The sequence below is a fragment of the Schistocerca cancellata genome, chromosome 3, assembly GCF_023864275.1.
Source record: "Schistocerca cancellata isolate TAMUIC-IGC-003103 chromosome 3, iqSchCanc2.1, whole genome shotgun sequence".
Taxonomy (NCBI): domain Eukaryota; kingdom Metazoa; phylum Arthropoda; class Insecta; order Orthoptera; family Acrididae; genus Schistocerca; species Schistocerca cancellata.
The window spans coordinates 10,590,645-10,734,823 of record NC_064628.1 but is presented as its reverse complement, the minus strand read 5'-3'; the positions used below and the strand labels follow the sequence as shown (position 1 = coordinate 10,734,823).

The following is a 144,179-nucleotide window of genomic DNA, read 5'->3' as shown; positions in this document are numbered from 1 at the left end:
TTTCATTGTTGCAATCAATGACCTGCCTTACAACATACCACATCCTGTCATATGTTATGCAGATGATACTACACTGTTTACCTCTCATCAGAACATCTCTGAACTCAATCACATAACAAAATAATCTCTTAAGATAGCTTTGGGCTTGTTTACTGTTAAAAACTCTTATGTAATCCCAATAAAACACAATAGCTCGTACTAGGCATGACAAATGATATAGAAACTAGATCAGTAAAACTTCTAGGTATTCACATTGACTCCAAACTTAATTGGCAAGAACATATCAATCATGTCTGCAAAAAGATATCTCAGGTATCATGCCTCTTTATGAAACTAAGCGACATGGTAAGCATGGATTACCTTTGGATGACATACTTTGGACTTTTCTAATTGTATATATAATATGGCCTTATTGTATGGGGTCAATCTCCCCAGGTTGATAACATTTTAAAAATATAAAAGGAAGTTTTGTGTTTAATTTGTAAGACAGGTCATTTGGAACATTGTTGTCCACTCTTCACCAGGCTCAAAATACCTACTGTTGTAAACCTATACACACACACACACACACACACACACACACACACACACACACACACATATATATATATATATATATATATATATATATATATATATATATATATATATATATATATATGTTGCAGGACTTCACATTAAAAATAATATGACAGAACTTGTTGTCAGGGGGGGGGAGTTCATGACCACAGTAAGTCGAAGTTAAAATATACCTAGGCACAGGTTAGCAATGACTGGAAATTCTCACAAAATAAACCCACTCAGAATTTTCAATAAGTTACCAGTCTTTGCTCAGACCATGGATATAATTAGTTTTAAACATAAGTGGTACAGCTGGTTACCAGATCACCTTTTTTATAATATTAAAGAATACTTTGATTTACCAGAGTATTATATTAACTTTTAAAAACTGTTAATTGTATTATTATGTGCTGCATAAACTTTGTAGAACTAATATTTAATGCTACACATTGTACTACTGTGCATTGTATATACTTTATCTTGTATCAGATTGACAAAACCTGTATCATTGTGAAATGATTTATGGTGAATAAAGATTCGTAATTCTTAATTCCTTATTCTTGGTTCTTGATATTCATAATTCTGTTTCTGTATTGGCTTGTGGAGGACTAAACTGCGTTGCTTACTCATGCCTATTGTTATTCGTTCTGCCTTCATCGATGGCGACATAGGCTGGTTCTTGTATTGGCTTATGTTTCCTGGCGCTATGGCACCGCTATCTCCACCGCTCTATCACTGGAGCGATGGTAACACGGCCTTGCTTTCCTGTTCTCTGTCTAATCACCTCCGACGGGAGAAAGTTGTGCAGATTGTTTTGGTTTCAGGAGTAGTTGGGCGTTTAGCTTTACGTTTTTTGGTAACTCCTCATAAGTTATTTTGATGTCACGTAGTAGGGCATTACAAGTTTTATAAAGAAAGAAGAGATCATTCTTGAAATTTGTCAAAAGATTACGTATTTACTGGAGAAAAATATATAACAAACACAGTATAATCTTTGAGCTGCCAGAGAATTGTTGATGTAAAAGAAAAAGTGAAATTAACTAAAGAACATGGCAAAAAACAGTGTTTGTGAAGTTAGTTTACAATGTTTCACCAATAACCCACAATTGATTCAATTAAAATCAAAAAGTGAAATTTTATGATTTTATTTTTTTACTCTCTTCTTGGGGGTAGTCCCTTACTTTCTCCTGAGAATTATGAGTTGTACAGTCCTCTTGATTTGTAGGAGAAAACGAAGCAACATCTTATGTAATTCACACACAAAAATACAGCATAAAACATACAAGTGTCTGCGGATTTATTTACCACCTAATACTACATCAACTCAGTTCTAAGCCAAGAAGACTTAATAGTATTTATGACCGCTTCGCTTCCATCACAGCAGAATAACTGTTGAAAGGTGTGATGAAATACCGTAATAAACCACAGAAGGAAACATGAGAAGCAAAAAATTAAAGGTCGGACTTCATAATATATACGAACAATGGACTCTGTGAATGCGTCAATGAACCGATGTACAGAGCTTCTCAAGATAGGCGACTCACCATCGCCTCGTAATTTACGTAAAAAAATGAACATTTCTATTATTAGCAATAACATAATTTCCTTATACATTTATGAATGTCTTTTCCTTGTGTGGTCGTCGTTATTATTTTATTAATATAGCACACTGTCAACTTCATAGGGACTGTGCATGTAACAATAGTCACATACTTATACATGTTCGTAAACGACTGATCATTCATGAAATAATGGATGTAAATTTTCTTTCCAGTTTAGTGCTAAACAGAGAAGTGGAATAAAATAAATAAGGAGAATTGAGTACAAGAAAGAAGAAAACAGATGGGAAGCAAGGCTTTTACAGAATTATAATACAAAGAATACGTAGTATCTGAAACGGAAAATAAATAAGGAGCCATTATTTAAGAGAAGACGAAGGAATGATATTTTCCGGCCAAAGTGGCCGAGCGGTTCTAGGCGCTTCAGTCTAGAACCGCGAGACCGCTACGGTCGCAGGTTCGAATCCTGCCTCGGGCATGGATGTGTGTGATGTCCATTGGTTGGTTAGGTTTAAGTAGTTCTAAGTCTAGGGGACTGATGACCTCGGATGTTAAGTCCCATAGTGCTCAGAGCCATTTTTTTAATGATATTTACTCGCCTGCAATCAGTCAAACGAAGGCTTTTCTAGTAACAACTTTTAATGGAACGTAGTATCCGATGCTTGAAACCTTGTGCTACACAGAACATTCTCATAGAAACGAGTAGTCATCCTGCTGTATGCAAATGCCACGCTAAAAATTTTCCTGCGTATGAAGAATAATTACGACTCGCTGTAATATTATGACGTGTGAACATCTGCTTTAGCCATTAAAAATAGAACTAACGAAAGATGGACAAAATAAAATAAATATTTTAAATAACCAGACTCAGGAAGTATTAAATGTGGATGTCGGCACACAACCGATGTGGTGCGTCATTAGAATGACGACACCATTAATGGCAGTCAAGATCTGGATTTAGCGGGAAGTGTGAACAAGAGAATTTTTCTAGGTAATACTTCAGTGCAAACAATGGACAAAGTACCACCACAATCAACAGCTGAAAGTATTCTTTCACAGAGCTGTTACAAAAGAGGTATCGCGGAACGACGGGAAATTGCAGATAGTCCGAAGTCGCGCGAACAGGGAATCTTTACGAGTAGTGAGCAGAGCAGCATCACAAGCATTAGGCAACTTTGCCTCAGCTGATACGAACAGCGCGAATGGGATGATGCAATTTCTGATTGATAAATTCCATCAAAAATTTACAAATCTTTATCAGAAATTTACAAGTCTTGATCAAAAATTTGATCAAAATTATCTCAAATATTAAAAGAACAAAAGAAAACAGCAGGTAGATTAAATGTGCTAACTGCGAAACGAGAATATGCAAACTGCGGAATTAGCATAAACCTTGACGGAAGTTGAGACAGAAGCTTCCAAACTGCAGACAGTTTGCGAAAATCTTCACAACAAGATACAAAAACTGTCGGAGGAGCTCAGATTTATAAAGCTTGAACAAATGCGTGTTAGTACCGATGGAAAGGAATTGAACGACTGTGTAGGAATTCGCATGTTTGACGGTGATTCCACACTTGCACAAAAATTTGTAATACAACACAGAAGTTTCCTCGAGAAGACAGAAAATTCGATGTCGGAGAAAGAAAAGAAAATTATTGATAAGGTAGACATCGATGCCAAAACTGCAGTGGAACAGATATGTTCTGAACGGATCAGTTCGAACAGATCAAACAAAATTAATACAGGAATCATACCAGACAGTTTGATAGGCAGACGAAAGTATAACTCTCCATCAATGCAGAGTCGCTACATTAACGAGAGGAATTCCGGCGCATATAAGCAGTTGACGACGCTAATGACGAATCAGACAAGTTACCAAACACAATCACACTTGCCAACGTCACATATACCAGTAATAGATTCTTATCTTTTGTCGTTATTAGCTGATGTAAGCCTCTTGATACACTGACAACTTCAGGTGTTTGCTACTGAATCGAAAAAAGTACAACCAATTATATTCATAAGAGTATTTCGCAATGTGGAAGCCACGTGCAGAGATTTAGTCAAGACGACGCATTGACCTGAGCTGCAGGTATAACAAGCGTCAAACACACGACCAAGTCGAGCAAGTCTTCTTGGAAATTACGATTACGGAGTGAAATATTTGACATACAGGCATTCAATGGCAAACAGCGAGGACTAAAAAAATATTTTGAAAACTATATTAACAACACATGGTACCTCAGCAAACCCATATCCCATGTGAATGTACTGAAAATTTCGAAAGGTCTATTGCTCCATATTCTAGAAAATCTAGTCACTACACCGGAGACAGACCCGGAATACTTTTTTTCCATATTGGACTCTACTGATTTGATTTACGAGGAGTCGACGCCAAAGGAACAAGTCGGATATATCTCCGGATTTCCAAAATGCTCTACTTTTTTTTCCATTTTGGACTCCACTGATTTCACTTGCGAGCAGTCGAGGCCAAAGGAATAACTCGGATATTCCGCCGAATTTCCAAAATGTTCTATCCCAAGATAACTACAGTAACAGTGGTCCAAATGCGCCGCGACAAGACGACAAGTGCAGAGATACTAATCGCCAAAGAAATAAGCATTACCAGAGAAAAGGAGGTCGTAGATATGACCCTGGGTACCAACATTCACCCAGGCACAAGAACAGAAACCGGTACAACCAATGACAAGCGATGTAGATAGAAACGAAGAAGCAATGAAACGCGTAATGATTACGCGTAATGAATGCTGGACAAATGCGAAGTAGAGAGGGTAGGCAAGCGGACCAAGTTTCCGCAGCAGCACAGACAAAACTGTCACAATACAGAATACACGGTACACACAGTCGAGGTAAGTGACGATAGTAACTCTGTCCACCGAAGCAGACGGAAAACGCCGATTGGTCGCGGTTTAAGCCCACCGACAGCGACCGACAGAAGCAGTGGGGGCAGATAGAGTGGACATACAGTTTTCTTGCGACACGGTCAGGATGAGGACGTGAGACACGAATTGTATTCTGATTAGGCTTGCAATGGCGGAGAGACAGACGAAGTGATGCAGGCACTAATAAACGCGAAAGTAGGTGACGTACTTTTACATATTATGCTTCACACGGGCACTTTGGTGAATGTATCAGTTAGTTTGCTCAAGGACATCAAGAGAAGTATGTATATACCTACCTTACCAGTGAAAAATTACGGAATTATGATAACAGTGAGTAACAAACCACAAATAGTGAAAACTATTAAAATAAATGATACTATAATAAGGCATGACTTTTATCGTCGAAAAAGTGATAGTTGCAATTTACGCACGAATTCTTTTCGGCGGTGTGAAATGAAAATAGACCTAGGTAAAGGCAAGTGTTTTTTGAAGTGGAAAATCACACAGTATCTCTTGATTTAGTCAAGACGAGGACAGTCAAAATACCAATCAACATGACTTAAGAGTCATTTTCCAAGAGATATTTTTCGTAAATGAAACTTATGCTAATCAATCGTCAGATACACCTACCGCTATGGCAGTCATACAGGATAAGGTGCAAGAGTCTTCATGCCTATCCATAACAGAGAGAAATGAATTTGAACTACTCATACAATGTGTACAAGTGTTTGAAAATCGTTCTGGTGGCACTAAGAGTTAGACATATTACATGGATGTGTACTCTCATCAACCCTTTTGTGACTCTTCGTATGCAATGCCAAGGGCTAAAAGCAAAGTACACAAACAAATAGAAATAGTGATAAATTGGGAAATACACTACTGGCCATTAAAATTGCTACACATCGAAGATGACGTGCTACAGACTCGAAATTTAACCGACAGGAAGAAGATGCTGTGATATGCAAATGATTAGCTTTTCAGAGCATTCACACAAGGTTGGCGCCGGTGGCGACACCTACAACGTGCTGACATGAGGAAAGTTTCCAGCCGATTTCTCATACACATCAGCAGTTGACCGGCGTTGCCTGGTGAAACGTTGTTGTGATGCTTCCTCTAAGGAGGAGAAATGCGTACCATCACGTTTCCGACTTTGATAAAGGTCGGATTGTAGCCTATCGCGATTGCGTTTTATCGTATCGCGACATTGCTGTTCGCGTTGGTCGAGACCCAATGACTGTTAGCAGAATGTGGAATCGGCGGGTTCAGGAGGGTAAAACGGAACGGCGTACTGGATCCCAACGACCTCGTATCACTAGCAGTCGAGGTGACAGGCATCTTATCCGCATGGCTGTAACGGATCGTGCAGCCACGTCTCGATCCCTGAGTCAACAGATGGGGACGTTTGCAAGACAACAACCATCTGAACGAACAGTTCGACGACGTTTGCAGCAGCATGGACTATCAGATCGGAGACCACGGCAGCGTTTACCCTTGACGCGACGGATGGCAAAACGTCATTTTTCGGATGAATCTAGGTTCTGTTTACAGCATCATGATAGTCGCATCCGTGTTTGGCGACGTCGCAGTGAACGCACATTGGAAGTGTGTATTCGTCATCGCCATACTAACGTATCACCCGGCGTGATGGTATGGGGTGCCACTGGTTACACGTCTCGGTCACCTCTTGTTCACATTGATGGCACTTTGAACAGTGTACGTTACATTTTAGATGTGTTACGACCCGTGGCTCTACCCTTCATTCGATCCCTGCGAAACCCTACATTTCAGCAGGATAATGCACGACCGCATGTTGCAGGTCCTGTACGGGCCTTTCTGGATACAGAAAATGTTCGACTGCTACCCTGGCCAGCACATTCTCCAGATCTCTCACCAAATGAAAACGTCTGGTCAATGGTGGCCGAGCAACTGGCTCGCCACAATATGCCAGTCACTACTCTTGATGAACTGTGGTATCGTGTTGAAGCTGCATGGGCAGCTGTACATGTACACTCCATCCAAGCTCTGTTTGACTCAATGCCCAGGCGTATCAAGGCCGTTATTACGGCCAGAGGTGGTTGTTCTGTGTACCGATTTCTCAGGATCTATGCAACCAAATTGCGTGAAAATGTAATCACATGTCAGTTCTAGTATAATATATTTGTCCAATGAATACCCGTTCATCATCTGCATTTCTTCTTGGTGTAGCAATTTTAAAGGCCCATGGTGTAATTGAATCTTCATAGTCACCATATTTTAGCCAGTCACGAAACGGAATGGCAATGTTTCCCTAGCTTTAAATGCCACACACAAAAAAAGGTCATCAGTCCATAAGCTTACACACTACTTAACCTAAATTATGCTAAGACAAACGCACACACACCCATGCCCGAGGGAGGACTCGAACCTCCGTCCGGACCAGCCGCACAGTCCCTGAGTGCAGCGCCTTAGACCGCTCGGCTAATCCCGCGCGGTTTTTCGGTCACATTATTTCTTCAGAAGGACCAGTACCAGACAAAGGAAAGACTGATGAAGCAGCACATTTTCCACCCTCAAAACCGAAGACAACCCAAAGCGTTCTTTGGATTGACGTACTTTTTTCAGAACGTTCCTGCCAGATCAATTGCGAAACAGTGATGCTCTGATAAAACTATTGAGAAAAAACAGTAAGTGGTTGTGGACAGCGAAATGCCAGAAGGTTTTGGCGCAGTTAAGGAGGCCCCAGTCAGTGCTAACCTGTTACATAACCTTCATATGAACCAAGACTTTCGTCTCAGCACCGATGCAACGTTACATGGAGTTTGCGCATGCCTGTTTCAAATCAGAAAAATTGACGGAAAATCTACTGTATGTGTGATTAGTTTCGCAAGTAGATTCCTGACACAAAGTGAATCATCTCATCCAGTAACAGAACTTGACGCCTTAGCGGTTGTCTGGGAGTTTAGGAAATTTCAGTACTATTTATAGGGTAAGAACACAGAAGTGTTTTACGATCATCAAACTTTGTCCTTTCTACTAACCTGCCAATTGTTACACAGGCATATTGCCTGCTATGTGTTCTCTTACAAGAGTTCAGTTTTGAGATAGTATACATAAAAGGAGAGCGGAATATTAGATATTATAGCGTATGCACTTCCACACCTGCCACACGGTTATACGAATTCAGCAAGTTGACGGAACAAACTCCCGATTTCTGCATTTTTCTTATGTGCGTCTACATCTACCGACCAAACTGCTTAAGGATGTGACGAAATATAAGTTACAGGAAAAAGATACACGCTGGCGAAATGTAAAGCGGAGACTTCAAGGTCAAGAACTGGGTAAGTGCTACACTCTGCACCAGGAACTGCTGTTTCATCACAGCACACCAGAGTCGTCCCAGGGGTTCGTATGTCTACCTGGTGCACACGTCCATCACTTTATCAAATACACCTATCGTGCTAGGGACAGTATGCGATGTCAAAATTCACAGACAAGATCGTTTCGTACTGTTATTTTCCTAATGTGCTACACAGGGTACATCGAGTCAGAAGAAAAAGCGTCTTCTGTCAGTAGGTGAAACAACCAAATCGATATATTTTAACAGAACTCCATCCAATTTTTCCTACTAAACGACTGGAGTTGGTATTCCTAGACGCAGCTGGCCCCCTATCACAACCTAGGGGCAGGTAAAATACGTAACTGCATTATATAATGTTTTTATTAGTTACCTTCGCACGTATGTGGTTAACGGTGACTTCCACACCTATTATCACAAATTATTACAAATGATCATTTACCAAGAGTTGGTCAGAAATATTAACTGATAACGTTTCCAACTTCAGAAGCAGTAAGCCCAGAGTTATTTTTAATGAACAACAGATAAAACATATTTTAGTTACACATTTCCATCCATAAGCAAGTTCGGCAGATAGAGTATTCAAAGAGTTTAACATGTTCATTAGGGCTCAAACAGACTAAGAGGACAGAATATTTGGTACCGTTTCAGCAAATAATAAATACTCCTCTCTGTTTGGTTCCTTCCCCCAAATCTATCATCCAACCAAAGTTTAGCACTGAAGCACATTCAGACCTTGCGAAATACAAAGTCACTTCAAAATTTAAACTTTAGGGTGGCCATTCACTGCCCAGAATCAATCCACCCACCCAACCGAATAACCCACTTTACCGTCACTCGTCACAAAAGTGTCCTCTTCAAGATCGCCATGTTAAGTGCCCATAATCACTCTCTTAAGCTTTTCACTCGAGAAGTCGATGTCTCTACTTGGACTCCAGCAGTGTTTTACTACTGTCCAAGTCTCATTGGCTGAAGGCCATCCCCCATCAAAATTTAAATAGTTCTTGAGTTCTAAAGGCACGATCTGAGTCAACCACTTTCAACTTTAAACTGTAGTTGTTGTTGTTGTAGTCTTCAGTCCTGAAATTGGTTTGATGCAACTCTCCATGCTAATCTATCCTGTGCAAGCTTCTTCATCTCCCAGTATTTACTGCAACCTACATCCTTCTGAATGTGCTTCGTGTATTCGTCTCTTGGTCTCCCTCTACGGTTTTCACCCTCCACGCTGCCCTCCAATGCTAAATTTGTGACCCCTTGATGCCTCAGAACATGTCCTACCAACCGGTCCCTTCTTCTTGTCAAGTTGTGCCACAAACTTCTCATCTCCCCAATTCTATTCAATACCTCCTCATTAGTTACGTGATCTACCCACCTTATCTTCAGCATTCTTCTGTAGCACCACATTTCTAAAGCTTCTATTGTCTTCTTGATCAAACTATTTATCGTCCATGTTTCACTTCAATACATGGCTACACTCCATACAAATACTTTCAGAAATGACTTCCTGACATTGAAATCTACACTCGATGTCAACAAATTTCTCTTCTTCAGAAACGCTCTCCTTGCCATTGCCAGTCTCCATTTTATATCCTCTCTACTTCGACCATCATTAAGTTATTTTGCTCCCCAAATAGCAAAACTCATTTACTACCTTAAGTGTCTCAGTTCCTAATCTAATTCCCTCAGCATCACCTGACTTAATTCGACTACATTCCATTATCCTCGTTTTGCTTTTGTTGATGTTCATCTTATATCCTCCTTTCAAGAAACTGTCCATTCTGTTCAACTGTTCTTCCAAGTGATTTGCCGTCTCTGACAGAATTACGATGTCATCGGCGAACCTCCAAGTTTTTATTTCTTCTCCATGGATTTTAATACCTACTCCGAATTTTTCTTTTGTTTCCTTCACTGCTTGCTCAATATACAGATTGAATAACATCGGGGAGAGGCTACAATCATGTCTCACTCCCTTCCCAACCACTGCTTCCATTTCGTACCCCTCGACTCTTATAACTGCCATCTGGTTTCTGTACAAATTGTAAATAGCCTTTTGCTCCCTTTATTTTACCCCTGCCACCTTTAGAAGTTGAAAGAGAGTATTCCAGTCAACATTGTCAAAAGCTTTCTCTAAGTCTACAAATGTTAGAAACGTAGGTTTGCCTTTCTTTAATCTATTTTCTAAGATACGTCGTAGGGTCAGTATTGCCTCACCTGTTCCCACATTTCTTCGGAATCCAAACTGATCTCCCCCGAGGTCGGCTTCTACCAGTTTTTCCATTCGTCTGTAAAGAATTTGCGTTAGTATTTTGCAGCTGTGACTTATTAAACTGATAGTTCGGTAATTTTCACATCTGTCAACACCTGCTTTCTTTGGGATTGGAATTATTATATTCTTCTTGATGTCTGAGGGTATTTCGCCTGTCTCATACATCTTGCTCACCAGATGGTAGAGTTTTGTCTGGACTGGCTCTCCCAAGGCTGTCAGTAGTTCTAATGGAATGTTGTCTACTCCGGGGGCCTTGTTTCGACTCAGGCCTTTCAGTGCTCTGTCAAACTCTTCACACAGTATCGTATCTCCCATTTCATCTTCGTCTACATCCTCTTCCATTTCCATAACATTGTCCTCAAGTACATCGCCCTTGTATAGACCCTCTATATACTCCTTCCACCTGTCTGCTTTCCCTTCTTTGCTTAGAACTGGGTTTCCATCTGAGCTCTTGATATTCATACAAGTGGCTCTCTTTTCTCCAAAGGTCTCTTTAATTTTCCTGTAGGCAGTATCTATCTTGCCCCTAGTGAGATAAGCCTCTACATCCTTACATTTGTCCTCTAGCCATCCCTGCTTAGCCATTTTGCACTTCCTGTCGATCTCATTTTTGAGGCGTGTGTATTCCTTTTTGCCTGCTTAATTTACTGCATATTTATATTTTCTCCTTTCATCAATTAAATTCAATATTCTTCTGTTACCCAAGGATTTCTACTAGCCCTCGTCTTTTTACCTACTTGATCCTCTGCTGCCTTCACTACTTCATCCCTCAGAGCTACCCTTTCTTCTTCTACTGTATTCTTTTCCCCCATTCCTGTCAATTTTTCCCTTATGCTCTCCCTGAAACTCTGTACAACCTCTGGTTTAGTCAGTTTATCCAGGTCCCATCTCCTTAAATTCCCACCTTTTTGCAGTTGCTTCAGTTTTAATCTACAGGTCATAACCAATAGATTGTGGTCAGAGTCCACATCTGCCCCTGGAAATGTCTTACAATTTAAAACCTGGTTCCTAAATCTCTGTCTTACCATTACATAATCTATCTGATACCTTCTAGTATCTCTGGGATTCTTCCATATATACAACCTTCTTTTATTATTTTTGAACCAAGTGTTAGCTACGATGCTCTGTGCAAAATTCTACGACTTCCTCCTCCATTTCTTACCCCCAATCCATATTCACCTACTATGTTTCCTTCTCTCCCTTTTCCTACTCTTGAATTCCAGTCACTCATGACTATTAAATTTTTGTCTCCCTTCACTACCTGAATAATTTCTTTTATTTCATCATACATTTCTTCAATTTCTTCATCATCTGCAGAGCTAGTTGGCATATAAACTTGTACTACTGTAGTAGGGATGGGCTTTGTGTCTATCTTGGCCACAATAATGTGTTCACTATGATGTTTATAGCAGCTTACCTGCACTCCTTTTTTTTTTATTCTTTATTAAACCTACTCCTGCATTGCCTCTATTTCATTTTGTATTTATAACCCTGTATTCACCTGACGAAAGTCTTGTTCCTCCTGCCACCGAACTTCACTAATTCCCACTATATCTAACTTTAACCTGTCCATTTCCCTTTTTAAATTTTCTAACCTACCTGCCCGATTAAGGGATCTGACATTCCACGCTCCGATCCGTAGAATGCCAGTTTTCTTTCTCCTGATAATGATGTCCTCTTGAGTAGTCCCCATCCAGAGATCCAAATGGGGGACTATTTTACCTCCGGAACATTTTATCCAAGAGGATGCCATCATCATTTAACCATACAGTAAATCTGCATGCCCTTCGAAAAATTACGGCTGTAGTTTCCCCTTGCTTTCAGCCGTTCGCAGTACCAGCACAGCAAGGCCGTTTTGGTTAGTGTTACAAGGCCAGATCAGTCAATCATCCGGACTGTTGCCCCTGCAACTACTGAAAAGGCTGCTGTCCCTCTTCAGGAACCACACGTTTGTCTGGCCTCTCAACAGATACCCCTCCGTTGTGGTTGCACCTACGATACGGCTATCTGTATCGCTGGGGCACGCAAGCCTCCCCACCAACGGCAAGGTCCTTGGTTCATGGGGGGTACTGATATACTACAACATTTAAATAAAGAAATTGTATAAGCATTTGGTGGCACTCAGAAGATCTATGATGAACATAAATAAGGTTTGTTCTTAAATAAATAAGCCAGCTTAACATAATTTAGAGTCCTTGATATGTGAACTGTTCAGGCCAGTTGACACACGTCACTGATAACTAGCGTCCGCGGTCTGGTGCTGATCTGCGCGCCGAGGCTGGCATTAGCGTCGCTTGTATTCGCTTCTTCCAGGTGTCGATCTTGGCGCGGCGCCGGCCAGTTCGGCGCTCCATTGGCCGCTGTTTCCTCATCACCTTCTCTGCTCTTGCGCCCCTCATCTCCGTTTCGGCGCTTGTGATTACGACAGAACATTCCTCCCCCCTCCCCCCCCCCCCATCACCCCACCACCCACTGTATACTACAGTTTAATTTTTTGCCTAATAGCTATTACATAGCAACTTTACGATGTATTTCAACTATAACTCTTCTTCAAATCTTAGTAATATAGACTATTGTAATACATTTTATGCTAATAGTACACGCTATACTTCTAATTGGTTAGCACTGATGTCATACACAGAACGGTGAGCGGGACTAGTGCTATTTAAGACCACTGCCTGCCTATCCATTTAGCAGTCAGTTCAGCGTCGCAGGTCGGCACAGCTTGCTTGCTGATTGCGATTTTTCTTCACCAAGCTGAGCACATGCTCACACTCAGCTTTGCTGTGTGGTAGAATCAAAACAGAAAGCATTAGCCTGGATAAACTATAGTACTTAGGAACATCACCAGCTCCACGAATTCTCATCAGGCGAGCCCATTTGGAATCATCTGTTAAGTTCACAGTCTCAGAGTCATCTACGTGCAAAATGAATCAATTTTCCTAGTACTGTCCTCCATTTTCGTATTGGAGGTGTGTTTAACAGATTTAATATGATTTATTAATTCACTTCTTCCTCCGTAAGAAATGTTTATATCACACGAACATGGAACAGAACGCGAATGTTTCATCTTTCCGTGATCGCAGAATACACGGAAATTCAGCAGAATATGCATCCCTGAAAGACTGATGATATCTTTTCTTAGTTGAGCTATCACGAAAACACTAAATCGCACAAAAAATTCCTCACATAGTTGCACGAATACCAGACAACACAGCAAACACCCCATAAAGGCAAGCATAAACAAAGCTTTCCCGCTAACGTGCAGTCAAAGCACAAAGAGAATGCAGCAATAACCTGTGAGATGTGATTATCTATATAGAACGTTCGATCGACTTTCGCCAGCAGTGTTTCAAACACAAGGATTTAATGACAAAAGCGCAGCGATATTCTGGGAGAAGGGATCATCGATGATATTATCGGTCGACTTCCGTTGAATTTCAAACACTCGCATCTGAGAATAACAGCTATTATCGAAAGTCAAAACTAAAATGCAATCAATGGGCGGGAAAAGGCCCGGAATTTGCAAATCCGAGAAAAAGCGACGTTCATCCGGAAAACCGGAAGACTGCCCCATAATCTGGGGATCTTCCGGGAAAACCGGAAAACTTGGCGGGTATGAACACCTAACTCAGATCTGCTGACTGACCACACAGCCTATGTCTTACTTTTATGATTTAAAATTAGCCTGTTATTTGCCAATTGTTTTGCTGCCTTTAAAACTCTTTTAAATATAGTTTCACAGAGTCTAACATATTCTATGAAGTCAATATCTTTATTATATTTCAATTCTCTGTGCACTTGCCTTTTCCTTACACTGGAAATTTTTATGCCCTGGGCAATCTAATTTAATTTATTTGACAGTTTATTGCCACAGGGTCTAGATGGAAATGTTTCATTAAATACACCATTTAGGAATTTTTCAAAGTTTTCACCACTTGAGTTATGATAATCAAAGACCAATTTTTTCCTTTTAGCTTCTTACTAAATATTAACAAGTTTTCTTTGCTAAAGTTCCTGGTTATGTGGGTTCTCATATGTGAAATGTTCCTGTCTGCGGCAGATCAATGAACAATGCACAATGATCTGAAATACCTAGATCTAGACAAAATTTATACCCATCTTCATATAGATAATTAGCTAGACCATTGTCAAATACAGGTTGCTGATTGGTCATTGTCTCTGATAGATTCAAAGAAATTCAATTTGAAACCATATTTCTTTACTAAGTCAGTGAATCTTGAAGTGTAGCTACGATCACGTATGACATCAGTATTAAAATCAGCAACTATTACCATTTTTCTTCTTCTTTTCTCTACAAAGGTCTTCTAGCATAATTTGAAGCTTAGATAATAATAGTTCTGTTGTTGACGTACCTGGAATTCTGTATATTGAATTTATTATAACGTTTGATAGTGAGTCCACTATTTCTACACAACAGCTCTCAAGCACACATTCTTCATTTAAATAATTAAAACAGTTTCTAGTCCCTTAATTTATATCACTATGTAAGAGGTACACATGAGCCTCCATAGACTGTTTCTTCTGCAAAAGGTACTTGCTAATCCTAAGTTCCCTGTTTTGTTTAAAATTTTATTTGCATCCTCAGTACACCAGTGCTCATTTAAATAAACAGCTCTAATATTTGCTCATTCTGACAGAATGATTTCCAATCCGTCTATTTTGGAGGTTTTACTGTTTTAAGTAGGGCCTATCAGTGTTTAAACCGTTTATATTCTAGTGGATAACATATCTCCTTTGACTATTACTTATAGGCTTTAGCACATTTCTACCAGATAATGGTTTGGTTTTGTCTTTCTTAATGCAGCACAAGTTTTTCACCCCATCACTACCTATCAGTTTCCATTTTTGAGCCCAACCTATTTACACCATTTAGACCATCTTTGGCAAGACATTTGCACTTCGAAATTTGTGGGGATCAATGACAACGGCTCCTAGTTTATTGCACTGTTCCTTAATATTGCCGTTTATTCTCTGCACATAGCTGTCACTCATCGATCTCCTGTACACAATGCCGCTGATTATTATTCTGGAATTTGTGTAGAGGCGTCTGGCCTTTCGGATAATATTCCTTATGTGGTTTACTATTTCTTCTTTGCTGTTGTTTCGAAACGAATTTGATCCCACGTGAATAAAAGAACCGATTGGATTCCTGTTACGCTTTCTGCTGTGCTCTCACTTGAGTTTAGGACGTTGTTTAGATGTGTATGCAATTGATGCTTCCTGATTCCTGGTCGAACGTCGATTTCGGAGTTTGGAACGAGTATGTTTTTCAACAATGAGCTACCAGTAATAAGGAGTTCACTTTCTGTCTTACTACGCTGGTCCACTTAAATTTGTTTAGTTTTTCCGTATCCTTACTTACTTTTCTTTCGTAATGGCGGCTAAATTTTTTAGTGGTCAATCAGTTGTGTCACTTCGCGTATTTGCCGATCTATCCATCCAATATTGGCGTTTTTTCACACACACGACGTTTTTCGCGTTCTAATGCAACATTTTACTGCTTTAGCAACGTCAGGCCTATTTCAGAGCATCAGTGTAACTTTGAAGAATACGAATAATTTCGTATTTAGAACTTTGTGAGGACGTTAATCGCGCATTTTCGTCACTTATGCTGTCGAGGCAAATCTCAGACACACGTTTGCGCACTTCTCGTGTTAACCAAAAGTTGCACTTAATGCACCGAATTCCTTTGACTACACGTTTTTTACAATTTCTGCACGAAGAACCATTTAATTTCAACTGATTTTGGAGCACCCTATCACACACAATCCTACCGGTGCCACGTTGAGTTGTACTTCTGCTTGAAGTGATGCTCCTGACTTTTTTTTTAGCATTAACACGTCATTACTACCTCCAGTGGCCCAATGACTGCAGAACAAAAGTAATGAGGCTATGAAATATGGCGACGCATATAGATGTGGTAGTAAATCGGTCCATAAATTGCGAGTATTTAGCGTCAATAAGGTGCAAGTTATGCGACAAAATCGTATCAAGTGGCATTAGAATTTGTTCAATGTTGCATATTTGGTATCATTCGCAGTACTTCGCGAAAATAAATCAAGAAAACATTTCGTGTACGTGTGGAACAAAGTGTAACGGACGTCTGGCAGCGAGTGAAATGTGCCGCGCAAATCGGGAAATCGTAGTACTCGAATCACTGCAGAAAGAACTGAAAGCCACAAGAGAACATGCTCTGTTGTTGGAAGACATTATTAAAAGTCTATGTGACCCATCACATAAAGAACTCGGTCAACTTCAAGAGTACAGTGAACCAAAGAAATGTGCAAGACCTAAATTTGTTTCTAGTGCGTTAAAAGTTCCGTTAAGAAATCGATTTCAACATCTTATTACGGATTGTGAACTTAAAAATTTTGAAACAAGCAACTCACACCTAAACTACGAATCGGAATCGGCGGACAGGAAATTTACAAAGCGCAATAAGTCAGTAAAACGTAACTGTCTCGATATTGCAAACAAAGTGACTCCTAAAAACTTTAGTAGGCCTACAGTTTTGCTTGCTGACAGCCACGGAAGAGGAATTGCAGGAATTCTTCGTTTCCAGCAGGATCTCAATGTGACAAGTGTTGTGAAACCTGGAGCAGGTCTAAAAGAAGTTTTGGAAAACTATAAAAACAATAATCACGTGACACAAAGTGAATGCATTGTAATATTGGGCGGTGCAAACGATGTATATAAGAACGAACTAATAGTAGCAAACAGAGTGCTAAGAGATGCGCTACGTACAACAGAGGATCAAAAAGTTATTGTTGTAGGCATTCCACACAGACACGACCTTATTGAATCTTCTTGTGTGAACAGAGAAATCCAAAAAGCAAACAGGATGTATGAAAAGATCTGCAAGACCACTTCAAATGCTTTTTTCCTCAGTATTGACGATCTTGAAAGACAGCACTTCACAACACATGGTATGCATTTAAATAAATGGGGCAAATCGCTGCTCAGTCAAAAGATCAAAATGGTAGTGGATATTGTTTCTCCTAGATGTAAGAAAAGTGATCCTATTCCACTACCACTGGTAAAGGATGCCTGCAAAGTATCTTCCCTACCATGTACTCCAGTTGCAGCAGTAACACAACATCAGGTATCACTGATTACAAAAGAATGTGCTGGGAGAGAGGAAGCTGTAACTACAGTTACAACAGGTAGAACACCTCATTCAGGAACTAAGATAACAGAAACAGCAAAAGTGGCAGCATATTCAGCAACAAGTGTACCAACAGGTGATCCAGCTGTCCATTCTGCAGCAACATTTGAACCACCTACAGTGGGAACCCATCCACTTAGATCATGCCATGAACAAGAAGACGCGAAGAGACCTCCAAGAGTAGAAGCAGTATCAAGTGTAGCGGGCAAACGGAAAACTGCACCTCCATTACGTCTAAATGATTTTTTAGTAGAAGGCAGCAAGGGGAAGAAGCCCATAAGATAAATAGTGCCAGAGATTTAATAGCCTCTCAGCAAAATAGTGCATCTGTAAAGAAAGACAGGTTTGATTTTATAATCTGTTATCTTAACATTGAAGGAGTAAGGGATAAAGAATTTATTGTCAATGACTTTGGATTAGAAAATAAGTTTGATATCTTTTGTTTAAGTGAACACTGGGCTAGAGAGAGTGAACTTACATTTATTAAATTTGATAATTATATTCTAGCCAGTAGCTACTGCAGAAAATTGCATTTAAGAGGTGGTGTGGCAATATATGTTAACAAGTCACTTAGCGGTACATTCAATAGATTAGATCTAGATTTTCTGTGTGATGAACAGAACTTTGAAGCTGCTGGTATAGTAATAGACAGTTTTAAGTTGGTTGTAATTTCCCTGTACAGGTCACCTAAGGGTATAACCAATGTATTTTTGGAAAAACTGGACCTGCTGTTACATGTACTTACAGATACTAGATGGATACATTATGATATTGTGATAGGTGGAGATGTGAATGCTGAATTCGATGTCACAACACAAAAACGTACTGTCACTGAACTCCAAAACCTACTAAGACAGTGCAACTTACATTCAGTCAATAACAAACCTACAAGAGAACATGCATGTCTTGACAATATTTTTGTAAATTTTAAAACAACAGAAGAATCATGTTTTGTGAAAGTATTTCCATATTCTGATCATGATTCAGTATGTTTAAATTATACAAGTAGGTTCCCTCTTGATAAGAGTTATGTAAATAAGCTTGTCCCAGAAGTTGTGGTCACTAGACCAGTCACAGATGAGAAAATTGACAGGTTTCGTACGTCCCTTTCTAACAGAGATTGGTTTGGCCTGTGTTATGATGAGACACATTATACTCTAAGCAATTATCTGCCAGCAAAGGTACTATTTGATAGGTTTCTCAAAGCATTTTTGGGTCACTAATGACTGCATACCAATAAAGAAATGCAAAGTAACTAACAGAGTCCTAAAAGCAAAAGTTCCAAACAGACAAAATACATGGTATACAAAACAGCTGTCTACTATGAAAAATCAAGTTATGTTGTTGTACAATATTTATAAAAATCTGAAAACCGACCATGCTAAACTAGCCTATGTTAGATCTAGGAATGAGTACAAAAAAGCAATTATGGAAGCCAAACAAGCACACAATCTCAGAAGTATTGAGAAATCCACCAATAAGTGCAAAGCAGCATGGACTCTAATAAATAGTGTCGCCAAAGATAAAAGAAGTGACAAAATTAGTATCTCTCCCCAGGAATTTAATGACTTTTTTATTAAATCAGTTAAGGAAGTAGGAAGTGCTATAATTAAACCTGAAATCAGCTCATCACAGTTACTGTCAAAAAATATTGCTAGGTCATCAACAAACACAAGTACCTTCAATTTTTCTGAGGTCTCACCTGGTTTTGTGTTAAGAATAGTGAAGCAGTTAAAATCATCAGACAGTGTAGACATATATGACCTGTCTTGTAACATGCTTAAGAAAGTAATAGACTGTATAGTGCATCCCCTAACATATTGTATAAACAAGTGTATACTGGAGGGTTTTTTCCCTCATGAGCTTAAACTGTCTAGGGTAGTTCCAGTACATAAAAAAGGAGATAAAAATTCTGTCTCAAGTTACAGGCCAATATCCATAGTCCCAGTTTTCTCAAAAGTTCTAGAATGCATAATTTACCAACAATTATCTGTTTACTTTGATAACATAGGATTAATAAGTGGATCACAGTATGGCTTTAGGAAAAGCCTGTCAACCATTGATGCCATAGACAATGTTGTTAAATACATCCATCAAGTATTTGAAGATAAATGCTTTGCCCAAGTGACTTTTTGTGACCTAAGCAAAGCATTTGACTGTGTAGAACATACACTACTACTCGAAAAAATGGACTTTTACGGTGTTAAAGGTAACAGCCTTAAGCTATTAAGATCATATTTACAAAACCGTAAGCAAGCCGTCTGTGTTGGAAAAGAAATGTCCAGTATAGAACAAGTTGAGGTAGGTGTTCCGCAGGGATCCGTGCTGGGCCCTTTCCTTTTCCTAATAATGATAAATGACCTGCCATCATTTATCAAATCCAGAACAGTACTCTATGCTGATGATACAACATTTCTGAACAGCAGTAATGATCTTAATAGCCTTAAAACATGTGTTACAGAGACAATTGAGCAAGCTTCACTCTGGTTTAAAGCAAATGGGTTCTTGCTTAATGAAAGCAAAACCCAGCAGATGGTATTTAGTTTAAAAGACAAGTTTCCATCAGATGATCCTAGTTGTGTTAAATTTTTGGGGGTCTATTTGGATGATAAACTTTCTTGGAATCCACATATTAAGTATATTAGCGGTAAATTGTCTAGGGTAATCTATTTGTTAAGGCGATTAATGCACTGTGTACCTAAAAATTATGTTAGAGTATCGTACTACTCATTTTTCCAAAGCATCATATCCTATGGCATTATTTTATGGGGAAACTCCACTTGTGTGCATGATATACTATTGCTGCAAAAGAAAGCTATTAGGATAATTACAGGCTCACCATACAAGGCTCATTGTAAACCCTTGTTTACTCAACAAAAAATCATGACAGTAATAAACCTATATATTTATTATGTTTTAATCTACACAAAAAAGAACTTACCTAAAGTAAAACGCAGGGCAAATATACATTGTTACAGCACTAGGACAAACAGCTCTATCTATACGCCCTACCACAGACTGTCAAAATCAGTTAACAGTTATGAACTTATGGGCCACAAATTATTTAACAAACTTCCACAAGGTATACAAAATTTACCAGAGCAACAATACAAACAAACACTTTATGACTGGTTAGTTGTAAACCCATTCTACAATGTAAAGGATTTCATGACCTGTGATATTATACTGTAAAGTTCTTAACAATTCTGTCCTTCTATAGCATGTACTGTACTCTATTGTATTATATGTATGACTTTGTCTATTGCTGTAATGGCTTAAAGACAATAAAATTATTATTATTATTATTATTATTATTATTATTATTATTATTATTATAACACATTATTAGCAGCAACTGACCAGTTACTACAGCCTTTAGTCGCAACAGATGATATACCACACGGGAGAGCATTGCACACACATTCATAGAATGTATATCCATTGATAGTTTGCTGTCAATCATGAAGGCCAGTGGATTGACAGCCTCCATATTATACTAGCATCCAATGTAGCCGAGGCTGTATATCAGTGATGTGTTTCTTCTTCCTTCATTTTATTTTATTTATGGTGTATCACACTTTCAAAAAGCAAGTCTGTTACTGTTAGTGTTCGTGCAGTGTTTTCTTTAGCACAAAGGGTGGTGTCATCAGCAACCTAATATGTGGTTGTTACGACCTATATTCTCTGACATGAAACAGGATCAGGAAAAATCCAATGATGGATCCCTGGTGTATGTCATGCTCCAATTTTTGTTCTTGGGAGATTTCTCCATGGATTGACACCACCCGCCTTTGGTTTTCAAGATCAGATTCAAGAGTTGCCGTAACTCCTCCAGTACTGTAACACTTTAAAGCTTACTAAGCAGTGCCGGTATCTTGTGAGAGATGCAAATGGGGGCTCTGCCGACATCGCAATATGTCAGTGCCACTTTAGCTCTGTCTTCAGTTTCCTCACTCATCTTTGTGTATCAGTGCTGCTGTAACCATAAACTTTCCTTTGCAAAAACCATACTGTGTGACCTAGAATTCTTTGTCTTCAGAGTAACTTAATATCTGGAATTTCATTATAGACTCCATATTTTCAATTAAAATAGGTATTACTGAAATTGGTCTGAAACTGGACAAATGACTCTGAGCACTATGGGACTTAACAGCTGAGGTCATCAGTTCCTTAGAACTTAGAACTACTTAAACCTAACTAACCTAAGGACATCACACACATTCATGCCTGAGGCAGGATTCGAACCTGCGACCGTAGCGGTCGCGTGGTTCCAGACTGAAGCACCTAGAACCGTTCGGCCACTCCGGCCGGCCTGAACTGGACAGTTCACATTGGTCACGTTTTTGCAGACTGCACTGCCCATGGCAGTTTCAGAAATTCTGGGAAGACACTAAACGATAAATACCTGTTGGTTACTGTGGCTAGAGGCTGAGTAAGCTCCAGAATGATTTTCTTTACGCCTGTGCAGGACATGTCACAGATATCTGCACTCTCTGAATGCTTATAAGAATTTACTATTTTTACAGTGTACTTAGGGCATACTTACTTCCAGTTTTTAATAGTGCAACAGCTTATATCTTTTCATATGAGCTGTACGATCTGACGTGAGTCTGGAATTTCACTTACAATGTTTTTCACTACCACAAAATAGTATTGATTGAAGAAATCACCGAGGACAGTAGTTTTATGGATACTGCCAGCAAAGTGTCATGAGCAGCCAAAGTGAGACGCACTGTGTGTCCTGTTCCTATTCCTGCTCTAAATTTGACACTGTACTCAGTGGCACATACAGACATGCTGCATGAGGCAGCACTGTATTTGTAAGAGTACCTGGAATAGATGCTGTTAGTTACTGGTAGTCGATGTTGAAGTGCCAAGTGCTATCCTCCTTCACAAGGACCACAGAAGAGCACTAAGGAATCTCTGAGGGTTCAACTATATATGAGCATCCGCTAACTGCTGTACGATTCCCAGTGCTGATACAGTGTTCTACCAGGGGCTGCTTTGGCTCTCTCTTCCTCAGTCATGCCAGAACCAATTGGCAGTTCAGTAGCATTTTCTGGGTGAATTAATTTCTCACTGATGACACTAAGCTGCCCTTCCTAGACTGGTTTCAGCTCTCTCTACACACCTACAGGAATGAGTTGTGGCTGCTCATGACAGTTAGTGATCCGAAGTTCTTCTTGACCACCTACAATTTTTATGATCATTGCTGGCATGCGAGTGAGTAGGTTTTTCCAGTTGACAACAGCTTAACATCGCAACTGACGACTGGAACTCTTCTCGCTGATGGTGGCAGGATAACAATGTCTTCAACAGTAAACAAGAGCATTGTTTGTTATGAATTCATTGGAATAGCTTCATTAGTCTGGAGCTCTGATCTTCCACAGTCTATGGCTGCTTGTGATGCCTGCAAGATGTTCCATTAAAAAAAAATCTCTTTGGGTATATTCTGTTAAAATGACAAATTTTAAGAACTGTGTTTGGTCACTGATCAGTATTCTTGCAATACATGTTTCTCTCATTGGAAGTATTTCCCCATTTGCAACTTTCAACACAATCGTTTTCATATCATGGAACATAGTCTTCTTCAGCTAAAGACTACAAGCATCCTACTCTACAGAAACGAAAGCCCAAGATGACTAGCACCTGGACAAGTTGGCCGCTGACTGTATGACATCAATGAGATTTTGTGGCATCTCAGATTGTTGTCCATGGAAGATTTGCGTCTGTGATGACCTCACTTCCATAAATGGTCGCTTTGCTTAGTTTTCCTGAAGTCAGTGGCTAGACGAACACTGGTACCTCTGTATGACAATGAGGAATGGTACAGAATTGACTTCCTCCAAGAAATGGTGATGGGCTTCATCCGACAGATTGACTGTAGTCGTATTTAGTTGACTGGCGTAAATAGAACAGTTGTAACGAGTGACATCTGATGGGATAGGAATCATCGGAAACTCGCCTTCTTTTCTGCAATAGCATACATCTGGTCATCCACAGAGGAGAAACACTTGTGTTGCCTCCTGTCCTATAAATATCCATTCCCATGTGTGGTGGTGGAGATAGCTACTAAAGACCAATACACCTATTCATCAATATTCTCCATTACCTCCTAATGCATTAAGTTGACATTCATCTCTGGCTTGCTCCGTCTGACAGTTCTGGAAGCTAAAAGACACTACACCTGTTCTCTCACTACATGAGAGAGAGGCAAGGTCATCATGATCTTACACAACTGCCATAGGGATCGCATTCAAGAGGTATTTTTGTGCGCTTTTCACCTGATCCTCTTCAGTCGCTTTTCCTCAATGCACTGATACCACCTGATGAGTTCCTCAGTAGTCACGGCATCCTTTACCAGAAGAGCTTGGTATATCTCTTCTGCAGCTCCTTTCATCAAGTGTGACATTTTGTTGGCATTTCATGCAGAGTCACAATGTGGCATATGCCACAGAATTCTGTATGTACGACTTGTTCCCTCATGACAATGGGCCCTGTTCTTCAGTTGTTGTTCTGCTAAGTAAACTTGTTGCCAGTTGTCACCAAACATTTTGTTATGTTTGGCTGGAATTTATCCCATATTTGATCTTGCTTATGTTAGTTTTGAAGATTAGATTAGATTAGATTAGATTAATACTAGTTCCATGGATCATGAATACGATATTTCGTAATGATGTGGAACGAGTCGAATTTTCCTGTTGTACCTGGCAACTTTGATCAAATCCTTTCAGCCATTTTGTTGGGTCCTGACTGACATCTCTGAAGTACACTGACAGATCGCTAATGTGTAGATTGACTTACTGCTGGCTTGGAATCCATTGATCTGAATATATAGACCTTTGGAACCATTGTACTGCTTGTATTCAGGTTCCTATCACTGTATATGACACTTTTTACATTGCCCAATCGAAATCACAGTAATATGGATATTTTGAAGTAACCTGTGTATCCATCGAATGATGTAACATTGTAAATCCATTGGTCCAAATCTGAAAAAGGGGTTATCAATGAAATACAACACTTAGCTTTGTAAGCATGTATGTTAAAAACCCCAATGTACAGCCAGAACAGAAGTGACCTCCTGGTCGGAGATTGGAGCCATTTATGCAAATATCTTAATTCCAGAATGCTGGTGTTTATGCAAAAATCAAATATTCCAATACATACATATTTCAAGTACCTTCCAGAAGTGATAAATACTAAATAACAAATAATTATTTGTGTTCAGGTTTGAACTTACGACCCACAATATGCCAGTCACTAACCACTACATCACACTGCATGCACAACAGCTCGTGGCAGTATATTCGAATTGTTCAGCCAGGCCAGACTTTTAGGGAAGATAGAATGAGAATTGTGGTTACTTTATATAAAGGAAAACTTAGCTGGAGAGCAATAACAACTTTACATTCAACAGGATTGTGTCAGTTTTCACCAGTGACTCAAAACTTTCATAAACCTATGAATAAATAGAAGGCACCTTGTGTAGAGAAGCATCTTGTCTATTGGCATTCACTAGTATGTACAAGTCCAGGAGTTGATGTCCAGGATGGTTTTTAAGGAGAAACAAAAGTTCTATTGATTCCACAAGAATGATGTGGAGCACATTAATACAAGCATTGTGGGTTAAGTGAGGAATGAAAGGCAAGACTTTTACTTTTATCATAAAAAGTTACCGTTTTCATGTGTAAATATGAGCACAAGATTATCGAAAACCTCTGGGTGACACTACTGAAAGATGATGATGATGATGATGATGATGATGATGATGATATTTGGTTTGCGGGGCACTCGACTGCACGGTTATCAGAGCCCATACAAATGCCCAACCTTTGCTCAGTCCAATTTCACCACTTTCATGAATGATGATGAAATGATGAGGACAACACAAACACCCATTCATCTCGCGGCACTACTGAAAGAGAAAGGCATTCATGAGACAAATAGTTTTTAAGGAAATATAGTGTTTTATTATTGGTTTTATAATGCAAGCAATAAGACGTAGTGAAAATTAACCCTGGAGCCTGGGAGAGGTTTGCTCACAGCTGAACCACGTGGCTGATATGTCATCAGCAAATCAAGCCAAGAGCACACAAAATCAGGCAGAAGGAACTTAAATCAGCTATCACAAATATTCTCAGTGTGGCAGCAGCTGGGCCCCAGGGGAATCAGTAGACTGTTCACCAAGACACAAGAGACTGTTGCAGCAAACTGTGCTGTAGACACTACTTTGTGGACAACTGCATCCACCAGTTGGCCACCTGGACTAGTCACCGGCTCTATTCACAGTGGTGTGTGCTAATCAGCTGAGAGCAGATACTAGCAGTAGAGCACTGCTTACCTGAACTAGTCTCTCCGAATGGCTGAAGTCCACTCCTGTCAATAACACAACTGTTCTCCTTCTACTCCATCCTTCCACAGTCTGGTTGTGTATGTAGAAAATGGTAGTAGTTATGAAGAACTGGAAAGTGAGTTTAGTCCCTAACCAGTTTGCCCTAGCATCATTAATCCACTTACTTTGACTACACATGTTGACTGTGACAAATTAAGTAGGTGAACCACAAAGAGCAAGAAAAGTCTCCGAGTTACGTTAAATTTCTTTGATTTTCATTTCATTGTGCTCAATTCATAGTTTTATTTGTAAAGGTCCCTCGAAGTTACACTGGGATTACCAAATAATGTTTACTAAAGAATAATAACCATTAAAATGTTTCTTTTGCACGTTAACATCAAATTTTAAAGATAATCACAATGCTGTGAACTTAATCTATCTCAAATTTTGGACCTACATTCTGTTATGGGGATTATGTTTCTAAAAATTGTATTGGATAATTTTGCAGGGAACAATATTTTAATTCTTTGTTGTAAATATTATGGATCTGTTTTTTTTTTCCTTGTTGTGTACACTGTTTCTGTGTTTTTCAATATTAGTTGTTGACATGTATCTGACAAGTCGGGGATAATTTCGTTTCCCACGAAGATGGCAGTTCCCTCATGGAATTCTTAATGGGGGCAGTTGTAAACAAACTTTTCTGCAATTTGTAGCGTACCATGTAAAAACAATATATACCGGGTTATCAAAAAGTCAGTATAAATTTGAAAACTGAATAAATCACGGAATAATGTAGATGGAGAGGTACAAATTGACACACATGCTTGGAATGACATGGGGTTTTATTAGAACCAGAAAAATACAAAAGTTCAAAAAAGTCCGACAGATGGCGCTTCATCTGATCAGAATAGCAATAATTAACATAACAAAGTAAGACAAAGCAAAGATGATGTTCTTTACAGGAAATGCTCAATACGTCCACCATCATTCCTCAACAATAGCTGTAGTCGAGGAATAATCTTGTGAACAGCACTGTAAAGCATGTCCGGAGTTATGGTGAGGCATTGACGTCGGATGTCGTCTTTCAGCATCCCGAGAGTTGTCGGTCGATCACGATACACTTGCGACTTCAGGTAACCCCGAAGCCAATAATCGCACCGACTGAGGTCTGGGGACCTGGGAGGCCAAGCATGACGAAAGTGGCGGCTGAGCACACGATCACCACCAAACGACACGTGCAAGAGATCTTTCACGCGTCTAGCAATATGGGATAGAGTGCCATCCTGCATAAACATTGTACGTTCCAGGCTGGGGATGTGATTCTGTAACATATCGGCATACCTCTCACCCGTCACGGTAGCAGTTACAAAACCAGAATCACGCATTTCCTTGAAGGAAAAAAGGCCCAATAAGGGTAGATGTGGTAAATCCAACCCATACCGTGACTTTCTCGTCGTGCAGTGGAGTTTTTTGGTAGCCCAAATTCTGCAGCTGTGGGCGTTGACAGACCTTCGGAGCATGAAATGAGCTTTGTTGGTCCACAACACGTTACTCAAGCAATCGTCATCTTCTGGCGTCTTTTGAAACGCCCACACCTGGAATGCCGGTGCGACAAGCGACTGCACGAGCGCTGACTTCTCCGTGCATAGACGAACCCGCTAGTCTCCATTTCTTCCTGAACTGTCTCAGAAGCATTATGCCTTGCGCTCAGTCAGCCACTACGGGGTCTATCGTCTAAACAACCAGTGGGTTCGAACTTCGAAATCATTCTCACCACAGCTGCATTTGTCAACAGACCTTTACCTGTTCGAATTCCCTTCCTATGACAATAGGATCGTAACGCTGAACTACCACATTCCCCATTCTGATAATACAGCTTCAATAAAAGCGCCTTTTCAGGTAACATCAACATGCTGCAACTGCTGGCGCATCTGATTCTCTCTCTCATTACAGTTCCTTTTATACACGATCGTCATGTGCAGTCACTGACGTTTTGCTGTCCAGCGCCACCTGTCGGACATTTTGTGAACCTCGTTTTTTTTTTTTTTTGTTCTAGTAAAAACCCACGTCATTCCAAGCATGTGTGTCAATTTTTTACCCCTCTATCTACATTATTCCGTGGTTTATTAAGTTTTCAAATTTATACTGACTTTTTGAGCACTTGGTATATAATTAAATGAAAGATTATACATATTTTTAATGGGAAACGGTGGTGTAAATCACCTTTGGTTTAATATCTTGAATGTTAAATCAATTATCTCAGCTCTAATACTAATACTTCAATTTCTGATCCATGTAAAGGATTTCGAGTAAAACATTACTGCTGATCTTCTTGGACAAGATCTAAATTACAGTACCTTCGCTGAAAAGTGTTCTTTCTTAACAGATGTCATACTTTGCCTCCATAGGAGTACATGGTGCAACGTAATTTACTTTAAAGAACATTACACCAGAATAAAACTAGAGTGAGGGCTTAAATAATGACCAGGCTTAGGATGACTAAGAAATCAGTATGCTGAAGCAGTGAATAATTTCTTTATCTTAGCAGTATTATTATTTCTTTCCAAACTAACAAGTTACATCAGGCTGTGCCACCTGTCCTGGTACAGGCACAGGGTGTTTCAAAACTACTATTAGGGTTTTATTAAGGCTTTGTAGTATTTATGACATACAACTTACAATTGTACATGATACATCAAATGAAACAGCAACTAAAAACAGTTTTGTTTCCTTTGCACAAAGGAAAGAGTATGGAATGACCAAGAGTGACTGAAGAACCTGCTGAACGAGTGAGATTCTTTCATGCATAGCCCCAAGAACTCAATTCAGAAGGCTGGCTGTGAAGTAGCAATTCCAGTGATTTCTATGTGGAGACTTAAAGAGGTGTTTACAACTAAGTCCTTAAAGTTTGCTGTTACAAGTTATAAAGCCTATAGACTTCTGTGAACGTACCAACCTTTGCAAATTAAATGTTGCTACCTAAGATTTTTTGGATCATGTCGCCTTCAATGATGAATTCACATTTCATCTAAGTGGAAACATGGACAAACACAATGTGTACATCTGGGGTCAGCAAATTGCAAAGAGATGGTACAGTTGCAATGGCAATCTCCTAAACTGAATATTTCTTATGCCATATTCTGACCCAGTTTATGGGCCTTTCCTTTTTGGTGAAGGAACTGTGACTGATGTTTCTTACATAGATGTGCTAGAACTATGGCTCTCTCCTCCACTGGAAGAAGTTTAACCACAGAACTATATTTTCCAGCAAGATAGTGCACCACCTCATTAGCATAACTCAGTACATGATTAGTCAAATGAAAACTTACCCAACTGCTATATTGGCAACAGAGAGTTGGATGATGATGATGATGATTATTATAATACTAGTACGTGAGTTAGTTGAGCAATGGTGTCTAATTGCATCCAGTTTGCTCAATGGCTCACAAGGAAAGTAGTGCAGAAGGACAAGAAAAAGAATGAAAAACTTTGAGGAGCCTCGGCATCTGTGAAGTCCAGTTCTGTACAGAGAAAGTGTGTTTAATTACACAGTAATCATGTTTCCAACCACGGATTAATACAGTAAGCTGAATTACGATGCCAGTGATGGTATACACAGACCTATTGCACAGATAACTGAAAGTTTGGTAATCTTATTTGGCACATTCATACATCAATGTGGATATTCCTCAGCTGTCTGGACCTGCCAATGTGTAGCATAGGTAAAGGACCATTGAATGGTGGGGCAGATTATTTTTAATGTTCATCAGTCAGTTAAATTATTAAAGCCACAAGATGGCATAAATCAGTAAAGTTTAGAACCATTGTGTTCAAATTTGAGCTACAGACATGCTGTAACGGGCGTAAATGCTTTTCTGGCGACAACAGATTATCCAACCTAAATACCTCCAACCACCATGGTGTTGAGCTCACCGGAGGGACTACATTCTCTCAGAGTTGGCACACTGCTGTCTATGAGTGTCTAAAAGCACAGTCTAAGCCCAGCTCTGCTGTGGACCCTGAGATGGTGTCACTTTGTTACACATCTTATGACAACGGTATGAAAGCTACCACCATATTTGACAAACTTGCTTCCATCTCACTGAGAAACCACTCTTGGGTAAACTCAATTCAGTAGCAGCTAGGCCGCATCATAGTACGCTTCTGCCTCATCATTACTATTGTGAGCCCACAGCTTGCTCTGTGAGCTGATGGTATCACAGATTCACCAACGCAGAACTGTTGCACTTGCATCCTCTCACTACTCGCAATAATTCCATCTCATTTATGTGGTAACATGTCAATACCACCCCACAGAATGTCAACAGATGGGCAAGTTTCCATCTGATACCTATAGGGGGAGGGGAAGAGCCGGAGTTTGAAGGAAAATCAGTTCTGTATTGGCTTTTGTGGAAAGTGTCAATTTTGTGCTTTGAGTGTGCCACTGATAATCGCAGTTGTGGCAATTATACACTCACAACCACGCTGAACTATTTCAGTTGATGCCAGAAGAACAATGAAATGTTTAAACAATTCATAAGCTTAATTTGCAACCATGTCAATGATTAAAAAAATAAATAAATAAATAAACTGTAATATATATTACCTGTAGAACATAGCCACTGAGACTGTTCACTTATGGAAATGAGATAACTACATTTAAAAGAACAAATTTTTTTATATAATTATAATTTAATTTATCTTTACTATAAACAGTTACATAATAAAATTGTACAATATCCTCAGGATATATGTAAACAAGCAACACATCACCACAAATCATAGGTGTAAAATACACATTTTCACTATCCACTGTCAAAATAGAAATAGTTCACTTTCTACTGGAAAGCCAATTTACAAATCTCCATCTTGCAGACTTAAGAATTTATTTCCATTTGCATTTGCGGAGTACACAGTACTCATAACATCTGATAATGTCTGGTTGAATATTTAAATAACCATCAAACGTGGAGCGATGTTCATAGCCATAAGTTCCTGGAACAACAGTTTGGCTGCGTATGGTAGCCTCACCTGTGATATCTGTAAAATAATAAATAATAATAGTAGTAGTAGTAGTAGTAGTAGTAGTAGTATGTTGAAAATGAAGGTCATTAGTTAGAGACAGAGTACACTATTAAATTATACTAACAGCCTTTGTAACATGTGGGAAACATACCTGAGTCTTGTTCTTGCAGCCTTTGCATTCAAATGTGTTATTTCTTAAGTTGGCAATTGCTATAAGCCCACAGAAGTTGCACACATGTATCCGGTAAGGATCGGAAACTTCAAATAACCTCTCCCTCAAAAATTGTGCTGCCCCGTGAGCAATTTGACAATCTCGCTCCATCTCTCCAAATCGCAAGCCTCCATCCCTGAAGAAGGAAACAGTAATAATTTAGTGCCGTGCTGAGTGTGCAGATATTATCCATTAACTTGGAAAGACACAGTGGACAGGACAATCATAATTTTAAACAGAGAACGACTAATGCCAGAATACGGAATGAAGAAATTCAGAATGAACGAAGCCAATGAAAAATGGGAGTGGGGGGCAAGAATAATTGAGAAAGCTTTAACTACTTTAATTATGCTATAATAGTCTGACAGATACAATGCACTCTAAAGTGAGTAGGAGGGGGAAAGGAAGAGTTCATGAAAAGATACTTGGGGAAGTTTTAGCATGGAGTTACACACCAGAAACTTTTACACTCACAGGGAACAATCATTTTGAGTGTTCTGAGATGTGTTTGTTAAGCAAAGTAAATTATTAAGTTGTGTATGTGTTCAAACTACTCTCTAAAGAAGTGGTAACGATTAGTGGAATATGTGATAATACTTTTCCAAAGTTTTTCTAAATGTGTGCCCATTTTCTCTGACTCCTTGGTGAAATAAAGCAATTCAATGCATAAAGACCAGTCTCACTGATTACAGAAAACTTCCACGTTAACAGATAAATCAAAGATTAGTTCACGACTCCAGCCTTTGAAGTACCATAGATAAAATAAATTAGAACTGTTTTTATGGGGGTTCCAGCTCATGACTGGCTAAACAGTTTTTTGCTGGTCAAACAGCAGGACGTGAAGGCAGTGCCACTATGGGAAGTTAATTTGACCGTGTTTTGAACGACAGCATATGTTATGGAGACACTGTGATAGCAAAACCATTTCTGCAGCAGAGAGGATTATAAACATAGTGAAAGTTTTGAGAAGCTTAATACATAGAGTTAAGCCATGTAACTTTGACTTCCTCTGAAGTCCACGGAAATTTGAAGATTCAAAAAATGATGACAATAAACAAACAATGGTTTCTCTAAATGGGTCTTCACACTTTTAGCAGCATCAAAAGCATAATGCTTGTTAAACTTTTCACAGAAATAATAAATATAACACAGTACGTATACCTCGGCTACTAGTGAACAGCAATTCCACCTCCCTGGCATCTGCCTAAGCCCTATTACGTCACAAAACTGGATGTTTAACACTTAGCTATTAATACAGCAAGGAATTCACTAATAAAGCTTGACTACACTATATCCGACCAATCATTAATAATTATTTGAGTGTTTTTCTTCACGAGATCACTGGAAGTGTAGAACCCAAAATAAAGGAGAACATATTGCATGCAAGTTAATCAGTCTCATGTTCCAGAAATCATTTGTACAGTATATCATAATTATGCAGAACAAGTCATTTCACATTCACATCCAAATTAATGTTTTTACTTCACTGCCTGTCAGGCATTTTACATCACTGGGTAAGTGATCAAAACTTTTAGTTGCATCACTGCACACATTTTTATGCTAAAGACAATCTTAATGTAGAGTAATGAGCATCATTTTTCCTTCTGGTGTTTTAATTATGTACATTACTGTTCCCTTTGAACCACAGTGGATTATTTACAACAAACTTCACGAGAGAGTACTGTGAAACAGTAGTCAGACTGCACAACTACATAAACAGATGTCTACAAGACAATAGTGGTGAGCACCACATGCCCTCACAGTATTATAAATATATAACAGGCACCCAGTTACAACAAAATTTTACTTTTATCAGGTTTTGACACCAACTAGGTGTCATTCTCAGAAAATCTACAATTATATGTACCAACTGACTTACAAATTTAAGGGCAACAATGATCCTCTCATCACATAAAATACTTCATTAAGTATTTAATGTTAGAAACACATAAAATTAAAGTTACTGAAACTGACAAGCTGATGCCACCTTCAGTGACTGTTTTCCCTTGCAGCCCTTAGCAGTGTCTCCTGTGCTACACCATGTGGCAATAGTTTTACTAGCAGTTACCAGCTTTACGTCAGTTTCAATGATTTTAATTTTATGTGGTTCTAATATTAACTTCTTAAAGAAGTATTTTATGTGACAATAACATTATTGATCTTAAATCTGTTCATCAGTTACTATACGTAATTGTGGATTTTCTCATGGAGACACCTAAAATCTGAATCAAAACCTGGCAAAAGTAAAATTTTGTTGCAACTGGCTGTTTTCTACTTACCTTATTCTTGTAGAGTTACTGTTTCACTGATATATTTAAAATTGTTATATTCTTACAGTGCCTTTTTGATAACTTTGTTAAAAATGAGTTACCTCACCAGAACATTATTCCGTACCACACTACTGAATGAAAATATACAAATGTATGTTACGTTACTAATTTGTCTCTCACCAAGATTGCAAGTGCAAATTAATATGGATACTTAAAAATTTTGAAGTTTCCACCCTATTTACTACTTGCTTGCCATGTGTTACACTGTAATTGGTGTAGTACCTCTAGATCTTCAGAACCGAGTGAGAACATTCAAATTAAGCCGATCAATGACACTTATTGTTCACCATTTCATTTCTTCTGTAGCTATATGGATGCTTGGATGGATTAGAATACTGGTGTTATTCACAAAAAGAACTAATTCTGCTTGTTGTAAATCAGAAGGAACATTTCATGTATGAGGAACAATGGTGGACCGAAGACTGAGTCTTGGGAAACTTTACAAGTTATTTCTCTCCAAGCAGGACACTTTCCCTTGATTGCAATGGCTGCATTACTAAGTACAACTTTCTGCATTCTTTTGGTTAGATATGGCATTATCCAGTGGTTGGCTATACCATCAATCCATAAAACCTCAATTTACCTACGAGGACCTTATGAGTCACAAAATAAAATGCTTTGGATAGGTCACAGAAAATATCAACTGGTGCTATTTTGTTATTTAATGCCTGCAATATTTGGTGAACAAATGGGTAAATGGCATTCTCAGCAGAGAAATTCTTCTGAAAGCCATACTATTCTTTACTGATTATACTGTTTCTCAGAGTGGGTACTTATCTAAACACCCCACCATCTCAAAAACTTTTGGAAATAAAGTAAGTAGTGAAACAGCTTGTAGTTATGACATCTCTTTTACCATCTTTCTTATAGATGGGTTGAAAAATGGCACATTCGACTATCTGGAAAAAATGCTTTGAGTTAGTGATGCATTACGTATTTTGACTAAGACAAGACTTATTCTATGGAAACAAATCTTTAGTACTCTGCTGGAAACACCATCAAATCCACATGAGATTTTATTTTTGGAGTGCACATATAATTTTCTTCATTTTGCAATGAGAAGTTGATGATGCAGTCATATGACTGAATTTTATGAGCATTGCTTTTTCAACATACTGCTGTGCTTCTTCTCTTGAAATGTTTGTCCCTACATTTTCTACTCTATTTAAGGAATGATTATTAAACACATCTGCTATATGTGATACATCATTTATAGGTGTTCCACTTTAGTCAATAGTTATGCTATTCTGTTCTTTGGCTGTCTTCCTGCCTCCCATTTCACTACATTCCATATAGCCCTAAGTACGTTGTCAGACTTACTGGTTTCTGATGTAATGTGCATGTCCCTCAATTTTTTAATAACTCTTCTCAGTAATTTTGAGTAGTTTTTTCCAATAGGTCTATATCTTTTAAGTACAGGTATTTTTCTTATTGTAGAATAAAAGGTTGTTCCTCAGAAAATGCAAGCACATGAGAAACTGTGCAGCAGTAAGATAAGAGACGTGAAATAATGGAACAACTTGTTTTATTTCAATATGACTCAAAACATGGCTCTTTCATGTCAGCACTACTGGAAAGATGAAGCCAAGGTATTTAAAGTATGCAGTAATATCACAACAATGGAAATTCATGGCTGGAAATCGTTACTGCCTATGAAGAAATCATTTTCGTGTATTGTGTCTCCAAAACTAGAAGATCAGTAGTTGGAAGCTAGTGAGATTATATGATCTCTATGAATGCATATGGGCCATACAATATTCACCTTCAAGTGGTTGGTTTCTTATCCTTACTCTAAAATGTATATGTAGATGCTTGCTTTTATACAGCTCAGTGGCTTGGTGATTAAGTGCCAGACTACAAATTCAAAGACTCAAGGTTCGATGCCATTTGATCCTTGGATCTTTTCGTATCAATTACTGCTTCTTTTATCTCTGCCATTGGGGGATTACTTCAACAAACACTTGAATGGAGACATGAACAACCTGATTGATGATGTGCAAACTAGGTATTATGAGAGGAACAGAAATGACAAATAAGAACCACTACAAAGTTAGCTAGAAGAAGAGGAAGCACTGAAAAACACAAACTAAAGAAAATACAGTAGAGTAGTTGAATCAGATGCAGATACAGTCAGGAACGTATGGAATTAACTGCCTGCACAAAGTGATGAACACAATTTGGAGAGAGAACAAGATCCCTGATGAATGGATTAAGGTATATTTACATCATTATTTAAAAAAGCTAATACAAAACCACATCAGAGTTACAGAGGCATGGATTACAAATTTTGGAAACTGTAACAAAGTAGATGGATTCCGTTCAGCTCTTACACCCCCCCCCCTTCCCCTCCTTCCTTGTAAATAACCAAATAACCTCTGTATTATCATTTATATGGCACGTGCACAGTACACAAAATCTCAAATATTGACTCATGGCTTAGCCAATCAACTTTATTACCCCATTATATCTAAAAACAAAGATGATGTGACTTACCAAATGAAAGTGCTGGCAGGTCGACAGACACACAAACGAACACAAACATACACACAAAATTCAAGCTTTCGCAACAAACTGTTGCCTCATCAGGAAAGAGGGAAGGAGAGGGAAAGACGAAAGGATGTGGGTTTTAAGGGAGAGGGTAAGGAGTCATTCCAGTCCCGGGAGCGGAAAGACTTACCTCAGGGGGAAAAAAGGACGGGTACACACTCGCACACACACACATATCCATCCACACATATACATGTGTGGATGGATATGTGTGTGTGTGCGAGTGTGTACCCGTCCTTTTTTCCCCCTGAGGTAAGTCTTTCCGCTCCCGGGACTGGAATGACTCCTTACCCTCTCCCTTAAAACCCACATCCTTTCGTCTTTCCCTCTCCTTCCCTCTTTCCTGATGAGGCAACAGTTTGTTGCGAAAGCTTGAATTTTGTGTGTATGTTTGTGTTCGTTTGTGTGTCTGTCGACCTGCCAGCACTTTCATTTGGTAAGTCACATCATCTTTGTTTTTAGATATATTTTTCCTTCGTGGAATGTTTCCTTCTATTATAACCTTATTACCCCATTACATTCATATAATTAATTAGAACCCATTTGTGTGACTAGTTTCCTTAAATGTGTGCTAATTACAGTCACTAGAAATTATTGAACTTTGTTATCACTGTTCATTTTTAAACATATACCCAATAACTAACATCCTGATAAAGTAAACCAAATATATATATATATATAAAGAAAGATGATGAGACTTACCAAACAAAAGCGCTGGCAGGTCGATAGACACACAAACAAACACAAACATACACACAAAATTCAAGCTTTCACAACAAACTGTTGCCTCATCAGGAAAGAGGGAAGGAGAGGGAAAGACGAAAGGATGTGGGTTTTAAGGGAGAGGGTAAGGAGTCATTCCAGTCCCGGGAGCGGAAAGACTTACCTTAGGGGGGAAAAAGGACGGGTATACACTCACGCGCGCGCACACACACACACACACACACACACACACACACACACACACACACACATATATCCACCCACACATATACAGACACAAGCAGACATATTTAAAGACAAAGAGTTTGGGCAGATTATATATATATATATATATATATAATAGAAGGAAATATATATATATATATATATATATATATATATAAAAAAAGAAAGATGATGAGACTTACCAAACAAAAGCGCTGGCAGGTCGATAGACACACAAACAAACACAAACATACACACAAAAATCTAGCTTTCGCAACCAACGGTTGCCTCGTCAGGAAAGAGGGAAGGAGAAGGGATAGACAAAAGGATATGGGTTTTAAGGGAGAGGGTAAGGAGTCATTCCAATCCCGGGAGCGGAAAGACTTACCTTAGGGGGAAAAAAGGACAGGTATACACTCGCACACACACACATATCCATCCGCATATACACAGACACAAGCAGACATTTGTAAAGGCAAAGAGTTTGGGCAGAGATGTCAGTCGGGACGGAAGTACAGAGGCAAAGATGATGTTGAAAGACAGGTGAGGTATGAGCGGCGGCAGATTGAAATTAGAAATTAGCGGAGATTGAGGCCTGGCGGATAGCGAGAAGAGAGGATATGCTGAAGGGCAAGTTCCCATGTCCGGAGTTCTGACAGGTTGGTGTTAGTGGGAAGTATCCAGATAACCCGGACGGTGTAACACTGTGCCAAGATGTGCTGGCCGTGCACCAAGGCATGTTTAGCCACAGGGTGATCCTCATTACCAACAAACACTGTCTGCCTGTGTCCATTCATGCGAATGGACAGTTTGTTGCTGGTCATTCCCACATAGAACGCTTCACAGTGTAGGCAGGTCAGTTGGTAAATCACGTGGGTGCTTTCACACGTGGCTCTGCCTTTGATCGTGTACACCTTCCGGGTTACAGGACTGGAATAGGTGGTGGTGGGAGGGTGCATGGGACAGGTTTTACACTGGGGGCGGTTACAGGGGTAGGAGCCAGAGGGTAGGGAAGGTGGTTTGGGGATTTCATAGGGATGAACTAAGAGGTTACGAAGGTTAGGTGGACGGCGGAAAGACACTCTTGGTGGAGTGGGGAGGATTTCATGAAGGATGGATCTCATTTCAGGGCAGGATTTGAGGAAGTCGTATCCCTGCTGGAGAGCCACATTCAGAATCTGATCCAGTCCCGGAAAGTATCCTGTCACAAGTGGGGCACTTTTGGGGTTCTTCTGTGGAAGGTTCCGGGTTTGAGGAGATGAGGAAGTGGCTCTGGTTATTTGCTTCTGTACCAGGTCGGGAGGGTAGTTACGGGATGCAAAAGCTGTTTTCAGGTTGTTGGTGTAATGGTTCAAGGATTCCGGACTGGAGCAGATTCGTTTGCCACGAAGACCTAGGCTGTAGGGAAGGGACCGTTTGATGTGGAATGGGTGGCAGCTGTCATAATGAAGGTACTGTTGCTTGTTGGTGGGTTTGATGTGGACGGACGTGTGAAGCTGGCCATTGGACAGGTGGAGGTCAACGTCAAGGAAAGTGGCATGGGATTTAGAGTAGGACCAGGTGAATCTGATGGAACCAAAGGAGTTGAGGTTGGAGAGGAAATTCTGGAGTTCTTCTTCACTGTGAGTCCAGATCATGAAAATGTCATCAATAAATCTGTACCAAACTTTGGGTTGGCAGGCCTGGGTAACCAAGAAGGCTTCCTCTAAGCGACCCATGAATAGGTTGGCGTACGAGGGGGCCATCCTGGTACCCATGGCTGTTCCCTTTAATTGTTGGTATGTCTGGCCTTCAAAAGTGAAGAAGTTGTGGGTCAGGATGAAGCTGGCTAAGGTAACTAGGAAAGAGGTTTTAGGTAGGGCGGCAGGTGATCGGCGTGAAAGGAAGTGCTCCATCGCAGCGAGGCCCTGGACATGCGGAATATTTGTGTATAAGGAAGTGGCATCAATGGCTACAAGGATGGTTTCCGGGGGTAACAGACTGGGTAGGGATTCCAGGCGTTCGAGAAAGTGGTTGGTGTCTTTGATAAGTTTTATTTACATTCCCTCCGCAAACATGCCTTCGCCCTAGCCAGATTACACTCCCATATTTTATTTTCTCAGGCTTGTCTGACATTTGGCATCACCCCCAAAGGCCTCACACTTAAAGTTCCCATCTGTGGCTGCAACCCTTCTTTCCATCAGTCCCTATACCAGTTCCAAACCGAACAATCCATTGCCCTCACCCACCTAATCCTTCACCTACACATCCACTCAGCCAATCAACACACCCATCAACTCCTGTCCCTAATAAAAGTCCTCAATCTTTCCTCTCCCACATCCACACCGGTTGTTCAGAGCATCCTCCTACAGGCCAACCGCAAATTAGAACAGCATGCCACCCTCCACCTTAAAGAACTATCCAATCTCCTGGTTTCCCACCTCCGGAAAGGCAACTCACTCACCCTTCACAACCTTTCCAGCAAACCTCAACCTCCTCTCATTGCACACAAACCCAGTCTCTCCCATCTACTCAATCTCCCACTTCCAGCTCCACTCCCTCCAAAACCTCAAAATTCCAATCAACTAAATCTGGAACCACAACACCCCAATTCAGTAGTTAACCTCTCCTCCAAACCTCTCTCCCAATCCGAAACCTCTGTCCTATCCAAAGGCCTCACCTTCAGCCCCACTCCCAGATTTAACCAAACAGCCCTTGTCAAAGATTTACTGTCCTAAACCCGTACTCTCTGCTGGAAATATCACTTTGCCACGAAGAAAAATGATCCTAATCCTAATCCTACTCCTAATGATCCAACTCCCCAAGATACTATCCAAATTGAACCATGCCTGGAACAGTTCCATCCTCCGTCACAGCGGGACCCACCTCCTATTCCTCAAAATCACCCTCTCCTAACCTTCCAGGAATTTCTGACTTCCAGCCTTGCCTCTCAATCCTTCTTAAAAAACCTTAATCCTACTCCCAACATCACAACTGCTGAAGCCCAGGCTATCCGTGATCTGAAGGCTGACCAATCCATCGTCATTCTTCCGGCAGACAAGGGTTCCACGACTGTGGTACTTGATCGTCGGGAGTATGTGGCTGAGGGACTGCATCAGCTTTCAGACAACACTACTTACAAAGTTTGCCATGGTAATCCCATTCCTGATGTCCAGGCGGAGCTTCTAGGAATCCTCAGAACCTTAGGCCCCCTACAAAACCTTTCACCTGACTCCATCAACCTCCTGACCCCACCAACACCCCGCACCCCTACCTTCTACCTTCTTCCCAAAATTCACAAACCCAATCATCCCGGCCGTCCCATTGTAGCTGGTTACCAAGCCCCCACAGAACGCATCTCTGCCTACGTAGATCAACACCTTCAACCCATTACATGCAGTCTCCCATCCTTCATCAAAGACACCAACCACTTTCTCGAACGCCTGGAATCCCTACCCAGTCTGTTACCCCCGGAAACCATCCTTGTAGCCATTGATGCCACTTCCTTATACACAAATATTCCGCATGTCCAGGGCCTCGCTGCGATGGAGCACTTCCTTTCACGCCTATCACCTGCCGCCCTACCTAAAACCTCTTTCCTCGTTACCTTAGCCAGCTTCATCCTGACCCACAACTTCTTCACTTTTGAAGGCCAGACATACCAACAATTAAAGGGAACAGCCATGGGTACCAGGATGGCCCCCTCGTACGCCAACCTATTCATGGGTCGCTTAGAGGAAGCCTTCTTGGTTACCCAGGCCTGCCAACCCAAAGTTTGGTACAGATTTATTGATGACATTTTCATGATCTGGACTCACAGTGAAGAAGAACTCCAGAATTTCCTCTCCAACCTCAACTCCTTTGGTTCCATCAGATTCACCTGGTCCTACTCTAAATCCCATGCCACTTTCCTTGACGTTGACCTCCACCTGTCCAATGGCCAGCTTCACACGTCCGTCCACATCAAACCCACCAACAAGCAACAGTACCTTCATTATGACAGCTGCCACCCATTCCACATCAAACGGTCCCTTCCCTACAGCCTAGGTCTTCGTGGCAAACGAATCTGCTCCAGTCCGGAATCCTTGAACCATTACACCAACAACCTGAAAACAGCTTTTGCATCCCGTAACTACCCTCCCGACCTGGTACAGAAGCAAATAACCAGAGCCACTTCCTCATCTCCTCAAACCCGGAACCTTCCACAGAAGAACCCCAAAAGTGCCCCACTTGTGACAGGATACTTTCCGGGACTGGATCAGATTCTGAATGTGGCTCTCCAGCAGGGATACGACTTCCTCAAATCCTGCCCTGAAATGAGATCCATCCTTCATGAAATCCTCCCCACTCCACCAAGAGTGTCTTTCCGCTGTCCACCTAACCTTCGTAACCTCTTAGTTCATCCCTATGAAATCCCCAAACCACCTTCCCTACCCTCTGGCTCCTACCCCTGTAACCGCCCCCGGTGTAAAACCTGTCCCATGCACCCTCCCACCACCACCTATTCCAGTCCTGTAACCCGGAAGGTGTACACGATCAAAGGCAGAGCCACGTGTGAAAGCACCCACGTGATTTACCAACTGACCTGCCTACACTGTGAAGCGTTCTATGTGGGAATGACCAGCAACAAACTGTCCATTCGCATGAATGGACACAGGCAGACAGTGTCTGTTGGTAATGAGGATCACCCTGTGGCTAAACATGCCTTGGTGCACGGCCAGCACATCTTGGCACAGTGTTACACCGTCCGGGTTATCTGGATACTTCCCACTAACACCAACCTGTCAGAACTCCGGACATGGGAACTTGCCCTTCAGCATATCCTCTCTTCTCGCTATCCGCCAGGCCTCAATCTCCGCTAATTTCTAATTTCAATCTGCCGCCGCTCATACCTCACCTGTCTTTCAACATCATCTTTGCCTCTGTACTTCCGTCCCGACTGACATCTCTGCCCAAACTCTTTGCCTTTACAAATGTCTGCTTGTGTCTGTGTATATGCGGATGGATATATGTGTGTGTGTGTGTGTGTGTGTGTGTGTGTGTGTGTGTGCGCGCGAGTGTATACCTGTCCTTTTTTTCCCCTAAGGTAAGTCTTTCCGCTCCCGGGATTGGAATGACTCCTTACCCTCTCCCTTAAAACCCAAATCCTTTTGTCTTTCCCTCTCCTTCCCTCTTTCCTGACGAGGCAACCGTTGGTTGCGAAAGCTAGAATTTTGTGTGTATGTTTGTGTGTCTATCGACCTGCCAGCGCTTTTGTTTGGTAAGTCTCATCATCTTTCTTTTTAAATATATTTTTCCCACGTGGAATGTTTCCCTCTATTATATATATAAAAACAAAGATGATGTGACTTACCAAATGAAAGTGCTGGCAGGTCGACAGACACACATACGAACACAAACATACACACAAAATTCAAGCTTTCGCAACAAACTGTTGCCTCATCAGGAAAGAGGGAAGGAGAGGAAAATATATATATATATATATATATATATATATATATATATATATATATATATATATATATAAAAAGAAACAACGATGCTGTGACTTACCAAATGGGAAAGCACTGGTAGACAGACACAATAAAAAACACACACACAAATTTCAAGCTTTCGCAACCCAAGGTTGCTTCATCAGGAAAGAGGGAAGGAAAGGGAAAGATGGAAGGATGTGGGTTTGAAGGGAGAGGGTGGTGATAGGAACCTGGCTCCTACCCTTGTAACTGCCCCCGGTGTAAAACCTGTCCCATGCACCCTCCTACCACCACCTACTCCAGTCCTGTAATCCGGAAGGTGTACACTATCAAAGGCAGAGCCACGTGTGACAGCGCCCACGTGATTTATCAACTGACCTGCCTACACTGTGAAGCGTTCTATGTGGCAATGACCAGCAACAAACTGTCCATTCGCATGAATGGACACAGGCAGACAGTGTTTGTTGGTAATGAGGATCACCCTGTGGCTAAACATGCCTTGGTGCACGGCCAGCACATCTTGGCACAGTGTTACGCTGTCCGGGTTATCTGGATACTTCCCACTAACACCAACGTATCAAACTCCGGAGATGGGAACTTGCCCTTCAATATATCCTCTCTTCCCGTTACCCACCAGGCCTCAACCTCCGCTAATTTCAAGTTGCCGCCACTCATACCTCACCTGTCATTCAACAACATCTTTGCCTCTGTACTTCCGCCTCGACTGCCATCTCTGCCCAAACTCTTTGCCTTTACACATGTCTGCTTGTGTCTGTATTGTGTGTGTGTGTGTGTGTGTGTGTGTGTGTGTGTGTGTGTGTGTATTAGTGTCTATCAACATACCAACTCTTTAGTTTGGTAAGTTACATGATCTTTGTTTATATGAAGCAATTATACAGTTAATGTTGAAAATATGTTAGCAATTTTTACTCACATTTAGTTTCAGAGTAATTAGCATTCATAGTTATTTTTGTTACTGAAATAGGATACCATATTTTGACATACTAGACAGCACAATTAAACAGCAGTTATTGTTGAATTTAAGATTTCAGATTGAGAAGAATCTCCGTCCAATATTCAGTTAATCGGGAATGTTAAGAATACAAGAATACAAAATTTAACTCTAATTATTACATTCTTATAAAAGAGATGTTGGAAGCCATTTTAAACAGTCAGAAGGTTGTCTATGTCTACCAAAATGCAGAAAGTAGCTGCAGATGGTTTAGACGATTTAGCATCACTTTTAAGTCAGAAAATGTATCACCTTTTATCTGCATTTCACATCTGGGAGATCATTCTACAATTTAGTGATTGTTTCTGGTAATTAAGTGGACAGTAAATGTGTAATTACTTTAATGAACTGCATTAGTCTTCAATAATACCTATTGCTACCTGTGACAATATGATCAGACTAAGCAGGGTCACCTATAGTTAGTTACTAAGCACATTATGTTCAATAGTGATTTGACTATCGGATTCAAAGGACAGAAATTACAGAATATAATTATGTGACAATGTTATACGTATATTTGCCACACCTGAGCTTTGATGTCATTTTGGTGTCAGGTTACTGCATTTGAACAATCACACTATAGAACATCAACCAAGTGTACTACGTGCATTTTATCTGTGCATAAATTATAATAGAAAAGACTATCTGGCCACAAAGAGTAGTTCATTCAGAAATCAAACAAGTAGTAAACCATTTGAATTGCAAAACCTGTGTGGACTACATTATTCACATAGTGTGTTGCCTCAACCACCAGCTTTCAGCCAGATTGGATAATGCAGTGCTACCAAGGGCATATCTGCACAGGTCAATATGGCTATATAACAACACAATAATGGAAAAGAGCCTTCAAAAGGTTGTTTAATCTCTCCTGGAATAAGAAAGATATGGGGTTTAGGTAAAAAACAAAATCAACTGATATGACCTTTGCAACAGGAACACCACTCTAAAAAATCTGGAAAAGGATAAAAGCATCACACTCGTTTTTCTAGAGAGAGAGAGAGAGAGAGAGAAAGAGAAAGTCTAAAAGATTGTGTACCATGATCAAAAATCCAGGAATTCTTAGAGAGAAGAAATGTATGCAAGGCACTGATTGAGAAAGTGAACATATGCTGCAGGGGATGTGTCAGCTGCATTCATTCAATGTACAAGAAATGATAAGACCAAACGATGAGAAACCAACACAGAGTCCAGCAGATGAGTGCCTTGCCTCCACTCCTCATCATTGTGATGGATGATATGAAAAGGACATAGGAACAATATGGGCCTAAATTGAAAGCAATGGTGTTCGCTGTTGTTATAATCTGGGGAGATACAAATGATATCCAAGAAAAATTGTGTATCTGGAACAATCATCTTGAGGAGTTCAATCTGAAAGTCAGTGAATCAAGGCTATAGCCATGACGGTAATCAGACAAGGAGAGCATCCGAGTTCCAGTCAAATTGAAGACTCATATTTGGGCAGTGTGACAATGCTGAGGTGAATAAAAACGGGTAACATAAGAAATTAAAGACACAGAATGGATGCAGGAGTAAAATTCTGCATTAGAAAAATTCTGTCAATCCAAGGTGATGTGAAATGGATAACAGAAACCAGGATAGACAAATTCCTCGAAATGATGATAAACGGAAAATAACTTGCTGGATGACCATCAACCAAGGAGAAGATGCATCAACAAAGTTGAGGATATCACCAAAAGACGCCATGCCGTCCATATAATGGATGAAATCCATGGAAGTTTATAACATATAGTAAACCACAACAATCTGTGGAACTAAGTTAAAGATTGTCATACATTGGAAATTCAGTGTAAAGTGGAAAATAAACTATTTCAGGGTGCAAATTCATTTTACACAGACATTCTTGTATCCGGCCTAGAGCCTAAAAGAGATTCTAAAAAATCAAACTGAAGTGAAATGCCTATTATTTGTGTGTTAGAATGTAGTGTATATGACATTTTGTAAGAGAAAAGGGTAAGTGACATTCTAAATAAAGACTGTTTACAGCATATCTGCTCTTTAATTTTTTTAATACCGGAACTGGGACCACATCCACTTCTAACTCAACGACCTGTGGTTGGCATTCTTTGTACTAAATAATCGAGACTGAACAACCTAGTCTTAATGTTTTATGGAAACAAAATAAATCTGTCAGCAGCAGTATTTGTGTTTAAAGAATAGTGCTATGTGACGTGGTAATAAGACAATTTTTAGAGTATTACAGAAATTATGCAGTTGGATCCATGAGGACAAGCATAGTAAAAAGTTTGAAGAGGCTCGTCACCAGCATCCGTGAAACTGGAGTAGCAACCTGATAAGTGATTTGTAATGTGACAAAATGTAAAGTCGATCTGTGATTCAAAGCCGTCATTATTTGTATGGTTAAACTGGATGGATAAGTCGTTCAAAAGATTAGGAGAATGCAAGGGCATACTATGTTCAACAGCACCATACCAAATGAAGCACCACAGTGCTCAAATTCTGGAGGGAGATAGAGGGGGGGGGGGGAGGAGAGAGAGAGAGAGAGAGAGAGAGAGAGAGAGAGAGAGAGAGAGAGAGAGAGAGAGAGGGGGGGGGGGGGGGGGGGGGGAGGAGGAGACAGAGTACCATGAGTAAAGATTTAAAGGAGATGCAAAATTGAATTATAATTTACTATCAGACAAGGTGCCACTATTTCTGAAACAACTTTACAATGCTTTGTGTAAGTACGGTATGCGACACAATTTATTAATAGTACTATTGAGAATAACTAGTGTGGAAACATTTCTGTTGTTCTGTACAACTAATACACAAATTTAATTATTGTGAATTGGAAGAAAAACAAGGCTGATGCACCCAAAATTCTGGAAAATATATATGCCCAAGTCTATACTATAGAGAACTTTACCTGGCTCTGCCCTCCATAGGTTGACGCACCAATATCTGCACTGGACCACGTGCTCTGCTGTGAATTTTGTCGTCCACCATATGCTTTAAGCGCTGATAGTATGTGGGTCCTAAGAAAACCTGGGCATTAATTTTACGCCCCGTGTGACCGTTGTACATAACCTCATTTCCACGTAACTGATATCCGTACTCTTGCAGAAGTGAGGAAATTTTCTGCACATTTACAGCATCATTGAAAGGGGTTGCATCACCAATTTCACCCTTGTTCGAGGAGACCTGTAAGGAGAAAAGTGTGTACACATGAACTGTCCACAATACTATTACCACTTGCACAACGCAGTGTTCAGTGTTATACAAACCTTCCCTTGCAAGCACTCAATCAAGTGACCAATCGTCATTCGAGATGGAATGGCGTGTGGGTTAATGATGATGTCTGGTGTGATACCTTCACATGTGAATGGCATGTCCTAAACAGAGATTATATTTTTAAGGGCACAAAGATAACACTTCACTAAACAAAGTCAATAATTTCTGAAACTATGCTGCTGCTTCTCACAATACTTTATACTGATGCAATTATAATAATTTTTAATAACATATTAATATTATAAATAATTACCTCTTGCCGATATTGTATACCACAGGTTCCCTTCTGACCATGACGAGAGGCAAATTTGTCACCAATCTGAGGTATGCGTACTGATCGGACACGTATTTTGCAGAACTTGTAACCCTCAGAATTTAGAGTCAACATCACTTGATCCACAATACCTGTCTCACTGTTTCGAAGGAATGTGCTTGCATCTCTTTTTGTGTATCTTTTTGTTGTTCCCTCCAACTGCAGGCAGAACATTCATATTCAGTTCTCCTCTTAGCTGTGGTGCACTTAAAGTACTTTTACTGACTATACTCCTCCTTACATCCTGATGGGTTTAAATTAGTTAATAATTCTTCTTCTATACATAGGGATAGCAAAGCTCTTAAATTGGTATTATTGTTAAAATTCAACATACACAATTAAAAAGTTATGTGCTGTGCTTCAATGTACTGAATTCTAATTTGATTCAAGCTTTTTCTCCTTGAAGTTATTTTAGTATCAATGTTACGATTCACAAAGATTTTCTTCACTATGTATTACATGCAGAGGAAGCCAAAGAATATAAAGTTAACTCTGCAAAGTAGGAGCTTTTAGGGCAGATAATCAAGGTCTATAGAAATACTTACCTCGTCTTCATTGTCTGGTAGTGTAATTGTCTTTCCAATTACAACATCATCCCCAGATACACGAATACCAGGTGATATAATCCCGTCGTCATCAAGTTTGTCATATAAGGCATTACGCATACCCTGTTTGAAGAAAATTGAAATTCAGTCCTCTGTAAGCAAGGCAGTAACAGAGACAACTTCGAAATTTGCACACTATTAACATTGAGACTCATACTGTGGTTTAGCTACTGGTTTGTCACGGTATTATACACTGATGGAAAAAGATCTCAATATCAAGGAGGAGTTGTGCGAGAAACTGAAGTTGGTAGGCATGTTTCTACATCTGAAAGACGATGCCTCTTCAAATTTCACTCTAGCTGCCCACGACTGGCACTCGTAGTGCCACTAAAAGGATGCAAATCAGGTTTGCTTTAAATACATGTGGAATGGTTGTGAGCATAAGTTGCCTTGAGACTCACTAGTCGATGTTACTCAAGAATGTCTTTCAGGTGACACAGATGTCATTATCAACACCTCACCGAGTTTGAATGAGTTTGTGTAGCACAGCTACAAGAAGCTGGGTGTTCCTTCTACGATACTACAGAAAGACTAGGCAGGAATGTAGACACTGCACGTAACTGCTGGCAGCTGTGGTCACGAGAATGTAAAACTGCGAGGAGACCAGGCTCTGCCGAGAGGGAAGACCACTGTGTTTGGCATAGGGCTCTGGTGCATCATACTGCACCCCCAACAGTAATTTAAACAACAGTTGGCACTACAGTGAAACAATCAACTGTTGCACATCAGTTACTGCATCGTGGAAGGTGGCGCAGTGTTTAGTACACTGGACTCTGAATTCTGGAGGACGGTGGTTCAATCCCCTGTCCGGCCAACTCGATTTAGGTTTTCCGTGATTTCCCTAAATCGTTTCAGGCAAATGCCAGGATGGTTCCTTTGACAGGGCATGGCCGACTTACTTCCCCACCCTACCCTAATCTGATGAGATCGATGACCTGGAACGACGGCTGTCATGAACTTCTTGATGCAATAATTTACCAACAGCCGTATGTACTGTAGAAATTTATTTTATTTCATGAACTTCTACGTGCTACCAGTTTTGGCATTATATTGATGCCATCTTCAGGCCCCACTCGTCACAGTCTTAAAATCACTACACACAGAAGGAGCCATATAACTGGATCTGTGAATCAATTCGTCCTCCAACAGCTCTTGGTGGCCAGGCGACAGAGACTCTGAGTCTGAGACTGGTAGCACATAGAAGTTCATGAAATAAAATAAATTTCTACAGTACATACAGTTGTTGGTCAATTATTGCATCAAGAAATCTGTGACTTCATTGGTATCAAGTGAGAGCTCATTCGATGGCAAGATGAGGCCTTTTGTGTTTTCTGGTGAAAGATGGTTCTGACTCGGTACCAGTGATGGCCTAGTGTTTGAAGAGAGGGCCTGCAATCAACCTGTCTGCATTCTTGACACACTGGACTTAAACCTGGCGCTACTGTCTGGTCGTGCGATTTTTGTATGATAGCAGGACCAATCTCTTAGTTATCCCATGCACCCTGACTGCAAATTTGTATGTCAAACCAGTTAGGCTGTCAATCATGAACAGTATTCCAGAGGGTGTTTTACAGCTGGATAATGCTCGCCCACATACTGCTGTTGTCACTCGACATGCTCTGCGGAATGTTGACATGTTCCTTTGGCCTGCTCAATCACAAAATTTGTCTCCAATCAAGTACATATGGGATGGCATTGAACAACTCAGCATCACGCACAAGCAGTATTAACCATCCATGTATCGACCAACGATGTGCAACAGGCATACTTGCATTCAACAGTCTGGCAATTATATCTGTTAATGATGTACCAGCATTTCACATTTGCAATGGTTTATCCTGCGAAGTTAAACTAAAATACATTACCTAGACAATTGTATTCCCAAAATTTCATTACACTACATTAATTATGTTTTGGTTTTGCAATTTTTTTTCCATCAGTATATGTATTAAAATGAACATTTACATAGGTAATATAAAAATATAAGGTGTTAATCTACAGAAGCAAGAAAAAATCCACCACTAATTTACATTAAACCTCTCAAAAATTCTATTTGTTCCCAGACAAGGTTCATTTATTTAGAGTATCGAAGACAGTTAATTTCAATTATCCATAATTTATCATGTACATTAACAATCATACAACTCCTTCATACACTTTGAGAATTATGCTCTGACAATTACTTTTGCTTTGCAGGTCAAATGGAGAGGTAAATTCATGACCCCCATTGGCACTAATAACTGCAAATTTTATTGTTGTATAACGAAGCAATCATCATCTACCTTAATCACTTAACTGCTCATTTGGTCCTGCACCATTTCTAAAATTACTATCTGGATGCAGGGCAACATATTTTTCTTTACATATTCTACAACACCCATTTTACTTGGCCCTTCTCTGCAATAAACCACCATTCGGTCTATTCCACTGGCCCACCAGAAACAACATACTGATTCAAGGTTTAATGAAGCTGCACAACTGCCCTATCAGTATCAAGCCTAACACCCATCTTCTGCAGGACAGAAAATATTAACCCTCTCATAACACGTAAAGTGCATTATGAAAATACAAATCTGCGAGATCAGTCATATGTGCACTCGAAGTCACAACTTTACACTATTTTGTCAGGTTTTTTGGTACCGCTGCACATACGCAAAACGTTATTTTTCTTTCTACCACAGTCCACCATTATCTTGTGACTAGTGGTGTACATACTGAAGTTTGATTGAACAATTATTTTAACTCCTACATGTTGTGACAGAATACTGAAGTGTGGTTTACCAATGTTGGTAAAAAAATTCATTTTTGCTACCACAGATAGGATCACATCATACGCATATCTACACACACATCTCTCACCTGCAAGCAACCACAAGGTGCATGGTGAGGGTACCTTGTACCACTCGTAATCATCACCTTTCTTGTTCAACTTTCACATAGCAATTCCCCATTTGAGTTCACAGAGCATTTTCACACACTATTGATGAAACCTGATAACAAATATAGCAGCACATTTCTGAATTGCTTTGATGTCTTCCTTTACAACGATCCTGTGAGGATCCCAAGACTTTGGCAGTATTCAAGAATGTGTACAAGAAGTGTTCTATATTCTACGAATTTTTAGCATATTGCAGCACCATCAGCAACCGTGATAGACTAATATATTAAAAAAATTTGCCTCAGCTGCGAAAACTGGCAGATTTCTCACTATATTAATGTTCTGTATTCAGTCTTCTTTTACAGATAACCTACATTTCCCTAGAATTCTCCAATAAACTGACAATCACCAACACCTCTCCAAGTGACCTTACATGATCTTTCCATTTAATATCACTTTGCAACAATACACCTACATATTGAACTGACGTAACTGTCAAACAGTACACCACTAATACAGCATTTCAATTTTACAGGATTCTTTTCCCGACTCATCTCATTATCCTACTTTTTCCAAACACAGAGAAAGCCAAAAGTCATCACACCAAATAGAAATCCTGTCTCCATCATAGAGTATCCTCCTTCAGTCACTCAATGACAATACTTTCCAATACACTACAGGGTTTTCAGCTGTCGCAGATTGCTGCTCACTCAATCCATCAGATTATGCTTTCCTAGCACACTCCTGACAATACCCTTGATGCTGATGAAAACTTACTGACAAGAACAACATACTGGGTTCTACTACTTAGAAGTCTTTTGAGCCATTCTCTTATCTGGAAACCTGCTCCAGATGTTCGTACCTTCGTTAGCAGTCTGCAGTGGGTCACTATATCAAACACTTTGCAGAAATCAAGAAATGTGAAATCTGCTTCTTGTCCTTTATCCACAGTTTGCAGGCTATCATCCAAGTAAAGTGCAAGCTTAATTTCCCTTGAGTGATTGTAAACCTGTGCAGATTTGTGGACGGAAGCTTTTCTGTCTCAAATAAATGTATTACATTCTACCCTAGAATGTGCTTAAGGATTCTGCAGCAAACCAATATTAACGACGTTGGCCTGTAATTTTCCTGGTCCATATTCTTTACCCTTCTATACAGGAGTCACATTCACTTTTTCTATTTGCTTGGGACTTGGTGCTGGGCAAGAGATCAGTGACAAATACAAGCTAAATAAAGGGCCAATGCCAAAGAGTACTTGCTGTAAAACTTGAGCGGGGGCTCCGTCTGGCCCCGGTAACTTATTTGTTTACAACTCTTTCAGTTGCTTCTCATTACCAGGATGACTACTGTATTTACTCGAATCCAAGCCGCACTTTTTTTCCATTGTTGTGTGTGTGTGTGTGTGTGTGTGTGTGTGTGTGTGTGTGTGTGTGTGTGTGTGTGTGTAATCCAAAAAACCGCCTGCAGCTTAGAATCGAGTGCAAAGTAAGGTGGAAAACGGGCTTTTTTTCTCCACCCCAAGTTTCGACCACTGCATTTTCATACATTATCCAACGAAGTAAATACAAATTCCGTATTGTTCATCTTCGAATGTAGCAGCATTCCAATGTACTACGAAAATCCGACTGGCAAGACTGTTTGGAGTGTTTGTCAATATGGCTAACTCTACGTTCCGAATTTTTTCCTACCTGTGAGAAGAGATGGTTGCTAATAGGAACTTTTATGAATTGTTATTCGCTTCATCATAAGAATAATACGAATATAAACATTTTGCCATGTATTCTTTCGTGTTTGCTGCTATCTCATTTAAATCCTGTCAGCCTAATAAACTACGATACTAGTGTGAGACAACAGCAAAAGCGGAAGAATATACATATCATGTCATGTTTATATTCGTATTATTCTTATGCCTAATAGTGATACAGTCAGAAATGAAGCACGGCAATTGACTAGATTTTTAAATCTAAGATGGCTAATTTCTGTGCAGATTGTAATGTACAAAAGAGGCGTCTGCAAAGAATTTCAAACGGAGAAAAATTTTAGCTAAACTCTCATTCAGAACATCCTGTCATACGCAGTCTATTATTTGGTTCTTGTTGATCATTAGCAAAGAAAGCAGCAGTGTAAGTAACAACAAATAGCAGTCTCTTGCCATTGTTTCACTAATGAGACAATTCCTCTGTTTTTTTATTGTAAGCGGGGGTAGCGCGCACAAAAGTAAGCCATGCCGCGAGCGGCGACAGGTCGCGTAAACACACATTATCAGAATGCGACGAACAATGCATGACGCAGTACAATAATGCATTTTCAGCTTAGAGTGACGTAAACACCTATAACAAAGAGAACGGCACTATCAGATCAAAGAAAAATACGCAATTGAATCAAACCAGACAAAGCACAAGAAAAAGGAAGGGTACGTATAAATACGGACGGAGTGTCTGATGCATAGCAATGGCTACCTGGTAAAGCTTAACTGCTAACCTTACGACTTGAACCTAACTACTGTAGCTGTATCGTCATTCATTTGACCTACATTGTGTCTCATATTACAATGGACCAACTTTGTTTCCATTTCGAGGTGCGACCTAAAACTTCTCTCTCCCTTCAATTTCGAGTCTCAAATTTCAGGAGCAGCTTAGATTCGGGAAATTTTTTTTCCCCTCGAGTCTCGTTTTTCAGGTGCGGCTTAGATTCGAGTAAATACAGTATTTCCATATCCTCCATAAGAGTCCATCAAACGATGGTATGTTTCTTGATTCTCCTGCATGAAAGATTTTTTTAATGTGAAATTTAGAACTTCAGATTTCCTTTACTATCTCCTACTGCCTCCCAGACTGATTGACAAGGGACTGGATAGAAGCCTTCGACCCACTTACTGATCACAAGTATTAAAGGGTACAGCAATCAGTTGCAAATGTTTGCTGTAAGCTTTACTACTTGAAACAAATACAGTTACTGGGCACAACTGTTTCCCTATGGAATCAAACCACTTATGTTGCATAGGACATGAACTATCTCTGGTTCTCGGTATCTTCTGCTATGGTATTATAGTCTAACTAGTTTACACTTTGTGCATCGCTCTTTTTATAGAAGTAAGAATTTCTATTAATTTTCATACCTGTCAACATTTACACATTCTTCTCCACACTGTGAGTGCAACTATTTCTGCTTTCTCAACAGTTTCTGAATTTTATTATTAAATCTCTGTAGATATTTTCCATCCTTAATCCACATGCTCAGCTCATTACACGACTTACAGTTTGAACTTTGCCCACAGTTCATCTTTGTTCATCATACTAGAACCAAATGGTTTCTGATCTCTGTCTAAGTAAGAAGCTAATGACTTCTTATAAACTCTTTCCAGGGAAAAAAAATAAAATAAAATACCATGGGCCTCCACAGTTCTTGATGGATTTATTAATTTCAGAATTTCAATAACCATCATCACCATGGTGACATGATCACAAATATCTGTGTATATACTGACAATGTAATAAGGTTGTGCCTGTCTGTAACATCACACGTCAAAAAAAGTTTTGCATCACCCTGGTTCCCAGAGCTCGGGAAGATAGACGTTGACTGTGGATATCTTATCACAGACACAGTCCCCCCTGACTATTCAGAGATGTCACTAAACCCACCAAAAGATGTAAACAACCATGCATGAGCAGCACCTATTAGAGGGAGGGGGCCCGACAGCCAATCATTTCCAGTTATTCCACCAGGAAGGAGGTATATACGGCTCATTGTTGTCTGTAGTTCCACCATGCCTAGAAGGTCAATACCACGGTTCAATCGTGTACGCATTGTTACTTTGTGCCAAGAAGGGCCTCCCAACAAGGGAAGTATCCAGGCGTCTCAGAGTGAACCAAAGCGATGTCGTTCAGACGTGGAGGAGACACAGAAACTGTCGAAGACATGCCTCGCTCAGGCCACCCGAGGGATCCTACTGCAGTTGATGACACCTACCTACAGATTATGGCTCGGAGGAACCCTGACAGCAATGCCACCATGTTGAATAATGCTTTTGTTCAGACTCAGGATGTCATGTTACGACTAACTGTGCGCAATAGGCTGCATGATGCGGCAATTTCATTCTCGACGTATATGGCGAGGTCCATCTTTGCAACCACAACACCATACAGCATGCTACAGATGGATCCAACAACATGCCAAATGGACCGCTCAGGATTGGCATCACGTTCTCTTCACTAATGAGTGTCCCGTATGCCTTCACCCAGACAATCGTCAGAGATGTGTGTAGAGGCAAGCTGGTCAGGCTGAACACCTTATACACACTGTCCAGCAAGTGCAGCAAGGTGAAGGTTCCCTGCTGTTTTGGGGTGGCATTATGTGGGCCAACGTGGTCATGGAAGGTGCCGCAACAGCTGTATGATACGTGAATGCCATCCTCCAACCAATAGTGCGACTGTATCAGCAGCATATTGACAAAGCATTCATCTTCAAGCACGACAATTTGCACTCCCCATTGTGCACATCTTGTGAATAACTTCCTTCGGGATAACAACAATGCTCAACTAGAATGGCATGTTCTCCAGACATGAACCCTATCAAACATGCCTGGGATAGATTGAAAAGGGCTGTTTATGAACGACGTGACCCACCAACCGCTCTGAGGGACCTCTGCTGAATCACCGTTGAAGATTGGTACAATCTGGACCAACAGTGCCTTGCTGAACTTGCGGACACTACGCCACGACAAATGCAGGCATGCATCAATGCAAGGGGACATACTACTGGGTACTAGAGGTACCGGTGTGTACAGCAATCTGGACCATCACCTCTGAAGGTCTCACTGTATGGTGGTACAAAATGCAATGTGTGGTTTTCATGAGCAATAAGAAGGGCAGAAATGATGTTTATGTAGATCTCTATTCCAATTTTCTGTGCAGGTTCTGGAAATCTCAGAACCAAGGTTATGCAAAACTCTTTTTGATATGTGACATGGTTTCAAGTATTTCCAGTGTGTGCAGGTTGTCTCACTAGCTGCTTAAGACAGTTTTTGAAAAACTGTGTTCAGAACTATTTTACAAGACTGTGTCTGTGCCACCAGTAATTAATCCATACATATACAAGTTTATGCTTTGTAGGCTGAAGTTGCCTTCAGCTAGTAGAGCATGATGGTACTTCCACGTTTCTGTCTAGACAGTCTTTGAATGTTACTACAACTGTTACAGCAGAACCGAGTAGCAGGAAAAAACATCAAATGATTAAATTCCGTTCACCTAGGCCGGTTACTAATGTCCAAATAACTCTGCAGTCAGACTGAATTTTGACCTCCACAAACAACATGTTTCTCAATTGCATCTAACCTGTCTTTCCAACACATATTCAATGCCTCACTGAAATATTTCAGCATTTTATACTTTGAGGTTTCATCCAATACTCTGTTCGCAGTATAATTTGAACACAACGGCTTTCCTGGAGGGTGATAAACTCTGAAACTTTGGAATGCTCTGACAAATTATTGTTAAAATTTTTTACTCTGGAAGTGTGTTTACTTTGCACACAAATCTGATTTACTCTACCCATACTGACTGGTAGGTGTTCATGAAAGAAGCTCAAACTACACCCAAGCCTATAAAGTCCCCATGCACTCTCCACAAGTACACTGCCACATGAATAGCCATTTCCTCTGTGTATTGCACCCCTTATCTGTCAAAGGGAGTTCTGCAACTCTCCATCCCCACAATGTAGGTTCAGAAATCTGCAGCCAAGACTCTAAAAGCACTCATGGAGAGATGAGACACTCTTTCCTGCTCCAAACCAAAGGACTCCCATCAATTCTAGATATGATACTGCAAATTGTAAGCTCTGCTTGTACCCACAAGTGAAGCCAGCAGTCTTCACCACTTCCACCAGCCAGCCATAAGAACTGAGGATGGCCTCTGAACCCAAGTGACGTGTTGCTTTTGCTGACATCAGCCAATACTTGAAGACGACTGCAATCTGCACTTTTGACAGTTGTAGGCAGAGCATCCTCCTCATCTCTGATGATTTGTCAAATTCTTTCCATAATGTCATCAGTATGGCAAGATTGATCTGGACTCTTATCATCGCACAAGCATCCTGTCTCAAATTGGCGATACCAATGATGAATTTCTTCAGTGCTGACAGATCAATGCCAAAATGCCGACATAAAGAATTCTGGACTGAAATCACTGACTGACTCGATCTTTGCAAACCACACCACACAAAACACCTTCTGTTGAGCAGACTCCATCTTACTCTGACTACAAAGTGAGAAGATGCACTGAATGACATCTAACTGTGTTTTTTAACTTTAGGCCACTCCAACTCAAACATCACATATTTAAATGGGCACACCTACTTTATTCTATTATCTTTGTTGGAAGTTTGAAGTGGAAATAGTGCATTAAAATGAATTTTCTGAGTCAGATGTCAGGCATACTTTATGACAAATTAATATGTACACTGGAGAGTCAAGCAAATTGTTTGAGCAATTTGATGATCTAATTATCCTCCCCAACCACCATGGGGCTGATAACAAAAAAGGCAAGTGGAACACAGCAAATATGAACCAAAAATTGCTCTTACCTGACAGGTCTGCCTTGTTGGTTTTTCAAATTGTTCCTCTTGATCACCAATCCGCTTGGATTCAGCATCCTTGTAAGATCGGAAGAAAACTGACCTGAAAGGTTTTGATACATCAATTGACTTTAAATTCTTGTTTCTATAATTATGCACTGTTAGATACCAGCCAACCCTCTCCTCATCCCCCCCCCCCCCCCCCCCATATTCCTTAAAGAATCTAACTTCCATGTGCAATACAGCTTCAAATGTCTGACTACATTATAAATGACTTACTGTGCTAAATCTAACAACAAAAACAATCAATTCTTGACAAATTAATTTAATTGGATGGATAAAAAACAGATGAACACACTAAGCAGATTCAGAAGGATGTAGGTTGCAGTAGGTACTGGGAGATGATGAAGCTTGCACAGGATAGAATAGCACGGAGAGCTGCATCAAACCAGTTCAAATGGTTCAAATGGCTCTGAGCACTATGGGACTTAACATCTATGGTCATCAGTCCCCTAGAACTTAGAACTACTTAAACCTAACTAACCGAAGGACATCACACAAAACACCCAGTCATCACGAGACAGAGAAAATCCCTGACCCCGCCGGGAATCGAACCCGGGCATGGCATCAAACCAGTCTCAGGACTGAAGACCACAACCATAACAACAACAACAACAACAACAACAACAACAACAACATAAAAAACTTATAACTTTCTTTTATGTGTGTGTCTGCTGCCACTTGGCGAGTAGATTTTCTATCCAGCCAATTAAATTACTGCACTAAATGCTCGACAAACAAGAAAAACTTTAGAAAAGGTTTGAAATCATGTTTAAAGTATTATCAAGTATAGTGTGGGTAATCTGCTTGCCAAGTGTTACACTCCCTCAAGACACACAGTTTCTAACTGTAATAATTTTCTTATTGTATTTTGCCCTTAACATAAGCTTTTACCCATTAATGAGTAGATTTCAACAGAATTTTAAATTTGGTCAACAGTTGTTTGACGCACTGAAGATAAATTTTGTTTCCCCCAGAAGCCATTAGATAGGCAACCTGCAACACACTGTAATTTAGATTCTTTCAGGGGGGCAGTAAATGAAACAATACCAAAAAATAAGTATTACCTGTGACAGGAAATAACCTATTAATTGACGATTACTTTAACAAAACTCAGACTTTTTTTTCCAAAATGCATTTTTAACAGATTCTGGTACTTAACGATGAGCCTCGCATATTGGCTAAAAGAAAATATGACAAAACCAAATATTTGCTGCTGTTAAAGATGCCTGAATAGATAAAGAATGAGTAGTCTATGTCAAACAAGTGAGAAGTGCACGACTACATCCTCAAATAAAGATCAATGTAGATTGTAACCATACTAACACCACAAAGGAAACAACATACAAAGCAGAATATTTGTGTTTCAATTATATTTTTCATTTTAGAGGTGGCCTGTATATGAATAAAACAGAAGTTGAACAAGACAATTTCTTACTATAATTAATGAAGCCAAAGTAGACTTTTGCTGGGCAGTAAATATGCACAAGCTCGAAACAACTTTACCTGATGTTTACTTGATGCATCACAAATAAGCGTTAAATGTGTTTGAGACAACTTCTGGCTTATGCTAAACTTTCAAGGGCCAAAAAACAATGAAATTTTTGGACTTTCAGTTTTCTGCTTTTAACTCTGAAATGATACATTCTACAGAAAATTTCCAAAACACCAGAATGAAGGAGCATAAATTTTTGTGTAGAATAACCTACTGAAGAGTTACAATTGATAGCCATTTCGCCACTATCAGCAATTTATACCAATTTGGCAGAATGGTGAATTACGCTCACATGTCAACACCTGTAACTCTAAAACAGCTACTCCACAAGGGAAATGTCAGACATGAACGTTGTAGAGCACAATTTCTACTTAAAAAGAGCTAAAATATTACAATCCACTCTCTTCTTTGGAAAGATAAAAATAAAAATGTGAATAATTCATAGTGCTAAAGAAGAAAAATGGACGAAATTGTGGACATGTTGAGTTCTGTAAAAATTTGTAATTTTTAAATTTTTCCCCCATTAAATTAGGTTAATGGAGAATTTCAATTATATATTATTCATACGAAAATAATTCTGACATAGGTAATACTAGTCACAAAGAAGATAAGCAGAACACGCACTAGCTTTCACAAATTAGTTTTCATCCTATGAATTAGATAGATAGCACATTTTAATATCTGCAGCACACCTACAGCTAAACCAAGATGCCACAACTGTACAATAAACTGACTAATATTAAGGTAAGTTCAAAAGTGTATACTTAAAGAAACAAATAATTAAAAGTGAAAAAGATTACTTTCATTTGCACCACGGAGGTGGGAGATAAGGAAGGCTCTCACTGGCTTGCTAGTGGACTTTAATGAAATAAAAGCGCTCTCTTGAGCCCTCGAGTGGGCGGGCTGTTTTTCACAACACGAACATGTGCGCGGCACACTTTGTACACATGAAAAGAATAGGTTTCCTTATGTCGCCAACGTAAGTCACATATGATCAAAATCACAGTTTAATCTTAGTTTAAGTAAACAAGGAGAAAATAAACTTACATAATATGAACTAAACTACTGTTTTATTAAACAATAATGAAATAAATTTTCACTATAACTCTCTGTTCCCAAAGACAGGTGTTAAAGAGACAGTAATGACGCATTTGAACATTAAGCAGTGCAGTTGCATCAGATCTTAGTCAGCTGCTTATTCGATCACTAATTATCTCGTATACAACTGCCTTAATGTGGGATTATGTTGCTAGTTTGTAACTGGGGTAATTTTTTTGAACTGATCGTAAATTTTTTCTCACCTAGCTCGCTTTGTATTTAATATTACTGCTGCTCACTTGGGCATACGACAACACACTTTATCGCTGTGTTATTTGAAGCAATACTGAAGGAATAGGTATAGGTTTTCAGTTGTGAAGCAAAAATGGGACTGCACAAAATCATTTTATTTTTGGTTGGCGCACTTTACACAGGCGCGCCCGCTCGAGGCTTAAAAATGCAGTTTGCCTGACTCCATTCATGGTCAGAAATTGAATCGATTAAAACTAGAGAAATATTCAGCGAATAGTACACATTTCCACAGGGGCTGGTTAAATTTTAGTCAGGAATCAGAAAACACAAGGGGTTATGTCAGCTGCCGATTCAACACAGCCAATGAGCAAGCAGCAGGTAGACAACATGTTCGAAACCATACAGTCACATTTTCACGTCAATACAGATGAGGAATCTGCTATGGAAAACCAGCTTGTTCTCATGTCTCACTGAAATCAAAACCCCTGAAGTTGCGCATCTTTTTTTGACCCTCATTGATTAGGTGAAAATCATTTCAAATAATGATACCAATGTTAATGGTAAAGGAAGTGATGTAAAAAATTAATGTAAACCAATTCTTTTTGTTTACTCATACAATGGAAAATCCGTGATGGAATGTAACAATATTCCGAGAAGGAAAGTTGCCACCCACCATATAGTCGAGATGCTGAGTCACAGATAGGCACAACAAAAAAACTTTTTGTTGAGCTTATCTGCGACTCAGCATCTCCACTATATGGTGAGTGGCAACCTTGCGTCTCAGAATTCTTTTTCTTCATTTTATTTCTCCTTGTATTATCAAAAATTAGATAATCAATACATATCATAAGTTTAGAATAGGTATAAAGATAACTTTTTTGGGCAGATACTTTATATCAAGGAAAAGTTTGTAATTGTGATTCAAATGAGGGGTGTTCATAGTCTGGGATGTTTTAAACTCAGGTAAATACGGTAAATTTGAAGCTGATGGAGGTTTATGGAAGTCTGTTCCCTCAATTTCTGCAGGTAAGAGTAGGCAGCTGAATTCATAAAAAGGATGAAGATTTAAAGTTAAATGTCTCTTCAATGAGTCTCTGGAGAATGAGAACAAGTTCAGTTACGGAACGATCTATGCCCTTCTCGAAGATCCAGGGGACATCTTGATTAGTTTATAAAAATCACAGGAAGCACGAAGCAGGATGACTGGACAGAATTTTGATATCCACTTCTTTCAATTTCTAGTCCTGCGTGCTAACCTGTGTCCCACCTTGCTCTGTCAGGTGAACTAAACATGACTTCCTAGCACAAAACTGAGTCATTGGCAATAAAACTGGTCCCATATGCATACAAGAAGGAAAATCACAGTAAATTTCATACGAGGAATTACCTGCTAGTGTCACTTATTGGATACTTACAGAGCATATGTAGAAATGAATATTTAGATCACACAAAAAAACTGACTTTTAGTCACTTTGTTACTTTAGATGAGACGTTGGTCAAACCCTTCACACCATAAATAAAACAGCCATCAAAAGATTAGCTGAAACCTGGTGAGACTTTACAAAAAAAGGCAGAGTGAATCTCATCTGGCAGAAAGGACAGACAGTATACACTGAGGTGATAAAAGTCACGGGATACCTAATAATATCATGTCGGGCCACCTTTTTTCCTAGCATAGTGCACCAACTTGACATGGTGTGGACTCAACAAGTCTTTGCAAGTCTCCTGCAGAAATACTGAGCCATGCTGCCTCTATAGCCGCCCATAATTGCAAAAGTGTTGCCGGTGCAGGATTTCATACACAATCTGACCTCTCAATTCTATCCCGTGAATGTTCAACGGGATTGAAGTTGGGTGATCTTGATGGACAAACCATTTGCTTGAAACGGCCAGAATGTTCTTCAAACCAGTTGTGAATAACTGTGGTCCACTGACACACACATCATTGTTTGGAAACGTGAAGTCCACGAATGGCTTCAAGTTGTCTCCAAGCAGCCGAACATAACCACTTCCAATCAATGATCAGTTCAGTTGGACCAGAGGACCAAGTCCATTCCATGTAAACACAGCCCACACCATTAATGGAGCCACCATTAGCTTGCACAGTGCCTTGTTGACAACTAGGGTCAATGGCTTCGTAGGGTCTGCACAATACTCTAACCCCACCATCAGTTTTCACCAACTGAAATTCAGACTCATCTGACCAAGCCACAGTTTCCCAGTCCTCTAGGGTCCAACCGATACGGTCACAAACACAGGAGTTGTGCTGCAGTTAATGTTGTGCTGTTAGCAAAGGCACTCACATTAGTTGTCCAGTGCTATAGCTCATTTATGACAAATTTCGCTGCACTATTCTAATGGACACATTTGTCGTATGTCGCACACTGATTTCTGTGGTTATTTCATGCAACGTTGCTTGTCTGTTAGCACTGGTAACTCTGCACAAACGCCACTGCTCTCTACCATCATTGAAGACAATTGGCCATTGCATTATCTGTGGTGAATGGTAGTGCCTGAAATTTTGTATTAACACTATGGATCTCTGAATACTCAATTCCCTAACAATGGCTGAAATGGAATGTCCCGTGCATTTAGCTCGAGCTACCGTTCTGTGTTCAAAGTCTTAATTCCTGTTGTGTCGCCACAATCACATCGGAAATCTTTTCACATGAATCACCTGAGTAGAAACGACAGCTCTGCCAATGCACTGCCATTTTATACCTTGTGTATGCGATACTACTGCAATCCGCATGTGCGTATCGCTATCCCATGACTTGTCACCTCAGTGTATTCTGGGGTGCGAAAGTCGTTATTCTTATTGGTTGCTTTACAAATTGCAAAATAGTAGAGTGTAAATACTGTGGAAACAAGGGGGGAAGTGGGGGGGGGGGGGGGGGGGGGGGGGGGGGATCTAGTTTCTTCATGACAGTGTCTCTTTCTAAAAACACACACTGACATTAAGAAAACTCCACCTTCACCAGATCTGGCACCCTCTGGCTCTAGTTTCCAAAAACTTCCATATTTGAGGAAATATGCAGCTTGCACACACTGGGTAAAATGAAAAGGTTAGTGCGAATTGCACCATGTAAACTACAGGGCAGAATAACAGACATGTCCCATAGAAATGACGATGCCAAATATAAACTAAGCTAGATATTTCCTTATTGATAATGAGTAACCAGGTCTACATCGAAGTAAATTCATACTGTTGACCTAATGGTTTTATTTTCTAATGAAATGTTCTGATAGCGCACTTTTCTACAATCACAGCAGTCAAGTACGAAGAAACAAACTGACATCTGCAACTAAGCATGATTTTATTACCATTGAACTGTGCATTTTGAGATTAAAGCCCCATATCTTCAGGTAGTACTTTGTTTTACACATTATTTACAGAAACTGTGTTAGCATACACCTGAATATCTCCCCCCCCCCCCCCCCCCCCCCCAGACTGCCACTCTTATGCCAGAAGGTAAGCCTCATTGCCAATACTCTAATAAATTAAATTTTCCTTTAAAGTTCTAATTATTTCAGCTGCCAAGTTTTAAAACACAGTTTGCAAAAATTTTAACTTGGAAACTTCTGTGTTTTATTTGATTTTTAGTTTAATCCACATTTATATTTGAAGAGCATCATTTCAAATTATACTAAGTTGAAAAAACAAATTTTACAGGCAGAGCAAAAAAACTGATTACTCCTGAGCTGGAAATTTTTTACAAATTGTAAAATTTGAAGTTGCTGTGTTAGAGGGTTACTTCTAATAACAGGAAAAAGTGAAAACAATTTGCATCTGTGTTCTTCACATTTAGGGAAAATGTGTTTACTTAATATGCTTCGAGCCAATGATTTGTAAAATATGCAAATAAGAATGCTTACTGAAATAAATACATAACTAACAAATTATTTTTGATATTGTAGAACTTTGTCTTTTAATAAGAAATTGAATTTTCCACAATAAACATTCTGATGTACAGAGTGTTCATAACATCCTCCTTGCTGTAAAGTGACTAATATGATTTATATCAAACTAACATATTTAAAATCATGTTAATACACAAAAAGTATCCCCATTAACCATTTTGATGTACAGTTCACATTATCTTCCTGCTGTAATTCTGTAATGACCATCCTATTAGTTTCTCTTCAAATTTGTTTCAATCCTCCTCCTCCTCCTCCCCCTCCCAAGCAACCACAAGTTGACACACCAACTTCTTCCTCATTAGCACCCACTGGCAGTTAGAAACCATGTTTGCATAGAAATGTATATCTTCTATAGCTCTCCAATCATCCCTAACACTTTCTGAGCAAATTATTCACGTTAGTCTTCTATACTTCAATCACTTTACTGTATGACAATTTAAGTTGATGAGCATGTTTGGTTTTCTTTTCCCTCTTTCGGCTTCCTCTTGAATCACCACCAACAGCAAGTTCTTCCCCCATAAATGAAAAAGTGGTTCCCATACACACAATTCACAAGGAAAAGGATAACTGTCATTATTGGGCATGTAGCACTGTTGAGGAAAGTGGCCTATTCTCAGTACAACAAGTGGAGCAAAGTAATTAGTGAGCTTCATATAGTGTTAACATTGCACACACACAATTTGAAACAGCTGGTTTTCAGTTGCTACTTACACTGTTAGAGAATACGAATTGTAAACATCTGATTTCACGCTATGAAAGATTCCTTCAGTAACTATATGAAAATATATCATGGCGGACACAACACAATTTGAAATGATGCACCTCATTTGGCCATTTTAAGTCAGTATTTGTACTTTAAAAATTATGTAGATAAATTCAGCAGATTCTACCTGAAGAAACCACGCTCCACAGCTGAAGCATTCATGATGACACTGTCTTCTTGGTTGTAACCTGTGTAGCACAAGATGGCTACAACTGAATTAATACCAGCTGGAAGTTCTCTGAATCTTAGATATTCCATAGAACGTGTTGTAACCAGTGGCTTATGAGGATAATACAACACATGAGCCAGGGTGTCCATTCTTACGTGGAAATTTGTAATATAAACACCCATAGCTTGTTTACCCATAGCACTCTGCAACAAAACATCCCAAGATAATACAGTAAACATAAAAACTAGAAAAATAAAATCAGGGTTAACATATGTAGCATTTTACTGAACAACTTATCAAATAAGCAAGATCAAAGATTTTTTTATATACTGAAGACAACACTGAAGAGACTACTGAAAAATAATATCTAAAAATAAAATTTCAGAAATATTCCCCATACAAATTGTCAATGTCAGTAAAACTTTCCTGCACATCCATTTCAGTTGCAATCAAACAAAGATGGATGGGAATGGCATTTGTGAACATTAGATCAGAGCAACAAACTTCTCCACATTCCACCAGCTAGAATGAAAGGCTCACAGAAGTTCAAGATATGAATTGTATTTAGTGGAAAATTTATGCTACTATCTTTTCTTTAATTGCTTCTTAAATTCTGGTGCTGAAAGTTTCTTCCACAGACAGGTTTCAGTTCAGATCCCTATAGGTGAAGCACAAACACACCAGCGAGCTAGTGGCATCTGCTACTGAGCGATTTTCATACACAATAACAGTTATAGAAAGTTACAGATACATACTTTCTAAAAACACAATATGTGCACATACGGCTGCACCAGTACTTCTGACACATACTGCTTTACAATTCTCTTCGACCTATATTTAAACACTGTATTAGCTACTGCAAACACTGCCTCCAATAAAAAGCACACGATCCCAAACTGGTAATGCAAATAAAAAGTTAATTTTTGCAGTAATTCAGTACACTCCATGTTACAGGTTCAAAAATATGCAACAAAATTTGGTTTTAATGCAAGAGGGATTTCCTTTTAATTTAACAGATTCTCATTTCAGGTACTATCAGAACATACACTAATATAAATATGTGATTTTCTGACTTCCATTGACTCCTCTGAAAAAGTTTTACCGAATGTGCTTTTGTTACTTGTTATCTTCACCGTGTAGAGATACTGAGCCCTGGACATAAATAACTTTTTCACACAGCTATGGATTATGCACGAGAGGCTTCAACTGTCTTGAAAGAAATTTACCCCCACTGAAGAGAGGGGACATATGTAGCTCTCTTAAGAGAGAAAGAGAGGGTTTAAGAAATATGTTGCTCAGCCCAAAGTGGTTAATAGTCACCAGGTGCAATCTGCTGCATTATCAGACCAATTCATCTGCACCACCACCACCACCACCACCACCACCACCACCACCAGAGTTTTGTCAGGCCGTGACTAACAGCAAACTTTGTATATAAGAAACTACGAGGGTAATCCCAAAAGTAAGGCCTCCTGTTTTTTTATAAGTACATAGACCTGTTTATTTCTACAATGGTTACATCAGTTTACAGCTTGAACATTTAGCTATTTTTTGGCAATCACCATTTCTGCCAATGCATTTTTGTAAATGCTGCGGCGGTTTTCGTATGCCCATGTCACACCAGCTCGCCACCATGCTGTTTAGAAAGTTGTGGACCACTTCTTTCACCTCGTCGTCGGAGCTGAATCGCTTTCTGGCCAAATGTTCTTTTAACCTAGGGAACAGTTTGTAACGCCGGAAATGCATATCTTCCCATTTCCATCTATTGTACTATAATTTTTTTCCTTATTTTTGTTACCTGAATATATGACATTTCTGTGTCTTTGCATATTGTAATTGTTTTACTATTTGTATATATATATATATTTATGCATTTATGTCGATGTATAATTGGTCTGTTTCGTAAATATTATTTGTATTTTTACGCTGGGTCTTGCCTAGGGAAAACTGCTATCGAACGATTACATCGATAGGTCGTGTGAAGAATCAAAGTGTGTAGGATCTTTGGTAGTGTTAACTCTGCCGTGTGGAGCGCGGGCTGAGCACAGAGAGTCTGGCTGGGGTAGTGCAGTGGAGCAGGTGTGTTGTGTGAAGCTCCCGCGAGTTGCCGCGCTTTCGGGGTTTGGCAGCATGTAATTGCGCTCGACTTGCTATGATAGTTTCTGACATGGTGTTGCGGACGGGAAGCATTAGCTGGCGCACATCAAGAGCCCGTTTCGTCTGGTGACCGTGTCGAGAAGAAGGCGCGCCAACATCCAGCTTCTGCAACAGCGACGGCCGACAATGAGTGACTGTCGCCACCTCCTCGATCGATGGCTTCAAACCTTCAATCAACCAACAAGGAAGACTGGAAGCACGTAAAGTTTTAGAACTGTATGGCAGACCTCAGCTTTTCAAACTTTTAAAATTGTTGCATCACAAAATTACAGCAACTTAGCATGAACCTTTGTTGCTCATTGTCTCAATTGCATTACCAAGCAGGGTCCCTGCCTTTTCCGAAATGAACCCGAGTGTCGTTGAAATTCAAACGCCAGCATTAAAGTAATATAATTCAATTTCGCTGCTTTAATTTCAAAGTTCAGTTAAAGTAGTCATAGCTGGCTACAATAGTTAGATTACACTAGCACAAATTAAGAGTGCGAGTTTTGTTACCGTATTTTAGCTTACCTGTGACTGCAGCTCAGCTTGGTACGTACTAAATTTTACTATTGTTAATTGTTCAGAATCATTTAATTCAAGTTCAAAGTTAAATCTCTTATTTCTAAATTGCGTAGATTCAAGTAGCTTTTGAAATGATTGTTGAGGTAGTCCAAGACTAACCGTATTTTACTGAATTTCGATGTGCTTCAGAAAGAAAGCTCACTATTAACTTCAGTCACTAAATTAACTTTCGATTTTCCGGTTTATTTAATTCTTTTGCTAAATTACGTCAGAGTGTAGCGAAATTTATTACTTCTGACAAACTTTCAGTTTTCACACTACACTTGTCAACCTTCAGTTGCCACGCTTCTAGAGCTAATTATATGTGTAATAATCTTTCTTTTTCAGTTACTATAGTAATTGTCCTTAGGACTGGCGACCGTGATTTCCCCCAAATCTCAAATACCTAATTACCGCTAGTTAATTGTTAACGTAACGGCCGCACATTTACTTTCTTTATTAACTTTCCCCCCCCTTCAAAATTAATTTCCACCAGTTTCATTAGCAGTTTTCCTTTCATTTAGATGTAACCCTTTCCTCTCTCTTTACCGACAGATTAGCTTCGGTGACGATTGCTTTTCCCAAATTTCCATTAGGTACACGCGGTTTAATTTTTCACTGTCATTGAGGTCGATAAGTGAGGGGGAGGTTAGAAGGTGATAGTCACTGGGCACCAAGACAGGGCTATAGGGTGGGTGGGTGATTATGTTCCACTGAAACAGTTGCAGGAGAGCAACGGTTTGCCGAGCGATGTGTGGGCAAGTGTTGTCATGGAGAATGTGTACGCCCTTGCTCAACATTTCTCTTCTCCGGTTCTGAATTGCCTGTTTGAGTTTTCTCAGAGTATCACAGTACCTGTCAGCTTTAATTGTGGTCCCAGTGATTCAGCTAACTTTCTAAACAGCATGGCGGCGAGTTGGTATGACATGGGCATACAAAAACTGCCACAGCGTCTACAAAAATGCATCGACAGAAATGGTGATTATGTTGAAAAATAGCTAAATGTTCAAGCTGTAAACTGATGTAAACCATTGTAAAAAGAAACAGGTCTATGTACTTATAAAAAATAGGAGGCCTTACTTTCGGGATTACCCTCATGCAAGACTTATCTGGAATGTAAAACATGTGAGCAAAAAGGAATTGGAATTTGTTTTTTGCAAAGTGTCTCTTTTTGCCAACATGAATTCTCGCTCGCTTTGAAAGTTATCACGCTCTGCCAGCACTTTTTTGAATCTTGGAAGGACTTCTGGAACTCACTTTTCATTATGGTATTCAGCTCCTTCGGCAATTCTGTTTTATCTCATCTATAGTGGCAAAACAAAAACCTTCTTGATGGTTCTTTTCAGAAAGAAGTCCCAGAGGGCCATGTAAGGCAAATACAGTGGCTGAGTCAACATAACTGGTTTGTTTTTTGCCAAAAAATTACAAACAACCATTGAGGTGTGAGCAAGAGCATTATCATGATGCAGTTTCCAAGAGTAGTTCTGCCAAAATTCTCTTCAGATTTCTTCATGCAAATGGCACATAACTTCCAGGCAGTATTCCTTACTGACTGTATGACCACAATGCAACAACCTCATGATGCACTATCCCATTGTAATCTAAGAAAACAGCAAGAAGAACCTTTAAATGATCAAATTTGTCAATTTTTTTGGGTCCTAGCTCTTCAGGCAGTTTCCAATGGGACAATTGGGTCTTCCCTGCAACCTCATACCCATATACACATGTACGAGGGCTATTCATAAAGTAAGGAACATTTTGGCATTTAAACTACGTACAAGAAATACATTTTATTATATACATCTGAAAGAGCGACCGACTTAGTACTTTTCCACATAGTCACCAAACAAACTGAGGCACTTATCACAGCGGTGGACAAGCTTCGAAAGACCTTCATCGTAAAATTCTGCTGCCTGAGACTTCCGAGACATCAGCCAATGACTCACGCTTGCCTGGAGTTCTGCGTTGTCATCAAAGCCTAGCTTTTGAGTGACAATTTCAAGCAACAAAGTCTGTGAAACAATGCTCAGGCGTCCACTCTTCTCTTCATCATGAACACTGGTTTGGCCATTTTTAAACCGAATGTACCATTTCACGATAGAACATTCACTCATTACGTTGTTTCCGTACACTTTGCACAGTTCACAATGAATTTCTATAGGTTTTAGGATTTTTACCAACAAAAACCTTCTCACAGACCGCACCTCACAACTGGCAGGATTCCGCACACAGACATTCCTGCTATCACGGATGGATACCGACTGAGCTGCCAAGCACGCACGTACCAAAATATACACGATCGGTGCGCGTTTATCGGCGTCAGACGGAAACCTTCCCTACTCTCTGAATAGTCCTCATATCACCACCTGTTATAAGCTTCTTTAGAAGTTCTGGGTCATTCTATACTTCATGGAGCAATTCCTGAGTGATCTCTCTGACATTGTTTTCAGTAGAAATTCAACAATTCTGGAATGAACTTTATTGCTACTTGTTTCATGCCTAAAATGTTCGAAAAAATTGCTTGGCATAAGCCAAAGAATATGCCAACATCATCAGCAATCTCTCCGATGGTGATTTCGCAATTTTCCAGAACCATTTTCTTTACTTTTTACACATTGACGTTGCTTAATTGATGCGACAGGGCACCCAGGGTGGTTATCTTCAACACCTCCGCTTTGAAACACTGGTATTACTCAAACTCTTGTCTTACCCATAGTATCTTCACCAAAAGCCACAGTCAACATTTAAAACACAGTGCTGTACTTTATTACATGTTTCAAGTAAAATTTAACACACATTCTTTGATCCCTCTTTTTCCAACATAAAAATTCGCTGAGCACTCAAAAATACACGTAACCTTTTCGACTGTCAACAATACAATAAATATTCAAAACAGCTGATAATGCAAACATACATGAGGAATACATATGTACCAACATCACAAAAAATTTTGAAACTCTGATGTATAAAGCCCGCAAAATTAAAAAATTCCTGTAACTTTTTTATCGAATCTCTTAAGTTCTGCTAGCTAATCAACAGACGACAAAAACAAAAAACCATTAAAATTAAGTGTGGGCCTTGGGCTGTTTCAACATAATCCAATAGCTGTAACACACTTGTACATGCTTCATATCCTCCTACACGGAAACATACAACCTTCTGCGACAAACAACCAGTAACAGACTGACAATGGCACTACGCTGATCACCACATAATCTTCTGATACAAAAGAAGCATTCCGATTAAAAATCATATGCGAAAATGTGATACAGAGGTGATGTGGAAAATTTTACTGGCAAAAATCTATTCTAAAGACATGTTAGCACTGTGACCCAAAGTAGTTGACGGGACATTAGAAAATTATGGCAGAGTTGTGTGTTGTGTTCTTTATACAGTTCATTGTATTGCAGTTTCCAAACTGGGATAAAAATTCTGTGGATGAAACAAGCACAATGCTAAACATACCAAGTAGCCAACCTTAGTTTTGTTTGTGCAATACAATATGCATAGTGTGTGTAGACAGTAATGTTGTCTAGTGGTAGCATCTGATTAGTTATCAAAACATCCTCAGTCCCAGTTCGAACCACGCCACCACTTTAAGTTTTTATTCAAAATTTTTAACAATGAAGGCCAAGGGATTCCAGAACATGTCGCCCTCATTCTGCCAACGCCCTTGTCAAAGGGAATGAAGGAGCAGACAGAGGTTCAGGGCAATCTCTTGCTCTTGGGGCACGAAACTGTCCCAAAAAGGCAGAAGAATCAGCAATTGTCAACAGCATGAGGCTGCAGAATGCAGAGGAAACCACTGCATTAAAGACACACTGTGTATCCACAGGACATATGGCCTGTAATGGAAAGAGTGCCATGATGATCTCTCCACTGGCAAAAGTTCTGCAATAAATTTCAGCTAGTAGTTGTGAATACTCTGTTCAAGAATCACAAGAGGAAGAGGTATATTTGGAAAAGGCCAGAAGATATGGGAAGATTTCAGTTAGATTACATCATGGTCAGTTAGAGATTGCGAATCAGATACTGGATTTTAAGGCGCAGCCAGGAGCGGATATAGACTCAGATCACAGTGTAGTAGTGATGAAGAGTAGGCTGATGTTTAATACGAGAGAACTCACGAAAAATCAATACACAACGAAGTACCAAGGAATGAAAAGACGCTTGAAGTCCTCTGACGCTATGGATACTGTGATAAGGAACAGCTCCATATGCAGTTCAACTGAAGAGGAATGGACATCTCTAAAATGGGCAATTACAGAAGTTGGAAAAGAAGACAGGTACAAAGAAGTTAACTACGAAGAAACCATGGGTAACAGATGATGAAAAAAGGAAGTACAAAAATGTTCAGGGGGAGTACAAATCACTTAGGAATGAGATAAATAGAAAGTGTAGGGAAGCTAAGTTGAAATGGTTGCATGAAAAATGTAAAAAAAAAAAGAAAAGAAAAGAAAAAAAGAAACGATTGTCAGAAGGACTGACTCGGCATATAGTAAAGTCAAAACAACCTTCAATGAAATTAAAGCCAAAGGTAGTAACATCAAGGGTGCAATGGGAACTCCACTGTTAAAAGCAGAAGAGAAAGTAGGTAGGTGGAAAGAGTTCATTGAAGGCCTCTATGAAGGAGAAGACTTGTTTGATGTGAAAGAAGGAAAAACAGGAGTCGATATAGAAGAAATGGGATCCAGTATCAGAAACAGAAATTAAAAGTTCTTTGGAAGACTTAAGATCAAATAAGGTAGTAGGGATTGATAACATTTCAGCATGATTTCTAAAATCATTGGGGAAATTGGCAACAAAATTATTATTCATATTGGTATGCAGAATATATGAGTCTGGCAATATACAATCTGTCTTTTAGGAAAAAATCATCTGCACAATTCCGAAGACTGCAAGAGCTGTTAAGTGCAAAAATTATCACAGGTTAACAGCTCATGCATACAAGTTGCTGACAAAAATAATATAAGACACGATGGAAAAGAAAATTGAACATATGTTAGGTGATGATCAGTTTGGCTTTAGGAAAGATAAAGGCACCAGAGTGTCAGTTCTGACGTTGCAGTTTATAATGGAAGCAAGACAAAAGACAAGTTGAGACACATTCATAGGATCTGTCAACCTGGAGAAATCATTTGCTAATGTCAAATGGGGCAAGATGTTCAGAATTCTGAGAATCATAGAGGTAAGGTATAAGGAGATATGGGTAATATACAACATGCACAAGAATCAACATTAGGAGTGGAAGAGCAAGAACGAAGTGTTCAGATTAAAAAGGGTGCAAGACAGGGATGTGGTCTTTCACCCCTAAAGTTCAGTCTATACATCGAAGAAGCAATGATTGAAATAAAAAGTGTTCAAGAGTGAAATTAAAATTCAAGGTGAAAGAATATCAATGATAAGATTTTCTGATGAGACTTTTGTCCTATGTGAAAGTGAAGCAGAATTACAGGATCTGCTGAATGGAATGAACAGTGAGTACATAATAGGGATTGAGAGTAAATCAAAGAAAAACTAAAGTAATAAAAAGTAGCAGGATTGATGGTCACGAAGCCGATGAAGTTAAGTAATTCTGTTGCTACCTAGGCAGCAAAATAATGTGTAATGGACGGAGCCCGGATGCCATCAAGAGCAGACTAACACTGGCAAAAAGGGCATTCCTGGCCAAGAGAAGTCTATTGATATCAAACATAGGCCTTAATTTCAGGAAGAAACTTCTGAGAATTTATGTTTGGAGCACAGTATTGTATGGCAGTGAAGGACGGACTTGAGGAAAACCGCAGAAGAGAATCAAAGGACTTGAGATTTGCCGCAGACAAATGCTGAAAATTTGGTGGGTTGAAAATATAAGGAATGAGGTGGCTCTCCACATAATCAGAGAGGAAAGGAATATATGGGAAACACTGCAAGAAGAAGGGACAGGCTAACAAGACTTTTGTTGCGGCATCGGGGAATAACTTCCATGGTACTACACAGAGAGCTGTAGAGAGTGAAGACTGTAGAGGAAGACAGAGATTGGAATACATTCAGCAAATAATAGAAGTGCTACTTCAAGAGGATGCAGTTGGCACAGGAAAGGAATCAAACCAGTCAGAATACTGATGACTAAAAAAAATCACAGTAAGAGTTGGCACTGAGGGTTACAGTGCACTCTGTACAGGCTACCAGCTATCATCTTATCTGTCCCCCGAACACAGTACACAGCAGATTTCAAGTGGTCACACTAGTCTGTTTTGTTTTGGGTTCGAAACAACAAGCTCCACTTTCTGAGGAGTTTTTCTGCTTTTGGCTTCTTATGTAACACTTGCATCTCACCCCAAATCATTTGAGTACCTTTTTACAACACTGCACCAAAAGCAGGAACACACTTCCGTTTCATATCTTTGTATGGTCTTCTATTTACAAATGCAGGGTCCCACAGGCACACAACTTAAAGAAGTTCATTCTGTAGAACAATATCACAGAATTTTTTATTCATATTTAAGTGAGTTTCATTCTTTAAGATCAAATTACACGTAGAGATATTAACAGCGGCATTCATTTTTCATTGCGTGGTTCTCTTCTTGCCCATCCATGTCATTACATCATATATAATTATCACTTTAAACATGCAAGTGGCCGATAAAAGTGTTTGTGGAGGACAATATCATGCTGGTTCTCAATAACAAATTAATAAACCGCTCAAAAAAGTTTTGTAATGGCTTCATAAGTATCCTAGTTTGTAGAGCATTGCATCAGCATGGCAACCCATGTGACCAACACTTATTCTCCATCATTCACTTGGTACTAATCAGGGAAGTGCGTGGCTGACAGTTTCCGCAAAGGAACAACATGGCCTACTATATCTACTAAAAAGTGTGATACTAAATATAATACGAAGTCTTGCACAGTAATATTTTAAGTGTTAACATTAATTTGATCTGTATGCTTTACTGATATTTTGCATCTCAGCACATATTTTGCAAATTTATAACAACCTGTAAATGAAATTTATTCCTTTTACTAACCTGGTACGTGTTCCTAGGGCTCTGGTTGTGGTCAGGGAATGGGATGATGGAAGCACATACACCAAGAATCATTGCCGGATGGATTTCACAATGCGTGTGTGTTGAACAGTAGGCATACGATTTGTCATGACGCAAGTCATCTAGTGACATTGCAATCATAACAGTTTCTTCTTCAAGTGTATCAATGTATTCAACCACACCCTCAGCAACAAGCATCTGCCACCTAATTACAGTAAAAACAGCATTTAAAACAATCTTTCACATATAATATCTAATACTTTTAATAAACTTTCATACCAAGCAATTACAAGCAGTAAAAAATATATTTGCAAAGGGGTAAAATAGTGTAAGTATTGAAAATATATACTTATAGAAACAAAAAATACGTATTCAATATGTGAAACAATGGAAAATACAGGAGGAATAATGGCCTTGGCAGCCAGAGAGAGTGGTCGTGTGTGTGTGTGTGTGTGTGTGTGTGTGTGTGTGTGAGAGAGAGAGAGAGAGAGAGAGAGAGAGAGAGAATCTTGTCCTATTCCACTATCACATGGAGTGGGGGGAACACTGTCTGCCTCCACATGTGTCTTAACAACTTAAATGATGGGAAACCAATGTGGACTCTAAACGCTTAATGCCATCCAGGCTGTGCGAGTACATATCTTTAGTTCTAATCTTGCACAGCTTTTAGAATAAAACAAAGAAGCATCTGTGCAAAATTTCGTTCAGATTGGAGATTATCAGTTTGGAGACGATCAGGTTGGAACCACTGAGGAACCTGAAGAGGAATGGCCTCATACACAGGAGAGGGACATAAATGGTCGCAGGTCTGTTTGAATCATACTATACAAATGCTGAAAAATCTGAAGTAGCATATGCTTGTAGACACAGATGGCAACTGTCCTGGGTAGCTTAGTTACAATGTTTCAAGAAATGTTTAACCCTTCACGCCTCAGCTGCAGTGTCGCAGAACGTTAGTATCTCCGCTGCAGAGTGAAAATCTCATTCTGGTTAGTATCTTTGTTGCTAATGCAAAGTGATGGGATAGGAGATAATAACGTTGCCTAGTTGTTCTTCCCTGAAACTTGTCACAGTTTCCTTTGTCAGTAGCCACTTGAACGTGACACGGATCTATACTATTACCGTTTTGTTCGTGCTAGTGGTCTGAGAGACTGCAGCTGGGACTTTGCATTATGGATTCTGTAGCCAGGTCTTCATCTACTGTTTGTGTTACAGACCATGACTTTCAGGATACTGTTTTAAAATGGTCTGAAGATGGTTTAGTACATAATGTTGAATCAGATGGTGACAACAAAACTAAATGTGAACATAATTCAGAATAGAAACTGTGTGAAAGTGAAGAAAAACTTGTTCTGTCACTGTGAATTTCTTGAATGAAACAAGTGAGCAAAGTGATGAAGATGGAAGTGTAGAGACGTAATCTTTAGCTGAAGGTTCTGCAAGAAATATATTTGGTCAAAACAAATATTGCTGGTCGTCAAAGCTCCATCAAACGATGGTCAATCTCATTATTTTTCTGCATATTGTACATAAGTTGGGTGAATGGGTTTGTCCTTCATAACTCCCACAAACAGAATACTTAGGTGAGCTGTTTTAATTTTCTGAAGAAGTTTGCAAACTCATTGGCGACACCACAGATAAAAAGTGAGTCAACAACTAACTATCATATCTCCCTAAACTTCGCACATCCAGTAACTGTGTTTTGAATGTAGCAGAACCAAGTGCAGAAGTTGTTGCAGAATGATTGGAAAAATGCAAAACATGCTCCATCTGTGACTTAAAAATAAGAGGAATGTGCATTATATTTGCCATTGTTGCAAGAACCAAACCTAACTAATCCTCTACAAAAATTTCCAGCGAATGCAAAGAAAACCTGAGAACATAATTAAAAGCCTATAAAGTACTACAGCAATTTTAATTTTTTTAAAATGTTTTATGGGTGTTTGTATTTTTTTGTTATATATGTAACATTAAAAATATAAACTCGCACGGGGTCCCGGGTTCGATTCCGGCAGGGTCAGGGTTTTTTCCTGCCTCGATATGACTGGGTGGTGTTGTGTCATCATCATCATCATCATCATCATCATCATCATCATCATCATCATCATCATCATCATCTCATATATAACAAACAATAAAAAAGTAAAATTTTGAGTGCAAGGTATTTGAGTTTTCACAGCATCAGCATTGTCATGTTCATTTTGTGCAATTTTCTGTTTGAATGTTTTTTATGTAAAAATAAACTTTAAAATTTATTTGAATATATTTTTGTTTGGTATCAATGTAAACTTTTACACAAACAACTGAACTGTTTCACTGAAATTGCTGACTGCAATTTTTATTGTTATTTAACAACAGTGGTCTGACCTGGGATATACCGAGAAAAAAATTACCTGCGAAGCTAAGGGATAAATGAGGAGTCTATAATACACAGAACCCACATTTTGCACCCGAAAGATTCACAAAGATGAGATCAGACTAATTACTACATGCACATAAGCATTTAAAGTCATTTTACTGTTGTTCAATAAGCTAATGGAATAAGAAGAGATCCTAATACATGGTACAGTGAGAAATACCCTCTGTCATCCACTTCATAGTGGTTTGTAGAGTATGACCACCATGCTGCTTCAGCACATTCTCTCTACAGGAGAGGAAAGGACATCGAATACAACAGTACCGACCAGTTACAGATTATATCATGGAATACAGCCCAACACTGTGACACACACTTCAATACTGGTAGTGTTGCCACACAAAAGAACAGTCCAAATGAGCTATCCAATTATCTATGAGCAATCTCATATCCCAAGTCTTATGTTTACTAATGAATGTTTGCCCTAGACAACCAATGCACCTACATCAATCACTCTCCAACAGCCAATGAGCGTTCAGTAGTGTTCCGAATGCTCTGCTTGGAATGTCATACCCAACAGGAGCAGGTTGTTTAGTGAAATTTTATTCCACTTGTGAGTTGCCTTGGTTGATGGTTGTGACGAGCAACAAATTCTACACAAGGAACAGGACAGTTTTCAGTATACACCCTTACACAAAGTGCAAAGTACTTGTATCGGTGTACTGCAACTGCCACTTGGAACAGGCAACAATGCAACCCCCATCCATTTCCCAACCTGTGGAACTGTCCATGTTCATGGATCGTGCTACAGTAGAACAGTAGTGCACAGGAACAGTGTATAGGGATCCCAGTGAATAATAAAAAAGAAATGACTCATCATTACTTATTTAATTGAGGAATGTTACTACTTACCCATAGTTGTCATAGTCCCGCTCTTTTAATCTATCAATGTGTCTCTTCTTTAGGAGTAAACTACCATTTTCGACAATGAGCAGAGGTCTACAGATTCGCCCTGCATCAGTGTAAATTCGTATTTCTCGGTCACGGATATCACGGATCATAGACACTTCACTCACAATGATATCCATCTGCCGTCGTAGTTTCCTCAGTGTTGCCATTAACTGTTCAGGGTCACGATGAATGCCAACCTATACATATAATTTAGCAGCATTAAGTACTGTCAACATGATACTATTCACAATATTAATGACAAAATTCGAAAACTCGATGCTATATCAAATTTAATTCTCTTTAGAAGATTCGACATACTTTCCAATTGAAGCAACTACTTTGCTGAATACCCAAAAGCACGCCATACATGTATTATTCCGACAAAATCAGGGATCACTCTGAAGATAATTACAGCCCTCACAACATCTTCGAAGTGTCATTATTTTCCCTGCAGATAAGAGTGCTATGTAGCTCATGACCATCTAAAACAAATTTCTAGTACATACCCAACAGCCATTGACAAAAATCTTTGTGGCATCAGCAATTGCAGAGGGGGCAATCTCTTCTAAATTTTCCATGCTCCATTCTTCCAAGAACTCCAATATTGGAGACGGCTGAGATCCTACAGATATGTAGGCCATCAGCGCCAGATTTTTTACCAGACCTGGAAGTTTTAAGGAAATAATTAGGAACATAAAATACCATTTTTACAAAGAGGGACTCTGATGACTAGAGGCCTAAAAGCATTTAATACAGGAATACGCAATATACTTTTGTAAGCAAATCACAGTTGTGAATATCAGAAATAGAGCTCCACTTGGCAGATATTTCACACCGAAAATAACACAAACCTATTCTTCCTGACTGAATAACTATATCAGATACGAAGGAAAATATAATGTGTGTACTGTGCCATTAATCTGTATCCATTTCAGCAAAGCATTATGAAAGGTGGCTCAAATGTAATATCCCATTCACTAAGGTCACTGATGACTGATCACGGACATACTTTTGGCAAGGAAAACACTGCTGTATCCATACATCAATGGAATTCTAATCAATACTTCAGCTGTGATGCCATAGTTTCTTTACTGTGTGGACTTAGCAAACACAATTTAAAACCACTGTGTTGTCCATACAAAAGGTACTTTAACCGCAGTAATGAGACTGAATAAAATCTGTATTTGATAAATAAAAGACACATCCAGAAGATTTCATAATGGTGCATAATTAATCAGTTGTTACAGCAAAGACAGTATACACTGCATTAATATTTGTAACTGAATTGTTTTTCTTTTACTGCTGTGACTAATTCAAAATTTTTCACTCTTCTGTCTACAAACTGAAAAACTCTGTATATTATTAAATAGGCACACAGGCATGCAAATCCATACACTATGGATTCGTGCCAGTAATATGGTTCTTTAGAAGCCTCCCACTCTCTTCTTAATTTATAACAACCTACTGTTAGTAAGGCAGTTTAGCTGATCATTTTTTCCATCTCAGAGTGTTGGGTCCCACTGACCGCTAAAGTGCTAATGAACACAATGATGATCAGATTAATGGAAAACCTTTTGTCATTAGAAGTAGCTATAAACAGTAAATAATTCCTGCAGTTTATGGGAGAGTATATGTAAACTTTGTAATTACAACTCTCTTCCCTGGACTTGGCAAGCCTGGCTAACAGCAAAAATGCTTAAGGTTTCTGGACACTGCTGCTTCCTGATGAAATGATTCCATGAACTACCCTAATTTATAAACTGGTGTTTTTACTAAATGGTAACCTTATGTAAATAACTAGAGATTTGAGGCTTCTTGAAAACAAAATGAACTATATAGTTTCCGTGAGAACTGATATGTTCTATTTTTGTGACTCTTGGATTTTCTCGTTTTGACCATTGGTCTATAGAATTTTCTTCACTAATATTTCTGATGATGTTACAGTGCTTTGTTTGGGAGTTAAGTAGATCATGGCAATGACACATGACGCATGTTTGTTGTTCAGTGATACAAATTTTGAACCTAATGGAATGGAATCAGTTTGTTTCAGAGCGAATAGTAGTATACAGGTGGTTACATTTCTTTAACTGGCTTGCAGGTCAAGGCAAGCCTAGTGATATTTGAACTACTTTGTTCATACCCCTGGTTTTGGGAATTAACCCAGGTCTGCCAATAAATTTTTCCTATAACAGCATAATTTCGTTGTGAAGTGCACACCTAACTACACTAGGACTGCTTTGACGCTCACCACTGCGACTACGAGTTGCAAAAGTAAAAATATGTCTATTATACGTATCAGAGGACTGATCGTTATTTAGAGACAAACATAGAAAAATGAACTTACACAATGAACTTGCTTTGGTGCCTACATACTGTTTCATGGTCATAATCTCTAAAACTGTTCCTTTACCATTTTAGATTTATTATTGACCTCCATACATCAGATTTGCTAGTTTCAATATGTTTTTATCATTCCCTTATGTTATATTTATGTGACCCTCAATCTTTTAGCTAAGAACAAGCTGCTAAGCAATAGTATCAGGAGAAAGGCCGCTGTTCCCAAAACCTGTCTTTATGGGATTATTCTGCCCTTACTATAACCTCCAAGATTTTTTCTACTTGGTTTGGACATTTCTAACTGTGTGTTGAAATAAAAAATTTCATTTATATAGTGATAAGCATTTTGGCTACATCTCTCCATCAGAGGATTGAACTGAAACAGAATACAATATATATGTGTGATCATATTAAACTACTGTTTATCACCTCCATGAAAAGGTCTTGGTGCACTACAGAAAAAATTAAGTTGTCTATTTAAAAATTATTCAATACCACTCGGTAATCACAAAGTGTGTTCACAAAATAATTAAATTTTGCTGTCTGAAGCAGAAATATGCTGTTATTAACAAGTGCGTAATTTGTGAATTTAACATGTTTTATTTAACACGTTTTCACTTGCAGATCTCCAAGGTACTGAATGAAGGTTATAGCCAGCCAGGAGTGGGCGGAAGGAGACAAAAATTTTCCTGCTGCTTTGACTACAAAGGCTGTCTAGTCTACATGATCCTTCACACACTACTGTAGCTGCTCTAGAATGAAGTGACATTCCTCATGCCCAATGAAGAGCAGAAAATTTTAACAGCTGTGTGTTAGCTGTGCAAAAATTATATGTACAAAGTCTTTCAGTGACCCAAATTATGAGTTTCAAGAATCCTAAGAAAAATCTTTGAAGTGTTGCAATTCTATAAAACTTGTGTTTTGTGAAATAATAGTGTTTGGCAGTAATATTAATAAAATTTTTTAGAACAATCAAAATGTAATTCATTGTTAATATTATATCTGAATATTCATCCTTATTTGTCTATTCACTTGGGTTAAAAATTTAAGTATGAGCCAAGGCATTACAACCACTGCCCACAACAAGAATGAAATCACTTGGCTGTGTTGTGGGAAATGAAACATATAAGAGGGGCAGAGGAATGAAGAATCATTTGACCAATTAAATGGACTGAAAAAATAAGAAAGCCACTGATGTGACTGACTGCTACAGGGCATATTATTATGGCAAAACACATGGAAATGAAATCTCAAAGCATGTACTGCACCACAGACTTGAAGCAATGGGAGCAGTTTTATACAATAATGGACATTCACCTGAGCTTGCATAGGATTTGGGATAATAATCTACAGCACCTTAACAGCTACAGACTACAGGAATATTGTTGCAGGCATCTTCCAGCTGGATAATTGTGTGTCATAAGGCAAGAAACATGCTACAGTGGTTTGATGGGCATGACAGTTAACTTAAGCTGATATCATGGCCACAAAACTCGCTTGATATGAACTCTAGGGAACAAATCTCTAATGATACAGGGTGCCAGCTCCTCACTCACAAGTCACAAGTTTGCAATTTGCAGAAACTACAAGACCTGTGTGTAAAAACCTAGCACCAGATACCCACAGATTCGTACTAAGGATTTATTTATCAATCCATTCTATCATGCAGAACTACTGCTGTATTGCATTCCAAAGGCAGACCAAGAAGCTGTGAAGCAGGTGATCATAATGTTTTGACTCATCAATGTACAGCAAATGAGAATCTTAATTGTTTAAAATGACGAAACTATTAAATAATACCTTTGCCAGCTGTGAGGATATACATACCTACAGCAGCACCTTCTGGTGTCTCTGCTGGACAAATCATCCCCCATAAAGTATTGTGCAGCTGACGGGGTTTTGCCAGTTTGCCATCTCGTCCTATAGGTGAGTTCACTCGACGAAGATGGGACAGTGTTGACGCAAATGTAAGCCTATTCAGCACCTTGTCATGAAAGAGAATCATATAGGATTTTTTAATATTTTCAGTAGACAAATAATAATTGACACTGATAAACATATAAAATTTATAGGATAACAAAAAACCATCACTATGTCATTATGTTTTATAACCCTTTCTCATCTATTACACATGCCAAAGCCCGATACTTCCTCTTCCTCCTCCACTTCTTTAGTCCAAAGACAGGCTTGATACAGTTCTCCAAGCTAGTGTATCCTGTGCAAGCCTCTTCGTCTTTGTACAACTTCAACTGACATTCATCTGAACCTGCTTACTATATTTATAGCTTGGTCTCCCTTTCCAATTTTTTACCCTCTGCCCCCCCCCCCCCCCCTCCAATGCTAAACTGATGATTCCTTGATATCTCAGAATGTGGCCTTTTAACTGATCCCTTATTTTAATCAAATGACAGTGTAAGTTCCTTTTCTCCCCAGTTACATCCAGCACCATCTCATTACTTGCGCGAGCTACCCAACTAACCTTCAACATTCCTCTGGAGCACCAAATTTCCAATGATTCTATTCTCCTGTCTCAACAGCATTTCATCCATGTTTTACTACCATACAAAGCTATTTTCCACAACAAATACATCCAGAAAAGACTTCCTAGCACTTAATTTTATATTAGATAGTAACAAATTCGTCTTTTTGAAATTCTTTCATCACTATTGGCAGTCTTCCTTTCATGTTATATCTAAGGCAACTATAGTTCTATTTCTGCACCAATAGCAAAACTCATCTATTATACTCTCATTTTCAAATCTATTTCCCTCAGAATCACCTAATTCAATTTGAGTACATTACGCTGCCTTTTTATGCTTTTGCCGATTTTCATCTTATATCTTTCACTGTCATTCTTTTCATCTACTTTTTCAAGTACTTTGCTGTTTGACAGAATTACAAAATCATCAACAAACCTTGTTGTTGTTGTCATCGTCTTCAGTCCAGAGAGTGGTTTGATGCAGCTCTCCATGCTACTCTATCCTGTGCCAGCCCCACCATCTCCAAATAACTACTGCAACCTACATCCTTCTGAATCTGCTTAATGTATTCATCTCTTGGTCCCGATCTACAATTTTTACTCCCCAAACTTCCCTCCAATACCAAACTGGTGATCCCTTGCTGCCTCAGAATGTCCCCCACCAACCAGTCCCTTCTAGCCAAGTTGTGCCACAAATTGCTAGTTATGTGATCTATCCTCTATTCTACAGCGGTCTTCTGTAGCACCACATTTCAAAAGCTTCTATTCTCTTCTTGTCTAAATTATTTATTGTCCATGTTTCACTTCCACGCATGGCTAAATTCCATACAAATACTTTCAGAAACAACTTCCTGACACTTAAATCTATACTTGATGCTAACAAATTTCTCTTCTTCAGAAACGCTTTTCTTGCCATTGCCAGTCTACATTTTATATCCTCTCTACTTCAACCATCGTAAGTATTTTGCTCCCCAAATAACAAAACTCATCTACTACTTTAAGTGTCATTTCCTAATCTAATTTCTTCAGCATCACCTGATTTAATTCAACTACATTCCACTATCCTCGTTTTGCTTTTGTTGATGTTCATCTTATATCCTCCTTTGAAGACACTGTCCATTCCGTTCAACTGCTCTTCCACACCCTTTGCTATGTCTGACAGAACTACAGTGTCATTGGCAAACCTCAAATTTTAGATCCTACTTCAAATTTTGCTTTTGTTTCCTTTACTGCTTGCTCAATATACAGATTGAACAACATCCTGGATAGGCTACAACCCTGTCTCACTCCCTTCTCAACCACTGCTTCCCTTTCATGCCCCTCGACTCTTATAACTGCCATCTGGTTTCTGTACAAATTGTAAATAGGCTTTCCATCCCTGTATTTTACCCCTGCCACCTTCAGAATTTGAAAGAGTATTCCAGTCAACATTATCAAAAGCTTTCTCAAAGTCTACAAATGCTAGAAACGTAGGTTTGCCTTTCCTTAACCTATCTTCTAACACAAGTCATAGGGTCAGTATTGCCTCGCACGTTCCTACATTTCTACAGAATCCAAACTGATCATCCCCAACCATGACTCATTAAACTGATAGTTCAGTAACTTTCACGTCTGTTACCACCTGCTTTCTTTGCAAATGGAATTATTACATTCTTCTTGAAATCTGAATGTATTTCGCCTGTCTCATACATCTTGCTCACCAGATGGAAGATGTTTTGTCACGGTTGTCTCTCCAAAGGCCATCAGTAGTTCTAAAGGAATGTTGTCTCCTCCCGCGGCCCGGTTTCGACTTAGGTCTTTCAGTGATCTGTCAAATTCTTCATGCAATATCATACCTCCCATTTCATCTTCAACTACAGCCTCTTCCATTTCCATAACGTTGCCCTCATGTACATCACCCTTGTATACTCCCACTATGTACTCCTTCCACCTTTCTGCTTTCCCTTCTTTGCTTAGAACTGGTTTTCCATCTGAGCTCTTGATATTCATGTATGCAGTACCTATCTTTCCCTTAGTGATATATGCTTCTACATACTTACATTTGTCCTCTAGCCTCCCTGCTTAGCCATTTTGTACTTCCTGTCAATCTCATTTGTGAAACGTTTGTATTCCTTTTCGCCTGCTTCATTTTCTGCATTTTTATGTTTTCTTTTTTCATCAATTAAATTCAATATCTCTTCTGTTACCCAAGGATTTCTACAAGCCCTCATCTTTTTTCCTACTTGATCCTCTGTTGCCTTTGCTATTTCATCTCAAAGCAACCTATTTTTCTTCTACTGTATTTCTTTCCCCTGTTCTTGTCAAATCGTTCCCTAATGCTCTCTCTGGAACTCTCTGCAGCGTCTGGTTCTTTCAGTATATTCAGATTCCATCTTCTTAAATTTCTACCTCTTAGTAGTTTCTTCAGTTTTAATCTACAGTTCATAAACAATAAATTGTAGTCAGAGTACACATCTGCCCCTGGAAATGTCTTACAATTTAAAACCTGGTTCCTAAATCTCTGTTTACCATCATATAATCTATCTGAAAGCTTCCAGTGTCACCAGGTCTCTTCCACGTACAAAACCAGTCTCTGGACTGAAGACCACAACAACAAGGTTTGCCAATGAACTCTTAATTCTGTCAAACAGCAAAGGACTTTGAAGAGCAGTTGAACAGAATGGCTATGAAAGATACAAGATTAAAATTAAAATAAAGGCAGAGGAACATTCTCAAATTAAATCCGGTGAGGCCGAGGGAAATATATTTGGAAATGAGACAGTATAATAGATGAGTTTTGCTATTGGTGCAGCAAAATAACTAGAGTTGGCATAGAGATGACATAAAATGGAGACTGTTATAAAGATTTTATTCCTTTCCCAATTTTTTTCTTTGGTTTTCCATACTGCATGCTCAAAGTAGATATTGAATAACATTGGACATAGGCTACAACCCTGTCACACTCATTTCTCCACCACTGCCTCCCTTTCATGACTTTCAACTGAAGTGCCACCTAGTTTCTGTGTAGGTTGTGAATAGCCTTTTGCTTGCTGTGTTTACCCCTGGTACATTCATGATTTTAAAGAGTGTATTCCAGTCAACATTGTCAAAAGCTTTCTCTGATGACCAGTATTGTCTTGCATCTTCCTACATTCCTCTCGAACCCAAACTGATCTCCTCAAGGGCAACTTTTCCCGGTTTTATCATTCTTCTATAAATAATTCGTGCAAGCATTTTACAACCATGACTTCTTGAACTGATAGTTCACTAATAGCCCCCACCTTAGCCTTCCTCCTTTGGTGCTAGAATTACTACATTCTTATTTAAGCCAAAAGGTATTTTGCTAGTGCCTGTCTCTTACATCTTGCTCACCACGTGGAATAGTTTTGTACTGGCCAGCTTTTCTAGGTATATCAGTAGTTCTGAGGAAATGCCGCCTACTCTACATTCCTTGTCTTGATTTAGGTCTTCCAGTCCTTGTCAAAATCCTCTCACAGTTTCATCATCATCATCATCATCATCATCATCATCATCACCACCACCACCACCACCTCCTTCCTCTTCCCTTTCTACAATATTGCCTTCAAATTAATTTCCCTTGTACAGTCCCTCTATATAGTCCCTCCACTTTTTAACTTTCCCTTCTTTGCTTAGTACTGTTTTCCATCAGAGCTCTAGATAGTCATATGCTGCTTCTATTTTCTCCAAAGGTCTCTCTAATTTTCCTATAGGCAGAGTCTATCTTTCCAGTAGTTATAAAGGGCAAAGCAAATAGAAGTGGCGTAAAGAGTGGATATGACTGGACACGAATGTCTGCATATAACCACACCCTCGTCATGTATTCCACACCAGTTCTGAGCATAGTGCAGACTGTGTCAGTGCAAGTGGAGCAGTGCAAAGGGGACAACAGTATTTACAACGGTGCAGCCTGTGTTTGTTGTGAAAAGTTACGTGACAACAAAATCATGGAAATGGTGTGGCCAGTTGTTTACTGAGAAATTTAATGTTGCCAACGTGCCAGAAAAGTGAGCCACGCAATGCTTATTCTAAAAATGGCGTCAGCAGGATCTGTTTTGAACAAGTCAAAGTTCTAAAACGTCTTCTCACACCAGAAAATACGGCTGCAGTTCACCAGAAAATCTTTCAGAGTCCTACCAAACCAAACCAATGCCTGCTGCAAGAGACCAGCATATCACATCAATAATGCAAGCGAATACTCCACCTGGACCTGCACGTCCATCCCTTCCGAGCGTATGTTGTTCATGCATTAAAACCAGCAGATGCTCCTCAGCAGCTCCAGTTTCGCAAATGACTGTTCACTAAGATAGCAATGAATGGCTTTGACATGGATCTGTTCTTTATATCTGATGAAGCCCTGTTTTCGCCTGAGTGGTTACGTCAACTCTCAGGATCACAGGTTTGGGGCAGCAGAGAATCCACAAAATGCCACTACATGATCAGAAGGTTGGGGGTTTGATGTGCGCTGTCTGCACACTGCATTATTGGTCCCATCATTTTTCATCAGACGCTGTCTTTGGTGCTTTACATTGCCAACATTTTGAAACCATTTGTGCAGCATTAACAGAGAAGGAAAAGACCTACAGTTACTTCCAACAGGATGGAATAACTGTACATACAGCCTGCTCAACCTTTGAGCACTTTTATACTCACTTCATGCCTGACACAGTTGTTAGCAGAGGTCAATCTGGCTGCAGACCTAGCTCGCCACCCAAGTCACCTGTGCTTTCAATGTGCCATTACTTTGTGTGGGGGAGCCCCCAAGCCTGAGGTGTATCACAACAGCCCTCACAGTCTTCAAGAACTGTGGCAGAACATTTTGAATGAGATTGTAGCAATTCCAGCAGTCCAGCTTTGATCTGTCTTAAACAACTTGCTGACCAGGGCCCAAAAGTGCCAAGAGATGAGCGGTGGTCACTTTCAACACCTACTATAGTCAGGTTAGTACCGTATTTCCTTCCCTCTGCTGTGTTTGTTTCTATCATGGAACTCTGTTCTCCAAGCTACTTATTTGCCCCACACTGTACATGGTTCTAAAGGTTTGAATTTGTCCTCCAGTTTCTGGTTAGCCATTTTGCATTTTCTGCCAGCCTCATTTCTGAGATGCCTGGATTCCCTTTTGCCTGTTTCACTGATTGAATTTTTATATTTTTTTCTTTTCATCAATTACAATCAGTATCTCCAGTGATATCCCACTATTTCTACTTGCCTTGTCGTAACTTATTGATCCTCTTTTGCCTTCACTGTTTCAACTCTCAAAGTTATCCATTTGTCCTGTATCATTTCCCCTTAGTGGTGAACTGTTACCTGACATCCATTGGAAACACACTGGTTGTTTCAAATTATTTAGGTCCCACCTTCTTAGTATTCTATCTTTTTGCAATCTCTTCAGTTTTAATCTACAGTTCATAACTAATAAATTTTGGCCAGAGTCAACATATGTCTCTGGGAATGTCTTCCAGTTTACAATCTGGTTCTGAAATCTGTCTTACCATTATATAATCAACCTGCAACCTTCTGATGTCTCCAGGTCTCTTCCACATATATACTACCTTCTTTCACGATTCTTAAATTAAGTGCTAGCAATTATTAACTTAAATTCTGTGAAAAATTCTACAAGGCAGGACCTCCTTCATTCTTTGCCTCACCTGTACCCTATTTTCCTTCCTTTCCTTTCTTCCACTATACAATTCCTGTCTTCCATCAGACATTTTGCTCTCACTTAACAACCTGAGTAATTTCTTCCAACTCGTCACACATTTTTCAACCTCTTCATCTGCAGAGCTAGTAGGCATATAAATTTGTACTACTGTGCTGAGCATTGGCACCATGTTTTACCTTGGCTATGACAAACACCCACTACACTGTTCACAGAAGTGTACTCTCATTCCTATTTTCTTATTCATTATTGAAGCTATTCCTGCATTACCACTAAGCTACTTACCTGATTAAGGGAGCTAACACCTAGAATGCCAGTTTTGTTTCTTCTGACAACATCCTCCCGAGTAGTCCTTGCTCAGTGACTCAAGTGGAAGACTATTTTACTTCCTGAATATTTTACCTTAGAGGATGGCGTCATTTAACCACACAGTAAAGTTGCATGCCTTTTGGTAAAGTAACAGCTATAGTTTTTCCCTTGCTTTCAGCCTATAATTATGTAGGAGAGTAAATTTAATTCTACAATTATCCATAGGAAACAATTAACATGAGTTCCAGATCACCAAAATTATTCTCCAGAGCTCTGCAAGAAGTCTCTGTATCCTTAACCAGGCAAAAGAAAAATATGTGACAACTGAATTATCAAGAAGGGTAGGAATTACCTTCAGTCCTTTTTGTAAACTACATACGGTTTTTCAAACAATGTTTTCTACATATTTGAAAATGAAAGATCAACCAGATTTGATTTGTGACAGAGGCAAATGGATTTTTGCTATGAAAACCATTCCAAAAGTGAAGTTTGCTCAGCAAGCAATGGATACGTACCTGTTTGGAATCACTATGGAGAGTCAAGGGGGGGGGGGGGGGGGAAAAAAACGGGGTAAACAAATGTAACACTGGAGTAGAACGTATAATCACAACTGCAACGAAATGAAATGGAAGTGAACTAGACATGTAACCAGGAGAATGGTAGGTACACGAAGCAAGGAAATACTATGCAGATTCAAAGAGAGAAGCACAGACTGAGGCAGCAATATAACTATAGATAGTGGAAGACATTAGGAAATATGTAAGTGCAATATGGATGCATATAGCTAAAGACCACGACACGTGGAGAAGTATACAGAAACCCTTGATTCAGCAGTGATGTCAAATGACAAACACATTTAAGTATTCACCAAAGGGGAAGAGTAAAAATGAAATTGCAGATTTAGTAAATAGGAGCTATAAAAAAGAAAAAGCCTGGTGACTGCAGAAATATCTCAAATACATTTTACACCAATTTCTTGAGTTATGTAGAAAAGTACGCATCACTTTACATGTCACCAAATGTTAAAACTGCATGGCATCATGTGGGTAAATGTATGGATAATCAACAACAGTGTTTTGACAGGTTAAATGATGAATGACAGAGGCTATAAATTTTACAGACAAAGTTTCACGGGTGTAAGACAACTGCTAAAAGATGTTTGTAATGTCCCAAGGTTTATCACAAAGAACTTGACATTGATGTGTTGAATATTCAGGGGAAAAAATTCCTGGGTTTCCCAGTTCAAAGTACACTTTCTCCCGGGTTAAAACAGAGTTTTTACCTGTTAACTGACAGTATATTTTCTCTTGGAACTGTATAACTTATCAATCCTTTGAATAGTTATGGTTTTATACACGGGCGTAGAATTTCCCGGTGGTGTAGAAAACAAAACTCAGGGAAAACAACACGTTTTGGAAAGATCTTTGATGTGCAGCAACATGTACACTGCATATTTTTGTATTACAAAAGTATAAATTTGAATTCCACCAAACAGCGCATGTTACTTTCCAAAGCACTGAAATCGAGATTGAGATGCGCCTTTGTAAACCAGTCATAGGTCATGTCACATGATCTCGCCAGCCGATGACAGCGGATATTCAGAGCTTAGGACACGTGATGTCAACCATTAGCAACATCACTGTTAAGTAGCGAGAACACACAAACAGGAAAAGTTAATGGTTTAAAGTAATATACATAATGTTGCTACAAGAAAAGCAAAGCTTTCACATACAATATGGTCTCTAAGGTTAATACACTGCAAGAGAAGTTAAGCTTTCACATATAAAGTGGGTCTTTTATGTGAGTATTACACTTTAAGATATATCACACAAATGAGTCAGTAAAATTTTTAATAACGACATATTCTTCTAAATGGCTCATCATCAAAAGGTTTATTTTTAAATGAGAGTAAAATGCTCTGTGTTGCCATAGAGCGCCAGATAACAGGCGCCACCGCACTTGGGCAGCTACAATGACGTAGGAGGCCCGTATGTTCGTACGCGTAAAACATTCTTTTATGTCATAAAAGAAACAAGGCATCAGAGGATACTCCAAGAGCATCGGAATTTCGTGACTCATACTAAAATGTGCACATTCGTATGTCCAGATTCCCAATGAAGTAGGCCTTGACCTGATATTGAACTATTCATTGTGATTTTCGGGAACATTAGTACTATGTTATCTCATGTTTGGTTATTTATGATACGTGCTAGAAAATGAAAACATGCACTTGAAATGCAGCGAACAGTTGAAACTAGCCAATAGTGTGGAATTATAAACTTGGTTTCAAATATATTGACTGCCTCAGCAGAAAGGATTAATGAAAGAAAATTTCTTTAGCAAACCAACAAAATAATTTCATTGTTCTGCAAGGCGATTAATGCTTTACCGTCAGAAAAATGAAAATAAAATAAAATCTGAAACTAATAACATATTTTTGCCTTCTGTAACTATGTGAATATATTTCAATTCACTTGATAGCTCCCGGCCACAGAAATCCGTTTTGTTTTCATTTGACGTGAGAATAGTGAACGAAGAGGAAACAGCAAAATCACTAAATGTAAACACGGGTCACGTGGAGTCTACCCTCTTCCCGACTATAACTCAGACTGCTCTTGCACATCAGTCCCGGATCTACAATGTTTCCAAACCAGAGTAATACTAGAAATACTAGATAGTGGTGCCCCCACCCCCCTTCCCCCGCTCGAGCGTTGAAGATAAGAGTCAAAAATTTTAAAAAATCAAATTTTCAAAAAATTTTCATTTTGTAGCGCAAATCTTTCTGAAGAGTGTGGTGCAGAAAACATATGTGTTCGAGGAAATGTATGACATGTTATTTGGTCTTAAGTGTGCCAAAGTGCAGTGCCACGCCTCTTCACACAGCATTCTTCTATCGCACGTCATTGTATTTCGCTCTGTGGAATTGAGACGTGTACATTTTGTAATGGATGCCATCAAGCTATATTCCGGACAGTGGAAATCAAAATGTCCTGTAGTGCCTCTCCTACATCCTGCCCCTCTTTTTTCTCACAGTTAATACTGGATGGAATTATTTGTAAACAAGAACTCTTCAGAAAATTTGCACTCTTTATTCCCTATTAGCTAACAACTTGCTGCTTTGTGTGACATAAAATTGAATGTGGGATACATAACACCAGTAAAGACAAGGGACAAGCAAGACAGTACCCGTTTCTTCAATCCCTAGCACCTAGAGTTTTTTTCTCTCTCTAATCTTGCTACAGCTTTCCTTTCTGCGAAAGAATCTATTACCTTACCAAATCTCGTCAAATGTTTTGCTACATGAAAAACTGAAATGTCGTTGCCTAATACTGAAAGAGTTGTTAATACAAATGAGATCCAAGACTGGTGTGGTTTCTCGATCTGATTACGTCTATTTTGTCCCTGTCTCCTAGATAAAACAAAATAGGCTTTCTAATACTGCAGCAATTAACACACACCAAATAAACGAGGCTGTTTTGGCACAAATAGTCTTTTTTATAACACGACAGAATAAAATTCAGAAAGTATCAATATCAAATGCCTATTAGGCCTACTACAAGCAAAAAGATTTATGTTAGGAAATAGTTTCACACTTCATTCACACGCTCCACTTTCTCAAGTAATAGATCAAAAAGTAGTAGTATGAAATTTTTATATATATATACAGAATCATCATATTCTTCCATAATTTGTGTGATGTCCCTGTTTTTCTCCTTCCTCGTTCTAATAAACAGTTTTGTCATCACTAATTCTGTAACGACTACTGCCAATGTCAAAGCTTATTTGCCGGTTAACTTAACTAACTCTGCCACGATCGCCGGTTTCGTTATCCTGCCATTATTCTCCGGTTAGGCGTTGTTACATGTTCGTAAAACACGTTTTCTGCACTACTTCCAGAATAGAACTTAAAGCGGCTGCCAGACGGAGACTACACAACTGGCCATTACTATTACAGCAATCTGGCCAAAACTTTTCTACCAAAATTTCACTTCCTTGGATACACCAAGAAGATAATACATAATATTTATTACCTGTTTTTCCTGTTAGTTGTTTATTTCCACTCTGGTAGCCTGAATTTATGGATTTTTCTGGTTATTATAACAACGCTTATCATTCGCAAACCCAAATCAACCACATAATCAGACAGCGGTTGGTATTCACCTCTTTGGCTTCACTGCACTCAGCTCTTATAGTTGCTTTTGTATGCAGTAAAGTTTATTTTTAGTTGCGACGAGGATTCCCCTGACAGACATCACGTACACTATGCACGCATTCAGAAACTAATTTAGAATGTGTTTCAAAGTCATATGAATCCAATGTGCGCTGAATGCTTGGCGCTTTGTGTAACAAGGTTTTTTCCCCCTCAAGAATATGAATTTGCCCCCCTTCTCCCCTACCCCCCACCTCCTAGATCCGGGCCTGCTATGCATGCATGAATCTGGCAGCTTTGGCGTGTCAGTAAAGTTTTTCCCGGTAGCATCTAGCTGCTGGCTGTGACTGGTTACACAGCCAACAGTCACATTTCTATAGCCAGAAGCGGGAGAAGGCATTACACTCAACTGCGCATGATCCTGCTCGTAACTGCTAAAACGAATCTAATGCAAACAGTTGTGACGTCACGCTCATCAGAGGCAATTTGTTGTTACGAAGCATTGTATTGTCTTCCTAAAGTCTTTGACACATTTTTCTGTTTGCAAACGCTTGTATGAGCACTGTGTTTAATTGTTTTATATGGCAAATTTCCTTTGCAATTTAAGTTTTATTTTTATTTGTCCTCCCATTCATGTTTTATTGCTGCAGTATTATTCTTCAATAGCGGGATACAGTAATACACTTTGTTAAAGTATCGGTTCTTACCAGTCAAAATTACAAAAATTTAACTGAAAACGAAAACAATGAAAAATTACCGTGTTTTTCCCGGGTTTCTCCCAGTTGAAAAAATTCCCGGGTTTTTTCGGATCTCCCGGTTGTCCTGGGTTGTATACACCCTGATATTGCATATTGTCTCTCACTGGCACATGTTGTTACTAAGCATCGCTCAAACAGCTACTGTAATTGTAGTAATGACATATTCTTCAGTATATTATTACTGGTTGAATCAATGCTTTGCTTTGCTCTCAAGGACTGGCACCAATTTTTTTGCCGCTTTCACATTGTGTGTGCGTGCACGCTGTGATACTGTCCTACAAATGAAGGTATCACAAGAGCTTTCAAAATTTTTGAACTGAATTTTAATAAACTGCAAAGCCAGTTGGAGGTAGGATCCAATAGAAAATTTTGTGTACTACTTGTGGAAATTATGTTTCATTAACATGAGTACAGAGATAATGTTATTGTCACACAAAATGTGATGCTATACAGTATTTGTCAGAAATGAAACAGATGGTTTATTAATAGTATAGCTGCAAGGAGAAGTACAGCATCAAGATTCGGGTAGGTTGGTTCTCTCCAATAAATGACTTAAATGCCATCCCTCTGCTCTCTTATGGACTGTACCAGGAAACACACCTATTAGTAGCCACGTATGTAGAAAATTTTATGACAGCCAATGATTGCTGCTTTTGCAAGTGGCATTACGAAGAAACCCTGTGTTAAATCTGTTATAACAACCAAACACCATCTGAGACTTCAGTAGAAGTAAGTGCTTTATGCACACAGCAGCTCCCATGAAACATGTCTGCCAGAGCAACAGGAAACGTGTTGTGACTGATTGTCACCTTAGGAGACATCAGATGGATGAGAAATGTCAAAGGCTGTACGATTATGAAAATCTGATGGCTAATCCCATGTGTAATTGAAATTCAGACAACAGAACTTACCTGCGAGACTCCAGCCCTGGCCTGATGAGCCTTTTTCTGATCACCCCAATTGCCAGTAGCCAAAGAGTACCGCAGACCGTCTGTGATTATTTTTGTCTTGATAGCCAGTTCCAAGTTGAAGTCTTTTCCACGATCTATAAACTTTTGGGCATACATGCGCACCTCTTTCATCAGATTTTTGAAAAGCCTGTAAAAGAAAATACATCCCTTTTTCTATTCAGTAACACAGACCTACCACCAACAACTTTATTGCAATATTGGACAATATTCTAAAGAAGTCACAGCAGCAGTCAGTGGTACACAAATATAGTGAAGCTGCCAGCCATCTGAAGCTTGATTTGAACAGCACAGTGTTTTACCACACATCATCCTATTAGAGGTCTCACATCTTTGCCTTCCTCTTTACCTAATGGATTGACTCAAGTTTCAGTTTGAAATTGACTCCAAACTGCAGCTCTTCTTTCTTCATATTAGCAAACACTGCCAGCAATAACTGGCCAAAATTCTGGGACCGACTGGGGATTATGATCTTAGACTTTGGGTTTAATCTGACACTTTAGCCTCTGAGCCTCCAATATACAGTGTAAATAGAAAACAAATATTATGACATAGAGAAAATGAAGCCAGACAGACTTGGCTAAATAACCAAATTTTATGATAACATGGGTACAATACAGAAACTTAAAAAGCACAGAACACACTGAGGAAATGCGATATAATTAAAATATGACAGGGATCATATATGAAAATATCAAGTAAAAGGAAATTATTTGATCTACAAGGGTTGACTGAAAAGTAATGCCTCCACCTTTGTAACTCTTCAACAGTTGGCAGCATTGGTATGCGGCAGGTACTGGCTTGTTCCGTAGCCTATTCTCTACAGCTCCAGTTGGCGGGAAGCCTTAGCATTGAACGGTTGTGTTGCTACAGTGTAAAGTATGGAACCCTGTGCAGATGGTTGGTCAATGCGATTTAAGCAACGTGCACTCATTCAATTCTCGATAGCAGAAGGTGTCGCCCCAAAAGAGATTCGTCAGAGAATGAAAGCAGTTCGTGGTGATTGTGTTGATGCGAGTGCTGTGAGTCATTGGGCGAGTAAGTTTAAAGATGCTGAGTGTTGACACTGATTCAGGAAGACTGTCGTATCACTCAGAGAGGAATTGCAAGCACAATCGGCATTTCACAAGAACTTGTGGGTCACATTAATGCTCTGCTTGGCTATCGGAAGATCTGTGCACGATGTGTACCCAGGATGCTGACTCCTGAAATGAAAGAGCGCAGACTTGAAATTTGCCAGTAACTCCTCTCACGCTATGAGAATGAAGGTGACTACTTTCTCCATTCTATTGCGACAGGAGATGAAATGTGAGTACACCATTACGACCTGCAGATGAAATGACAGTCTTTGGAATATCGACACAAAGACTCGCCCCCAGAAAAAGAAATTCAAGGCGCAGCCTCAGATGGAAAAATCATGGCCATAGTGTTCTGGGACGCAGATGGTGTTATCCGTGTTGATTTCCTTGATTGTGGAACAATAATAAACTCAATAATGTTACGTCAATACACTGTGAACTCAAACTACGGCTAACAAGGGTCCGAAAGGAAAAGGGGAAATGTTTTTCCTGCAGCACAACAATGCCAAACCACACACTTCACGTGCCACCACAGCAGAGCTTCAGAGACTAATCTCACCACCGTACGGCATCCTCCATAGAGTCCAGATTTAGCACCATCTGACTTCCATCTGTTCCCAATAATGAAAGACAATCTGCAGGGACATCATTATGCCTCTGATGAAGACATTGAGAATTGTGAGACTTTGGTTGCTGAAACAGAGTGTCGACTTGTTCAGAAAACTTTTTCATTGCTGGCAGAAATGTATTCAACTGGCTGGTGATTATGTGGAAAAGTGAACATTGGCAATTAAAGATCACATTCTAAGGATTATTTCTGTGTTTGATTTACTAAAATATTCCCATCCAAACCCAATTAACGAAGGTGGAGGCATTACTTTTCATTCAACCCTTGTGTAATTCATCAAGGTAGAAAAATCGAACAGAACAGTGGAACTAAGGCTACAAGTAGAAGCACTTAACGAGGTAATGAAAGCAATATGATCACTAAGACAAACTGATGTTTGTCTCATCTGGAACACAATAGTGCTAATACTAATAACAACGTACTACACGTTCATAACTGGGTGAAGCACATCCTAGTTGGTGGGCAGAGGGAGGATGGAGCTATTAGACCACCAATTCAGAGAATATTAAGGATGGTTTAGAAAAGGCTGATCCTGCACAGATCAGATGATGAATATGAAACTGATCATATAGACCAGGGCTCTCTCATACACAGAAAATTGCGTGCATTCAAAGCAAAGTGCTGAGAATGTGTGCACAGTGCATCAGTCTAACTAGGCTTAATTCGCCTCAATTCATCTTGCATGGCGAAGCCATCTGTGTGCTGTCGAGTGTGTCGAAAGGTGGCTTATACAACACTGAAACAGAAGTGCAAGACAGTTACTAGAATAAAGGAACAATCAGCTCCAAAAAAATGCAAGATTTCTGAAACACTCTTCAAACCAGAGTGGGAACTTTTCATTTTTTGTTAGTTTTAAAAATACATGTGTAGTATAGAAATTACTTGTGTAAGAAAGTTGTCTACTGAAAGACACGACAAAAAATAGCATTCAGAAATGTATAGTGAAATCATAGAGGATGCCAGAGAGGAAGAATTAAGGAAGCTGCGAATACTTGCAGAAGAAAATTCTGTATACTCAAATGAAGTATTTACTAGTTTTTTAGCATATTTATTTTGGTTAAAGCTCCAGAAAAATGAACTGAAGTCTGTTTCCATTCCTTTCAAATGTGTATTCATTTTTGTTTTCGCTTGTATTATTTGACTCCACTTTAGAGCAAAAAAGTGGAAGGGCGCTGTGAAAGGACTCTTCGAGGTAGTTATAAATTTGTTCTACATTTAGCAAGAGCTGGCAAGCAGTTTAATGGAAGGACTGTTAATAAAGAATATTCTATTGGACGTAGCAGAGACAACGAATCCCACATTAGCACCCACATTCAGCAGAATACCACTTTCCATTATAGCTATATCTCGGCGAATCAGCAACATTACTGGGAATGAACACTTGGCAGACAAAATTGAAAACCACATAGCACACTCCATCACATCGACAAGGCCACATTTTCCCGGTTTTCTCCCAGATGAAAAAATTCCCACAGTTTTCCCGGGGCGTATACACCGTTTCATAATTTTGTCAATAAACCAGAATATTGAGACTATGAGGAAACTCCAGTCAAAGAAAAAAAACGAGATCAAACTTGCCAGTAAAAAAAGCATTTCTCACCCTCTAAACAGGAAGGCCAGCAAAGGTCCTGCGAGGTCTAGCCTCTTGTTACCGTAGTGATCACGATCATCCAACTCACGTCTACCGAGAGCCGCTAGAAGCAGCCTATGCACCATGTAGCTGTAAATAATCAGATGTAACACATAGTTAAGCCAGCTCTGGAAGTAAAGTAAAATTAATTTCAATTAAAATGGGTTATCAAGGATGAAATTTTTGTTTTTGCAAAATGATCAATTAACAGGACTGCCCAAATTTCAATAACAATTTCACATGTGGAACCTGTAAGTTTCCATTTAAATATAAATGTGAATGTGGTGTAGAAGACTCCAGCAATTAGAACGTCTATTTTACAGTGCAAGCAAGTTAACAGTTTCTGACTTGATACCTGAGCTTTAATGGATTCTATTTTCTACATTGTGAATAATTTTCTTTAAGGAAACTTTTTTTTAATGGAGTAAATAGTTAAAATAAATGCTTCCAGTAACCGGAGTGTTAAAGCAATAATAAAGTCAATGTAGAATTCAAAAACACTAAAATCTGATTCTAATACTTACCCCAAGAAATATGCTTTCTTTGTTTCACAAAAATCTGACACACCTACATGTGGCAACATTTCTTTCTGCAAAATTTCTCGTGCGTATTTTATACGCCTCTCTTTAGTGACACCAGGTCGCGCTCCTCTTGTACCAATGAAATTCAAGGCAACATTTTGTTCCTGAACCACAAATGCCTCATCCAGAGATGGCTTTACCTGTATACACAGACAAAGCAATTTAATGACATTTCTCACACGGAAAATTTCATCCCTCTATAACTTACAACATTCATCACAGCACGAGCATTATTACCGAAGCAATAGCACATTGCAAAAGTACACATATTATGATGATTGGCTCATGGATAATTGCCTTGCCAACAATACAAACTGTAAACTTCATTACTTCTTCTGGTCACTGGCAGTGAAATATCCTTATAAATACAATAAAAAAGAAGAAAGCATGGTTGACTCAGGGTTAATGGACTAACCCACAAAGTCATCTGTCCCTCAATCAAGAGAGTTCATCTGGAATTAGTACCATCAGCTAAAAATTTACCTGAATTATGAAAGTATGGAGGAGAGGTACGAACAGAGCACTGAAATCAATATTGATGCCAGAGAAGAGAGAATTTAAAGAGCCACCCACATCTGACCCCTGCCAGTACAATCAAGGACTGTGTCAAGGGTGGCACCATTTTTCCGTTTGATACAGAGGTTGGCACTGCTCTGGTTCAATAAGTCGCTGGGCAGCAATGGTATCCCTCTCTGGTGGAAGGACTGGTATCTGCCAACACTGAGTCGAGAGAGAGAGAGAGAGAGAGAGAGAGAGAGAGAGAGAGAGAGAGAGAGAGAGAGAGAGAGTGCACATTGAGCAGAGTTGCCACCAATTGCGCGACTATAGTGAAGTTGATACTGAACTGAGTACTGGCTTGTTGATGGTGGCGGAACATATCCCCCCCCCCCTCCCCGTCTGTCCACATCCTCCCCCCCTTTCCACCAAAAACCATATCCCCACTCTCCTTTTTGCACATTCGCAAGAACCTTCAACCTAAAAAAACTAAAAAGTCCACCCCACAGAGTGCCCAATATCCATACAACCACCTCGTGTGTGTAATGGACCCTCAGCCTATTAAGTGGAATCCAAAACCCCACCATCCTACAGCTCAAGTCAAGGAATCTGCAGCCTACATGGTTGTAGAATTGTCAGTGCCTCAGATTCAGGATCTCCATTTGCCTCTGAACGAGAAGTCCGCAATTGGTACCGTCAATGATGCTATCTTAGAGAAATTAAATTCTTTCCTCAGCACTTAGTAGAGTTCTGGTTCAAAATTCTACCAAAGTTCCATTATTAGCAGGCCCTGTTTATATCAAACACCAGCAAGTCAAGTCGAAAATACTTTTGCTCATCTAAAAAGTGAGACACAGTCTAATGGTCCAGTCAACATGTGAATTTGGAATACAGGTGGCAACAAAAACTTGCAAAACAGAAATGGATAAGGCAATATATCATTTATTCTGCTAGATGTTCCTAATATCCACACTAAAGTTCAAATTTATGAAGTGAGAATCAAATATAACCATAATCTCCCTCGCAAATACTTAAAAGATTTTCCTGCATACAGCCATTTGAGGCTTGTGCTCAAGAGTATCACTCAAAGCTTCTGCCACAAAGTGAACACACACAGAGGCTCTTGTAGACTGATCCAGATTGATCTGACAGTGCTGCTTTTATTCTCTCAGTGCCGATGGCAAATGGAACACTCAATATGTGAACTAGCGCATACAACTCTGTGCTCGAAAGGCACCTCCTCTCTACATAGAAATATTCCTGTCAATTTGGATTCTGTTCACATCTTGATTTTTCCATACTGTGTTAATCTAAACAGATATGGCTTTTACAGTTTTCCACGGGGAACTGAGTCATCCTCACCTTCTGAACTGGACACTCATCTCTGTACTGTTTAATTTCACACTCATTTCCCCAAAAACTGGTACATCTTTATTAATTTACAACAAGAATAAGATGTTGAAATTAGTACGTTCAAACTATAATCAATTTGAGGGGGGAAGATAACATGATTTTTTTTTAAATTTTAGGCCAAAATTCACATTTACCAGAAACATTCTAAAAACAATAAATGTTGGCAACACACTGCAATAGTACATTTACCATTCAAAGTCCAATCTAACAGTTTTAAAAATCAGCACTTCAAAATTTTCAAAAAACTGACCTATGAAAACTATTATTCTAACTATGGAGAACCTTAGGATTAGAAACCTTTACATATCTCTCCACAATTTTAGCTACAATTTGCATTATTTTAATTACAATTACTTTTAATATGCTGTTACACAATCTTATGCTCCATAATCAAAAATTAACAACCTCTGTCATGCACTCTTCATTTATTCAGTTAATTATTAGAATAAAACATTTTTGTCTGTTTCTGCCTTTCATTTATGGTAATACTTTATACTGAAAGCACTTCATTGAATTTTTACATAACTATTTCGGCTGCAAATAACAACCTTTCAGAGCAAATAACCTTTCAGAGCACACAACTGCTTGAAATAGGACAGAATCAAGGGAAATGGAGGTACTTTTCTTAGTTGAAAATGACTAGTTTGACTGTGAAGGACGTTTAATATAATGTAGATGCCTCAAATGAAGAAATGTGGTAACATCAGCTTGTGGCTTACAGAAAACAGACTGTTATATTATTAAGTTTTTGACACACACAGAAAGACTGGAATTATGTTAACACTTGAGGATTGTTTAGTCAGCAAAAGCTAACATTTTTAATTCTTAAGAGTAAAGAAGGATGCACTCCTGCAAACTATCACTTCCAGAAACATTACTGTCTTTAACACAAAGGAATTAATGATATTAGCTGTATGAATGCGTGGTGTCTGTTCTTTCAGACATGTCTGAAAGAACGGACACCACACATACTACTGATTTCATTACAATAATAACAAGTACTGACAATGAATTGAGTAAGTTAATTTATTTACTTTACAAGTACGATGTCCTTTGGCATTGTATTTTGAAGGAACTCTGCACACAACATCCTGCTGCAGAGAATGCTCTGCAACATGACAGTCTTGACCTTGGTATCTGTTTCACCATGCATACCATCTGGATTCTTCCCCTGGACACAAGTTCCTAAGAACTCCACAGGTGAGAACTGGCGTTAACATGTCCTTGGTCCTCACCTCCCACGTGGTCTTAATTTACATTAATTTCTTCAGTCTCAGCATTTCTTCACAGCAACTATTGCTTTCTTAAATTGCTTTTAGTTTTCCAAACCTTATTTTCTGACCTGTCTATTTTTCCTCGCCCTTCACAACTACCACATACAATGCACTTCGTTTGAAAGCTCTTATTAACACTTGCACAATGTTTTTGCACAATGTTTTGTCAGTAAACTCTGTCTTGCTTATTACCCTATCTTCCACCATTAAGCTCTCAGTTCTTCAAATCTCATCTGGTGTAGTCTCCAACAACCAGTCTTTCCTTCTCATCTGGTCCAGTAAGTCACCCCTGAACCACAGTTCTGGGCAACTTTTAGAAACTCTCCCCATTTCCTAAACATTGCCACTCCTTTCCCTTCACCTCTTCTTTCCCCTTCTGCCAGAAGAAGGAACCACTGGCTCAGAAACCTTGCAAATTTCCTTAACCTTTGTACCTGGGCTCTCCTGCTGCCACTTGTTGAGTAGATCTTTATTTATCTATCTAGTCACATTATATTCCTGTATTAAAAAAAAAAGGTATTTTCAGCCCAGTAACGGTTAATCAGAAACAAGTTGTGTCATTTCACCAATTTCATGCAGGTTTTAATCAAATGTGTATGAATTTTAACACTGCCATCCTTTTAACACATACTTTATTGGGATTTGTAGCGAATAACATGAAGTCATTCAAAACTAACAGTAGCATCCTGCATGCTTCATTTTCAATAGGCTTCCAGCTGAAATGAAAAATATTGATGCTAAGCCAAGATTTTTAAAGTTACATTTAAATGTTTCCTTGTGGCACAATTCTTTTATTCTTCACAATAACTTCCAGTCTCTCAGCAAAATGTGAATAATTTTAGGTTTCTGGAAGTAACTTTTCCTACTGTTTTAAAATTTAATTTCTTTTATGTCTGCAATGTTAATTAGTATGCATTATGCAGTATCATTTTTTAAATTTCCCTCAATTTACATTTAAGGAAACAATGTTCATGAGTGTAAAAAGGTGTAACTGACATAAAATGATACTGGCATTGTGTTTGCTTTCACATAGTGTCTACAAACATTGTGCAGTTAACTTCATTGAGCTCTGGTCTCCCTATTCTTAGACGTTATTAAAAATAGGAACCATAAATGCCATCAGTGCTTCGTCTTCTAACATGGTTAATCAACAAATAATTATAATCTATGTACTGTTTTTTGTCATTATGTTTTGGTAAACAGAATTGTGTATTAAGGACAGTTGTCACCAATAAAGGAATTATGAGAGAGTGTCTTCCAGATACAATAGTACTTGGCAAAGTGAACTGGTTACATGGGCAAGATGGCAGTCCTGTCGTGTTTATGTCTGAGAATAAGGGGAGGAAGCAATAGAATACATTGCAGTACTGTTACATGAGGAGCACTATCACACACTACATGTCTTTACGTATCACCGACTGAAGTGATCATTTAGAACAAGGACAGAAATAGAATTTCTCACCTTGGCTCCCCATGAAGCTTCAGTGATAGTATCTATAAAAGTACCTTCCCCGGTGATGTCACTAATTTCCACAGCAGTGTCTTGAATTGTCTTGAATCATCCGTCTTCTGTTTCAGATGCACAGGATTATGCTGACTCTTCATTCAATTCTATGTTGACCAATTTTAATATCTTTTCTATCTCCTTGTCCATCAAAGTCTCTCTCATCCAGTAGCCATTCACTTGTGGTATGTCTTTAATGTCACAAAAGTAAAAGCTAATACCACAGGAGCAAAAGCAAACTGCCTGCACATCTAGTGGTTAGTCTTTTTGGCTAGTAATGCCGGTGTCCAGATTTTGTTTCCTGGCAACCATTAAGATGTTACGCAGTATCATTTTTGCCACTACTGATTTTGGCCATCTTTACTTTTACCCCACGACCTCAACAAACTTTCTAAACAATATTATCACAGGTAATACAATAAAAGAATAAGTACAGTATGTTCAGATATGACATATGGCCTTTGCATAAAAAGAGAAAAACACTACGCATATCAAGGATCTAATTCTTAAGTTTTACTCACCATTTCCATCATTTCAGGATCATCAAAATCATATATAATGTGTTCAAGGATATCTCTGTCAGCAACAAACCCCAGTGCACGAAATGCAATAATGATGGGAATTTCTTGTTTGATATATGGCAATATAGCAACAATGCGCTGTCCAATTGCTGACTTCTTAATGCTCTGTAACACAGAAAGGCAGTCACTGCAGCACTCAGAATAAGAATCTTCAATACAAAATTTGATATAATGGTACTTACTAATAATGTTCAAGGTTATACAAGTTTCTGTCAGAATTACAAAATATTTATTCACTTGGTGTCTCCAGACCTATTACACTATGTGAAGCAGCAGCAATGGAAACCCAGTAATTCATTCTCGTATATGCTGGTAAAAAATGTTTACTTTAGGTCTGTATCAATTCTAATGGATTCAAATGACAGTAATATAATGTCAACCTCATGAGTGTATGCTCTTGTTTTTGCCAGGTCATTGGTTTCTTACCTTGGAGAAGATTATTTGTACTGGAATTAGTTTCGTAGGCTCCAAATTTTTATGACTACTCGACACTGTCCTGGTGAAGCCAACCAATCAATCTCTCACTCTGCTACGGTAGGAATCTTGACAATAACAACAGAATGGTTGGGATCGTTATCAATATCTGGCAACAGTGCAGGCATGTAAAGCATAAACCACTTCCATCGACTGACCTCTTACAGCAATCCTTTGGCCAACAATTCCACGTTGATCTTTTCAACAAAGAAACATTTGACAAACCTGCTGCTGGTATTGTTTTGTATCATACAACACAGAATAGTAGTAACATAAAATATTAACCCCACAAGTGTAAAAAATGGAAAATCTCAGTACGCAATGAACAACACCACAGAGCAGCTTACTGCCTAAGGTATACTGCAAACACGGAGTATTGTGGCGAGGGTGAAGGTTTGGCAACCACAGGTGGTTGCTGCGGTTACACGTCTCACTATAGTGAGCCAATACCACAGAGCTTAAGTCTGCCATGCCTCCCACATGGAGCCTCACCCAACTACTACTATTGCAACTATAATTCCTAAAGCAATTTATATTTGGACATCCTGGAGCAGTTTTATAGGGAACTATGGATATCTGACCAGAACTGTCAGATATTCATAATTTCTTTCTCTTGTATGACATTAGGATCAATCATACTGCTACAGCTGACATGCAGCTTTGCTGCAAAATAAAATGCCTGTTCTTTAGCATCCTCCACTTTAACCCAGCTTCATGGAATGTGCTTCGTCCATTTCCAGACATAATGTGTATGAAAGGTGTATGATGTCACTGTGTTTATATTTATGAAGCAATGTGCTCATTGAATGATTCCATCAATGACTAACATTAATTAATTAATTAATTAAACATAAATTAACATTAATTTCATTAATGTTAGATTAATTTACATTAATATTTATTCCTCTCTACAATACTGGGATTTCCAGGATGGAATCAACAAACAAAAATGTCAACAATGATGGGAAATCACTTATCGCCACACAATAGCCTGCACATATGCGCTATCTGATCAAAAGTATCCAGAAATATATATGGGGTGCATCCAACCTTCACCTTTATGATGATGAGAACTCTGCTGGGGACACTTTCAACTGCATTGGCTCCTTACTTAGCTTGCATTTATTGCGAATCTCTTGCCCTATGTGAAGTCCCAAGCGACTGGAAAAAAGCGCAGGTGATGCCTGTATATAAGAAGGGTAGAAGGATGGATCCTCAAAATTACAGACCAATATCCTTAACATTGGTTTGTTGCATGGATTCTCTAACATATTCTCAGTTCGAATATAATGAATTGCCTTGAGACAGAGAAGCTGCTGTCCATGCATCAGCATGGCTTTAGAAAGCATCGCTCCTGCGAAACACAACTCACCCTTTTTTCACACGATATCTTGCGAACCATGGATGAAGGGTATCAGACGGATGTCATATTCCTTGACTTCCAGAAAGCGTTTGACTCAGTGCCCCACTGCAGACTCCTAACTAAGGTACGAGCATATGGGATTGGTTCCCAAGTATGTGAGTGGCTCGAAGACTACTTAAGTAATAGAACCCAGTACGTTGTCCTCGATGGCGAGTGTTCATCGGAGGTGAGGGTATCATCTGGAGTGCCCCAGGGAAGTGTGGTAGGTCCACTGTTTTCTATCTACATAAATCATCGTTTGGATAGGGTGGATAGCAATGTGCGGCTGTTTGCTGATGATGCTGTGGTGTACAGGAAGGTGTCATCGTTGAGTGACTGTAGGAGGATACAAGATGACTTGGACAGGATTTGTGATTGGTGTAAAGAATGGCAGCTAACTCTAAATATAGATAAATGTAAATTAATGCAGATGAATAGGAAAAAGAGTCCCATAATGTTTGAATACTCTGTTAGTAGTGTAGCGCTTGACACAGTCACGTCGCTTAAATATTTGGGCGTAACATTGCAGAGTGATATGAAGTGGGACAAGCATGTAATGGCAGTTGTGGGGAAGGCGGATAGTCGTCTTCGGTTCATTGGTAGAATTTTGGGAAGATGTGGTTTATCTGCAAAGGAGACCGCTTATAAAACAGCAATACGACCTATTCTTGAGTACTGCTCGAGCGTTTGGGATCTCCATCAGGTCGGATTGAGGGAGGACATAGAAGCAATTCAGAGGCAGGCTGCTAGATTTGTTACTGGTAGGTTTGATCATCACGCGAGTGTTACGGAAATGCTTCAGGAACTCGGGTGGGAGTCTCTAGAGGAAAGGTGGTGTTCTTTTCGTGAATCGCTACTGAGGAAATTTAGAGAACCAGCATTTGAGGCTGACTGCAGTACAATTTTACTGCTGCCACGGAAAGACCACAAAGATAAGATAAAAGAGATTAGGGCTCATACAGAGGCATATAGGCAATCATTTTTCACTCGTTCTGTTTGGGAGTGCAACAGGGAGAGAAGATGCTAGTTGCGGTACGAGGTACCCTCCGCCACGCACCGTATGGTGGATTGCGGAGCATGTATGTAGATGTAGATGTTTCTGAATTTCTGTGGAGGAATGGCAGCTGATTCTTCATCAAGAGCTGAAACCAGAGAAGGGAGTGATGTTGGACACTGGGGGTTTAGGGTGTAGTTGACATTCTAACTCATCCCAAAGGTGTTCTACAGGGAATCTGGGATGGCCAGTCCAGTTCAGGAATGTTTTTGTCCACATACCAATGCCTCGCAGATATTGCTTTGTGACAGGGTGCATTGCCATGCTGATACAGTCATTGCCTCCAAACTGTTCCTCTGCGGTTATCAGCACCCTATGCTGTGAAATGTGTTCATGTTGTTCTGTATTTAGCATTTTCTTTGGCACAATAATAGGACTACACAACCTAACCGAAGAGAGAGGGGGGGGAAAAAAATACTATAACACCACCAGCTCTACACTTAACTGCTGACGCTACAGACAATGACGGGTAAAGTTCTCCAGGCACTCACCAAACTCATATTGTCTCATTGCCACAGGTTGTTACACAATTCATGACTCCAAATCACTTGTTTACAGTCATCCACCATTCCGTGGAGACACCCTGTACACCACCACAAGTGTCATTTAGTGTTGACTTCATGAGTATGTGGCTTATGAAGAACTGTTCAGTCCTTGTGTATCTCTTCTTTTTAAGTCCCTACCCACAGTCCTTTTACTACCTGGACTGCTAGTGGTACTTTCGGAATTCACAAGTGATTCCTTCCACTGATTTCATGTGATTTTGTACAACTATCTTCCGGAAAGCTCGATAGTACCTGTCTGTCATTACAGGAGGTCTGCCAGGTCTCGTTTTAGCTGTGATTGTTTCTTCACATTCACACTTCATAATTGCGTCAACAATCAACTTGGGCAACTTTAGAAGGCTTTAAAGGCCCCTGATGGATTTGTTGCTCAGGGAAAATCCAATGACTAGTCCACATTCGATGTCACCAAGCTTTCCTAACCGACTCATTCTGCTATTACTGCTTCTCTAGTTAAAACAAAATACTCCCTGCCTCCTTTCATACTGGCAGGTCTGCCTCTAGTGACATCTAGTGATTAATTCCACAATACGTAAGGATACATGGATACTTTGTTTCAGATAGTGTACATACTTAGATCAGAATTCTTTTTTCCTAATCTTTAAAGGGTGTCTGTACACCACTCCACTCCGGGTGAGTGGTTGCCTATTTATAGCCTTCACTATTTATACGAGCACAGTAATCCTTGACAATGTGCCATTATAAGCAATGTGAAATTAGTTTCTCAATAATTTGTATTTTAAAGATGCTGATTCCATGAATTTCTGAATGCAGGGTGCATATTTTACTACAATACAGAGCTTTAAAACATCTAGTTAGTGAAGAAAAATGCAGCACACAAAATAATTACTTTGAATTTATAATGATGACATACCCCAAATGAAATTAAAATCATAACACTGCCACTTTCTTCCTTGAAACTACAATGTAAATGTTAAATCTGATGTACTGATATGATAATTGGTAGTTACTTAGTACCACAACAACCAATCTTATCACACATTTCTTGATTACTTTACAAAAAATGTAAAGCTGGTGGTTATATGTGAATGGGAAGGGCAACAAAAATTCACAGAAATCACAATATATACAAAAAATCTAATTACCTGTCCACCCCGAGCCATCATGTTGACCCAGAGGGTTGAAGTAGGACGCGACGAATGTTCTAGGCAGGAACGAATTTCTGCCTTGTACGCATATTTTCCATCTTTCATGCTGAACACATACACTGTATTTGTTGCCATTTTCTCCTGAGCTATCAGAACCTACAGAAACACAAAAATTGAAACATCTCTTATGCATGTAAGACCAAAAAATAAATCTCATCAAACAGAAATATCACAATTTCTACCAATTTACCATAGAAATATCCTTGGATCAAGCAAATTTTGACTTGGAAATTCAAAGCAAATTAGCGTTATGAATCTAATCTAATATCTAATGAATTACTGTTTTTATCATTCTTCAATACAGAAATACCCATTTAAGTATTATGGAAGCTGAAGTTTGTATATTGTATCAACACACTGCAACTAATAATTGCAGTTATGTCTACAGATGGGCGAGACGAGGTCCAAGGTGCAGACCCGCACCAAGAGGTTCTGTGGTGCCTATATGCTCTTATTTTGGTATCTCCGTGTAACAAATTTTGCATTTAACAATGGTGCAAGCTTGGAGTTACTGCTTGTATTTTTAAGAGTTATAGTATCTCTCTGCTTAGAAGCGTACGTACAATGAAAAAAATGAAAATGTAGTCTTTACTAATCTTACTAGAAAAGAAATGGCAGAAGACCACTGAATTTTACACATTCCAGCTGTAAAGCCAGGTACTTTATAAGGAAACCTGGTACAGATCCACACACACACACACACACACACACACACACACACACACACACACACAAATGTTACTGCAGTTGCTGCCAGGTTAATCAAAATTTCAAAAGCTAAATTGGGATATGGTGTATAAATAACCCAAAGAAAACACTATACGAAAAGATCTTGTTTGAAATCTCAGTATGCTTGTAGCTGGTGTCTATGAACTCTGGGCTCATGCTGAACTTTATCTAGTGTATTCAGAGTACCTTACGTCTGTATAAGTCCGGATGAAAACAACGGCTTCCTGAATTCGTCAACAAAATATTTTGAACCGGCAAACTTCCAGTGATGCTTATGAAATATAAAATAACAGCAGTTTTGAAACCAGGCAAAGACAAACTCTATGCAGCTAACTGTAGACCCATCTCCCTTCTTGGTACAACTGGAGATGCTAATTCTCAACTGCATCCAAGAGTACATGAAAGAATTCTAGTGGAGCAGGGTGGCTTTATAAAATCAGAGTAACTGAAATCAAGTGCTAATGCTCTGAGAAAGGGTTGACTATTTCAAAGATCTCAAATCAGTTACATCTTTCGTCAACCTGACTGCAGTTTGCAATATAGTATGGAGGAGGAGGAGGAGGAGGAGGATTGGCTTCCATGTAATTGCACATTTGATACAAGCAAGTTTACTTAACATGCTTTCTGATCAAACACTTTCAGTTTTTCTGAATAGAAAAGCTAGTAGACAGCGAACCCCGCATAACAGTCTGCTCAATGATTAACCCTGGCTCCCATACTGATTAGTTTGTACGTCCACAACATTCCAGCAATTAGCTCCATGAAAATCCAGTACGTAGATGAGTTGGTATAATGGGTGACCAAAAAGTTTCCATTTGAGGATGTTGCTATAGTGTATATGCAATGTAGTGTGACTTCAATTCTGGTATGTACCGTATTTACTCGAATCTAAGCCGCACTTTTTTTCCGGTTTTTGTAATCCAAAAAACTGCCAGCAGCTTGGAATCGAGTGCAAAGTAAGCGGAATTTCTGAAAAATGTTGGTAGGTACTGTCACAACTAACTCATGCCATCGAATATATTTAGCGCTACACAGGCATGCTTTGCAGGCACAAAGATAAATACTGGCGTCAAAACTTCTGCGTCAGAAAATAAATTAAAAAAAAAAAAAAAAAAAAAAAAATCTTTGAAGACTAGCTTTTTTCTCTGCCACGAGTTTCAACCACTGCATTTTCATACATTATCCAACGAAGTAAATATAAATTCCGTATTGTCCATCTTCGAATGTAGCAGCCTTTCAAATATTCATACCAACAAAAATAAATTTCTTTACACACAAATACCAACAATGCACAAGGCTTTAGGATTGTTGCACGAGTTGATACGCTGGGGCCCATTAAGATTTCACGTAGTGGCACCTATTGCTTCATGGAATTTTGTGAAATGCTTGTTGGTGTTAGTGAACCATAATGAAGCACTTTCGTTATAGTGCCAAATTCAAGAGGTGAGTTATTTCTTTTGCGAAACAAAGTTTTAATCATGCTGCAGGTCTGCGATACGGGATTGATGAGAGCAACATCAGGCGATGGCAACGGCAGAGAGACAAATTATTTGAATGTTCAAGTAGCAGGAAAACATTTAGTGGGCCGAAGTGTGGCCAATATCATTAACTAGAAGTGATTTTAAATGAATTTGTTAAGGAACAGCGTCAGAAATTCCTACCTGTGAACGCAGAAATTTTAGAAATTAAGGCACGTGAAATTGCTAAAGAGCAAAAAATCGAAAATTTTATGGCTAGTCGCAGCTGGATTGATCTGTTTATGAAGCATTGGGGTTTTTCACTTCAGAAGCGAACTTCAGTTACACAGAAGCTGCCGAAAAATTATGAAGAAAAACCTGTGGAATTTCAGTGCTTCATAACTAGGCAGCGCACGGAAAAGCAATACTGGTACCTTCTTCGTCAGATAGGAAATGCTGACTCCTGTATATTTTGACATGCCGTCAAATTATATGGTTGACGCCAAAGGAAAGGAAGACATAAGTGTCCTTACATCAGGGGGTGAAAAACAGTGGATGTCCATCAGGCTTGCTTGCACAACAGATGGACAAAAATTACCTCCATTCATAGTTTTGAAGCGAAAGACTTTACCGAAATTGGAAGTGTCTCCAAAAACCGTAATTGTACGAGCAAACGAAACAGGGTGGTTTTCGGAGGACATGGTGCTGGAGTTGATTAGGCGTGTGTGGGATCGTCGTCCTGGCGCAATGCTTGTTTTAGACAGTCTGTTGGTATTAGATGCATACGCAGGCCATACAACACCTGCAGTAAAATGAAAATTAGAGGAAAGCAAAACTGACTTAGCAGTAATTCCCGGTGGGATGACGTCAATTCTGCAACCACTCGACGTCTGTTTGAATAAACCATTTAAGGACAAGCTTAAAGATGTGTACACAGACTGGCTTTCGAAAGGCGACAGACAACTGTCACCAACAGGATGTGTAAAAGGCTTAAGTTTGTCGCAAGTGTGCCAATGAATTTATTATGATGCATGGAAGTGTGTTCCAACTCAGACTGTGCAACAAGCACTTAAAAAATGTTCAATATCCAATGCACTAGATGGTATGGAGGACGACACTCTGTATGAAGAAATGAGCAACAAAGAATCGAGTGATAGTGATTCAGAATCATGAATGATATTTTAGACATTTCATATAAGATGTATTACAAACCTAATAAAATTTTGTTTTAAAATTTCAGCGTTTAATTTCAAAGTTATTTTCATTCTTATTTTATAAGTGTTGCTACTATGCATTGCACAGGATAGAAAAGTGTGGAGAGCTGCATCAGACCAGTCTACGGACTGAAGACAACACCACACACTGTATTTGAAGTCATCACTAAAAATCTACTACGAAAATCCAACTGGCAAGACTGTTTGGGATGTATGTCAATATGGCCAACTCTAAGTTCAGAATTTTTTTTCCTTCCTGTGACAAGATATGGTTGCTAATAGGAACTTTTATGAATCATGAATCACTTGCAATATTCTCTTCACCATAAGAATAATACGAATGTAAACATAATAACATGTATTCTTTCGTGTTTGCTGCTATCTCATTTAAATCCTGTCTGCCTAATAAACTATGAAACTAGAGGGAGACAACAGCAAACGCGGAAGAATATACATATCATGTCATGTTTATATTGGTATTATTCTTATGCTGAATAGTGAGACAGTCGGAAATTAAGCACGGCAACTGACTAGATTTTTAAATCTAAGATGACTGATTTCTGTGCAGAATGTAATGTACTAAAGAGGCATCTACAAAGATTTTCAAATGGAGAAAATTTTTTGCTAAACTCTCGTTCAGAACATTTTCTATCATACGCAGTCTATTATTTGGTTCATGTTGATCATTTTACTGTAAGCGGCGGTAGCACGCACAAAAGCAAGCCATGCCGCGAGCGGCGACAGGTCGTAAACTCTCATTATCAGAATGGGACAAACAATGCATGACAGTACAATAATGCATTTTCAGCTTAGAGTTACAAACACCTATAACAAAGAGAACCGCACTTATCAGATCAAAGCAAAATAAGCAATCGATTCAAATCAGACAAAGCACGTGAAAAAGGAAGGGTACCCGTATAAATATGGACGGAGCACCTGACGCATAGCAATGGCTACCTGGTAACGTGTAACTGCTAAGCTTACGACTCTAATCAAACTACTGTAGCTGTATCTTCATTCATTCGACCTAAATTGTGTCTCATGTTACAATGTACTAACTTCGTTTCGATTTGGAGGTGTGATCTAAAACTTTCCACTCCTCTTTAATTTCGAGTCTCACATTTCAGGTGTGGCTTGGATTCGAGAAAATTTGTTTTCCTTGATTTTGAGTCTTATTTTTCAGGTGCAGCTTAGATTTGAGTGCGGCTTAGATTCGAGTAAAAATGGTAAGCAAGAGATTAGTGTGGCATTCGTGTCTTGATGATGTGTGTCCAATAAATGCAGTAACATGAACTATGGCAACATCACTACTAAATACGTTCAAACAGGACCAACAAGCTGTTATTCTTTTCCTGGCTACCGAAGACCAAACACCAATAGACATTTATCGGAGAATGAGGAACGTGTGAAGACAGCATGTTTGTCGAAAACCACCATTGTGGAATGATGTGGCAAGTTCCGTGCTGGTCTGTCAGAGAGCAGATTAGTGTTTAACATCCTGTCAACAATGAGGTCCTTAGAGATGGAGCAACCATCCCAGCATTTGCCTGGAGCGATTTTGGGAAATCACAGAAAACCTAAATTACGATGGCCAGATGCGAGTTTGAACCTCGTCCTCATGGTCTATCTGAGACCGGCCTCATCCATTACGATGTCTCCGTCACAGAGGAATGGTACTGTGCAGCACTGTAGAAATTATGGTGTGCAATTAAGGCCAAACGTTCAGGAAAACTATGACTAGGGGGTGCTGCTGCTTCATGATAATGTATGTTCCCACATTGCAAATGTGTCAACACAGAAGTGGTGCCAACACACCCGCCCTACAGTCCTGATCTCTCCCCATGTGACTATACAGCTTTCGTCCCTGAAAAACAGATGCTTTGATGGGTCAACAATTCCCCTCAAATGAGGACGTGCAGCATGCATTTACAAACTACTTCAAACAGCAAGCAGGATGCGGCGTTTTACCATATAGGTATCTTGTATGTTGGTAGGATAATTGTCTCAATGCTCATGGCGATTTTGCCTCATTAGCATACCAATTCTGGCCTTATGGTCTTTGAACAGAAACTTTTTGATTGCCCCTTATCTGTCCGAATAAAAGTATCAAGTATTGTTACAATAACTAAACAAGTAGTTCACAAATGGAGATTTCAACCACGCCAAGCAAACAGAGGCAACAGTATTTCATCTCAATAATGTAGATGAATGCAGGAAGTTAAACAACATTTGATGCGGTATAAGTTTCCCATAACTATGTCCCCACATTTCAATGTATCAAATGGACACTGTCATTTAAGCAACACTGCACACACCTATCAAAGAAGCTTGGCTCAACAGCAAATCTATTCCACAATATAGCCAGCAACAGATGGGAAGCAAAGGTAAGTATGCTATGCAATGATGCACTTTCACTTGTGTACTCCGCTGCTAATTATTGTGCGTCTGGATGGGACAATCGCAAATGTACAACTTAGATAGATGTATGTCTTAATGAGACTATTACTGGCATTGTCAGATCTACCTGCAGTCGGTGGCTGCCTGTTTAATCCAATACTGTTCTTTCAGATATCAAAAGAAAAGCTAGCAAGGTGAAAATGCTCAGATTCTCAATAAGATAGAGCCATATAAGAATGCATTTATTAGAAGTACTTTCCAGAATTTGCCAGCTACACACCCAAAGTCATGCAAGCCACCTTGGGTCAACGTTCAAGTTACAGAATTCACCAAGATATGAAAACATGCTGGAATGAACATTCACCTGATGCAAAACCAACAATGAAGGTTGCAGAGTTTTTATCTTCCCTTACACAAATGGCTGACAAATGCATCCCACATCAAACAAGGGAGATATGGCTCATATCAAAGTGGTGTTATAGTGAAAGTGAAGTGTGTGACAGACGTAGAGGAACAGACAATAGGACATCTTTTAGAGAACTTCCCACTCCACGCTTCTAAGTTGACTGCAAGACTTGCAAGAGGTGACACTGAACATTGCAGTCTGGTTGTCAAAATTAAACATTAAAACATAAATTCCTTACAAATTTATGTTCTGTTATATCATACACAACAGCAAAAAACACAAACTGAAATTTCTTGTTATAGATAGGGGTAGTGTAATTACAGCTATTTAGTGATGCCTCATCTTTCTTCAATAGATCCACCACCTGACACCAACTGCCATCTTACAGGCCCCTGCAAGGACAGTTTGGGCATATCTGTTTAAGTTACTGATGTCAAAGTTCTCTTTCCACACTGATGTCCATGTCAAAGTTCTCTTTCCACACTGATGTCCGAGTTCTCTTTTCACACTCACTAGGGAATGCCAGCACGGCTTATTTTTTACAGGAAAATATTTGCAATCAACAGCAAACTAAATTATTTAATCAAGTATAAAACAAATTTTACCTTCTCTGATCCGTTTATAATGAAGTATCCGCCAGGATCAAGAGGACATTCATTCAACTCAGTCAAGTCACGATCCGTGAGAGTGCTCAGCAAACAATAAGTTGAACGAAGCATTATAGGAATTTTTCCTGTAAACAATTGGCTCATTGTAATAACAATCAAAAGAAGAAAGCTTTCATCAGATAAGGAAATCACAGAAGTTATCAAAAATTAGAAACTTAGCAACTATAAGACAATAAGTATTGAAAGCAATTACATGGCAAGCCCTCACAATAAATAAAAATAAAATGGATCCCAAATACGTATCACATTCAACCAGGTATACAGGTACATATTTAACCAGAGCTTCAGTTTCACAACTGAAATATTGAAGTTTTCAGAACTTACTTTCCTAGTTTTAAATTTTGCATTCATTAAGCCAAAGTTGCCAATTCTGCAGTAACACTCAATCTTACTTTCAGAAATCTCTGTACTAACCAATGAATGTTTTCTGATGCAGTGTCTCAACAGGTTCTTCTTTATGTTTTTCAACCCTCTTCAATATATCAACGTAAAGTGGAGCAGAATATGTCAAGTTACGTAGCCTTGCTTCATTGGGCATCATTGGTGAAGGGGCACCATCTTTCTCCCAGTGTGTTGGTTTTGACAAATATATTTGCTCGAACTTCAGCAAATACCTTGGCTGTTAAAAAAAGATACATTTTTGACATGAAAAGCTGTAAACAAAAGTTGAATTACAGTATATATTGCAACAGCAATAATACACACTGCATTACCAGTCAAGAATGACTACATCTTTATTTACAACCTATAGATGTTCTTCAAATATAAAGTACAAATAATCTGAATACATGGATGTCAGATACATACAGCATAAGCTAGAAAACAAGACAAACATAAAAAGCACAATTTATCTTCAACTGCAAAATATGACTTGGCCTGATTCAGAAAGGGGTGGAGGGGGAGGGGAAAGGTTAGTGTAAACTTACATCTTAAAGACGTTTAAGACAAACCAAGTTAAGTATCAATGTCCAACTCAGAATTTCAAGCCTTGCATATGCTAGTACAAATAAAATAACAAAGATTACTTTTAGACAGAGAGATACAGTAGTGGTATGGAGTCAACTTTGGAATGTGAGGGGCATGCAAAAAGACCGCTTTTATTCCTATTTCAGATTTTGGAGCATTCAGGACCTGGACTGAGATTACAACGAGTGCAGCTCAGCAGTGTTTAGCACTGTTTAAGTGTCTTTTCATGACTTCATTTTCTGACAGGCTAGTTTATATCATGGGTGCAGCTTTCAGAGACCCCACTTTCACGTGCAAGTTCTAGGTACGTCAGTAGTCTAGTCCTGGTGAAATGTCAGCATAAGCAAATTTAAGCAATGGATTCAGAACATGCGTGCTCTGCTGCTACAACCACTTTGTTTTACAAGACATCTGGTTAAACAGACAAGAACACCACCCTCAGAAATTGTTCTGTTTCTACCACTTTGACTACAGAAAAGTTTCAGATTGATAAGATCAGAATATGTTAGTGGAGTTGGAACCAGACCTTAATATAATCAAATAGATAAGTTACAGTATGCTTGTTATAAACACAGCAAAATACTGAGAACAAATGTGTTTTACTATAAAGGAACAGAGCACTGATGAAACTCAGGTCCAGGTTTTACTGTAAACAAGAACATTAAAAACATTATTACATATACTAAAGTAGTTCCAGACAAAATCAAGGTTTGTTTTAAAAATAAAACAGCATTGAAATCGTGTGAGTAAATGCCCAGAAACACCCGCAACCTGATTAGGTAGAAGACATCCGCGAAGACTTACAGATACTGTTAAATCTCATGACAAGATAATGGAGCATTTTAATGGGAAAAGCAAACAAAGACTATAGAAAGTCTTCAGTGGAAAACACTGAATACAAGAGTAGCACAAATAACATTGCACATATCAAAAGAATTTGCTGAAAGCAACATTTTTCTTTAACATGTTCTTCTAAAATAAGACTGTTACAAGTTGGATTTGGCAAGGAAATCAAAGAGACATGGATCCCCCCCCACAGCAATGACATTGTATGTGATGTGACACTTTCCAACTGCAAGTGACTATTGACTTATGACGTGAGAGAGAAACTCTTGGGGGCAGGCAGTCCAAAGCATAGATCATGATTTTTTAAGGACAGGGAGCTGTAGCAGATCAAATAAGCACCAACTTTTAACATTTTGGAAAATGAAAATTATATACAGACAAAAGGAGCAATCGGTGCAGACATAATGAAAGAAAAAAAATTAATTCTCAAATAGAATGAGGCAGCTGTTTAAGAGAAGGCAGGAGGTTCGAGCGAATTACAGCATATGCTAAATTAAACTATTCAGAAGTGTGTTCAAGAGAATTCCAAACAATACAATGGACATTTTATAATATGAAAAAATTGAAAATAATAGAGAGTTAAAAAGAAAGCAAAACATATATTTAGTAGACATCACATTTTAGAAGTAGGCAACTTCTGCAGTAATCAACAACATGGAGGGAACTGTACAAGCATTTCAATATTTCACTAAATATTTACATAGTTAAAGGGATGAATCAGAAACAGTTAATAACGTTATAACAAAAAGAAAGGCATCTTGAAATGAAGATTCAATCGAAACAGTTAAAGCTGGTGGCAAACAAACTTGCAAACCCGTTTGCAGAATATTTTCATCACAAGCCAACTAACCACAATTGGAATAATGCCGTACTTCTTTTCATTTAATAAAAAAGGAGACAAAGGACAAAGCACAAGATACTCACTAAAATTATCACTAACTGCTTAGAAAAACATTTGATTTTAATGAGGCTTCGTAACAATCTGGCTAGAAGTGGATGAACACAATGACTCATTAACAAGTCACTGAGACAGAACACCACTTTGCATAGGCATTCATAGATTCTGAGAAGGATTTTGACTCATATTCAATGAGAGCAGCACCAGAAGCCTATGAGAAACCTGCCCTATAGGAAGTTTTCACATTCACAATCAGGTAAAATAAAAAAGGAATTAATGTCATCAGAACATACTGTATCTGATCCATCTTTACTTTGCATGTGGCATTGTACAGTTTAGTAATTCCTACCCACTACATTTTTAATCTTACAAAAATACGAATTCTACAGAATAGAAGAAGTTGTCAAGGAGGAAGTTTTACAGGTTGTTTTCAAATTAAACCTTGTTGCCTGCCAGAAATTTTATACCTTTAGGTGGGTAATTACAAATTTTGGTGGCAGCATTGTTCACACCTTCCATGCTAAAGATAATCTTGTTGCCGAGTAATGATCATTATTTACTTTCTTCAGGTACTGTAATTATACATATTATGGCCCTGTTGAACTGCACTGGATTATGTACAACAAACTTAATGAGAATAGACATACCATGAAGCATTAATCAAAAGACTTAACACTATAAACGGATGTGTACAAGATGATCACGATAGAGAACCATACAGGATTCACTGTTATGAGCAATGAAGACATTCTTTCTTAAGATGAGTTACCCCGGAACATTATTTTGAATATGATAATGAAAATACACAAATTATATCAACATACTGTTCCCTTTCTAACCAGGATTTACAATGATTCTAAGTGAAAATGTGGCTGAACTAACTTTTTTAGGAGTTCCAAAAGTGTATAAAATGCATGTTTCACTGTCAGACACTTGTTTTAAATCCAAATATCGACTGGTTTCAATCGTGGACCATCTTCACGGATAAGGGTTAAAATGGTTTAAGCCACACCACAACATTACATTTGTCCTTATTTAAATAAGGTGTAGAGCATTTCGTGAATATCAATATACGACACAGGACTTTTAAAAGCAAACATACAAATAACAATTGTACGCAGAGTTGTACTGAAGGTAAGATCAGTACTGACCACCTCTTCAGTACTGCTCTGGGTACACTTGTTATTTGTATGTTTGCTTCTAAAAGTCCTGTGTCGTATATTGATAATCATGACCTGCTCTACACATTATTTAAGTAATGACAAATGAAATGTTGTGGCTTAAACCATTTTAACCCTTATCTGTAAAGATGGTCCATGACAAACTGGTCGATATCTAGGTTTAAAACAAGAATAGCCGATGGTCAAACATGTATTTTATACATTACTTGATGGTTATTTACAGTCACCTTTCAAATATGTTCCTAAATGTGTTTTTTCCCCATTTACATTCTCTCATAATAAGGACAGCTAAAAAGTTTGAATATCCCACCGTAACTGTTATTTCCTTGCCATGTTTAATACTTATCAATAGTCCATTACCTTCAGATGGGCCTAACTGAATATGTTTTGTCTTGTTGACAAACAGGCCATTCAACGAGAACCATTCAGCCCTTTTAGGATCATCAGTTACAATTTCTGCTTCTGCTCTGTGTATATCTGGACTGACAACAATACTAGTGTCATTTGTTATATGCTAGACAGAAGGTAGTTAACATAAATGAGTAATAATAGTGGAACTAAGATTGAGCTTTGTGGAACTCCAGAGGTCAAAATGATTTCTCCAAAGTCAGAACAATCTCCCCTCCTTGCATTGGAATTATTTACCATAACTTCCCATATTCTTTGAATTAGATCATCCACTGGTTCACTATAGCATCAATTCCATAAAACATCAGTTTATTTAGGAGAGTATGGTTATTCACACAGTCAAAAGCCTTGAATGGATCAAAGGAAACACCGAAGACTTTTTTTGTAACTAACTGTTTATCAAATTTGGTGACAGAACACGCAAATGGCTTTCTCAGTAAAGTGACTCCTCTGAAATCCAAACTTTGGTTTACTGGTGATATTACTGTTGCTCATATGTTACATTATTCTAGAATATACCAGCTTCTCAAAAATTTTAGAGGGTTATTCAGTAGTGGAAGAATTTGGTAGGTACCAACATCTTTCTTGGCACATTTTTTATTGAGGGTTTTAACAATGACTTATTTCAATCCCTGTAAAAATGTCGTGATTCATTGCATGTTTTAGAAAAGATAGAGCTTATTATATGAGATCAAGTCTTCAGTACTCTGTTGGAAACACCTTTAAATGCAAATGCACTTTTATTTTTGAAATAATACAGAATGTTCTTAACTTCAGAATGATAAGTGGATGAGACATTCATAATTTGAATTTTTTATTTTTTATTTTCCTTGAATTTATCTTTCAAACTATTTCTCTATATACTGTCAACTTCATTTAATAAATAATTACTAAACGTAACTGCTGCCTGTTACCATTTACAGCCATTCCATTTAAATCAAAAGTGATGTTATCGTATTCTGTGGGCTATTGTCCTGTCTCTTACTAGTTGCCATATAGATTTATGTCTGTTCCCAAAATTACTAATTTCTGACTGTGTGGGTTCCTTGATCTCCAGAAAACTCATATTAGTAATTCTGAGTAGTTTTTGCACTTTACACCTGCTGCAGGATCTTTATTTGTCCTTGTCAACAGACATTTCCCTTTTCTTTTCATAAGATACTTCAATCCCTTGTGCGATCAAAGGTTTTTATGTGACTGTTTAGTATACTTTCTGATCAGCTTATGTGGAAAGCTTTTCCAGATATCGATCTGAATCTATCATGGAATAGATTACATTTTATATCCACATTTGGTTTTATAAAAACTCCATTCCAGGTCATCTCTCATAAATTATTATTAAACTTCCGTTCTACAGTCATCAATTCTTTCAACTGATTTCTACTGAGAAGTATTATTATTGTAAGGCAATATCTTATTTATTGTAACTGCATCATGATCAGAGAGAGCATTTGTTATTAGGTATGAAGTTGTTCCCAGAATGAAGTTTCTGGTATTAAGTTATTTTCTTGTTTTGAGCTTCACCAACAAAAACTTTATCAATTTTAAAGTCTCTGTGTTCATCCACATGACTTTCTATTTGTTTGCTTATTTGCAACACGCTCCATTACAATATTTGTAATGCTGTGTGTGTGTGTGTGTGTGTGTGTGTGTGTGTGTGTGTGTGTGTGTGTGTGTGTGTCAATATCCCCACTAGAAGGACAAATCATAAACAGTGCCACATGCCCTCATCTCATGAGACACTGCAGAGAGGTTTGGCATTGAAACCAGGACTTGACCCAGAGTCTGCTGATCAATAATTTTACACCATCACCTCTCCCCACTTGCCAGCCAAATACTGGTAGCAAAAATTTTTTCTATCACCAGGGTTCGAACCTGCTTACCCGGGAGTTGAATCCCACTGCATAAGCATGCGTTGGTGACCTAAGCCACGGCAGCAAATATAGACATGTTGGAAATTTAATTTCCGAAATCTAATTGTAGGATCCAAATAAGGCATCCAGATTTGACAATCAATAACCATCACAAAAAAATTGTATTTGTTACACAATCTATAGATTTATCCTATATGTTCCAAGCAAACACTGCTTGTTTTCTTTATGTTTGATGTTATTTTATTACATGCTCTATTCATAAACGTAACTTTTCCACATCATACTGCCTGGAAAGTGACTGGTATATCAGGAAGAGAATTGGACCTGATACACTACCCCAGAGACACTATCTATATGCTTCTTGTTAGACTATTTTTTACTAATCACTTGACTAAACTATTGCACCCTACATGAAATTTAACAACTAATGGAAAAATTCAACAAGGCAATTTTGACACCTCTCTAAAAAAGTAATGATTATAATGTATAACGAAAGCACCAAAAAATTTAATAGTACAAATTAATGTAAGCTACACAAGATTTTCCAAACCAAGCTTTGCATGTGTTGAAAACAAACATTTACAGCCAGTTCCGAATTATGGCACTGAGAAATACTTTAATGTGAAAACCCTTCCAAAACTGAGGACAGCTCAGATAATGACAGGAACATAATGGAAATTACTGGGAGAGGCAGGAGAACAACCAAGCACATCATGTAACAGATTGCAATGAAGAAAGATTGTAATTATGACTGCAATGAAAACAGAACTGAATTAGGCCAGCCACTCTGCCATTACAACGGCTGGAAGGTCAACAGGAGGTTCTTTGCTGGTTTCCTAGAGGGGACATCACTTATTACACATGGAAACAGAAAAATAATATAAGAAAAATATTTCACTGCAGAAATAAAACTAATGGGACAACTATGGAAATTGGACGTTTTCAGCAAGGTCAAACCAAATATGTGACACACTTTCCAAAGAAACTCAGCCAACAAATCTAGCAACGGCAAAAATTATATCAACACAATGTCTTCATGCCCAGCTTATACTTGGTATCCATTTTTGTTAGTTATTGATATGACAATGAAGCTCACAAGTATGTTCATGCATGCCGTAATGGAGGATGACATGTTGGCCATGATTAAATCCCTACAATTCTTCAGTTTAATTGCTGACTATATGGAGTGTTATGTTTGCAGAGAAGCTTCGAACAAAGTTGCTGCAACTCTGGCGAGGGAGCAGTACATGTGGCATTATCTGCAGGGCAACATGTAGTATTCTATCTGGAGGGATGCCTGGATTGAGAAGTCTAGGCCAGCCATTTGAGAGATTGTGTTGATGATGTTTTTGCTATTTCTAGATTTGTGTGTCAACTAATTGTGTTTTTTATGGTTTCACTGTTTTTAATAAGTGTGTGTGTGTGTGTGTGTGTGTGTGTGTGTGTGTGTGTGTGTGTTTTTCTTGTGTACTGAAATCTGTGTAAATGCAATTTTGTGAATTTCTGGACTGTGCTGTTAGTTGCTGGTGATTCCATTGCACTGTAATGCATATACTGTGGAATTTATTTTACCTACATTGGTGAGGTTACATTTACAATATCAGCTATATGAGCGAGTTTTCATTTCATGGTACCATGAACTTAGTTTTAGCTATATAGATCAATGTAAGTGTTATATAGCACATTTGTCAAGTTGTGCATGGTTTTTTGTATCATGGAATTCATTGGAACTATGTAGGTCAATGGACATTTCAGGTAACATTTTTTCTTTTTTCAGATTCTTTTTATGGTTTTGTTAGTTGCTGACAAGGGAACCTCCCCATCGCACCCCCTCAGATTTAGTTATAAGTTGGCACAGTGGATAGGCCTTGAAAAACTAAACACAAATCAATCGAGAAAACAGGAAGAAGTTGTGTGGAACTATGAAAAAAAAAAAAAGCAAAATATACAAACTGGGTCGTCCATGTGCAAGATAAGCAACATCAAGGATAGTCAGAGCTCAGGAGCGCAGTAGTCTCGTGGTTAGCGTGAGCAGCTGCGGAACGAGAGGTCCTTGGTTCAAGTCTTCCTTCGAGTTATAAGTTTAATTTTTTATTTTCAGACAATTATCAAAGTTCAGGCACTCACACACAATCTATTTCGCTCTCCAAAATTCCAGGACATGTTCAGATTTGCTTGGACATATGAAGGATTTGACGGTCTACACACGGAAAAATTTGAAAATATGTCAAAACATATGTTTTGACAGAGCACAGGGAAAACTGTGCGACTGTGAAACTGTTGCATTCATTTGTTGCAGTTTATGTGACAAACTCTTATGTTTTCATAATTTTTTTGGGAATGATTATCACATCCACAAGGAAACCTAAATCGGGCAAGGTAGAAGAATCTTTTTACCCACTCGCCAAGTGTACAAGTTATGTGGGTCGACAACATATTCCTGTCATGTGACGCTCATGCCGTCACCAGTGTCGTATAGAATATATCAGACGCGTTTTCCTGTGGAGGAATCGGTTGTCCTATGACCTTGCGATCAAATGTTTTCGGTTCCCATTGGAGACGCACGTCCTTTCATCGACAAATCGCACGGTTTTGCGGTGCAGTCGCAAAACACAGACACTAAACTTATTACAGAGAAAAGAAACGCCAATGAACGAACAAACAGATCATAACTGCGAAAATAAAGAAATTAAACTTTTCACTCGAGGGAGACTTGAACCAAGGACCTCCGGTTCCAAGGCTGCTCACGCTAACCACGGCGCTCCTGAGCTCATAGTGTCTTTGTGTTGCCTATGTTGCACATAGACTGCTCAGTTGGTATATTTTGCTTATTTTTTTCATAGTTCCACACAACTTCTTCCTGTTTTCTTGGTTGATCTGTGTTCAGTTTTTCAAGGCCTATCCACTGTGCCAACTTATAACTAAATCTGAGGGGGGTGTGATGGGGAGGTTCCCTTGTGAAAATCTTCCTCGAGTTTTGCATTAGTACTTGTTTTGGTACATCTTCAGTATTAGAATCATTGTACTTACTTTGCCGCACCCAAAATACTAATTACCGTGGTTGTCCCACTAGTTTCACTGAATTTCTGCAAATAAATGTTTCTCATATTATTTGTGTCTGTTTGAGTGTGTAATGTCTGGTGTCATGATAACCATATTGTATACGCTCAAAGTAGGGCTGTCCATCTTGACATTATAGTTCAAAATTGACAGGTGGAAACGCACTCTTCAGTTTCACCAAAAATCTGAATAAATCCTAACCATGTGACAAACTAAAGTATTTCATTAAATTCAACTTGTTGGGAAGGCAAATGAAACTTGAGAACATTTACAATTTGGCAGCATGTAATAAATTTTCACTGAACATATAAAAACAAGGAACATGAACTTAATTTTAAAGAAGGACTATTACTAAATGCACACAATAGGTCTGTAGCAACCACTAAGTTTTTACTGATGAATACCAATTGTGAACAAACATTGAATCAACCCAAACTAATACTGGCAAAACACTAGTGGAGTTTTCATTCTTTTTTGTGTTCCTGTAGAACAACACTTGTATTTGGTGTTTTGTCCCCTTTACTCTTAAATTGACATTCTGACAGAGCTTTCCATACCATATTTGGATAGCTATGTACAGAATTTTTCTTTTTCCTTTACGAAGCTGACAGATTAATATTTTTGTAATGCACTTGAGACAAAAGCATTACTATTCTAGTAATAAGTGCTCACAAATTATTTGTCCAATACATTAATTTTCACTTCACCAAACCACTTCCTGATCCAATTATATCATGTGGTGTAATTTTGAAGTCCGGTATTGCCGCAGAGTGCATAATAACACACAGTCAAAATTTTTACAAGAAAATGAAACTGACAATTAGATTGAACATCTCAAAACTTTTAAACTGTGTCACTAAAAGCTCAAAAATCACTATTTATGCTACATTACTGTGAGCAGTATTCCACATGTCTGCTACTTATACTGCAAAGCTCTTCCTTTAACACTATCCCTCTGACTGAAAGCCAACGATATTTACTTATCACTTTCCAATGTCTTTTCTAATATTCACAGCAGACCTTCTCATTACAGTCCGAACTAGCATAACTGTGAGAACCAGAACAGCTAAAACATAAAAATTATTTTATGTGCAATCTGTATGAAATGTGACTTTCTTGCAATCTTTGCAGCAGAAGCCCGCATTCAGTACATTTATCTTCATCAATGTTTGGAATGGTGGCAATCTTGAAACAACTAAATTTCGACCTTGTCATAAAATTTAAAATTGTCACCCATCTATTATCTATGCCTCACAATATAAATTTTCACCCTTCATAAAAGTCACTAGAATGAGCAAGACCAAACTGAACCCATTACACCACACAACACGAAATCCCTAAACACACCACCAGAGGGCACAACGAACTACAACATAATGACACCAGCAAACACGCCACACACACACACCAAACTACACGCCATCATAACGTCACACACCACAACAGCCTTACGTCACAAGTCAAAGCCGACGGGTGGGATCGACATTTTATATCCTCTGTTTCGACCATCAGTTATTTTGCTCCACAAACAGCAAAACTTATGTACAACTTTAAGTGTCTCATTTCCCACTCTAATTCCCTCAGCATCACCTGATTTAATTTGACTACATTCCATTATCCTCATTTTGCTTTTGTTGATGTTCATCTTATATCCTCCTTTCAAGACACTGTCCATTCCGTTCAACTGCTCTTCCAAGTCCTTTGCTGTCTCTGACAGAATTACAACGTCATCGGCGAATCTCAAAGTTTTTATTTCTTCTGCACGGATTTTAGTTCCTACTCAAAATTTTTCTTTTGTTTCCTTTACTGCTTAATCAATATATAGATTGAATGATGTCAGGGATAGGCTACAACCCCATCTCACTCCCTGCCCAACCACTGCTTCACTTTCATGCCCCTTGACTTTTATAACTGTCATCTGGTTTCTGTACAAATTGTAAATAGCACTTTGCTCCCTGTAATTTATAACTGCCACCTTCAGAATTTTAAAGAGTATTCCAGTCAACATTGCCAAACACTTTCTCTAAGTCTACAAATGCCAGAAATGTAGGCTTTACTTTCCTTACTCTATCTTCTGTATTGCCTCACATGTTCCAACATTTCTACAGCATCCAAACGGATCTTCCCCGAGGTCAGCTATCAGTTTTTCCATTTGTCTGTAAAGAATTCGTGTTACTATTCTGCAGTCATGACTTATTAAACTTTTAGTTCTGTCACTCGCAAACCTGTCAACACCTCGCTTTTTTGGAATTGGAATTATTATATTCTCCTTGAAGGCTGAAGGTATTTCACCTGTCTCATACATCTTACTCACCAGACAGTAGAGTTTCGTTATGGCTGGCTCTCCCAAGGCTATCAGTAGTTCTAATGGAATGTCTACTCCCTGGGGCCTTGTTTCGACTTGGGTCTTTCAGTGCTCTGTCAAACTCTTCAGGCAGTATTGTATCTCCTATCTGATCTTCATCAATGTCCTCTTCCATCTCCATAATATTGCCCTCAAGTACATCGTACTAGTATAGACCCTCAATATACTCCTCCCACCTTTCTGCTTTCTCTCTTTTGCTTAGTACTGGTTTTCCATCTGAGAGAGACAGTCTCAGCAACATGAACAGTTAAAATATCACCCTTTTCCTTTTATTACAAACTGGTGGAATCGTTTGTTCGCGACACAAATTATTACAAATTGTGTGTAAGACTATTTCAAGTAAAGTAAAAACATACAACTTCCATTTGAGTTTCAATCTGGACAAACCTAAGAATTATACTATGACTTCGCATAAATGTATCTTAGAAAAATGATTGGAGTAAAACAAACGATTATTAAACTAGGCTGATGTTTACTCTTCTGTCTGTGCGGATGTATCTAAATAAAAATAAAAGCTGTCTGTATCCAAAATTTTAGCGGAACGCGTGCGCGCTCGAACGAACACACACACACACACACGTTGGTTTACATCAACTGCACAGCGAATTTTACAAGTGAAACACAGTCAACGTCGGCTAGTACCGTGTTCAAAATATATTGAAGACTGGTAATCTGTTCGTAATCAACTCAGAGGCACTATTCGGTACGACAATACTGCAAGCTACAGCACTAAATGGTAAAGTGAAACTAAAAAACATACAGGATTCTCAATTTCTCCTGATGTATGCTGAGCTTCTGCCTGCAACTCTATTTGTGGTGAATCCTCTACGATACGTTGAACAGACATCTGGATAAATTCGTCGAATGAGTCCAACTGCTGTCGTACAAGACCCTTTTCATCAAAATACGCGTTGATAACAATCCAGCAGGCCTCCTGCCACAGTTCTGAGGAGATTTCCTCGCCATCGTCTTCATACTGATCTGTCATAACAATTAAATAAATATTAAACAAACTTGTTTGCAATAAGAGTGACAACTAACAGAATAATAGGAACGTTCATATAAAACATAACTACTTACCTTCGTCATCATACATCCTGTATTGTTAATAAAACAAATCACTTCAAATCACGAAGCACTTTCCACCAACAACTCCACTAAAAACAGTACGAACTTCACGAAGTACCACTGTCAGTCAAAGATAATGTTGAGTTCGCCTATACCAGTGATCTCGGTACAGGGTTCACTGGTCTATACAGTATACTGTGAAAGGCGTCGCCAGAGACAAGCTGTGTGTGATTTGGCTTGGCCGAGTCATACTACACTCCTGGAAATTGAAATAAGAACACCGTGAATTCATTGTCCCAGGAAGGGGAAACTTTATTGACACATTCCTGGGGTCAGATACATCACATGATCACACTGACAGAACCACAGGCACATAGACACAGGCAACAGAGCATGCACAATGTCGGCACTAGTACAGTGTATATCCACCTTTCGCAGCAATGCAGGCTGCTATTCTCCCATGGAGACGATCGTAGAGATGCTGGATGTAGTCCTGTGGAACGGCTTACCATGCCATTTCCACCTGGCGCCTCAGTTGGACCAGCGTTCGTGCTGGACGTGCAGACCGCGTGAGACGACGCTTCATCCAGTCCCAAACATGCTCAATGGGGGACAGATCCGGAGATCTTGCTGGCCAGGGTAGTTGACTTACACCTTCTAGAGCACGTTGGGTGGCACGGGATACATGCGGACGTGCATTGTCCTGTTGGAACAGCAAGTTCCCTTGCCGGTCTAGCAATGGTAGAACGATGGGTTCGATGACGGTTTGGATGTACCGTGCACTATTCAGTGTCTCCTCGACGATCACCAGTGGTGTACGGCCAGTGTAGGAGATCGCTCCCCACACCATGATGCCGGGTGTTGGCCCTGTGTGCCTCGGTCGTATGCAGTCCTGATTGTGGCGCTTACCTGCACGGCGCCAAACACGCATACGACCATCATTGGCACCAAGGCAGAAGCGACTCTCATCGCTGAAGACGACACGTCTCCATTCGTCCCTCCATTCACGCCTGTCGCGACACCACTGGAGGCGGGCTGCACGATGTTGGGGCGTGAGCGGAAGACGGCCTAACGGTGTGCAGGACCGTAGCCCAGCTTCATGGAGACGGTTGCGAATGGTCCTCGCCGATACCCCAGGAGCAACAGTGTCCCCAATTTGCTGGGAAGTGGCGGTGCGATCCCCTACGGCACTGCGTAGGATCCTACGTTATTGGCGTGCATCCGTGCATCGCTGCGGTCCGGTCCCAGGTCGACGGGCACGTGCACCTTCCGCCGACCACTGGCGACAACATCGATGTACTGTGGAGACCTCACGCCCCACGTGTTGAGCAATTTGGCGGTACGTCCACCAGGCCTCCCGCATGCCCACTATATGCCCTCACTCAAAGTCCGTCAACTGCACATACGGTTCACGTCCACGCTGTCGCGGCATGCTACCAGTGTTAAAGACTGCGATGGAGCTCCGTATGCCACGGCAAACTGGCTGACACTGACGGCGGCGGTGCACAAATGCTGCGCAGCTAGCGCCATTCGACGGCCAACACCGCATTTCCCGGTGTGTCCGCTGTGCCGTGCGTGTGATCATTGCTTGTACAGCCCTCTCGCAGTGTCTGGAGCAAGTATGGTGGGTCTGACACACCGGTGTCAATGTGTTCTTTTTTCCATTTCCAGGAGTGTAGGTATCAACGGACAGTCACATCACGACACCGTAGCGTTCTAGGGTGTATCCACACTGGACGTCACGTCAATTCGCCCAGCACCGAACGTTGAAAGTGAGGTTATGAAATACCACTGCGGTAAAAAAAAGTCTGAGTATTGTATCGGTATTGAGGAACTAACAACGATAATGTTCATTAATGACCAAAGCAAAACTCATCACAGATGTCCTTGATCAACTTTGTGTGGTAAATTACTGAGGAGTGAAACAAGATTCCAAAACATCGACACTAATTTGCTAACGAAAATACGTACGTACAAACCCTGAAATAATATTTATATCGAAATAAATAGAACCTATTCATCCGATCCATTTTTGTTCTTTTTATGTAACACATCACGTTATAAAGAATAGTATTTTCTCCTTAAATAGAGCTGACTTTTGTACATAGAAATTTATTTAGTGAAAATCGCTCAATCACCTTATTTATAAGTGAAGCCAGAAATCTGAAAACTAAAATTGATTTAGGTTTTACAATAACAGAACAGAGTTGACACATACACTGTTAGTCAGATAGTTTCATCTTTCGAGAAAAATAATCCATGGGACATGAAACTAACTAAAGCCATTTTCACACACATAACTAATATTATGCCAAAAGTTATGGCTTTCTATAGTGGTATCCGTGAGCAACCATTCACACAATGCCACAAATTCAACGTACTTGCACAGCTTTCAATATGGTATCAACTGAAATCATAAAAGGGGCGGGGGAGGGAGAAATCAATGTTATAGTGCCTTTAGAGCTGTGACCAGAATTAAATACAAGGAAGACGAAACACAAATGTTGGACCTTAAAACAGATTTCGCGCAAGGATAAATCAGGAGCCATAAACACATTTATAAAATAAATAACACTCGAAGACATTACTGCTATGACAAACTGAAATAAATGATCTTATGGTACTGAAAACAGGGTATCCTCACCTGGAGAACTTCGGCTGCTGAGTTGCAAGTTTTTTCAGCTGATGCCACATTGGGCGACTTACGTATCGATGACGATTAAATGATGAAGAGGATAACACAACACCCAGCCACAAGCGGAGGAAATCACCGACGTGGCCGGGAATCGAACCTGGACTCGCTGCACCCCAGTCAGATGCACTGCCACTCAGTTAAGGAGGCGGACTATTGCAAACTAACCAACAGATAGCGTGTAATTATCATCTGCAAACACCCACTCTTCCAAGATTTTAGAATGTTATCGTATTAATTGACGTAGCAATTTGAATAATTAACTTTTAGTTTAATATCTGCCACATCACACTCAGGGTCTATTCTCGCAAATGATTCGCAATTTATACAGCGCCTGGTCTCACCAAACTGAAGTCTATATGAATCGCTTTTTTGGTTAAATATTATTTCTTTATTCATCCAAAAATCTTTCAAGATTGTTAGATACTTCACTGGTTTGCAAGATTGTCAGATACATCACTGGTTTGCAAAAATGATACACACACACACACACACATACACACACAGCTATAGAAGCTGTCGATCTCTGTTTTGACACACACTGAAATCGACAGAAGTACAGCAGAAGTTATTCCATGGTGACTGCGCCAGAATGCTTGTGAATCGAAATACAGCCACCAGGAAGCAGTGGTGGAAGGGAAGTGGCACAACAAAGTACAACCTAGGAGAACTTCTTATGGCGCAATAAAAAGTTAAGTCTCTTACGTTGTGCATGCAACTGCAGTATGCCAGTAGTTGTGGCACAACTTCTGTTGTGTGGTTGTGTGTTTGAACCTGGCTTAACTAACAGTGTAAATTGCAACTCTGTTTTGTTATTGTAAAACTTAAATCATTTTTCATTGTCACATATCTGGCCTCACTTAGGGAAGAACACTCAATGGAAAGAATATCCAAGTCGTCAAGGAACTTTTGGCGTTTGCCTTGAACATAAAGCAAAATAACAAAAAAATAAAGATTTAAAGGTATAAAAATACGAAATCCAGTACTATAACAAGAGTGAGTGTGACGAAAATAGGTTAACATCCAATGTTAGCAGACAATTTCACTGTTGCCCCCAATCAAAGTGACAGTCAAAACTTTCTTACTGAGAAACCTTGGTAGTGGCGTGACTAAACGTTTCGTGCCGTTGACGGCCTATGTGAATGTCGCCATTTGACATGCAATGCGGAATGTTTTAAAGTGATGTGACATGACGTGATGGCAAGTCTGAATAGGCTTAAAGGATTTTCGGAAAGGAAGATTTCACGTTCACTATCTTCGGGGTAAGTTGATGCTGATGAAGTAGTAAGTGACACTGACATCGTCTGCTACAAGTAAGTTGTAACCTTATTCTCAGCTAACACAGATAGTTTGGCCTAGTCACGCCACACTCATACATGCTATAGTAACGGCATTTTAGTCTTGATTTTACTGATTATTTTGGTTTTATGAAACTCTGCATAGATCCCATGAGGATTAGGATATTTTTATGAGGCCAGATATAAATATAGAGACCAAATAAATGAAAGCGACCGCTTATTTAGGTTTTATAATACACAGACAACTTTCTTCATAACTAAGAACATCAATAGATTAAATAATGTTCATTAAAATATTGTTTCTGTTGGAATTGTGTGAACAACATATTTCGTGTGAAACGGCGGCAAAGTGCATCATGTGGAAGATAAGAGGCCTCTCTCTGAGTTTTATGTATGTAATTAAATGTTCCTTGGCTGTTGTGTTCAGCGTATTTTACCTGGAAGTGCTAATATAGTTACTGGCACTAAATGTATTGTACTCACTATTACTTATTCAATTGTGTCAGCTCTAACAGTTTTTAATAGTGTAGAATCAGCTTTGTTGAAGGTAAAATGTAGAGACACTTTTGGAAAAACGGATCACATCATTAAAGCATTTCACTTGGGAACATTCACAGAGGTCATCGAGAGAATGGGACAAGGACGTCACGTCAAGGTTTCTGAAACACCTTTGGGAACTCACCACACACGTATTTATTGCGAAAGAATACGAAAGGTTGCTTCAAATAATTATTTTATTTCTATCTCGCAAAACACTTCAGACAATAACTATATGAGAATCAACAAAAGTTACTATGCCGACAGCAGCAAAGATAATCCTTTTAAACTTCACAGAGAATACTGTTCACTTGTGGTGCCTTGTGTGCTTGATGTCGTCACATGAAGCCCCCCCCCCTTTTTTTTTCTTTTTTTTAAAGCCAACTGCTCCTGGAATATGTGGTAACTTGCACTTTACTTGTCAAACAACCTCATGGAAAATGTGACTATAGGTGCAGGTTGCTCCCGTCTGGTGTCAGGTTTGACATTTGTTGTCACCGGTTCCATGGAACTGTCCATCAACTTGTCTATCTTCTCTTGAGAAAGCGAAGTGTCGGGCTAAGTACGAAGCGTACCCTCTTCCGTGCATGCTGGTTTGGTCCTCTCGATGGAAACTGTTTCTTGTTTTCCATCTTTGTGCATTTTTGAATATGTGGCTTCCCTTTTCTATCACTTTGTAAGGACGAGCATACTGCAACATAAATAGGGGACATATTTCATCATCCTGAAGCCACAAATTACACATTATTTCCAAGTCCTTGTACATGAATAAGGACAGTTATCATGTAGAGCTCTACAAGAGGCCTACGATGTCCACATGGAGATGCGAAAATTTGCCTGTGTGTTTTGGGATCTCAGCAATTGGTGCAAACACATACCTTCCATTCTTGTTTCACTGATATGTTGAACACATACATGCCCACACCCTACAATCTCTTTGTACCTGGGCCACATCACTTTGGCAGTGACCATCTTAACTGGGTGTATCAGATTGTGCAGCATTTAGAAAACTTGCTGGCAATACGGTTCTGGAATATAGGTTCACTGTTGACCTCTTGCCAAGTCACATCAGATTCCTTCTGAGACATCTGGAAATGGTACTCGTTCGAGTCATAAACCCATGCATGGTTCCTGGAGAAGACTGTGTAAAAAAAAAGATCGACGTGCTGCTCTGATGCTAACTTGTCCCCGTGAACAGATCATAGATTGACACAGTTATTTGATAGATAGTCTGTGACCACATTCTATTTTCCTCCTATGTGGTGCACGTGTGTTGTGAACTGAGTTATATATTCGACGTACCTGTACTTAAATGGCGAATTAATCTCTGTGCTTCATTCGAAAGTGGCAAGCAGGGGCTTGTGGATGGTGAAGATCGTAAAACGTCTCCTGTCTATAGCTGCGTGAAAATGTTGGACTGCCAGGTACACTGCAAGCAGTTCATGGTCGGTGGTGCTCCATTTTTGTTGTTGTCCATCAAATTCTTAGAGAAGGATGCAAGTAGCTGCAACTTCCGGTCTGACTTTTGTTGCAAGGCTGCACCTACTGCTGTCTGCCTTGAATCTACCATAACAGCTAAAGGACTGCCCAGTTTTGGACGCCCTAGTAGCTCCGCACAGGAAAGATATTCCTCGTCTTTCCTGTGAGCGACGCTGTGAGTGGCTCCTGAGATACCGCGAGTTCAGGTACATGATGTCTAAAATAATTTAGCATTCTCAAATATGTGTGAAGGCTTCGACCCATTCACGTCATGGTGCCAACCCAGCCACTAACACTAATTGTCCCAGGAAAAACTTCAGTCTTTCCCATGGCACACTTCACTTCATTAATAATGATGCCATAATCTCGCAGCCGGCGGAAAAGCTGTCACAGTTGCTCTGCATGATAATCTACAGAAGCAGAGAATACTAAAACGTCACCCACGTAACAAAATACAAATGGCAAATCGTAGTACTTCGTGCATGAACCTCTGTCACATCTGCACGGCATTCCTGAGACCGTATGCCATGAAATGATATTCCGAAAGTCAGAAATGCGTGGTTATTGCAGCTTTGTTAATATCCGCCAGGGCTATGGGAATCTATCACACTAAATATTGTTTTATTTAATAAAATTGCAGCCAAATAGCCATATACAGTTACTTTGCTTAACATTTTACATTTACATTTTACATTTTTGCATATTCATTTAAAGATTTCACTCTTTTACTGCACAGTTCTATGTGATATCGTTCACAGGCTTTGTTACACAGTTCACATACACATGTTGTGGTTGGGTCGTGATAAGTTTTGTTTTTGCAGATTAGATGATGAAAGCCATGAGTAGAAAGACTAGTTACAACATGTCACTGTCCGAAGTTTGGGGCTGTCCATGAACGGTTCGTCATTGCTTCGGTGCCGTAAAACTCCGGCCATATTTTTTCTCGTTTGTCCTCCATGATCTTCAGTTGCTTTCTGGAAGCCCTGGTATGTGGCATCATATATCGAAGTCTGATGTCTTCAATTAGGAATGTCTCTCTCGCTAGCAGGTACACTAGTCTAGATCTTGTTGTCTTTGAGAGACCTAGTGCTCTTTTTAGATAGGTCGATTTTACCTTTTCTAGTGTTTCTAGATTTTTTTCTGTCAGGTGGTCCCATATAACCTCCATCCCGTAGGCCAGGATTGGCAAGATTTTTGCGTTGAATAATTTCATGGCCGTTTCTAGACTGAGTAGGCAGATGTTTTTGATGTCCTGTATTGCTATTATTGCTTGGGCTGCACGTTCTGTTGTATGTTTTGTGAAGCATTTGGCTGTTGGTTGCAATGTCACTCCTAGGTATTTAAAGTCTGATGAGATTTTTATTTTTTGTCCTCTGATACTGATTTCCGCATTCTTGGGTGCTTTGCCTCCTTTTCTGAAAATTACCATTTCTGTCTTTGCTATGTTTAAGTGTAGTTTGTGTTCACTGCACCATCTGTCTATTTTCTCAATGGTTCTCTGCAGCTTCTGTATATCTGTTGAACCTACGGCTATGTCGTCAGCGTATGCATATACATACACCTCTTCTTCATTTTCTCCAATTCGGAGTACTTCTTCAGTGGCAAGAATGTGTAGCAAAGGGCTCATTGGGTCACCCTGTAAGACTCCGTTCGATTGCAGAATGGGGTTCGAAAAAGAGAGGTTGTCTGATATTGTAATTAAATTGTATTCGAGGATTGATTTGATTATTCTTGCCCATACGCTATCTTCTCCCATTGTGTATTCCAGTTTTCGGACTATGAGCTCTCTTCCCAATAGGTCAAAGGCTTTGGTAAAGTCTATGAACACTGTGTAGAACATTTGTTTCTTTTGTAGCGCATCATCGATGTTGTTTAGAAGAAGCCTGACTGCCGTAAGTGTTGATCTTCCAGATCTGAAACCCATTTGTCGTTCTGGGAGAAAACTGTCCACAGAGGCTTGGATTTTTTGTGTTATTATCTTCGAAAACATCTTGAATTGAGTATTTTCCAAGGCTATGCCTCTGTACTTGTTTGGGTCCATTGGGTCTCCTCTACCTTTGTAGAGAACTTTTATTGTCGAGTGTCTCCATTGTGTCGGAATTCTTCCAAGTTCCAGGCATTTGTTAAACAGTTTGGTCTATATGTGTTGGAGGGCCTCTTTTGCATCTTTTATGTGTTCATTGTATATATTATCAGGTCCTGCTGCTTTCATGTTCTTCAGTGCTTTTATTACTTCTTTCACATCATCTTCATTTAGGGGTTCCCATGTATTGTCGTTTTCCTTAGTTTGATGTTGTTTCTCTTTTTTTGGGGGTGTTTTGAGTCCTTGTTTGTTCAGTATCTTACTGAAGTGGTCTTCCCATTCCTTCAGGTCTATATTTGGTGTATGAGCCATTTTTCTTGGTCTTGCTGCTATGTATGGGTCTTTCTCTGCTTCATCCACTTCTCTTTTTGCCTCACTTTCTATGTACTCTTTTTTCTTCTCTTCTATTAGATTTTTGTAGATTCTCCTCTCTTCTGCGTACAGTTTGTATGTTTCCTCGTCATGCTGGTTTCTTAGTCTGTGGAGGATTCTTAGAACAGTGTTCCTTTTGCTGTAGCATTCAGCATCGAACCATCTTTTGGCCGTCCTTGTTTTGGGAATTGTTTGTGTCACTGAATTTTTTAGGACGTCTTCTATTTGGTCTGTTGCTTTTTCAAGGTCTCCTTCCTCTATGAAAGTTTCTATTTCTGTTAATTGTTCTTGCTCGTTTGTTAATTTTTCTATATCAATTTTTCTTTGTGTGATTTGGTGGGTCTTTCTTGCTGGCGGTGACGTGACGATATTTATTTTTATCTTCATTGGAATGTGCTTTTGTATAGGAGTAATGGAGTCATGCCATATTGGTTGAATACTTCCTTCTATGTTTCCTCTTGTTAATGCGATATCAATGGTGCTCTTCCCATTGTGGCATATGTATGTAGGTGTCTGCCTATCGTTAAGTAGGGTGAAACCATCTTCTTCTAGGGTTTCAATGACTAGTTTTGTTTTATAGTTTTCTGTGTCTATTCTGCAGTTGAGATCGCCTGCAATAATGGTGGGTTTGCTGTCGCATTGTTTGATGAGTGTGACTATTTCGTCAATTATTTCTACAGCATTTGTGTGCGGTTTAAAATAGGCTGCAATTATATTTATGTTTGCCGCTTCTATTAGCATACTATTTTCTTGTTTTATGATTTTTTTGGTGGGCGTCATCCAGGGTTTCAGTAGGATAGATATTCCTCCCATGGGTTGTCCTCTTTCTCCTTTCTTTGCCATTAGGTGATAATTATAGAAATCTTTATGTCACCAGCTGTCTATCAGGAAGGTTTCTGTTAGAATTGCAAGATCCGAATTTTGCAGAATGTCTGTTGGTGTTAGGTTAAGAGCACTTTTTACTCCTTCTGTATTCCACAAGACTGCTTTTATTTCTTGCTCTTTTGGTTTTCTTCTTAGTTTAGTTGAGCTCTGCTCCCTCTTCAATTGATCTTCTTGGGAAACGAAATCGACGTACTTTTATGTTTTCTGGCCACACTAAATACTGTCGCACCACTAATGGTATTGCTGAAGTCCATCACGTTAGGAATGGAGTACTGGTTAGGAACTGTCCGTGCACTGAATGCTCTGTAATTGCCACATATCCTCCAGGATTTTCTTTTGTTTGGAATCATGTGAACTGGCGACGACCAGTCGCTATCAGAACTAGTTACGATACCTGTTTTTAGCACTTTGTATAACTCGAGCAGTTTCTCTGGAGCCAGACCCCACAGCAGACAGGCAACAGGTTCTCCTTGAGTCGTACAGATATGACGTTGTAATCAATGTTTTGCCATTCCTCCAGGTGCTTGCAGGTTCTGTAAGTGCTAGGAAGTCAAGCAGTCATTTGTGAAATGGGCAGCTGACGGGTGGTGCTGTAACGCTGATTACCACAACCGAATTTGCAATGCCTTCCAGAGTTCTTCCTGCATGGCACATCCATGTGTGTCCTGCGTCATTGCTGAAATGGAACTGCAGCGTTGAAACCTTGATGCAGTTGTCGTGGAAGATGTATGAGATGTCTTCATGAGGTAAGGCAGTGGCACTTCATATTGTATGAAACCTGAACTGGAAGGCATTATGGATAGTGCTTCTCATGCATGAATTGGCACCAAGTGACAGTTGACTAAATCTGGCATGAGGCGACAATTTTACATAAAATTTGCACCTATTATAGGACCAGGCACATCTGCAATTATAAAAGTCCACGAGGTGTGAAAATTTCGGTTCAGTTGGAATTCTGGTCGTCTTTCTCCTATGTCAGAATTTTAGAATAGTTAGCTGTCATCAATACATCTTGTGTTATTGCTTTCTTTGCATCTGTAGCCTTTCTCAGACAGGCACTGATTTCTGGCCCCATGTTCACCAGAATCTTTTCACCCAAAGCATAGCTGTATACAAATAGATCATTGGAAACTATTGCTTGAGGTCAAAATTGCGTTTGTACTTATGTGTATTTTATACTGTCTTGGATGTCTTTGCAGCATGGGCAACTGCAGGACTAAGTGCACTGGCGAGCAAGTTTCTCAAAACGTTTTTGATATCAGCATTATTGTTCCACCAATGGCTGGGTTCAGTACTCTTGCACTTCTTCCAGCTGTGACTATGTATCTGTTGCTGATGGGGAACTACTTGCATATTGAGCTTGGCCACTTGTGATGCCAATTGATCCACAGTGTATCCTGTTGTCGTACATTGTAAGTGTGAATCCTTCATGTTTGTTACAGAGTTCACACTATTCCATCTGTGCCTCAGGGCCCTCACCTCACCTAGTGTTGATTGTTGCACATGTAGAAGGCTACCCTAATGTGTTTGCAACAATGTCTGCTGTCTTGGCTAAGACCTGTAATGGCGCATTTTTCTGTGCTGCTACAACACTGCAAATATTGACAGGAAGTATTCGTAACCAAAGCATCTATAAGGACTGTTCAGTTAGAAGATCTGTCAAAGTGTGGAGGGTTCTGAGTATCTATGATGGGCCCTTGTCCCCTGTACAGTCTTCAGCAAAAAAAAAGTACCTCTGGTGATAATATATACTGTTGTATGGATGCCTCCTTGAGCGTAACGTAGTCCTTTTGACCCAAGGCATCCTCAATCTCTTCTGTAATTTCCAGCCTCAAGTGTGCGACCACTATATTGAATTTATCACTGTTCGCTAACAATTTGCTCTGCTAAAAAATACATTCAGCTTGTGCAAACCAAAGCTGCGGTCTCATGATCCATAATGACATTCCCACTTCAGACATCTGCTTTTTATTTCTTTTTATTTATTTATTTATTTATTGTTCCGTGGGACCAAATTAAGGAGAAGTCTCCATGGTCATGGAACAAGTCAATACATGGAATTATAACACGATAGTAGAAACAGATAAAATGAAATATAAAAAACATAATCAGGCGATAACTCTTAAGTTTAAATAAAGAAAATCAACAATGTAACACTGGAATTAATTTTTTAGCTCTTCCAGGAGCTCCTCGACAGAATAGAAGGAGTGAGCCATGAGGAAACTCTTCAGTTTAGACTTAAAAGAGTTTGGGCTACTGCTAAGATTTTTGAGTTTTTGTGGTAGCTTATTGAAAATGGATGCAGCAGAATACTGCACTCCTTTCTGCACAAGAGTCAAGGAAGTGCATTCTACATGCAGATTTGATTTCTGCCTGGTATTAACTGAGTGAAAGCTGCTAACTCTTGGGAATAGGCTAATATTGTTAACAACAAACGACATTAAAGAAACTATATACTGTGAGGGCAATGTCAGAATTCCCAAATTATTGAATATGGGTCGACAAGAGGTTCTCGAACTTACACCACATATAGCTCGAACAGCCCGTTTTTGAGCCAAGAATACCCTTTTTGAATCAGAAGAATTACCCCAAAAAATAATACCATATGACATAAGTGTATGAAAATATGCGAAGTAGACTACTTTCCATGTTGAACTGTCACTTATTTCAGATACTGTTCTAATGGTAAATAAAGCAGCATTTAGTTTCTGAACAAGATCCTGGACGTGGGCTTTCCACAACAGCTTACTATCTATCCGAACGCCTGGGAACTTGAACTGTTCCGTTTCGCTTATAATATGCCCATTCTGTCTGATCAAAATATCGGTTCTTGTTGAATTGTGAGTTAGAAACTGTAAAAACTGAGTCTTACTGTGATTTAACATCAAATTATTTTCCACAAACCATGAACTTATTTCATGAACTACATTATTTGCTACTGTTTCAATATTACACACAAGATCCTTCACTACCAAGCTGGTGTCATCAGCAAACAGAAATATTTTTGAATCACCTGTAACACTAGAAGGCATATCGTTTATATAAATAAGAAACAGCAGTGGCCCTAGTACCGACCCTTGGGGCACAGCCCACTCAACAGTGCCCCATTAGGACTGAACATCACTACCACTCTCAATATTGCGGAGAATTACCTTCTGCTCTCTGTTCTTAAAGTAAGAGGCGAACCAATTGTAAATTACTCCCCTTACTCCATAATGGTCCAACTTCTGCAGTAATATTTTGTGGTCAACACAGTCAAAAGCCTTCGTTAAATCAAAGAAAACACCAAGCGTTCGCAACCTTTTATTTAATCCGTCCAAAACCTCACAGAGAAAAGAGAATATAGCATTTTCAGTTGTTAAACCGTTTCTAAAACCAAACTGTACATTTTACAGCAGATTATGTGAATTTAAATGCTCCAGTAACCTTGTATATACAATCTTCTCGATAACTTTAGTAAACACCGATGGCATAGAAATAGGTCTAAAATTGTCAACATTATCCCTGTCTCCCTTTTTATATAGTGGCTTCACTACTGAGTACTTTAATCGGTCAGGAAACCGACCACTCCTAAAGGAAAAGTTACAGATATGGCTAAGTTCTGGGCTAATATGCATAGAACAGTACTTCAGTATTCTGCTAGATACCCCATCATATCCATGAGAGTTCTTTGTCTTTAGTGATTTAATTATTAACTCAATCTCCCTCTTGTCAGTATCATGGTGATTCCCTGTTGGGACTAGGTTTCTATTTAGTTCACCTGCTATATTCAGAAAGTGATTATTAAATACTGTACATATATGTGACTTAACAGTAACACGGACATTCCCACTACGCACTGATTCTATATCCTCGACGTCTCTGCAGACCAGCCACTTCCTTTACAACTGACCATATGGTTTTAATTTTATCCTGAGACTTAGCTATTCTATCTGTGTACCACATACTTTTTGCCTTCCTAATAACATTTTTAAGCACCTTACAATACTGTTTGTAATGGGCTGCTGCATTTAGATTTTGCCTGTCTCTAACGTTTTGATATAATTGCCATTTTGTTCTACAAGATATTTTTATCCCTCTAGTCAGCCACCCAGGCTGCCTGTTTGTGCTAGTACTACCCTTTTTTGAACGTTCTAACGGAAAGCAACTTTCAAAGAGCACGAGAAAAGTCTTGAGAAAAGCATTATATTTATCATCTACTGTATCAGCGCTATAAACGTCTTGCCACTCTTGTTCCTTGATAAGGTTTACAAAGTTCTCTACAGCAACTGGATCAGCTTTCCTAAACAGTTGATAACTATATTTAACATGTGTTGCAGCACAAAAATCTTTTAGAGTTAAAATTTGGGCATCATGATCTGAAAGGCCATTCACCTTTTTGCTAACAGAATGCCCTTCTAGCAATGACGAATAAACAAAAGTGTTGTCTATGGTTGTTCTACTATTCCCTTGCACTCTCGTTGGAAAGAATACGGTTTGCATAAGATTATATGAATTAAGGAGGTCTACCAGCATCCTCTTCCTTGCACAATCACTTATACAATTAACACTCAAGTCACCACATATAACTAACTTTTTGTATTTCCTATAAAGTGAACCGAGAACCTCCTCTAGTTTTAGCAAAAATGTTGTGAAACTGGAGTCTAGGGATCTATAAATAACAACAGTTAGAAGTTTAGCGCCATTAAATTTAACCACACCTGCACTACATTCAAACACGTTTTCAGTGCAGTACTTTGAAACATCAATTGACTCAAATGGGATGCCATTTTTCACATACATGGCAACTCCCCCACACCGCAAAGAGCTCCTAGAAAAGCTGCCAGCCAACCTGTATCCTGGTAAAGGAAGCCTCTGAATTATCTCCTTATTTAAGAAGTGTTCAGATATACCAATAATTTCAGAGTCAACATTTATAAGCAGTCCACTATCTTTATCTCTAATACCTTGTATATTTTGATGAAATATACTAATTCCCTCATTACTCGGATACCTAAGCTTTGTCAAAAGTGGTTCCTTTGTTAGAGAGACTTCCCTTAAGCAGGAATACCTATCAGCTGACTTCAAACTAAAAAAGGTGCAGCTCTAACACCCACTACTGCAGGAATTTTCCCGTAAGTGATCCCACCACACCCACCTATGCTGTCACCTATAAGCTTTGCCAACCTCCCCTTCCCATACCTGTTGAGGTGCAGCCCATGTCTAGTGAAACCCGTCCTGCTGATAGACTCCACCGACACCACTGAAATGTGACCCATGCCTTCTGACATCAGCGCACCCCCAAGTCTCATGTTATTACCCCTGACAGCTGTATTAAGATGAAGCCGAACGTGACGCTGAAACAGTTCCACGAAATGCACATTCGTGTTGCCAGTCTGAGAGGCTATCTTTTCCAGGTCACCATCTATGTCATACTCCCCATCCCTATCAATACTATTACCAGCCCCACCCACAACTACTACCTGATCCTCTTTAGTAAAATCCCTACATAACAGCCCTATGTTAACAGTCACCTGAGCCAATCCTGCATTAGGCTTCACAATGCTGGTGACCTGGTACTCACTCCCCAAAACTTCCTGCAACTGCTGGCCTACACCTCTGCCATGAGAACTACCTAACAGCAGAACCTTGTTCTTCCTCTTCGACTTTGAAACTGTGCTAGCCACCGTAACTGCTGAGGTCTGGTGCATACTTCCTACATCTACAGCTACTAGAGATTCCTCTCCACTAGACTCTGACAGTTGGTCATACCTACTGCAAACACCAATAGTAAAACTAATTGAAAATCTTCTTCTCCTAGCAGATCTCTTGCCAACAGCCAGCTCCCATTCCCCAACCCCCTTCTCCCTCCTCATCCTATCTACTAGTTCCTCCTGTGCGTTTTTCAACTGCACCTGATGGGCACAGATCTTAAGCTCCTGCTCCTCTATTAACTTACTCCTGCTACATAACCAGCAGTTCCAGGAGAGGATCTCACCAGAATTCCCACTGGCTTCCCCACTGCATTCCCCCAGTGAAAATACTTCGAACAAGTCTCGCACCGCAATCCACTACTCACGAACCTACGGCAAAGCCCACACTTCTCACTCTCTCTCAATTTTACACTTATTGAAACAAGAAAACTACTTATGTAAGTTCTGCGACTACAATAAGAAGATGTTAAAAACCTGACTACAATAATCAGAGACTTACTCTACAAGGGAAGTAACTACTATTATTAACAGTATTAATCAAAAACAAATGAGAATATAACAAAAGACTAATACAGAAAGAGAATCAAACGTCTAATGACACAGTAACGAAACTGAAAACAATTCCCGAAAGGTTCTTCTGAAATTATTTCACTAGAAAACACCAAGAACACCGGTTGAAGACTATTAAAGTTCCTAAATAAAACCACTATACACACACAATTAATTAGTACTTAGCTTTCGATGCGCTGCTGCAGCTGCAACTGGTCAGTGCGGAATGTAAACACAGGTAAGAGGTTAAGTTGCTCGATACGAAACACTCACAAATATCAGGTCACAACACAAGAAAGAGGCAGAGGTGAATGAAGAAACCACTAATAAGTCACTTATATACACTCCTGGAAATGGAAAAAGAACACATTGACACCGGTGTGTCAGACCCACCATACTTGCTCCGGACACTGCGAGAGGGCTGTACAAGCAATGATCACACGCACGGCACAGCGGACACACCAGGAACCGCGGTGTTGGCCGTCGAATGGCGCTAGCTGCGCAGCATTTGTGCACCGCCGCCGTCAGTGTCAGCCAGTTTGCCGTGGCA

At 39.2% G+C, this 144,179-nt stretch overlaps 1 protein-coding gene across 1 annotated transcript; it reads right to left on the bottom strand.

Moving 5' to 3' along the window:
- Window positions 1-30,852: 30,852 nt before the first annotated feature.
- LOC126176779 (DNA-directed RNA polymerase II subunit RPB2) lies at window positions 30,853-128,210 on the bottom strand. The gene is made up of 21 exons (XM_049923947.1): window positions 128,054-128,210; window positions 127,734-127,954; window positions 115,790-115,994; window positions 115,313-115,440; window positions 108,442-108,600; window positions 103,783-103,947; window positions 98,519-98,715; window positions 97,965-98,084; window positions 94,601-94,787; window positions 82,165-82,321; window positions 78,507-78,664; window positions 77,962-78,197; window positions 74,676-74,898; window positions 64,924-65,168; window positions 57,277-57,370; window positions 47,760-47,882; window positions 47,155-47,373; window positions 46,895-47,002; window positions 46,537-46,811; window positions 31,324-31,519; window positions 30,853-31,187 (listed from the first exon to the last, which is right to left on the bottom strand). The coding sequence occupies exons 1-21, from the start codon at window positions 128,067-128,069 to the stop codon at window positions 31,098-31,100; spliced, it is 3,522 nt and encodes a 1,173-aa protein (XP_049779904.1). The 5' UTR covers window positions 128,070-128,210; the 3' UTR covers window positions 30,853-31,097.
- Between the last annotated feature and the right edge of the window lie 15,969 nt (window positions 128,211-144,179).

Excerpts from the sequence above, each read along its gene's own strand:
- LOC126176779 (XM_049923947.1), bottom strand. Across the intron at positions 98,085-98,518 it reads AAGAAAGCATATTTCTTGGG|CTACATGGTGCATAGGCTGC; the intron begins GTAAGTATTAGA and ends GATTATTTACAG. Across the intron at positions 94,788-97,964 it reads CTGGCCTTCCTGTTTAGAGG|GCTTTTCAAAAATCTGATGA; the intron begins GTGAGAAATGCT and ends TTTCTTTTACAG.